At 32.4% G+C, this 114,824-nt stretch overlaps 7 protein-coding genes across 11 annotated transcripts; 5 read left to right on the top strand and 2 right to left on the bottom strand.

Moving 5' to 3' along the window:
• Positions 1–8,869: 8,869 nt before the first annotated feature.
• On the bottom strand, positions 8,870–13,605 carry LOC149904595 (uncharacterized). Of its 3 annotated transcripts, none has more exons than XM_090107214.1 (6): positions 13,453–13,605; positions 13,171–13,391; positions 12,870–13,046; positions 12,341–12,673; positions 11,277–11,418; positions 8,870–10,849 (listed from the first exon to the last, which is right to left on the bottom strand). In XM_090107214.1, exons 2-6 carry the CDS (start codon positions 13,348–13,350, stop codon positions 10,299–10,301), a joined length of 1,383 nt encoding a protein of 460 aa, XP_089963340.1. In that variant the 5' UTR covers positions 13,351–13,391; positions 13,453–13,605; the 3' UTR covers positions 8,870–10,298. The 3 variants fall into 3 exon arrangements, with proteins under 3 accessions (XP_089963340.1, XP_089963339.1, XP_089963341.1); XM_090107213.1 differs by having other exon boundaries at positions 13,171–13,373; XM_090107215.1 differs by having other exon boundaries at positions 12,341–12,625; positions 13,171–13,373.
• Positions 13,606–14,222: 617 nt separating this feature from the next.
• On the top strand, positions 14,223–39,575 carry nudC (nuclear distribution C, dynein complex regulator). Of its 2 annotated transcripts, none has more exons than XM_090107061.1 (9): positions 14,223–14,365; positions 14,535–14,619; positions 14,739–14,816; positions 16,473–16,692; positions 17,824–17,987; positions 36,304–36,492; positions 36,851–36,923; positions 38,209–38,338; positions 39,179–39,575. In XM_090107061.1, the coding sequence occupies exons 2-9, from the start codon at positions 14,545–14,547 to the stop codon at positions 39,228–39,230; spliced, it is 981 nt and encodes a 326-aa protein (XP_089963187.1). In that variant the 5' UTR covers positions 14,223–14,365; positions 14,535–14,544; the 3' UTR covers positions 39,231–39,575. The 2 variants fall into 2 exon arrangements, with proteins under 2 accessions (XP_089963187.1, XP_089963188.1); XM_090107062.1 differs by having other exon boundaries at positions 14,224–14,365; positions 14,527–14,619.
• LOC149904594 (uncharacterized) lies at positions 21,857–32,377 on the bottom strand. Its single transcript, XM_090107256.1, has 4 exons — positions 32,143–32,377; positions 24,039–24,167; positions 22,798–23,203; positions 21,857–21,989 (listed from the first exon to the last, which is right to left on the bottom strand). The coding sequence occupies exons 1-4, from the start codon at positions 32,158–32,160 to the stop codon at positions 21,949–21,951; spliced, it is 594 nt and encodes a 197-aa protein (XP_089963382.1). The 5' UTR covers positions 32,161–32,377; the 3' UTR covers positions 21,857–21,948.
• Positions 39,576–41,277: 1,702 nt separating the features above from the next.
• On the top strand, positions 41,278–44,344 carry LOC149904592 (protein odr-4 homolog). Of its 2 annotated transcripts, none has more exons than XM_090107374.1 (8): positions 41,278–41,436; positions 41,612–41,716; positions 41,792–41,987; positions 42,168–42,517; positions 42,632–42,808; positions 43,122–43,329; positions 43,638–43,814; positions 43,998–44,344. In XM_090107374.1, the coding sequence occupies exons 2-8, from the start codon at positions 41,621–41,623 to the stop codon at positions 44,186–44,188; spliced, it is 1,395 nt and encodes a 464-aa protein (XP_089963500.1). In that variant the 5' UTR covers positions 41,278–41,436; positions 41,612–41,620; the 3' UTR covers positions 44,189–44,344. The 2 variants fall into 2 exon arrangements, with proteins under 2 accessions (XP_089963500.1, XP_089963501.1); XM_090107375.1 differs by having other exon boundaries at positions 41,304–41,440.
• Positions 44,345–45,984: 1,640 nt separating this feature from the next.
• Positions 45,985–56,934, top strand: LOC149904591 (uncharacterized). Its single transcript, XM_090107326.1, has 4 exons — positions 45,985–46,471; positions 51,075–51,578; positions 54,182–54,320; positions 56,072–56,934. The coding sequence occupies exons 1-4, from the start codon at positions 46,268–46,270 to the stop codon at positions 56,377–56,379; spliced, it is 1,155 nt and encodes a 384-aa protein (XP_089963452.1). The 5' UTR covers positions 45,985–46,267; the 3' UTR covers positions 56,380–56,934.
• Positions 56,935–66,556: 9,622 nt separating this feature from the next.
• LOC149904590 (vitamin K-dependent protein C) lies at positions 66,557–91,363 on the top strand. Its single transcript, XM_090107302.1, has 13 exons — positions 66,557–66,685; positions 73,855–73,945; positions 74,653–74,765; positions 75,009–75,069; positions 75,226–75,355; positions 75,833–75,908; positions 77,202–77,311; positions 77,697–77,815; positions 78,674–78,894; positions 79,996–80,198; positions 83,399–83,555; positions 87,733–87,891; positions 90,098–91,363. Exons 3-13 carry the CDS (start codon positions 74,697–74,699, stop codon positions 90,215–90,217), a joined length of 1,425 nt encoding a protein of 474 aa, XP_089963428.1. The 5' UTR covers positions 66,557–66,685; positions 73,855–73,945; positions 74,653–74,696; the 3' UTR covers positions 90,218–91,363.
• A 10,326-nt stretch (positions 91,364–101,689) lies between these two features.
• Positions 101,690–111,104, top strand: LOC149904589 (glutamine synthetase 2, cytoplasmic-like). The gene is made up of 7 exons (XM_090106974.1): positions 101,690–101,942; positions 102,756–102,917; positions 104,674–104,887; positions 105,862–105,934; positions 106,579–106,763; positions 107,270–107,409; positions 110,938–111,104. Exons 1-7 carry the CDS (start codon positions 101,777–101,779, stop codon positions 111,084–111,086), a joined length of 1,089 nt encoding a protein of 362 aa, XP_089963100.1. The 5' UTR covers positions 101,690–101,776; the 3' UTR covers positions 111,087–111,104.
• Positions 111,105–114,824: the final 3,720 nt, after the last annotated feature.

Genomic DNA, 114,824 nt, shown 5'->3' with positions numbered 1-114,824 from the left:
TAAACGAAATTTAAAAAAAAATCGTCAGTTGTTTCTTTCGACCCCGTAAGCAGGTCGAAAGTAACACGTCGTGGGTCGAAAGTAACGAGATAAAGGGGTTGGTAATTAATACAATATTATGATGGTAAATCAACAAATTATTTGTTTAAAGACTTTGTATTAATAACACATATCAACTTCTGTATTTTAAATATAATTCTTACAAATACAATATAAAACAAATCGATAAAAATATTCTTAGTTTAAGTAATGAGATTAATTAAGGGAATCATTCTTTTATAATAAAAAAAAAAGACGTGTGGCACTCGGGGACTGCCGCGGTAAAGCTATTGCATGCTATGCCTTCAAGCCACACCTCCGTGTCTGTCGGAGTGGGGAGCGTGAGGTTTTTTCGTTACGGAATTTCTTGATTCGGTCCCCGCGCTCAAGGCCCGCGATAGAAGCTATGCAATAGCTTAAAAATTCTACATCCTGCATCCATCCACATTCATTCAGCATTCCGAGCTCCAGCACAACCAACAGGACCCTCGGCAATACAAACGAAGCGGGATGTGTTCTCCTAGAGCATTAATGGCAACGGCAACAGCAACAGTTACAAATTTTTCAGGCTCTGCTAAGGTTATGGCACCTACTTACTTGTTTAATCCTTTTTTAATCTACAATTTTGTTAGGTATATGGATAGTGGTCCATATTCCAAATATCTTTTGGCTCAAATTGGTACCTTTCCCAATACCTCAGCAAGGTTATCAAAAAAATTATTCACATTATGCTCGTTGATGGAGATAACCGAAAATAAACTGCAGAGCACTCGATTAAATAGTCGCGTAAATTACTTTACTTGTTATTTGTAAATCTCGATCCACCCAAGGTAGCTGCACTAGTATTACCGGCTTTTATTTTTTTATAAGTCTATATAATTTTACATAGCGAATATTATATTTTTTTGCAAGGCCTATAATTGTTGCAAATTGCAATATCTTTCAAAATGCACTTCAGCCCTGTCGGTAATTCCTCGATCAGTAGTTCTAATGCGTTGTCGTGGCATTCTGTTGAAGTAAAGATGTACATAAAAATATATATAAGGGTGATTATACAAAAATGGGGTAACTCGATGTCATCAGCCAATTTAAACAAAGTCTTATTATATTTTATTCAAATAACAATCTATTTTAAAACAATGAAGCGTCCTTTATTTGGTCACTCAATTTCACTTCTTTATTTAAAATACAAATGAATAAAAAAAATAAATTAATACCTCAAACGTCAGTACTTTGGCATGTCACAACTCCGAAAACCAACAATCAAGTGAATATCGTTTAAACATTATCATCGATTTAAGAAAACTTACTAATTCACTACAATCTTTGATGTACATAGTATTATATACTACAACTTTCATAACGCAATGTTTTCTATTTTATTTAAAAAATAAAATTAAACTTTGTCATCGTTTTCACTAGTCAGTCCGTTGTGTGTTTTTTAAATTCGTAATTCTCGCTAAATATCACCAAGTCGAGGTCAAATCCCTGTCTAAGTATTAATGTTGGTAATGAAGTTACTTGTGCACCGCATATTTTGACGGCCGTCATAACTGTACCAGCGCTAGGGTTGTGTTTGTCCTCTAAAATCTTGCTGCGCCAGTCAACATTTCAGTCCTATGGTGAGTCGTTATTTTATTGTTAATCCGATTTTTATTTTCATTTATAAATGGTTAACTATGATTTGTAAAAATATAGTTTGTTGATATTAGAAATTAGGCAAAAAAACATAATTTGTGATTATAACCTCATATTAAGTCCCTTTTCATCAATCCGCTGGCATCAGTCCTTTGTCAGATATCGTGCCAGAGGACTGACGCGACCCCATAGTACTGATGATTCTGTCGTTTTTGAGAACTTTTATCTTGATTGCTATTGGTATAAGTATTTCTATTTTATATTTCAGTTTAAAACATCCTGCGCCACGCTAAAAGAACCTCAATTTGACTAGGGAAGAAACATTTAAGAAAGAGTAGCAAAGAAAAGAGCTATTGAAACAAACTACTAATAATTTTATTAAAAAAGATCTTATTTTATTTTAATTATTGATTTTGATGCTTTCAGGGCATAGCTTTTTATATTTATCAGATAAATACGTATACGTATATTACTGTGAAGTAAAATTACCTCAAAATAACATAAAAGTTAATTAATATACTTAATAACATTATAAAAATGTCAAGGGGCTCTTATGAAAACTCAGATGAGACTTTCATTCGAGACTTTGGTTTTTAATTTTACTATAATTAGTACTTTTAACATAAATATTGGTAGATTTTTAGGGCTCCGAACCTCAAAAGGAAAAAACAGAACCCTTATAGGATCACTTTGTTGTCCGTTTGTCTGTTAAGACGTTTTTTTTGGAACGCGTGGAGGTATCAATCTGAAATTTATATTGGATACTCAAGAATAAGAACCCTTGGGGCTGTAAAAAAATCAAACTTATAACGCAACGCAATCAAAAGATACCTCAATCCGTTAATACTGCAAATTTCCGCAAAATTCAATATTCGCAAGGGAATAAAAAAACACACAGGATGCTTGCCGTGTATACAGTCTACTATAAACTGCTATAAAGTTTACTTCTACTTGGTAAATAGCAACGTCTTATAACACAGATAAGGAAAAATTACTAAAAGTGTAAATTTTTAGTTACAAACATAATAAAAAATAGGTTTTTTAGGACTCCAACTCGCACTTGGCCGTTTTTTTGTTTCTATTGTTTGTGTATTACTTGAAATATCAAGTAAAACTAAGTCAAAGTAGAAAAAGTTAAGTAAGAGAGTAAGAATATTCACGTAGCGTTAAATGTCAGAAGGCTGTTTTGAAACTTGAAACATTGTTTTTTCCCAGTATCACAATTATCATTTTTAAACGTAAATTATCATTTTTAAACGTAACTAAGTGATTTTAATACTTAAAAGACATGTGCCATTATTAAAACTAAGAGATTTGTAGTAATTTTCATTCAATTTCTTTAAGAATATTACAAAATTGTGTTTTTTATCAGTACCATGTTAGCCTCGTCAGTCCCCTGGAGGCCAATTCCAGAAAATTTAAAATATCTCACAATCTACTTAAAAAACTGGCTGGCCCGATTTGGAACAATATATTCATTAGATTAGCTATCATATACACCCTAATTTGTAACAATCTGATATAAAAAATATAGTAAACAAAATATCCTCAAAAGTTACCCCATTTTTGTATAATCACCCATAATCATAATGGGACAAAAATAACATGTTACTTTTGTACCCATAGGGCTATGTTACTTTTGTACCCGTCTATATTTTTGCCAAGACGTGCAACAAAACTTTAAAACGGAACATGCTACATAAAAATGATTATGAGCAATGTACAATTACTCTAATCAAGAATGGATATGCAAATATTCAGATTTCTATCATCCTTTTTAGACTACGTAAACGTCTAATAAAAAAATTTCGAAAATCTTACTTTTGATTCGTGAAAACAAGTTGCGTCTTGTCACACAGCCTAACAGCGCGTGACGCACGCGGTGAATGAATACAATTAACCCTTATTAAAACGCTGGGAGCTATACTTCCCACGTCTCAGATTGAAGTAAATCGTGTTTTATTTTTATATGCTTCAACCTAATGCAGTGTAATATTTATCTACGCAATCTTAACATTTTAGAGAACTTTTTTCATGGAAACACTTTTCAGAGAATTATTACATGTCATGGTAAACACACTTCAAAGTCAGGTGACGTGATTTTGCAGCCGAAAACGACCGTTATTTTTTAGTTTTTGGTGTAGTGCTCAAAAAAAATTAGCTAAGTAGATTTGAGTTCTAGCTATGTAAACTAGACTATATTACGGTTGCGTGAAACGTAAAAATATGCCCAGAATCTTTCGTTTATACCTTGGTAGAGTCGATTGAAATTAAGTCTTTAAGTGGGAAGATATCATCCCAGTGTTCGTCACTGCACACGACATTCGGAAATTCTATATATAAAATCTGTGTGTCTAAAAAATCTTTTTTAGTTGGTATAAGCAACTTATTTATTGTTATTCGTTATTTCCTGATCAGATAATTAGAAATCTTAACTCAATACATTAGTATTTACCTATTGTTTTTATTTTGTTTTAGAAAAATGCTATTTTTATGTTGAAGTCATTCATTTTTCAATTCCCGAATTCTTCCCTCACTAAAAGAAACTTGCATTGATGAGTACTTTCACCTCCTTTATTAAAAAACTTGATCTTTATAATTTTTTACGATAACATTAAATTCACAAGTGGAGTCAGGGCAACTAACTAGTGTTTTAAAATATTGATGTCTGGAGTGGATACTGGGAGCTATAGTTCCCACCTTTCCAAACTTTTTACAAGAGAGAACAGATGACGGGATATATACTTCCCACCGAAAAAAGGGTACTTCCCCCCCACTAACCCCTTTTTTGTGTGTATTTTTGAAATCTACGACCCAAAATTACCCAGGAACGTATCTTACTCTTTTGTTAGCTCCTCCACAGGCTCGCGTTTGAATAAGGGTTAAGGGGGGCACTCTCGGCTATCGCCTGACAGAGGCTAAGCGGTGTTCGCCCATTGGATAAATCTTGAGAGCATTTGTTACTTTCGACCCACTGTTACTTTTGTACCCGGTCTCCCCTACTTGTTTTGTATAACCACGTTTTTCCTAAAACTGAATATATAATATGATTTACTCAATAATATGCATTACCTATCGAGTACATTAATTAGAATAATTATAGGTACCATGAATAATCAGAGGCAAATTCTATGATCTATAACTAAGTAAGATCTACCGAATTACGTTACCTACTATAGATATTAAAATATTATTTAATTTTTCATATTATAGATATAGGCATGATGCATCTATTCCAGTAAATAATGTAGGAATTTACACAGTTAAGGGTGCACTCACACACATCAGTCACCGTCAAGTCACCGATGACTGATCGGTGACGGTTTGTGTACGTATCCACAAACACCAGTCACCGTCATGTTGTCCGTCAGTCACGTCGCCGGTTTGACTGAATCATTGAACACATACATCAGGTTAGTCAGTGATTAGACGTGTGTCACGCTAGAGAACATGTAGCAATTATTGACGGTAGCACGACGCTGACTGAACTGAGACGTGACGGCACCGGGTGAGTGGGGATAAAAGTATGATACATGTATGGAAAGATTATTTGACGTGCCTGACCGGTGACGTCACTGATAGATTTCGTGCCGGCGACTGTCGTGTGGGAACAGAGTCATACTAGAACTATTGATACATATTTTTTTTTAATCCTGTCCGGTGACGTGCCGTGACGGTGACTGATGTGTGTGAGTGCACCCTAAGTATTATTTGTCAACGCTTATGTAGATGTATACCCAATAGTCCAATACCCACACAATAATGTCTGGTAGAGATTATCTTCAAAGCTGTAAGGGCATCTTTTACAGAAAGCTTTTTTATATCTAAGTACTGACCTCAACTTCAGTGAAATTTGAATACTTACTGAAATTAGATTTTTAAGTATATTCTATAGTCTTTATTACCTACTAGCGGTCCGCCCCGGCTTCGCCCGTGGTACATGTTTACGTTTTCTCTACATAAGAACCATCCTCGTACTTCAAGGAATATAATAAAAAAAGAATTATCGAAATCGGTTCAGCCGTTCTCGAGTTATGCGCTTACCAACACATTTTGCGATTCATTTTTATATTTACCTATATATTATATATCTATATGATATATATTGTAGCTACTCTCCTGTGCATGTGTTTGTCTTCGAACTCCTCCTAAACGATTTTTTGTATCCTCGTATCTTGAGTTGGTAAGATTTACAATTCGAAAAAAATTCACATGCTTATATACATAATATGTATAATAGGTGAATAATGTTTATAGAACAGCAAGAAAAATCAATTTTTATTTTCTACTTCTCTGCAATTAATAATCAATGGACAATGACACTATAAGCTATATCACCTGCATCAATACTGTGGTATATATTTTATAGTAAAGTACATAATATATATACTTAATATGAGAAAAATACCCTGAAATATTTCAGGGTACAAGCCCTCGAAGGAACGTAACCGCTAATTTTTACCTCTGTGGGACATCTCATTCCTATAGAAATATCCATTTTTTCCTTAGTCCAATACCATTTTATAATAATATAATTGGGCATCAAAGATCACTTAAAAAAGTTTCAGCTAAAACCTTGTTTTAGCACTTGCTTTCCAACTGCTTGCTTGCTACAGTAGCGCCACCCTCATTTAATGATTTTCGACGGAATATCGCACGTCGAGGTGGATTCGTAGCGTCCACATAAGCTCGAGATGATTTTTATGAAATAGAAGTAAGTACTATGTAACTATTATGGACTATGTTCAAATTAATATAATTTTTATAGGAAGTGTAATGTGCTCAATCGTCACAATAAGGCATCCAGACAAGTTTTATAGGAACACCAACAGTAGGAACACAATTGGCTGATATTAATGATGAAAAGAACCAATAAAAAATAAATAAATATCTGAATAAATCTGAACAGTTTATTTGTTATTTTGTTTGTACGAACTAATCTCAGGAACTAATGGTGCATATTTAAAAAGTGTAGGTTTCATCTTCTTTTCATAACATCACATTAGTTATGAACAATATGAGCGGACCATCAGTGGAAGAAAATAAATAATAATATAAAAAAAATCCTTACGGGAGCGCAGTTTCTGTGCAATAATTTTATTTTTGAGGTGTAATTGCAATACAATATGACTTTTTTATAGTCCCCAAAATAATGGTCAACAAATACAACACAAATATTTTTTACTGTTTGTCCATAGATGTCGTTCGTGGCCATATCGTATTTTTGTTCATTTCATGAAATGGTTGAATGTCTATGTCACATCATGATGTGGTTTGAGCAGATCAATAATAAAAAATCGTTTCTCGATGTGGTCAACTAAACGCGCGGTTTTTTTATGAAATGATTAAAATCATTTGATCATATCGTAAAATAGTTACATTAATTATTGGTAGAGGCGATGCAAGCGCTGTGTTTATGTGATAAGATGGCGGCCGCTGGTGAAAATTTAACTATTCGCAGTTAAAAACTTCATAATTCGTTTAATTACAATATGAAGAAAGTCATAGCAAAGGATTTACGACGAAGAGGTTCGAGTACCTACTATGGAAAATGCGGATATCTCATATTGAAGAAAAACTGCGTCTAAAATCCTATACATAACTACTTATATTTATATATCCTACTATATTATTATAATTGTTTCTTTTTTAAAAAACGATTCGCTTCTGGCTTCGATGTTTATTAAAGTCTAACCTAACCCAACTGTTTTCTATTGCAAAAACCATTCGCTTCTGGCATTCGCCGGCCGCTGCCGCGGCACTAAATTAAATGACAATAAACAAATTCTTAAATTATTCTGAATTTTTTTAATATTTTATGAACTCTCTATATTTTATACGATCTGGCCAAATGTGGATGGTCAAATCGTGAAACATTGACGATTTAACGAACCGACGAACGAAAAAAAACCTTTGAATACTTACTTGCTAAAGTGAGACATTACTTCACACCGGAACAGCTTCTAAAATATCAGCTTCTATATCAAGCCCAAGTTCGGTCGTATGTGGAGTATTGTAGTCATCTTTGGGCGGGTTCCGCCAAAACTCACCTTGGAGCTTTGGACTCCATCGAGAGGCGAGCTTGCAGAATTATTACCGATCCCTCGTTGATTCGTCGTAACTCGTAACCTCCAGTCTAGATCACCACCGGGCGCCGACAAGTTGCATATCTGTCGGTCTTCTATAGAACATATTTCGGTGAATGTGCGTATGAACTCCACCACCTTATTCCACCTTCTCCATTTCTTTATCGGACATCTAGGCGTGAAATGGAACTCCATCCCTTCACAGTCGATATACCGCACACACGCACTCAGCGTTATGCGAATTCATTTTTCATTCGAACTGCGAAGGTGTGGTTATATTTTTCATTCGAACTTTTACATCGTCGGTATTCCCCGACTATTATAATAAGCTTCTTCTATGCAGACGTCCTCCTTTATAGATCACATCACCGCTTTACATCAGGCGGTATATTGGTCAAACGCCTGCCTATCTATCATGTATAAAAAAAAATCTGATCAAACTATGTTGCCCATTTCATGAAATGCGACCATTTCGTGAAATGATCAATCATTTCATGAAATGAGCAAATCTACGATATGGCCACGACATATGCATGTGCAACAATCACGTAAAAATCACTGCGCTCATTTTCACAAAATGTTGTGTTGGTAAAAGACCGAAGTTAGCCGTACTGGACAACATACCTATTTGAAAAACAAGTTTTTTGGGGCTGACTATACAGTATACATGTAACCGGAAGATAAAAAATAAATTTGCAATTAAGAAATTAAATGAGGTACAATAGATACGTCTCCAAAAATGAAATAACGGATTCCGAATAGGCTTGATACTGAAATTTACAAGGCCGTATCTATTGCAGGTATCAAAAAACTTTAAACTGATATCGAAAGTACTTTACCTTAAATGAGTAAAATGACAATAGTATTTTTTTTAATACAACAAGAATTATCCAAAAATGTTACATTAAACACTCCCATAAATTGTATATCTCCTTATTACACCCCGTATATCTATGACCTGTGTCCGGGATTTATTAATATTTGAAATTTAAATTCCAAAATGCAATCACTATCAATAATATTTGCGTTGCGTTCATTTTTAAAGTATCAATCATTAGTAATATAAATAACCTAAATTAAAGGTTTTATTAAAGAAAACATTCAAATCAGAAGCATAATTAATTTATAACATAATTTAAATATAAATCTTATAAAATTCTACATAACATAGTCAACAATACAGTAAATAATTATTTGATAATATACTATAAATATATCGTATTTTCATATTTTCTCTTATCTCTTAAAAACCTTAATTTAATAATTGTTTATAACTATTTTTCTCTCTATTGGCATTCCACACATTCTAATATATAAACTTTATGGTATAGTGTATGGATAACAAATAACACAATAAGATTTATAACTACAACATATTAATAAGATGGTTGGAAAATAATATAACGAATTGGTAACTTACATAATTAGACTAAAAATAAAATAAAATTGTATCTATTTCACTTATACCTAACTGGGCACACTACCAATATAAATCACACAAAAAGTGACATACTATTTTATACTGCAGCCTACTAGACTGGTCCTTTTGGCACCAACCATTCTAACTTGTGTATTTGACACAAATTTAACCAAAAAAAATCTTCAATAATATACAAAGGACACTCGTAACTACAACACGTAATTTTTCTCGTATCAGACCTGCAGAAAAATTTCTTAAATTATAAAATTAGTATATTTAATTTTTACCGCCTAATATAAATACTGATAAAATTTATAGGTTAGGTGTTTATAAATAGGTATTGTCAACAATATGCAATATCCAAAACAACAATTTCAAATATTATCTAATACTGAAAACTACACGGTAATATTGTACTATATACTTAATCTCTTAACAAATAAATGTATGTAACAAGTAGCGACTTTTAGTCGTAAAATTAAAAATCATACAATAGAGTAACTAGGGCTCATTCACTTTCTAAAATTGTCCACTTTCTGTAATTATAAACCTTTAAAACAACCAACAAGCTAATAACTTATAAGAATTTTGTCTTCAGCTTTCACTCATATAGTAAAACTTATATCCATAATATATAATATTAATGTGTAAATAAATAAGACACCTCACAATTTCCAACCAATCAAATTTGTACAGTTTTGTATAATAATTTGACACAAAATCACTTTAAGGCACTTCGAGATTTATGTTATAAATTTCTATAAAAACCTAAGACATTATTGATTTACTCAATTTTTCTATTTCAAGCCCAATGTAGTAATTTTTATGAAGCACTAGTAGACACCTTATATCCCTTAAATTAATTTTCCTCCATCCAATGTAGAATAAATCAATTATATTAAATTTTACATTAAGAGATCTCACATCTAGCTTAACTTGGAAGCCATTCGAGTTGTATTATAATAATATATAAATAATAACAAATATATTTCATAAATTTTCCTAACAATTTGTATAATAAAAATTTAATTTTAAGGCACATTTATCCAATCTTTTCATAATATTTTCAACTCCATTGGCAAGGAACTTGTGTAAGGCACCATAACACTCGGTAACTAATTTCGTTGTCCGTGGCTCGTCCACATGTGTTCTTTAAAAGTCTCCCGCATAGTGAATGACCTTGGACACAGATAGCAACACAGCCTGTTAGTAAGGTCTGAGTGCATTAATCTCACATGATATTTAAGGGCCGATTGGTTTGAATACTTCATTCCGCAGTGTGGACAATCTCCACATATAGCTGCATGATTGGATTGTTGGTGGGAGTTTTGAGATGTGGAAGCACCAGAGTTCATAATCGGAACAGTGGACATCCCCGCTAGTAGGAGTAACGCTTGCGATTGTTCTGAAGTATAAGTATTCTCTGAATCAGCGCCATCTTGCTGCTCCGATAGTAATACTTCCGGCTCATAATCAACATCTGATTTTGGTGACGGTTTTTCCAATTTCACAATTGACTCTTCAGTGGCAGATTTCGTTGGACTTTTGTTAACATTGTTAGTGTAGGTAACTGATTCGGAATTAGTGTCTTTGTTTCTGTTTGCGTTGTGTACTTCAGGGATTGGGACTTTTTTTTGACATGCATCACTTTTTGACGGATTAATACCTGTAAGAAGAATTAATTTAGTACTTAGTATTTTGTACTTTGCAAGTACATGGTATTTAAGTTTAACTCCAATTTGACTTATTTGTTAAATAAAATATTATGTTTATATTTATCATTATGTTTTTTATATAATATTATACACAAAACGAGAATTGGTCCCTGTGTCACTAACAATGTAAATAAATCATCACACTACACACATGCATAGACATTCTAGGAAATACTACAAGTACTTATATTTAAAAGAGACGTGTGGCACTCGGGGACTGCCGCGGTAAAGCTATTGCATGCTATGCTTTCAAGCCACACCTCCGCGCCCGTCGGAGTGGGGAGCGTGAGGTTTTTCGTTACTAAATTTCTGGATGGTCCCCGAGCTCAAGGCCCGCGATAGAAACTATGCAATAACTTAAAAAAATAGAATATTTACCCGATAGTAATGATCTCGCCAGCATGCTATTCTCATAATCGGGGAGACTATCATCATTGTCTGAACTTGCAGTTGCCGGGTTCGGTGAATTGTTATCTTCATTCCATTCTGTTTTTACAACCACAGGGACTTCTTCATGGGTCTAAAATATAAAATCCTGTTTAATAATGTTAGTAAACTAATAGTTTAACTAAAGACTAATAGTCTAACTGTAGTTTAGGCAACTGTGACTGTGAAATTTTTTTCATAATAACCAGACATTATAATTCTTATTAAATACTAGCGGTCCGCCCCGGCTTCGCACGTGGTACATATTTCGCAATTAAAGGTAGCCTATGTTCTTTCTCAGGGTCTAAAGATTATCTGTGCCAAATTTCATCAAAATCAGTCCAGTAGTTTATGCGTGAAAACGATACATACATACATACATACAAACCTTTCCTCTTTATAATATTCGTATAGAAGTATAGATATATCTTTACAGAGCTAAATTTATAACATGACTAGCTGTTACCTTTTGCCTACATGGTCAAAGGAAATTTTGCATATGCATCATAATCTAATTGAATCTAATCTATCACATGAACAAGATGTTATACAATATTAAAAGTAGTCTATATAAAACAACAACATAGAAACACAATTTCCCATTCATAATATTAGTAAGGATTATACTGGGCACGGCGAACCTTCATTCCTATGGCCGTTCGTCTTAGTGATTGCTATTGCGTATGATGGGTCGTGTTGATACTTTACTATTACCATTATCAACATTAATTGTTTATTGATACTCTTCGCACAAGCTACATAAAAAATAATAAATGCCATTTTTAGGCACCTCCAATAGGTTTCTAATTTGATGGTAACTTGTGTAACGTGTCTTGAGAATAACTGTCAGTGTCATAGGAATCATCTTTCGCCGAGCCGATTATAATAATATTGTTATTCATTTTAGGTTCTTTGAATATGACAGTTTTATATGAATATTGGGTCTCTATTCACTTATTATGATTCAAACAGACCTTTTTAACGAGATAACTTTATAGAAAGAAGTATTAAATTACCTGTGCAGTACTTTTTCCATTACTTATCGTAGAATAATCATTAGCAGTTTCTGTTTTCTTTTCACCAATGTTATTAGTGCCAAATATGGGGTTGTCCAATTTCAATTGATGACCATTATTCCTGTTATATATCTCACACGATTCCAGGATCTTACTTTTCTTGTAATTCTCCACAGTTGCAGTATCATTTGGTTTGTCTGATGTGCTACTCCTTCTCTTTTTTAACGCAGGCATCCTTGTTTCCTTGTGTGTCGCACCTCCATGGGATTTTGAGTAGATTGTCAACTGTGTGTAAAGTTTATTTGTAGCACTTGAACTTGTAAATGTTTCATTCTAAAATATTGATCGTAATTGTTATTTATTTAATAATTTTCTTAATTTAAGTGATTTTTTTGTTATATGTATATATAATAATTCATTTTATTTACTGTTATATTTAGCAATTGTAATCAATTTTTTTTACATAACACATATTTAATAATGTTTTTAATAATTGTTTAATAATGATTTACAACGTTTATAACTTTACCTGTTGAGTAACACCAGTTAAGCCTTTTATTTGTAATAATGCAGCAGTGTGTAAAAATGATGACAATTTGCTCTCCTCAATGAAAACTTCTCCTTGGTACATGTAGGACAACAAGCTAAGAATATCATCAGCTGAGACATCTTTCAAAATTATAACAGGATGCTGGCAAGGGTTCTCCTAAAAATAGCAATATATAAAACAGTTGGTCTCAAAACACATTATGTATTTAGCCTTCCAGGCCAATGCATTAGTAATATTATTACAGATAGACGCGAAGGTTATAGTCTCCCAAGTCATTCACCTTGAACACATTCCTAAAGTACGGGCTGCACGCTGATAGTATTACTTTATGAGCCTTGATATTTCTGCCTTCACATGTAAGTGTTACATCGACGAGATCCTCGGAGCACTTCAGCGAATCTAATGCACTTACAATATTTGTTTGAAAATTGTTCCAACGTAAACAAAATTGATCTGCCATTGCTACGTTTTGTTTTTAAAAACCTGAAATAATATAAGTCACTACTTAGATTAAATTTTGAATGAATCTTCAATTCAAAACATTATTTTATCCTTGACATACCGTTAGAATTGTATAAATCACTACAGGCACAATCATTAAGAAGTTTTAATTTAATATGTTCCTAATCAAACTTCTAACAATAATTAAAGACAACACAGTAAATATCATTAAAATTAAAGTGCATGACCTCCAATGACACAGTCTTCTTTCACTTTTTGCAGTATAGACAATTTTAAACTTTTTTAAAAATTGCAGCCCTATGCAGAATTCGCTTGGATAGTCATACTAACATGGATAACGTAATAAATTATTTTGAAATATATATATAATATCACCAACAATCTATATAAACACAAGAATTTATAATATAATAAATATGAAATAAATGTTTACAACGAAATCTAATAAAGTGTATAGAAAAGGATAAAACATTAAACAATGTTTGTCTATGTTTTTGTAAAACAACATTCATTACGAAATAAATAAAATTTCTTAAGTACTTAATAGTAGAATTATATATCACAAAATAAATAATGTGTTGAATGTTAAATAAGTAAAAATTTTACGTGAATTTTACAAATTTAAAAAAAAATCTAATGTTTTATCTTTCTATGAATGGTCATCCTTATAAAGATATCTATTACATATTCGACTTAATCATGCAAATCGTGTAATCAATTTGAAATGAAAAATAAATACAAACGTTAAATAAGTTTTTGCAAACAATTGCAAAAATATGTATGTCAATAAATTCACTTAATTAAATATCGATCTTTTTTGTCTAGAATCTTCTTAAAATTAATCATGATTCGGGAAACTTCGATTTTTATTTGTCATTGTCAATGCTCTTAACTCAAAACGATAACGAGCACATCACTAGCGAAAAATTGAAAAAGGGAAGTTTAAATTATTTTAAATCACAAATCATTACACTATATTCGATTTTACTGTGAATTGTGTAAATTTTATAGAAGTAAGTATTGAATGTGAAATATTTAATGCTTATAAGTTTTATGCTTAACGAACCGCAATCCGCATGGTTTCTATTTAATCATTATAGTTACCCGGTTCTGATTGATACAAACAAAAGAAACTACAATTTTTAAATTTAAATTTTTATTTTCTTGTTCAAAGCTGTGTAGAAAAATAACAATGGCTAACGATCCTGAAAGATTTGATACAATGTTATTAGCGATGGCACAACAACACGAAGGAGGTGTAAAAGAGGTACATATTTATATAAATTTGCTTACACACATTACACTATTAAATTACAACCTATATGCTACAAATGCATTTATAATATTTGCAGCTTTTCTTTAATTTTATTTTCTTTCAAATTTCAGTTATTGGACACAATTGTAGGATTTTTATCTAGAAAAACTGACTTCTTTGTTGGTGGAAAAGAAGGTGAATGGGAAAAGGTTAGTATTAATAGTGACAAAATAAACAAAAATAAGTTAGTCATCAAAGTATTACTCATTACATAAGTTTAACAAACTTAAATACATTTCCTAAATATCTATTCCATAACCACTCAAGTGCGGGAGCCATTTTGCAAAAATCGGGTCTTGTGCGAAACCGGCTCCCGGTGCCGCCGCAGTTGGGGTTTTTGGCGGTCCAATATTTTTTTAAAGTCGATTATCTCAGATTCCTTTATCAATAGCACATTTGCAAGTATATATGTATATTCATAGATAATAAAATAGTCTATGCCTTGTCAAAACATGGTAACATTTAAATAAATAAAAACAACTTGAGTCAAAGCAAATGTACCCTTGTAATTTTTGTTACATTTTGTCTGCTAATAAAAAATTAAAACAGCTGTTCAGTGAGATTTTAATATTTATTGATCCTTTGTTACACTCTTCTTACGAGAAAATAAAAACATCATACCCTCCCATACATTTTTTTTACACATTCCTTGTTTATTTTTTTGTACAAAAAACTACCTACTCAATGTGTCATGAAAAGTGGGCCACTTAAATCATGTGGTTATGTTGTTATCTTGATTTATAGCTAGCCTGTTCTTTCCTTAACATGTCATATAAGTTAGAAAGAGGAAGGTTATTAGACCGTTTTATAAAGCGAACGCAAAACCCACGACTGTTGATCGACCGGGAGCCGGTCGCAACGCACAAGCCCCTGAATGTGGATCGACCGGCTCCCGGTCGTTCAGCACTTGAGTGGTTATTAGAAAATTATCAGCGAGTGTACAATAAATCAATACATTTTCATAAAATTGGAAAATTACTTTTTATTTCTACATGCAATGTGGAATGAAACGCAGCATTTTTTGCTATGCTTAATAGACAATTTACAGCTCTCTCAAGAGGTATTTAATATATTTCATATGAATACCTGAATATATACAAACTATGCATAGCTATTTCATACACAATTGTGCCTGTGTATGCACTCTGCTATTGATGCTTGTGAAGTCTTATCTGTGGGCATATGATTAATGAAAGCATATAGCGAATGTAATCTATATAATAAAAATGTATTGCTAAATGTTTTGGTAAGTGCAAAACTTGAGAATGGCTGAACCAATTTAGTTACTTAATTCTTTTTTTTATAATATTCCTTGAAGTACGAGGATGGTTCTTATCGAGAGAAAATGTAAACATGTACTACGGGCCAAGCCGGGGCGGACCGCTAGTCATAACATTAAAATGGTTTACAATTAGTTTTACTTGATGGCATTTATATGGGTTTCTTGTATATGTAATATCACTACATAGTGTAAAACAAAGTCAGTTTCTCTGTCCCTATGTCCTTATGTATGTTTAAATCTGTAAAAATACGCAACGGATTTTGATGCGGTTTTTTTTAATAGATAGAGTGATTCAGGAGGAAAGTTTTAGTATATAATTTATTATGTTTTAGACAAAGCGGGCGAAGCCGCGCGCGGAAAGCTAGTATTCTATATATCAAAAGCCTAGATTACCAAATGGACTGTTTTTAAAATAGATTTTCATAACTTGAGAATACTAATTAATTGAGGACTAATTTAAATAACAAGAAATTTTTAGTTGCTGGCTGAATAAATAATATTCAAAACTCTTATTACATTTTAGGTAGTAAAAGATATTTTCTATAAACATTCCGCAAAGGCCAGAGAAGAGGCAGACAAAATTAGGAAAGAAAAAGAGGAAGCGGAGAAGAGATTGAAAGAAATACAACAAAAGAAAGAGCAAGAACGTCTCGCTAAGGACTTTGAGCCGGCTACAGTGACTGAACTTACTGATAAAGAGGCAGAACTGATGCAAGAAGACATTGAGAAGGACAAAAAAACAAGTAAGTTGATAAAAAAAAAGACGGGTTGCTCTCCGGGAGTGCCGGCAGAAGTGAAAAGTTGATTATTTACATTGAGCATGTTTGATATCTATCCGTCTTACGCTTTTTCGATCAGGTCACGTGTCCTGACGCGAGTTTAAGATTTTATACCCAACGCCGCTAAAGAAGTTTTCACCTCAAAAAAAGATGTGTGGCACTCGGGGACTGCCGCGGTAAAGCTATTGCATAGCATGCCTTCAAGCCACACCTCCGTCCGTCGGAGTGGGGAGCGTGAGGTTTTTTCGTTACGAAATTTCTGGATTCGGTCCCCGCGATCAAGGCCCGCGATAGAAGCTATGCAATAGCTTAACAAACATTGTAGCTGCTTCTATTATATCAACAAAAATATATCTACTTTTATGGCAAATGACTTTAAAGATTTGAAATGAAAAAAATAAAACAGGTGAAGAATTTTTTTGTATAAATGAGTCAAATCTAGGTAAAATATAATTTCAAAAATTCTTTCACCGTTGGATATGTAAGTGATTCCTGAGTGCTATAGGTTATATACATACTATGGGCAAAGCCTGGATAAACACAAGTAATGAACACACATTTAATAATGATGTCACTTACTAAATATTGAATAGTAAAAATAAACTAATAATAGATAAGTTGAAATTACACTTACATTGTCACAAGTTTTTTTTTTAAAGTAGTTATAATATGTTTTATTATTTATTGTCAATTTCACACAGCTTGTTTCTTCTAAGAAATGCTATTTTAAAGTGACTGAGAGAGCAAGTATAGAAAATGACCCTTACTTTTGTATGTTACAAGGGTTTCCTTAATAGAAAATTACCAGAAAATAACAGAAAAAAAAGACGGGTTGCACTCCGGGAGTGCCGGCAGAAGTGAAAACTTGATTATTAACGTTCAGCATGTTTGATATTTTGGAATGGTATCCATCTTACGCAAGAAGCTTATATCTATAAGCTTCTTGGTCTTACGCGTGGATGGAGTATAAAGGCTAAAAAAAATCCGTCTTACGCTTTTTCGATCAGGCCACGTGTACTGACGCGAGTTAAAGATTTTATACCCAACGCCGCTAAAGAAGTTTTCACTTCAATAACAGAAATGTTTAATTCACAGAAACAGAAAACGGCAGCGGAGACAGTGCAGTTGCAGCGGAACCATCAACCACAGCAGATGATGAAGACGATGACCCCAAAGAGAAAGGCAAGCTTAAACCCAACGCTGGCAACGGATGTGACTTGGAACACTATAGGTGGACGCAGACACTTGAAGAAGTCGAGGTTCGTTAATTTGTATATTGTAGTTTAAAATTTAATCCTGCGGCGGGTCATTTGTTAATACAAATTATAAAAAAAAATATTTATAACTTTAACTAAGTATGTGCAAAACGAAATCCCGCGATATTAACCGCGCTTGTATATTGTGTAACAACAATAAGGAAATGATTGAGATTCATTCGTTAATAAAAAAAACCTTTATGTCGATTCAAATTCAAATTTAAAATTATAGGTTACATGATGCTGAGGAGATATTATATAACAAATATAGTTTCATCAAATTTGCGTGTCAATATCCTTTAATTTTACTATATGTATGTATTTTGAAAATAACCCAGTGTTAACTTGCTCATGTTATACAGATAGGAGTGCACAAATAATAAAATCTTTTGATTGTGGCGTTATACAAGCTGTTCTAAACTTTTCTATGACTGACCTTGAATTCTTTCAAATATCAACTTTGTAAGTAAATTACTGAGTGATATTGAAATATGCGTTCATTTATCCTCCTAAGGACCAAGCTAAAAAAATCCTATTCTGCATTACCACCCATTGTTCTCACCTGAGTACATAAAAATACAACAGACCTGCCACCCAATGGTATTTTTTTGTTTTTTTTTATTGTTAGAGTTAAAATTTACTTGTGGGATTTTTTATCTGTGTAAAATATAGCTTATAGAATACATTTCTGAAAAAAAAAACTGGATTTATTTTTTTCCCATGTGATCACATCAGACCTAAGTGAATCCAAAAATTTTTTTATTAAAATTAGGTTTTACTTGTAGATTTTTTTATTTACTTATGTTATAACATATGAGATCATACAATAACCTCTAAAAAGTATACAAAAGAATTAAAAACAGTTTTTCTTAAATTCTAAATGTGTAAGTTTACTACATATTAGGTAATAAAATATCTAAACTATCTGAACATATGTTAAAAAAAGAAATAAAAACATTGGAAGTACAATATTAGGAACTTGAAATATCAATGAGCTAACTAAAAATCGATTTGGAAACAAATGGTGGGTCTCCTAAGTCTTCATCACTAGGAATAAAATCTCCGTCAGTCGGCTAGGAAATCGATGATATTATCGTCACGAATAACTGAAAAAATAAGGAAGATAACTGTTTATTTTGATTGCAATAGTAATTCCTGTTGACAGTTTAAATAAATTATAATCATAAAACAGGACAATTATACTCAAAATTACTGTAAAACAACAAAATAAATTATTAACTAATTAAATGTTTTATAGTCATTGACTACCAATGTCTTCAACTGAGTACAAAAAAAATGAAAATAATGTTGTAAGTAACGACCAATGTTCTCACATGATCACATAAAAATTATCCGTGAATTTAAAAAATACAATATGAATTGTTTCGTTAAATTTAATTAAAATACGTTCCTGTACTGTTTTAACTATTTATTTTTCAATACCAAATGAAAATCAAGTGAGAGATTAATATGATAATTAACGATTTAACTTACCTCTGTTACGTTGACCAGCCATTTTAAAAACTTGAACTAAAGTATTTTAAAATTCTGTGATTGGATAACCCATTTACCTACCAAACCTAATAGTTCAATTCAGCCAATCGCGTTACACAGTGATCATAGGCAGAAAAGCGCGGTGTTTTTTAAGATATTTCGAATTTTCGATTTTGTCATCGGATGAGGACGGTGGTTGGTAATTTAGTTAAAACTTTTTGGTGCTTTGGGTTGTAATGGTGATGGTGTTTATGTACTTATATGAGGCCATTGGTCCTTAGGAGGTTAAAGTATGGTTTAAGTTATGGTCACATTTAACCAAGGATGCATGCTGATTACTGTATCCTATACTTAATAGCATAAAACAAAGTCGCTTTCTCTGTCCCTATAGTATATCCCCCACGTGCTTAAATCTTTAAAACTATGTACGCAACGGATTTTGATGCGTTTTTTTTAATACATAAAGGTTCTTGAGCAATTTTTTAGTAAGTATATAATTTGGTAAGTTTTCTACAAAGCGAGCGAAGCCGCGAGGGGAAAGCTAGTATACAATATAGCATGATATAAAATTTGTAACCACAGAAGGCTCAAGAAATCCCAAGTTTCATATGAATATGTTCAGTTGTTTTGACGGTGGACGCTGCTAAGTTTCATATAGACAGAAAATTGTTTCTTATAGATCTCTTCAACATACAGAAATCAACCTGTTTCAATTTATTTATAAATAGGTTATTGTATAAATAGGTGACTTTATTACTACTACATATAGAGGCCAATAACATGACACATTTTACAACTTATACATTTATTTCATTATGGTTTTAACTTGTTGTGTCGCGTGATTTCATCTGTGTGACTAGTAAGTGTGCGTCCACACTGAATGCGCGGTGGCGGCGGCCTAGGCGGGCGCGACGAGCGGGCGCTCGCGGTGGCCACACCGACGCGCGAGCTCAAGTAGCAGTTCGACGTTTTTCGGGTGTTGCAAACTTTGGACGATTTGCTATTTTTACTGGACAGTCCGATTTTGAGATGAGATCATTATAGAAGTTGTACATGAAATAAATAAAACAGAGGAATAACGGGTGAATCTTATATGAAGAATTGAGATTATACCCTACAAAATTACTGTGGTGTATATAAGTGTTTTAGATTGAATCGCACTTATAAATAAAGAAGTTTCACTTCAACAATTAAGTATTTACGCTATTTTACGAAAAACAATAAAGGATATATTTATAAGAAGTCGAGCGACAAGACCGAACTGGTTTGATACCCCCGCCGTCCGCGCATTGGGTCGCTTGCTGACTAGGCCCGTAGTGTGGCCAGAACGCGCGGATAGGAGAGTTTGAAAACTACGCGCGCTGGCTCGCTCATTACCGTCGCACTAGGCTTCCGCCAAAGTCATTTCAATGTGGACACAAAGGCGCGTTTCATACGTTTGATATTTCGCGCCCGCCGTCGCAACCGCGCTAGGCTCGCAGTGTGGACTTGCACTAAGGATATAAAGAGGATTATGGGATTATAAAAAATGAAAAAGACAACGAATTTTGAATGTGTATTTATCACAGTTTATATTATTATGCTATATTAATACAGGATTTAACTGGGTGTGCGATATTTTATATAACATATTTGACTATTATTTACAATTATTTAAACTAAGTAGTTACATTAATATGATAGTATTGATTCATATTTGTCTGGGTAAAATTTGTACGAAATTGGCATGTAAAAATGTTGCCTGAATACAAATAAATATTTAAATAAATAAGAAATGATTATAATGAAAATGTTACAGCAATAAGGAAACGATTGAGATTATTTCGTTAATAAAAAAACCTTTATGTATATGAATAATGTATGAATGAAATCTATTCAGTACAATTCAATATTTACCAAATTACGCCATTTAAGATCAGCATTAAACCTACAGAATGGAAAGTGAAAGTCCACGATCATTACTTCATTACAACTAAGGCTAACAATAAATTTAACATTGTTCTTAATATTTACACATTTAAAATTTTATAGTTTCTGGTATTAAAGTATCCATAAGACTATAAAATCTGCTACAGAAATCACAGCTACCTGCTTTTCAAATAATTTACTTAAATCTAAATAATCCACTACTAATACGAAATAGTTTGAGCACTAAGTCATAAATATTATAATACATGATGATAATTGGCTAGATAATTTCTTCTATTAATTTGTTACAAAAGTTTGTAACGTTATTGCACTAGTAAATTAATCTAAAATGTTTTATTGTTACTTAAATTGTAACTAAACACAGCTTACAGCAGTGTTAATGAATCAATTTATTTATAGCGCTCCAAGGATTTGCTAAAGTTATCCATGACATTCTACACTGTTCTTGTAAAAAAAATCGTATGCTTGATTAGAATCTTCGAAGAGTAAAAGCTCTTGCTGTCACCTTATTTTATAACATTTCGTCGTAATTTTCGTGTTTCTAAGAGTATTTATACATCCCGGTTTCTCTGCGCATCCGCACTGAAAAAAAAGTATCTAATTACTATAATATTATGTTAGACAGATTCCCAAAAACATGTATGTCTTTGATGATGTTATCAGGGTATGACGCGTTCGGCGGTGCTTTGAAATACTTGCTACTTATACTTTTGATATAGGAAATAATTACTTTTCATGTGGTCTCTTAGTCAAGGCCGTCATTGTCTCAGTTACGAAGTATATGACGAGAATGATTTCCTTCACCTTTTCATCTATATATATTGATTAAAATCGGTCAGTAGACAAGCCTATTTGATCAAGACATTTGATATAATGTAATCTCGTCAGTGCATGTATGGTATTGGCATTTATGTTCGGTCTGCTTTTTTTTTTATAATGAATAGGCAGGCGTTTGACCACGATCCCACCTGATGGGAAGCGGCGATGTGGTCTACTTGGATGCACGTCTGCCTAGAAGAAGCTTGTTCACCCTCGATTTGAAAAGGTCCAGATTGTATTGTGCGGGAAATATGGAGGTACGGAGGGAGTTCCATTGCTGCTGATTTAATTGAAAATTAGATCATCTTTACAGGCCACAATTATGGCAACCATTATTAATTAATTATTACGTGAAACTTTGTAGGTGTAAACAAGTTTAATTTAATACCCGTATCTTTATACAAAGGCGATTAATCATAGTTCTAGCCGAACATGCGTTGGCACGAATTAGGTCACGTTCATTATGGGGAAGCAACATACTTTGGAATATTTTTTTTATCATCCTATACTTATCACTTAAAAACGCACTTAATGTACATTCAAAAGTTTAAATTACTCTAAAATTACTTACTTTCCACAAAACATACTGCCGCCAGTATACACACGGAGAGTAGGATCGTCATGAATATGACGAGCACGGTTATCTGATGTGAGTGACTGCAACAGCAAGTCTTGGGCTCCTTCGTTGTTCGCTGTTTTGTAAAGCCATTCACGACGGTGAAGTGGGTGGAGCTCGCTCGGGATGTCGTGTCCTGTTCGGGGATCGAACCTCGCTTCACATCTGACCAATAGGCATCCGACACGTCACGAGTCTCTTCAGGTATGGAGATTACAGCACTTGTCAATGGTGACTTTCGGCATTCAAAAATCAAATTGGCGTCTTTGTTTTGATTTATGTAACCATTATGGGATAAGTCCCTGCCATCCATTCGTGCTAAATGTGCTGCACTCAACAGCAAAGATCCTGAAGACACGCTCTGTAAAATATTGATCAGAGTTAGGTATATCGAAACATGTCGTGATAGCTTAAGCAATATGGGTTTTTAGTTCTATTGCATAATATTGCCATATCCGCGTTCATTTGTTTTATGTCCGGATTGTTTTCAATGTGGAGGTGGAACACATATACCGTGATAGGTGAATATTGCAATAGCATAGAGACGAAGTAGATGATCATAGATTATGATAATACAGTGCAACCTCGATATAACAAATCTGAAGGGAACAAATAAATATTCGTTATATCAAGTAATTCGTTGAACTGAGGTTCGTTATGTTGAGGTTAGGTTGGTCTAAAATTCGTTATAAAGAGGTCTTTTACGTTTCTGATTTCCATTTCAACTTGAATCTTTAACAATAGTGAAGAGCAGCAGTGTTCACATTACTTTCCAATTTAAATTAAACAAAAATGATCGTTTTACGAACAAAAGCATGTCGAAATCTGTCGCGACATGAATCACATACTATGAGATTAAGAATCATTACATTGGTTGGAACTTTATATAAAGGTTTTGGGTTGACGAAATTCGTTAATTAGAGGTATTTATACTTTTCTTGATAGTTAAAAATTCGTTATAAAGAGGTTGTTCGCAAAAAATGTTCGTAATGTAAAGGGATATTTTGTATTGAATCATAGGGACAATTCAAGGGGATTACGAAAAATTTGTTAAATCGAGGAAATCGTTATATTGAGGTACGTTATATTAAGGTTGCACTGTATACCAAATATTGTATAATATGATACATATATGAATCCCAATGCCACTTTTTCAGTCTAGATTATTAATTATTATAGATTTTGTTTCAACTTACATGCGTGCTGTGATTACTAGAGGACCCCTGGCTAGAGGCGGAGCCTCTTTGAGATCGCGGGTCATTGATGCTTCCCGTACTGCTGCTAGATAACGACGGCCTCGGGATGTGCCAGTTGGTCGTGGTTATCTGTAATAAAATATATCAATAAATTAAATTAAGCACTTAAATTACATCACTTCCGGGTTTATCAATTTGAATAATTCAAAGTCTAGGTATTCATCGCTCTACGTAACAATATCTAGCGAAGTTTCATCAATTTCATTTTTAGGTCAAGTTTTATTTAGAGTCCGATTGATTTTGTCAGATACAATTTTCAAGGTTCGCGTTCTCTTTATTTGCCGTCTTGTTTTGTTGGCCTCTGTTGCAATAAATTTAAATTTTATTTCGGTCTCACGGACTCGTCGACATCCCTTTGTTATGCCAACGATAAGATGATGGATAGTCATTTTAGGTAGCGCGTCTACGTTTATGGCTATTACATGGTCATTACAAAAACTACCTAGCTGATTGTCAACGATTGTAGGCTCTGTCAAAAGACAACATTGTGTTTGCTAACTGGAAAACAAAATAGGTATATTATCCATGGGTTTATTCCGCATTTTTTTACAAAAGAAGTAGTGGGCGAGGTTGCAAAATGTTTCGCCATTTGCAAATAACCGGTTCCATTCTGGCTTTGTGGTACTCCGTGGAACTAAACCTTTGCTAATGGTATGGCTGACTATTACTTTCGCTGCTTGGTTACCTATTGACTCAATTCAAATCCTACGTCATGGCTTCCAATGCTCTATGTATTATGGCGAAATAGTACTTGACATATTCACAGAAACTCAAACATTTTTAAAGAACAACTTTTTGATGTAGTAGCATTTTGGACTTTGATTTAATGTAAATGTCCATCTGTCCATGTTAATATTCGAATTCATTACATATGACTGAATTTAGCCATGCTTCGACAAACATTCTCAATTCTTGTCTGCGCAGTTAAAGTTACGCAATCATAGGTGCATAATAAATGTGAACTATTAGGCATCATAATATCTAAGTTGAGATAAATTACGAATTGTAGAATAACATTTAAGTACAGCAACAGGAAAAGAACTCAGCCGCAGTTTTGTCGTCTTTGCTTACAATTATATGGTTTGGAGCAAAATGACAATCTCTAATCTCCTCAGACGCAGAATATAATATGTTACCAACCGACTTTTTTGCCTGGTTAATGTTAAATTGACGTTCGATTAAAAATAAGTGCTTCATTTCGTAACGTATTTTTTTTTTGTAATAACGATCAAATCACATAGGAGTACACGTGATTCATGGCGGATGTGAGTCTATATTATTCTGGATTTAATTGATATTGATTGACACGTGGCTCAGACACGACGAAGATCCCATGTGCTATTAATGCTAATTACTGTGGTAAAACTTCATATTCTCGCGTTTATCTCACACGTGATAATAAATATAAGTATCATCTATTTGCACATACTAATTTATGACCATGAACATAACTGCATTTATAATTGCCGAGGTATTATAATTATTTCAGTATAATGCAGGCAACACGAAATTCTTATGAGCACTTGAGTTCAAGTTTATAGTTTAATGACAGGTGCATGGTTTGGTAACGTATTTAGTTCAACGAGGCACCGGTTATAAATTACACAACAGCGGTAATCTTGACGAATCTAATTGAATGTACCTATCCGTCTACGCCTCGTGTCAATAACGGTAATTGTAATCACGGAACACATTACTCTTACATCTCAACGCAAATCGTAATGACGATTGCTTTCCGTCCCACAAACATTTATGCAATGCGACCGTATACAAAAATTATGTAATTAGTTATGTTGCTTCTCTAACACGTACTCGTAATAACAAGCAAAGTACGGTGCTTAATTAAGCGAAGCGCTTTTGAAATGTTAATAGATAATGTGTAACTATTATATTTTTGTTTGTTTATAAAACTGCATTGCACAAACCCAAAAACTGTGCTGATTTATATCAACGTACAACTACCTCTTACTTCTCAGATTAATTGTTTAATAGGAAAGCCCGTGTATTGAATTTTGGGTATTTATGAGTGGGAAATATTATTTATAAATACGTAAGAAGTGTGTATTTGATTGCAAAATTATCACTCGAAGTATAAAATTAGCTTTAAAATGTTTACTAGAAAAATTCTTAGTGAGACAGCCGTCAAGAATACCTTGTCTTAGGACTCAAAAGCAACGTATGTAGGTATAACTAATACATATTTACCATGATAATAATCAGTTAACAAGCATTTTGACTGTTCTCCTTTAGAGGAGAAAGCGTGCTATTGCATGTTCTTGGAACACTTTCGGTAATGCAAATGTCACAATGGATAACGGGTTCATAATTTTAATACATACTTTTATTTTCATACTTTAATTATTCTTTTATGTAGCGATACATATTATGATTTCATTCTAAGAAAGAAAGTATATACTTTCTATTGTTGTTAAAGATTTCACACGTTAAATAACTAAATGTGCATCTAAACGGGCATTGCTTTGCAATAGTCTCATTAAAATACGGTTCTGAAGAATACGCCCAATGAAAGGAGGTAAAAAGCGTAACTAATTTTGAACGATTAAATATGATATTTTATATGAGGCTGTTGCATGAGGACACAGCGTCATAACACATTGTTCACGCTGGTCACAAACTGTACTATGATGCTTATGGTCGTCCTTGAACTGAATTGATGTATTTATGTACAAACTCACAGGAATCGTGTCAATGCAAATTGCTTTGGAAGCTACTCGACTACCGACTGACAATGAAGAAGATTTAATAAATTCCGCTTTACCATACAGTTTTAATAAATTTTAATAGAGCCATGTTTTCGCCTTCTACTCGAGGTCTGCTTTAGATGATCTTGAACAGAGATATGGAAATGAAACATGTTAACTGCTACAAACAATGAATAAATATTATTTAAACGGATGTTTTCTTACATCATTTTTATGAGGATTAAAATTTGTTTTGTTTTTTGTTTTGATACGTCACAATCAATTAACGCCTAATAACACGTACGTTATTGAGTAGGATGTTCTATTAGAAAAAGTGGCCATGGAATAGGTTACTTATCCGGATTCTTCTATTCATGATTAAATGACATCACTCGTTGACGTCTAGAATCTACTGTTATGTTACGACAAGTACTGCATGCTCTTGTTACGCTAAAAATATTCAAGTACCTAATCATTATGTGAACTTTATCATCATAACTTTTTTGGACATATCAATAATATTCTACTGTTCGTCTACACTTTCTAGAAAAAAAAAGTAAGTAAGTAATACGTTTACGGTTCTTGTCATAAAAATAAATAAAAAAATATTATGTTCAACAAGTACACATTTGAGTCTTTGTGTAATTATTCCATGTCTCTGTCCATGGAATAATTATTTTTATTTAATAATATCTATTACAGCTTGGGAGCTGTGAGTTAAAGTGAGAAACATTTAACTTCATCTTGTTTATACTTAACAGCTGATAAATGTGTGTTGTCTGAAGTCTGTAAAGAATCGAACGCAATACAAAAACAATTTACCTTGAAGGATTGAAATCTTTTTCAAATAGTGTGTCGTTTCCTGGCTATCATGCTAACTGGTATATAAATATCAACTCGTCCAAAGCAACATGTTGTCAATTATGATTAAGGTCACTATCGTTGTGTACAATCCTCCTTATTTCTAGTTTTAACTTATCAATTCGTTTCAAATGTAACATTATTATCTTTGGTATGCTAATCATCAGAATTATTAAAAATTGTTGTACGGTGTATAAGTAGATCAAGTTTTGCACAAATAACATTATGTTGCTTAAGAATCAAGTTACTCAAAAAAGTTTTAAATTTATAGAAAACATAGTATCCATTCAGATTCAGGATAATTTTGGATTGTTTTCCTTTATTATGTCGATTGGAAAAAGAAATGGATTGTTTTGGTTGTTATAAATTTTACAAGGAATGTATCTTTTCGCCATAAAATATTTAACATTACAAAATATGATGCCTTTTTAAAACCCGTTTGCCTTTCGCCATTTTTAACTGACATCAATTTTTGACATCATTTTGAGATTTTGTTCCAAATACCAAAGTAGTAAGTCGTTATCTTTATGTTGTTTGCGGTGAATGACGAATGTAAATGTATATCTGCAAGTAAAATTTACTACTCAGTGACCTTAAACTGTCGTTGCAACGAATGATTCGGACCATTGTTGGATATAATTTTTGGCTTGCTTAATAATAAAGCTGCTAAGTGGTTGTAGTTAGCGTTGATCTGTCATAACAAAATCCTATACAAATTCCATTAAACTCTTTTTTCGCACATCGTGATTGCTTAAGGCATCATTGCTTCATAAACTTTTTGTGATATTGTGACCGGGTTATACCTAATTACATCACAATACAAACGGATATTGCTTTGGGTAAATCCTTTTAGCCGGATAGGTATAGGACAATAATTTTGGGCAGCGTACTCATTAATTATACTATATCCTGAACAATTTCAACAAAACATGTTTGATAAATGTCAACTGTTTTATATTTCAGATAAGGTTTTCTTTTGAGTTTCAACAAAATTAATGCATTAGTATAAGATATATCCGGAAGTATGTATTCATAAAAAGCATTTTATATTAAATCATATCTAATAGCATAGTTAAATTAAAAGAATAAGTTATTTGTATCAGTTGTCAATCTAAGCACCTACCTATATAATTTATGTATTGATAAATTGTAAACAAGTCTAATTTTAATTTGACCGTGAACTAATGCGGTTTTATGTAATTCTATGTCAATGACACTGATTTATAGCGACGATTTTAAACGAACCCTGACGATTTATGTGATCTTAATTGACCTTAGGGATTAAACACAAGATTAAAATGTTTAAATAACAAAGAAATATGTGTCTGTATTTCGTTAATAAGTATCGTTAAATCCTCTGTTTGTTTTCTTTTTTAATTTCATAATCTCTACTATAAATTTAAAATAGTATTTTATATAATTTCATTAATATAGCTTCCTTCATAATAAAGAAAATGTCTGTACTCTGTTTTACGTTATGGTGTCTTAAGAAATTATCGATAGAATGTTACTTATAAGGTTCTAATGTGGTTCTCACATTTCTTACGAATGTTCGCTCCATACGTCCTTGATGATTACACAAAAAGTGATAGATAATATTTCTTTAAAAATTTTCAGAACTAAATTATTGGAATGATAACCAAATTCCCTTGCTCATGTCACACTAACCCTTGAAGCCAACAAAAATCCTACTAGATATGTATAACTATATCATTTTAAATTCTGTTCAACTGTAACGTTTACATCGTTTAAATATAATAGGGCTGACACGAACAACTGTTAAACGTGTTCTAAATAAATTATAATTAACGGAGAAGAAAAGAAACAATATCATAGCGAGGAGTTACAGAGTGCAACGTACTGCCCACCTCTCGTTCTGGCTGGATGTTCGCTAAATCCGGGTATAGCGAAATGTGAAGGCCACTGGTTGTCGGCAATTCGAATCCCTGCACCAATTATTTCGACCCTAATAACTTATAACTGCAGTTTGGTTTACAGCCGTTACTAATATTTTGCAATAGTGTGACTCGAACATGCACAACGCGATTGTGCTGTTTTAGAAATACTATATAAATTAATTTATAATTGATTCGATAATATAATGTTTAATTATTTAAACATCTCATTAGCTGAGTAGGTAAATCGTCAATTGAAGTATTAGCAGCAGACAATTTAACGCTATTCAGTTATTACAAAGTTACCATTTGTTAAGTAATCCTAACTTGTCTAAGGGCCGATTTTTCAATGCTCGGTTTAAACTTATCCGTCCAATAAAGATTACACGATAATATTAAAATGTCACGTAAACTGTCAAATACGGGCAATAAGAATACGTTTTTAAAATGGTAGTTTTATACATTATTCGACGAATATGTTTTATCCAAGGATTGAAAAATCAGCCCTTATAAATTAATTTCTGATGCACATCCGATAAGAAACAGCTGCGATTTATTAAATACGGACTAATGTACACTATTTGGTCAAGGGACCAAGCCATCAAGCATTGATGGAATAATGTATCAGTAAAAAATGCGTGAAATATGAGAGCTTTGAATTAAAGTTCTTAATTTTAACCATATGCTATTGGGACAAATAGCAGGGGATACAAAATGCAAGGATTTGTGTTTAATATTCATTATATTGAATGAGAATGTAGCGCCTTATGTCAGACACTGTTATTGCCATTCCGCATAGCCAAAAAAGGAATTTAAATATAAGTCGTGAACAAACAACAAACGGATCTAATAAACAGCATCGACCGACGCTAAAATTCTTCGCTTGGTCATTCCGGTATTCGTGATAATTTGAATTCTTTATTGGGCGTCTGTTGTTAGGTGCTTCAAAATTTGGAATCACCGTGTATTGTGACTCAACTTTGTTTTTTATGAACTCCCAATTATTGTTTTATAGTGCCGATAAATTCTTTATCGTTGATGTGATAATTACCCCGTATCCGATCATCTTTCTTTGTAAGAATACCATTTCTCATGGCAATTTAAGATGTCAAGCTATAAATACTTCTGATATTTGATTCTGGTGTAATTTATTCTTACATTTTACCGATGCTAATTTATTTATTTTATAATTTTAATTATTATGCAGAGATGCACTTTAAATTTAAAATTTAAATGTAAACTTCTATTACCAAAATGACTTTTGACGCGTTGCAGTGTGCATTCGAAGCAAATAGTTTACAATACTTAACTTTAAACCACTATAGATTGAAAATTCATGAATATATTTTTAAAAAATATTATTTTAAATAATTAACAATAGTCCATTGTTTACGATTCTATATATTCGTGATCTACTCAATAAGCTCTTTCATTTGATACCCCACACGGCATGTTTTGGAAATTTTTATGTTTTTCTTTGTATGCCATATTTAATTACCGGGGTGAGGAGAGGGGGACCACAAAACTGGTTGGCACTATAGGATGTCTGGGATCTATACAATATATGTATATCAGAAGTCAGATTTAGGTCCGCTATTTTTGCAAACGAAACTCCACTGAGAGTCCGGTCTAAAATAACAACTCAAAAGTATCTTCAACATATTACCTATTGGATCATAATTGGACATTTTGCCAGTAATATTTTTTGAGACTAACATAAATACATATATCCCATCTATACGAAGGAATATAATAATTCATCATATGAGCGGAACATCGACATTTATTTCGTGGTAAATTTGGTTTGGGCGTCCTAGCCAGCGTATGCGTCAGATTATTATTTTTTTGGACATTGAGACGCTTGACCTCTGCCTCCATCGTCCCAAATGGAAGTAGTACTAGTCATAAATAATATATTCGTTCATTATTTGTATAGGAATATTTTAATGGTATGTTTATATTTCTACTGTGTTGTTTTGTATATTCGCGAAACGACTGTGTTTTTGTTTAATAATAATTATTGGTAATATATAAAAATGAATCGCAAAATGTGTTGGTAAGCGCATAACTCGAGAACGGGTGGACCGATTTCGATAATTCTTTTTTTATTATATTCCTTGAAGTACCAGGATGGTTTTTATGTAGAGAAAACATAAATATGTACCACGGGCGAAGCCGGGGTGGACCGCTAGTTGGTAATAAAATGTACTCAGCTTCTTTTTATTGTAGTATTTAATGTGAATCAGGATATTTATATAGAAGTAACCAGTCACGAATTATGTAAGTCGCGACATAATATTGTTGTCAAAGTATTTTGTTTATATAGGTATGACCGAGAATTCATTAATTTTTTTTTTATTATTATTTGATTAAAATAATATCATCTAAATAACTTACGTTTAATCTGGGAGGTTAAGGTATGTGGTATATGTTATTAACACAAACACTTTCTTCCGTGTTCTTATTTTCAAACAAAATATGTAAATCTGTTAAATTATTATTTGACACCATTTCTTTCACTTTCATTGACATAATTTGGGCTAGATTGGTGATGGACGATTAGCAATAACAGCCTACGCAACTTACCGCACTTTTCATATCCATTGTTTGTACAGTCACCTCCACGCGGGTCCTGATAAGCTTGTCACACAAATATTACGTCACTGAACACTGCATTCACACGGTCCACATAGCTGTCGGATTCGCATTCGCTTCTTCAGCGAGTTGTAGCCTCTCTCGCCCTCTCCGTGTGGCCGGCGACGTTTGACGCGCCCGTTCCAAGCGGCAAAGCGACTAGAGTCGAACTGAGAGTGTTGCAACGAGACGCAAGGTTTTATATATAAAGTTGCATGTTACCGGTTGTACTCCACTTTTTTAACGTTTCAGCGAGTGTGCATTCAATTTAATAAATAATGCATTTTTTCAGTTTTATATTTTTTATTTTATCATTTTTACACTTAAGATAGGAAAGTTGAAGCCCAACAAAAGTACATTATTGTAATGTTTGAAATAGTTTTAATTGTTAATATCGATTCTATTTTAGAATGTTTATTAACATAACGCATCGAACATTGTATCCAGATTGTCAAATATTACAAACTTTGAATGTCGAAAAATTTGTCTCACTTGATGTAATATTTGCTCAAGTTCTCTCGTAAGAATTGCAACGGTCAAGCGAGTCAAACAACGTTAGTATTCAAAATGAGCTAAAAGGAAATATAAAAGTGATTTGTGAAAAACAGAAGCTCAGTCACGTATACTATACGACGGACCACAATGTCGTACCCTGTGGTACTCCAGTGGTTGTGCAAGACCGAGCGAGGCCATGCCATTCTTACATTGAATCATGCGGGACTCGGAAAGTGATAGAAATTACGATTCACAAGATGTTACATCAATAAAAAGGATGAACGCATACGTGACCCATCCAAGTTCAATGATAATGTATCTAATTAATTTAAACTATCCTTGTATACTTCCAACGATAGTGCAGGATCAAATATTCAGTTATATTGAATGATAGACAATGAAATTCTAAATCTTAAAACTTTAATGCATGAATGCATGTTTTAAGATCACCAAACAAAGGCTTTAATTATTATCATAGTAAAGATATATTCACGTTCAATAATATTCTAATCATGTTGACTACTAACGACATTTTTTTTAATGAAGTTATCAGCACAGTGGTAAAGAAGACTTATTATTGTTTTAGCCATCAGCAGCATATAAGTACTGACGTGTTCTTAGTTATTCTAAATTAGTCACGTTTTCAAAGATATGGTAAATAAAGGTAGATTTGCTAGAACTATTAAAAATTCATTTGGGTTAGCTTAAAAAGCAACCTTGTGTAAATCTTGTGCCTTTGGAATGGAATTAGAATTGCTACAAATTATGTGTATACGATTTGACAATGTAATTGATAGGTAACATGACCGCTAATTTACTTTTCAAAAAAAAAACTGGCCACACGTTTCAAATTAGATATAAGATTTGAAGCGCTATTCTTCGTAGTTTTGAGCGGAATCATTTTTATTGCATAAGGTTTAGGCAGAACTGTGTAATAATCTTCTTCATTTTCATTAATTATTTATTTTGAAAATAAACTGCTTTTATCACAACAAGGACATCCGGAAAACGCACATCACCTCATGGTTACTGAGACAATAATCTATCCAAATAAACTTTATTATACTTAATATAATAATACTTAATATAATAATAATTATTAATTATGGTCTTGTTTGCGTCCTAGATTTAATCTATAAAAAATACATTTTCGAGTTGTTTGATTTGTTTACCGTAAAAATATTTTAAATCAGTATCTGTGTAAAACACGTGAACATTGTACACCATGGTATTGAGCGCGGTAATTGCAAGGTTTCTCAAAAAGTAATTCTTTACGAGACTGCAGTTTGAAGGCTTGGTTAATTTCTCAGTCACACGCTCAAATATAATTGCTTCGTGATTGTTCTTCCTATCGTGTTCAATTCGGACTCTTCAGTCTTTCTAAGTTTCATTAGAATTGGTACGTAATGAACCTCCACCGTTCTAATTGTTTTTTTTTCTTTTGTATAATCATTTTTTTAAATAAACTGCGATGTGATGTCAATATAATTGAACATGTTTTGAATTCGACCAAGTCAGTCTTGTGTTTACAGATCAAACACAAAATATTAATTTCTACCCAATTCATTATATTATTATGCGCACCTGTACAAGAATTCATAACTATTTACATTATTATTCACACATAATGATTAAATTGTTAACCGTTTATAATTTTTTTATAATTTAATGATTCCACTTAAAATAGCGTAGATATAATATAATCACTAACGATTGACTATACAGTTGTGCAGTTTTATCAGACGCAAATGTCGATATGTTCATGTTCATCGTCCTTGTGTGGAATGCGAGGTCACCCCGCCATAGTGGTCGGCTAAGTTCTTTGGTGGCTATCATATTATTATTCCGAAAGATTCCGTATTCTCCGCGTGTCAGTATGACGCTCCTCAATCGAGTGCACCTTGTTCTCGCGGTCAGATAAATAGCGGGTAAATGTAACAACTAATGAGATGATAATAGATATGGCAAACGAGAGTGAAGATCCTTATGTGTACGAACGAAGCAAAAACCTTTGCAAATGGGCGTATTCGTACGAGCTCTTTACTAGTCTTTTTTCTCTCAGTTGACGTACCTACATATATCAAAGTACTTGATCTGATGATGAATTTCTAATTTTTCACGGAAGTGACCTTCAATATAATTATACTTACATCAAGTTGATCGTTAATAGACGTTTTAATGGAATACATTATATCGCCCAGGTTAATTCTTTTAATTAAATAAATGATAAACTAACGTCATGTTCAAGATTTTATGCAGTAAGTAATTAAAGTGCAACAAGTGCACCAGATAAAACTTTAGTTGATGGTATTATTCTGAAATATCTACAATTAGACTCTAAAAACGATATCGATAGCATTAAATTCATAAAAATTCAAATCGAGGGCTGATTTGCGTCATGAAATAAACGAGATCGCCATTTCGATAAGGACTGGTCAACACTTATTATATCACATAATTATTATAGAACCATTTCACTTAAACATTATAAACTTATGACCTTTTAAAATTGTAACTTCGTTAAATTACAATGTTTAATACGTCTTGTTTTTCCAGTATTTAATATTTATATCATGAATGATCATATCCGTCTACGTAAATAAATGCAGATACATTTTAGTTGTATCCTGTTACATAAGCCGTTCTGCCTAATTGGTCAATTGTGTGCAAAATATATGCACTATTTATTTAATTATATATTATTATAATAAAATAATTAATTAAATATGGGGTATCTGCATTAGTTGAAACTTATCTTTGCAAATCTATATAATGACGATACATTTATACTGACTAGTTTTCCTTAGTTCCACATTATTTATTCTGATGTCGTTCACGTTTGCTATATTAACCATTGATTTTCCCTCATCGTAAATTTTATTGTTGCACAATAATCGTATGATCAATCTAACGTAGAGACATCTTCCAAGAACTTCAGCTAAAACTGCAAAAAACTTGTGGATATTGAGCTACTCAAATGACAAGCATATTCTCATTTTATGCATTTTCCTTAACTCCATTAAAGCTTTATGCGGAATGAATAAAATCGATTTCCTTGCCTCTTTTTATAGGCATATAAATTGTGGTTGAAGTTATAAAACGTTACATATTATTATAGCACATTTAAATAATTAATTGAATAACAATAAATAAGCATACCTACCAGCTTAAATATTTTAACGTAATAAATGATGAATCTATAATGTAACTTATATTTCTGGTGCTAAACAACATTCAATAAATAATAAATCGAAACAGTTATCAATAAAGTAATACGCAGTGTAAATTAAAATATTTTTACTTATTGCGTGTGATCTCTACCGGTCGCGCCAGTTGCTCTGCACTATGATTTTATGTATTGCTCGGTGCAACCGGAATAAACGCGTATTTTGAATAGGTACTTACAAAGCTCAATTTTTTTTTGTTTCATCAGAAAATCCTCAGAAACTACTTGATCGGTTTCAAAAATTCTTTCACCGTTGGATATTTACGTGATCCTTGAGTGCTATAGAGGCTATGTATTTACTATTTACATCGGGCTAAGCTGAAGCGGACTAGTCAATCTATAAGTATTTGCCACAATTTGGACACGTTGAACATTGATTAGTTTTGTTGCAGTTGCGGGTACCTCTTCGGCAAGTATTGCGTCCTCGTGATTTGACAGTGGTAATAAGCAAGCGTCATCTGAAGGTCGGCATCAAGGGCCAGCCCCTTATCATTGATGGGGAACTCGACGCGGACGTCAAGATTGAAGAATCGACGTGGGTGCTGCAGGACGGCAGGAATTTACTCGTTAATTTAGAAAAGGTACCTATGACGGGCGTAAATGTTGAATTTGATATTTTAGTTTTATGGCATTAAAATGCTTTTTACATGTATTTTTTTAAAGAATAGAAATAAATCGATCATGAGACGGAATTCTATCCCTCGACTCATATTCGAATTTTTTCTATTCTTACAGAAGACGCGGGTTCAAATCCCGCCTCCCGTGATTGATATTTTCTATTCTTTAAAAATTTATATCGACATAAACGTTTTGAGAAAAGGTGTATGTAAACATGCTTTAAGTAGGCGTATTTATAATAAATTGCAGTCGTTGTATATAAAAGTAATTTGTATGTGTGTGTTAATTTATAAATGTAGTAATGTCAATATTTTTTTGCAGGTTAACAAAATGAATTGGTGGGGCCGTTTAGTGACGACAGATCCAGAAATATCTACTAGGAAAATAAATCCAGGTAGGTTAAAGATTTTTTCGAGTTTGTCGAGTTATTACCACATTATTACAAACTTAAAATATTATTTAACACAAAACTTATTCGTGTTTTTCCACTCACTCATAAATGCCATCTGAAAATTAAGAAATTTTTAAGGCTGTAAAATGTAGTGACGCATCGCGATGATTAAGAAATATTTTAGCCTTCGTGTGTAATTCGAAACCGCAAATATAGGAATTCGATTAAAATAACAAATATAAATCTAAAATTCAGATCAAAAAATGTATCACCGCATTCTGATTCAGAGTAATTTGATACATAAAATATGTTATCCTGCCACGCGCTTTACCATGAAATAAGTAAAAATAAACATGATTTTGTTGATATCTCCTCATGATTGAGTTTTACTAGTGCAAAAAACACACATTTACATAATATCTTCCGGAGAACTATATTCGACAAGCGATACCTGTACAAGTTTTCATTACAATGCTACTTTCACACCTATAGTGTAAAATGATTTTAAAACGATCGGTAGAGGTTGCGAAGTTTGTCAACGCTATGACTTGTTTTAATGTTGATTTACTCGTAGTTAACAAGTTACATTATTAACGATGGTTTTGGGTAATGTTCCACTAGGCTGTATAAAGTGACCTGATGATTTGTTACGTTAATATCGCTGTAACCTTTAAACATCTTCGTAAAGAATAATATGTTCTGCTATAGAAACCACCTCCACAAAAAATAGCCTATGTACTTTGTACTTCTTTGTATGCCTATCCCTTCCTACGTTTTTACTTGATTGGTCAACATTCATCCATCGAAGCTTTTGCATTTAAAATATTAGCAAGATTTTTAGATTATTTAAATTTTGTTGGTAGTATTTTATATTATATAAGCTATATCGACTTGATAAAATTGGGTACCATGAAGAGTTCTTTATAATGGATGTGTTTAAAAAAGAGCAAAACAGTTGCAGCTGGTGCACATTCCGTGTCCTTGAAACCAAAATAATAATAATAGGTGTTCGTCCGCTTCACGATATTGTTCTAACTTTCAGTATTAAACTATGTAGGTATTATGTACCGTACATAACGATAACCAATAAACATATAAAATATTCATCTTCTATCGGAGTGGACTAAAGTTTAGTTTTAACCACATAGATCTATAAGTATAAAGTCCATGTCCTTCTACAAAGTTTCATCTACCTCATAATCCGTACGATTATTCAGATATGACATCTTACAGCTATAATGTTACTTTCGCATTTATTATAACAGCATGGAATATATTTTGCTTATAGAGCCGTCAAAGTTGTCGGATTTGGACGGAGAAACTAGAGGCCTAGTTGAGAAGATGATGTACGACCAGAGGCAAAAGGAGATGGGACTGCCGACCAGTGACGAACAGAAGAAACAAGACGTACTTAAGAAGTGAGTAAATATGATCAGTTACCACCTTCACCAAATAAGCAGAGGCTAAAAAATGGCGTATGTAATAGTCGTTAAAATCGATAATAGCATTATTCTTTAATATATGTAGAATAATTCTTAACTCAGTTCTCTTTTATTTGGTTTAGGGGTGAATAAATTTTGAAAAAAAAAGGCGGGTTGCTCTCCGGGAGTGCCGGCAGAAGTGAAAACTTGATTATTAACGTTGAGCATGTTTGATATTTTGGAATGGTATCCGTCTTACGCTTTTTCGATCAGGTCACGCGTCCTGACGCGAGTTTAAGATTTTATACCCATTACAGAAAAAGTGCTCAACGCCGCTAAAGAAGTTTTCACTTCAAAAACATGTCATACAAATTACATTGAAAGTTGTATTCATTGTTTACAATGAGATTTGTTTTGGATGTAGATTATCAATGTTGATAGATTATGTTCTTAAAAATACACCTCGGAGTCTAGATATTTTTATGAGAGAGAATATGCTTCAAATATAAATTTAAATTATTACTAATGATTCAATTCTGACTCTTATATGAATAAAAAATGGTAATATTACGATTGTAATTCCATTAAATAATATGTAATACGTATAAATATTTGTTATTGATTTGCCTATAACTGTTCTTATTGAGCGCTTGGGAGATCGGAAAGTAAAAGGCTACATCAAGTTCAATGATTACTTATACACGTAAGAATTGTGATTTGAGCGAATTGGCGGATTTAATACTTTCATATTTCAGATAATTAATCTCCTTGATATATTTTCCGCGTACGTTAACGACGAAATAATATCTTCAACTTAAAATCCTTTTTTTGTTTCAGGTTCATGGAGCAACACCCAGAGATGGATTTCTCTAAATGCAAATTTAATTAAATATTCCACTGCGTCTAATAAATTGTCTTGAAGGAACTATTAGAACTTTGTAATTCTAAGAACTCTTGATGTATCGTCATAAACGATTGATGTACTTTACGTTCCAACGTTTTATATGTACCTATCTGTAGTCTGGCAATCATGTTGTCTGAACAATATGTAATTAAATAAGCTTAAAGCAAAAGGCCAGTGGGCAAACCTTCATTTTTAATTTGCCGACCTTATTAATTTTTGTGCTCTCACTAGTCATTATTGATCCGTGTCTAATAAAAAACATTGAAAGCGGTTTTGCCAGATTATAGTAAAATAACTGATAGTATTCAGTAAATATAAATATTAAAATGACTTGTTGTTTTATTATTGTTGGAGATATGACGCTATTGCGACTTCCTGTTTCCTACAAGAGATGTAATTTCAATGAAAGTCTTGAATGAATATGGACTATGGTATTCTAGGAGAATGGGTTCTTGATTGAGATCAATTTATATTTATTCTACAAATAAATATCTCTTTAATATAAATTAACTAATTTGATGCAATATCAAAAATATTTAATAACCAAAGAAGTTAACAACCAAATTTAAAACAAAGTTACAATTTATTAACATTTACCTATGTGTTAATACTTTAAAGTAGTAAAATCACTAACTTATTTTTTATTTCTACCTCACAGCAAACGTTACGTAAACGTTATTCGACGAATAAGTATTAACCAAGGATTGAAAAATCAGCCCTAAATTGAAACATTTATATTTAGATCCTAAAATTTCTATCACAGTTCTATGATAATAATAGAAGTGGGTATAATATTGTGTGTAAAATTATTTTGATGAACATATTATGTATTATGTTTTACCTGAATATAAAATTCAAAAAAAATTGTGTATGAGAACTGTAACTTAGAAACTTGATATACTTAAATTCCTCAATCAAGCTGAACTACATTATATTATTGAAATAAAATCAAAATATTAATTAGGTGCATAATGTCATCAATGCATCGCAGCGTAGTCATGGATATTTTAATTATTGGTCCCATTTTTTAAAATTCATTTCTAAGTCCATGTTACATTATTTAATATCGATAGAAACAAGCAAAGTCGGGGTAAGTAGTAATAAAAACCACACAACGCGTTAAATATACCTATACTCATAGTAACATTTAATAGTGTTAATAATAATTAATTAATTAATGAGCTTTTTATATATCATAGGCTGGCGCGCGCGCCGTTGATATGGCGGAGAGCAGCGCAGCGCATTTTTCGTTGTCAAACTATTATCGACATTGTTGATTGTTCTCATTAAAATAATATTCTAAAGCGCAGCGCGCTACCTTTCGCATGTGATCTCTTCGATGCTTCTCGGAAATAAATTGTTGTTTTTTTATTTTGAATACCTATTATCTTATAGCTTATATTACCTATTATCAATAGCCTATTATTTTAATGAGGACAATGTCGAATTGTCGATAATACTTTTGACCACCAATTAAAAATGCGCTGTGCTTCGCTCTGCGCCGACCCTATCATCACACTAGTTTCTATTACCATTGTTTTGAAAATTTGATGATGTATTTTTAAATACTGAAAATCTAACAAAATAAGCCACGGTGTAAAACAATATTTTTTAAATTTTACGCCGTGTTACGTAGTATTTTAACCAAGTTTTAAAAATAATTATCTATTTCCGATGAAAAGTTATTCCTTTGCATTTTGTCGCATTACTTGAATTATTAGTGCAATATCGTAACACACTCGAGGGCATATTAATTGATAAGTTTAATGTTTTATGCTTTAAAACAAACAAGACATGAACGTAACCATCGCGCTAAAGCGACTGAGTGCAGTGTGGCCGGCCGACCTCAGTTGTCCGGGTCATGTAGGCGGTGGCTTCTCTATACATAGTAATAGTATCTCATCAATGTCCATTGTCCAAACTCCAAAGATTGTCCAGCATCAAGTTTTTCTAGTCACTTAAAAGAATAAGTACTCTGTGGTCGTCGAGGATTAAAAACTGACGTTGCAATATGGACTGCCAGCAGTCAAATGTCAATTTATTAATGTCAAGTGACGTTTGCGGTTTGACAAATAAACCAGACATGCGACAAGTGTTAGAATAAATTTGTAAACTTACTGTAAATTCTACGACCATCGTAACTTATTTTGTGTGTAAAACTGCTTAAAACAAATAAGAAGTATATGCGGTGGTAGGTGCCTATCTAAAATTGGTCTATTATGAGTACTTTTGAGAAAATATTTCCCTGCTATTAACTGGTTGAATTAATTTTCTGTAATTTGTTAACAAAATGTAGCACCAACTCGAAATTGGTTGTGGAGACACTTTGAGGTCGGCTTAAAAATATGTTATTGTTTTGTTTTTAGTTTATCAAGATGGTAAGAACAGTTTATTCACCGGAGCATTGCCTTCAGTATTTGGAACAATATGCCACTCAGGAAGTTTATGTAATTGGTTTAATTTTGGGACAGGTAGGTGACTGACATTTGTTAGAATATATGCGTTAAAGAATTTTAACTTATCTTAGTACAATAAAATGTTTTTAGATAACTGAGGCACGTGAAAATGTCATTCATCTTGCACGGACACCAGAAGAAAAAAGCCCTGATGCATTATCGGAGAATAGTTTTACATCAGAGAAGCCAGAGCCTTTAAGGAACTTGTTAGGAGTGTCTGAAACCTGGGTAGCTGATCATGCCAAACATGTTACAAGAATGTTGCCCGGAGGAATGTTTGTTCAAGGTTCATTAATTTTATTATTTGAAAGTAGTATTGTTGTAATGGTAATATGTTTTTATTTAATACAATAAAAGGCTGAATAATAGGTGAAAGTATTAAATTATCTGTTTGCTATTGCTGTACAATAATCATTGCAAGTTTTCTTTCCTTATCACTAAAATATTATGTATCATGTATTTTCAGGTATATTTGTAACAAGCGATGAAGATATTTTTGAAGATCCCAATTACTTCAGTAAAGTGAAGTCAGTTTTAAATTACACATTTAAAGCACAGAATGCCAATCCATATATGAATGGTAATTATCCTCATTCAAATGAGAGATTGATTCTGCATATGTGTACAAGTACTAAAGTATTGACTTGTAAAAGTGTGGAGGTTGGGACGGGTAACAAGACTTCAATCAAACCTGTAGAGTGGAAATTCTTACCAAAACCACAACAATGGCAAAGGTTGGACTGCTATTATGAATTTGATGAAGTATATCCGGTCATAGTGAAGAAGAGTGGTATATCTGTTAAACATCAATTTCAGGTTGGTTTCATATTTTATTTGCACCCTTAGCTTTGTTACTGTTATGAATAAAAAATTATTTAACTTAGTTTGTGAACTTGAAAAATGTATTTATTATAAACTTTTTGTTCACAGCAAATTCTAGAATCTGCACATAAAACAATTGAAACTAGTGTTATGTTCATTGATGGAGAATTAAAGGAGGGTTCTGAACAACTGGAACAGCTAAATAAGAAGAAAAAAGTAAAAAATAGTACAAAATCTGCTCAAGATGTGTTGAAATCAATGCATGTTTCATTGTTTGTGCCATTTGTAAGTATGCATGTTACTAGTTAGTTTAATTTTTTTTTTGATAGTCAATGATGTTTGAATTTATAATCACATCAACTCAAGATTTTTTGTTCTGAATTAATTTTACTGAATTTTTTTTTATCTATAATAAACTTGTTGTTTGTATGTTAAATATTTCTAATTTCGATGTAACCAATTAAATGTAAAACCACTATCGTATTGGGAATCTAATGTTAGTGTGTGTTTTAAATAAATAAATAAATTAAAAACTTTTAATTTTATACTCAAACATCGATTTTCCCAAAGTCAAACATCGCCCATTAATATTTTGCAGGAAAACTCCCTACCCGAGACTGTTGAATATCTAGAATGTGATGGTAATATACACTTCAGTGGAGTGGTAGCGTCAAGTGTATTCATGTATCCAAAAGCCACTGTTAGTGAAGCGATTGCTGCCGTCAAACAGGACATTATAAGGTCACTTGCATCACGTTTTACAATGCACTGTGATGCGTTAATTGATGACAATTTGTTACCTGAAGGTATGACATCAATTTTTCTTACGATTGTATTTAATTTTTAAGCTATTGCATAGCTTCTATCGCGGGCCTTGAGCGCGGGGACCGAATCGAGAAATTCCGTAACGAAAAATCCTCACGCTCCCCACTCCGACGAACGCGGAGGTGTGGCTTGAAGGCATGCTTTGCAATAGCTTTACCGCGGCAGTCCCTGAGTGCCACACGTCTTTTTTTTTTAATTTTCTTAAGATTTCCTATATACTTTTTTTTTATCATTTCGTGAATTTATATATCTGCTTATTTGTTAAAAGACCTATTTATTATGTTTGCAGAAAAAGTCTGTTTTAATGAACCACCGAGGCGAGTCTTAGTTCCCGTTGGCTCTTTATATCTCTGTGATTATTTATTCCCCGGAGAGGCGCCTGCAGAGGCTCTGGTATCTGTAAAAGAACTTCTTGATCTTCAAATAACCGAAGGGGATGTTATTTGCGATGTTGAGACTCCAGCAGGTAACTTTGAATTGTTGTTCTTAAGCGCGACATTCCATGAATTTACGTCTTCTGTATTATTCATAATACTAGGCTAGGCTTACTGAAATAATAGATAAGTACATAGTATTTGTTCGATATTTACATAGTTTTTTAATAATGTTTTTAGTATCAAAAATCATTTTCAAATGTATTGTGTTTCAGACACATCAGAGTTTGATGCCTTGGATAGAGATACAAGCAGTGAAGAACTCCTAGCAACTCCCCAAGAAGCCAGCCAATTTATGTATATTACAGGGATTTGCTTCGCAATGTTCGTGTTAATTGTATCAATATTCATACATTACTATGATGGGATCATGGCATGTATCAGTCAACTCTTCTCTAGGTCATAAACTTATGAGATTTAAAGTGAATTTGTTTGCAAGCAGATTTTATTTCTCTATGTGTATGGTTATAATATATTCAGATTGTGACTATAATATGCACCTGTTTTGTACAGATTGCTGTGTAATGTTCAATGATATATGAATAAAGTATTTTTTATATAATTTTTGTTTCAATTTTTGGCTAAAATAAATCATAACAATAGTACTTAATTGAAAAATATAATATGATATTAGAATTGCAAACATTTTTAGTGCAATGAAAGCTTAAGCATTTTAAGTTCATAAAAAATTATCGACGACCAATCTCTTGAAATGATGGAAAGATTTTTAAAATAATGTCCACTTGTGCTATGTGCAATAAAAATCATATTCTAAATCATTGAGATATATTACATAGATATAATACATTGTATAATAACATTTTGTTCCTTGCGATACATAATTCCAGTACCTAGGCATTCTAGGTAATTAATTTTATTTTATAGAAAGTGGTTATTTAAATTTAAGACGTTATTAAATGAACTGAACCTAATCATTATTCATTAGTACCACATAACTACCTAAGTACCTAGTGGACACCGCGCCATATTTTGGGTCATTTATGTCACTTTATTGACAGATAAAATAGTTGTTTATAAAATTAACACAAGATGGCGTGCTTAACATAAGTTCGTACATATGAAATACGGCTAAATTATAAATATCCGAACAACGATGTGTTGTATATAGGTGCTATAGTACTTTTTGTATGTTTGTAGTATTGGTGTAAGTCGTAATAGCGGCAGTACACATGGGGCCAAGGCGTTGGGCCAACGTGTTGGGAAAAAATGAAGGATATCAAGATTCCTGTTCACACATTGGCGTACTGATCATTCTGCATTGGCGCTTCAAAGATGGACGTAGTCCGTAGAAGTTTTTGCAGCCGCGGCAATTTATTTATATACAGTGCGTTTAATTATTACGTACATGTGCATCAATAACAATGAGTGTACTCTGCCGTCTGCGATGATACCATTTTCCAATCTCTATTGTCCTTTTTTTATAACTGTATAAATAAAACATTATTATGTTTAGATTTTTTCAAATGTTTAAATTGTGTACATTTTACATTTAATTTAATTTTCTTTAAAGATTAGATTTTAGATATTATTTTATTAAATGATAATATTATTTATGTAATAAAGCACAATTTGATCAAAATCATGCTCATTGTATATTGTTATTTAATTTTTAAGAACAAGTAACTTTTTAATACTATTTTACTCATTTTATAAATATATTCATTTTTTTATCGCATTGTATGAAAGTTAGGTAAGAAAAACATCTAGAATAATATGTATAATAAATAGAAAATAGAACATCTAATTTATTGAGTCATATGGTTTTATTTTTGTGTAGTTCATGCCGTGGATTCCAAATTATTCCTTCATGTCGATACAAATCTACGAATTGTAAAACCTCGGCGCCGCCATCGCTATCGGAACATGGTTAAACGTAAATTTCATTGACGCGCAACGATACTGTCTCCGCTGACGAGTAACAACAAACTGAACAAGACACCAACGTGTGAACGCTGTTTGTGGAGCGCGCCAAGATCCTTTGATGTGTGCACAAAAAACCGACAACATTCGGTTGGCCTGCCAATATTGGCGCCAACTAGGCTAATGAAGCCAACATACCGCCAAGTAGCTCTCTACACGTTGGCCCAACCCGTTGGCCCAACACGTTGGCCCAATGTGTACTGCCACCATGAGATGTCATTCATTATTTTTGACTTGTTTTCGACGTACAAAGTTTGACAGTTCATAACTTCTCAAACTATTCAATTCAGTAACAAATAACAATCGTGGTTTGTCAAACGTTATTGGTGTTTACTAATATTAGGCTTGTTTCATAAACTTTTCAAAGTTTTCATTTGAACTTACTTTAATTTGTATGTGATGTAGGCACTTAATTCAAATGAGTGATCCAACGACAATTAGTGTACATTGTGTTTGAAGTGTTTTGATTAATTTAACTGCTAAACCGGTTTTATGTGCGTTTGATAGTTGACTGCAGATAGAAGTTTTATGTTTTTCAAATACGATGGCGTTTTCTTTTAGTAAATTAAAGAATATTTTAAATAATAATAAGGATAATCAACTGGCCGGTAGTGGTAGCTTGGAACCAGAGATAGGATTTAAGTTATCATTACATCCAATAAGTAAAAATTTGTTTGTCACTGTTATCGGCGCTCGCAATCTCCCGTCTTTGTTTGGTCTCAGTCGCGCCCACGGATACCTTGTTAAGGTAATTAAATACTGTCATTTAAGATACACAGTTTTCAATTTTTTTTATGAAACTAGGTATAATAGCTTGTATTCTGTGCTTGTATTATTCCATTGACATAGGATTTTTTGTGTAACCAGTAAATATTTAAAATGTAATCCTATCCATGATCCTATCTATACGTCTTAGTTACTATATTTTACGCTAAATCGGCATGTTTAATTTAGAAAATACCTACTTATTGATAACTAGCTTTCCGCCTGCGGCTTCGCCCGCGTTTTCAAAGAAAAACCCGTATAATTCCCGTTCCCGTGGGATTTCCGGGATAAAACCTAGCCTATGTTACTCGTGGATAGGTAATGTAGCTTTCGAATGGTGAAAGAATTTTTAAAATCGGTCCAGTAGTTTATGAGCCTATTCATTACAATCAAACAAACAAAGTTTTCCTCTTTATAATATTAGTGTAGAAAAAACGTAGCTCGTAAGTCGTGACACATAAAAATACTTAATAGGACGTTATGCTCCCTATACAAATTACATAATATATACCTATTTAAATGAATACATAATATTTTCTATTACCTAAATAGGTTAGAGCCACAGAGCATACCTAGTGCTCTAAGGCTACATAAGTAGGTATAAGATTTGATCTAAGAGGATATACCTAGGTACCTATACCTAACCTAGTATATGTTTTAATTAGGTACAGAATTAATAGGTATATATATCATCATACCTCCAAGATACATTCTTTATTCGTTTTGAATTGGTCTAGTTTCGTCACAGCACATTTTCGTTGTTAACCAAAGGTCATGGGTTTGTTCTATATCCAGAGTCCAGACCCAAAAAAGAATAAACCACGTACATAATAATATTCTATACGTGAAAAGTACGTAAAACACGTGGAATACCTACATTATCTACCTACTTACCTAGTTATATCTTGAAGCATTTTTATCCGGAACTCAAGGAAGTAGTTAACTGACTATCTGTAGGTATGAGTTTCCATATAACGATAAGGAAACGAATCTGAATTAGTAGTAGGTACTTATAACTAAACATAAAGACCTAGGTCATCATACTACGGCTCTACCGCCGCGATTTTTAGCCGTGAATTCGGTGATATAAGCCAAGGAAACGAATATAAGCGGTCTCGCTTGCAGTAATTATTCCCGCGACTGATTTAAACAGCAATGTTACAAAATGCTTGCGGGTAGAAATCGTCAATGTGCGGCAAAATTAATTTCCATGGCACAGTACATTGATCATCGGCATCGGCATCGGCACATCGTTTTTTAACCGTAGACTAGTTTGTCTATCTCGCGTAGTTTTGCGGTTTACCGCTTGCGAGATAAAGTGATAGCTGAAGATCCCGTATCTTCAGTCTTGTCAAAAATATATGTGGTTACTGAAGTTAAAGTTATTTTTATAAACGTTTTCAATTTTAATTTCTGCCTTGGATTTCATTCTTTATTTATCTACTTACCTGAAAAAGTAGGTATGTCACGTATTTGCTGCCTCAGCTGGCCATGATTTTTCGTGCGTGTCTATAATATTACGAAGTGGGAAATCAATGGGAACAATATACCTACCTAGGCTTCGTGTTTTTATGCCCCTTAGGTAGATTTATAACTTACTAGCTTTCCACCCGCAGCTTCGCCCGCGTTTTCAAAGAAAAACCCGCATAGTTCCCGTTCACGTGGGATTTCCGGGATAAAAACTACCCTATGTGTTAATTCAAGTTACCCTCTATATGCTATATTTCATTGTAATCGGTTCAGTAGTATTTGCGTGAAAGAGTAACAAACATACACACACAGATCCAACTTCACAAACTTTCGCATTTATAATATTACTAGTAGGATTAGAATATTAGGTATGGCTATGTAACTCTAATAAATAATAATATACTCATTAGGGATGTGGTTTTTGTAAACTTATTACAAATTTCTAAAACTAAAAACTGATTACATTAAAGTAGTATGAAGAATGCCATCACTTAATTCTTTTAATCATTTTTAAGCAATTAACTTTAAAAACAGGCATTTTGTAAAGTACATAAACAAGAGTAAGAAAATGGAATACGTGAGATAGCGTCAAATAGACACAATTTGTACAAAATATACTTTGTACAAGTCATGCAATTATCATTGGTAGAGTTAGGGTGTGGTTCGGGCTCTATCAATTCTAGTTGAACTCGGACGCCTTAACCCATTGACCACCGAGCGCCCCGATCGGGGCGCGACACAATAGATTTTCTATTGTGTCTGTGATTCCGGGGACTGATGGATTGTAATGTTGGACATACGATTTTTGGCTAAAAGTGCCGTACAAGTGAATAAAACTAAACGCCGATCATTTAAATAGTTTAATAAAACCAGCATCAACCATCTTCTATGCCTACTATAATATGTTGTATGAGAAATAGATTTGGAAAGAGTGCTGCAAAAGGAGTATTCTATTTGCATGAAGTATTTGTAGATTCGTCACCAAATCGATCTATATAGACGTCAACGGTGATTATCGTTTTTGTTATCATAGGACCCTTTACATTGTGAACGTCGCGTTATCGGTCTCTTATCTCCGGCTATGCATTTTCGGTGTTCCAATAACTTATTTATAACATTGTACCATGAAATTTCTAATAGGTAATAACATAATAAGCTGTTGGCTATAGGTCAGATTAAATTATTATCTATGTTCTATTTTAGGGTTATATCATTGATATTGAAATACTTACTACCTATACATAAAAATTTTGAACACACATAATTTTTGGTCACTTTCAACACGTTTTGAAATTTCAAAACACAATGGATTTTTAGAGGTTCATTTATATAGACAGCATAACTGAATCCTCATTTAAATAAAATTAAAAATCAATTATTTCTTATTCATGGAAATTTTCGCAATCTAACAAATCGAAATGAATTATTAGATTATTTTCGATTCATCATATTGTTACGAAATAAATTGTTGTCGTTATTGTAAATTATTCATCGTTATTGACGAGTATTGTGAAAACATTGGCCTGCGAAAGGTTATGCCTACATGTGATAACTTACTCTAATAGAAACATGAGACAAATTAGCATCAGTTTGTTGTCCCAACGATTGAGTGAATTGACAAAGTCGAAATAAAATGGTGTTAATTGATAAATATTACAAACCATCTATGAACCATTACATTGTGCCCAAATTGTACCCAAATTGTGCCATACCTAGATGCCAAAATTAGAAAAACAAAACAATGTATTCTGAAATATAGAAATGTTTCTGACAGGTTAAATAGAAGAGAGAGCGATTATCGTTATTAATTTAATGTTATGTCACACAACATTTTACGCACCTTAACATTAATAATGTAATCAAATTTTACCCGTATAGGTAATATGAATTATTATCACCATACAAACATCAAGACGACCACCATCCCCGATCCCTCATAAATTGTTAGTAACACATACGAGTAGGTACCTATAACTATAGAAATAATTAAAAATAATTTTTGTCCTCAGTATATCGATGTCATCCTACCAGTATTATTAATTACCGTTCTGGAGCTTGTTTGATCGGAACTCGATACACCGCAGATACCACAGTACAATATAATAATAGTACCATAGTCCACAGCTAATTTTATTGGATAAGTTTGTCTTACTTCTACGTGCGTATCATATTTCTGTTTTGTAAAGAATACTACTGTATAATTAACTCAATCAATCTTGGTTTTTTATAATCCCACAGCAGGATTAGTGACGCACTAATCCTGCAGCCGAATTTTAAACTATAAATTGAACAAAATAATTATAATATTTAATGAGCATGAAGATCAAGAAAACTCATAGTCTGGATTTTATCCTGAATAGCTGAATTGGTAAAGGCCAAATTCAACGGCAAAATAAAATACTTACGCAAGACAACGCGAACGTTGTTTGAAAAATGTTTTGAAAACATAGCATAATTAATGGTTCTCAAGTAAGGATAATAATTATTCATTGAAATACAGTAGCTTATAACGCCGGTAGTAATTCACTATCGGAGGACAATTAAGCTCCAGTTATGTTAATTAAATTAACGCTCAGATAGCGCTGCAACCCTGTAAGATCGTTAATTTATTTCCCTCTAGATAAAAGTAACAATTAATAACGTATTGCCTTTCAAAGAGAAGAAGATAAACATCGTCAAATTTTAGAATTAGAGTCGTTTCGTATGATGTCCCCTCGATAATGGCAATAGGTTTGTTTATCATTTAAATATTAACTTCAAAATTCCAATAAAAGTTTCCATGTACCAAAGGTCGGGTTGGAGGCCAATAATACGCTAATAAAGCATTAATTTTACTTTAACGTATAATTAGGTCAAAATTCGAAGTATGAGTCCCGAATGAATCCCGATAAAAACATGTTATCAAAATGTCAATGCTGTATTTCCTTCTTATATTTAAAGATCATCCTGAGACGACCTGAAGTAAATTATTCTTTATTGCTAATCGTTTCACAAATGAACACACGACAAACTGTCCTTATTAAATTTCCGTTGTTCAGCGCATACGAAGTTATTAAAACAATTCCCATTCCATAATATTACACATATTATTTACGAACAAATTTGATAATTTTCAGGTTAAAGTTTTCCCTGGGGACAGCAAATATGAGACGACTTTACAAGACAGTTCTTGGCCCGTTTGGAACGAAGATTTTAAATTCCAGCTTAAACCAAAGGATACGAAAAAGCCAAATGAGAAAATCGATCTTCAAAGTCAGCTAGCTGGTCACTTTTTGTCATTGACAATTTATGCATTATTGGAGGCGCCAAAGTTAGAAGGAGACAAAAGAAAAAGCGCTAAAACTTTAGATGCAAAGACAACTATGAAATTAATGAACGATGAAGAACCAAAGACAAAATCCGGACTATTGGAAAAAACATTCAGTAGCTTTAAATCCACTAAAGCTGAGAGTATAACACAAAAATCTATTCTAGAAAAACGAAGAACTGTTGGTGCTGCGACGTGGAATTTTGACTCGAAACTATTTCAGAATGATTTAAAAAATGGTTTAATTGGAACACCTGATATTTGGCGACCAATTAATGCGATAACAAGTGGACTTAATACTATTGATACACGAGTAAGTAAATTCTTTTAAATATTGTTTGTAAATGTTGTATTTGACAAGAATTTAATTTCCACATGACTTTAATCTTATTTTAGGTAGGTAGTTGTTTATCAACATGCACCTGTAGTAATTTAGCACAATGCATTAAAAATAATAATATTAGACCGTTTAATAATTTCTATGGATACAAAATATATGAAATGACGAAATACTTTGAGGCATGCAATCATAGAAAGTGTAAAATTTTTTACTAGCTCTACCAAATTTCAGTAAAACGTTCAATCGCTTTAGCGTTAAAACGTAAACGATAAATACTGTAGACCCAATCCGAGATATTATCAGTATGGGGAGAAGAAGATTATTGTTTTATTCAAGACCAATCTTTACATAGTTTGGAAGTAAAGGGCTCTGAAACTATTTATATTAAAATAAACGAGTTTTGTAAATAGCATTATTAAAATTCATTAGGCATTGTTAAAATTATAGTCACTATAAATTGGGAATATTTTGGATTTCATAGCATTCCTTTCACTGACTTTATAAATCCTACAATTCCAAACCACGTTTAGGTACGTAGTCGAAACACAGGATGAAAGAAAAAGCTATTGTGCTCCAAACAATCTGCCGCGTTGAAGGGTTTTTATTTGATTAGGAACTGTCTGAGAAAATTGCCGCTGCTCTGATATCGATACGATCCACTGCTTTTTGTGTGGGGTTCAATCGCTATAGACTTACTGGATACAATAGCGTCTTTATTGGCTCCCAGTTACTTACCCGTAACTGTTAAATGCTATGGTGGTGAACCAATTTTAATAGAACGTGGACTGAATTTCCTCACCGACATAACTCTATTGCTTGTATAAATATTTTCTGTCGACCCATATACGTTACAGATCACAAAAGTTTACCGTACAGGAGTTATAAATAGGTTCGCTTTTATTTGACGGTAAAGCGATTTTACAGCAACGTTCACATTAAATTGGATAAACATTGTCTGTTGTATAAATTGTAGATAATATATTTAGGCCCAAACTGCGCTACCAAGCTTGCTGCTAAATGTGTTTAATTTCTAAATTATGGACAGCTTTTATTCACGGCAATTACACATAAACAGATAGTTAACATCAGTTCAAAGGCTAACTCGCTAATAGTTTTATTAATTGATGTGGTGAGTCATCAGCAGATTGGGAGTGATTGAGAATTTTAAACAGTCTTGGAGCTCGTGTAGGCACAATAGAATAGTTTTGACCTTGACTCAGCCCAGATAGAGTATGTAACGTATATTATACAGCTGACGTAAGATAACAGCCTTGGGAATCTTTATTAAAGATTTAAAACACTTTTATCGCGCGTAATTCTGCAATGATGTTTTTTGCGAGGAGAGTTTATATTTACCTAAATGACACTTTCCTTATCCAAAAGAATATCTGTTGTTACGCCTTATCAGTTACTATCATTAATTGACATCGTTAAGGATGGAGCGTCAGGCGTAGATTTGAGATATTTCATTTTAATTTAAATGAAATTATACCATAGGTACTTTTATGCATACAGTATTTGAAATTTCATTTTGAATAGGTATAATAACAAGACTTTCATAAATTTCTATGATTTTCTTCAGATCCCATTTCAAATTGAAATATAGTTTTATATAGCTAATCACAAAGTGCATGCACGTTTGCTGCGGGTAATTAAAGTAACGTCCTCACTCGCACACATTGAACCTACATTTTTAATAACTGTGTTATACTATATACTAGGTATCTTTATTAATATTTACTCTTGGCATATCTTTAAATACAGATACATACATCTATATAATAGTCCTTGTCATAAATGGAGTAAATAATTAATAGATATTTGTCACCGTTCAACATCGGTTCTCAATTTGTAGGGTATTTTTATTACGTAGTTAACTAGTTACACAGTTTTAGACGAGGATGTCAATAAACGATTTTACTTCCGCTCCCTTTTTGTCAACATCGTAAAATAAAATTTTGCTTGCTTCTGACCAGGTCTTATGTGTATTTATTACGAAGTTTATCTCTAAGGATATGGATTCAAATTTTATAGTCGCCAATTCAAATGTATGCTGAAAATAAACCTTAAAATGCTGAAAATTGCATTGCATTTCATGTTAAATTATTAAAACATAACAATAATTATTATTATAGCGGGGATTAGGGGAACAGCTGTGTCAAATAGAGATCGATTGTTCATACATCGTTGAACTCCCATATAAATCCGTTCTAATTTGTTGTTTGTCACTTACACGTTTGGCTTTCAAATTATCGGAGAATGGTTAGGGTTAACTGCGTCTATTGTTATTCAAATTAAATTGTTTCAAATGGGCCTTTAGAGGTAACAAGCTTTGAAAAATTAAATTGCGTTGTTTACTGGATTTTCTCAGAATTTGTGTCTCCAATAAAATTGAAAATGTCACTCCTTTAAGTCCAAAAACAGTATATTGTCAAAGAGTTATTTAATTACATGGTTGAAATATTTAATAGAAATGTTTGAGTCAATTGAAATAAGACTCGGATCCTTTATTACAATTCAGCTCCTATGTTTTCAATGTTTGTGATTTAATTAATGAAGACATCAATTATTTTCAGCGCGAAAACAAGAAGGGACAGCTAGAAGTGACGTTGTTATACACGGGTAGTGAAGATGGGTTAAATGATACAGTGCAGCTTACAGTGAACAGACTTCGGTGTAGCGTTCAGACAATGCAAGAACAAGAACAATATAAAGGTAATTACTTATGATTGTCCTCGTGTTTTTGCGTGGAATCTTTTTGCGGAGGTTTTGCGTCCGGTGGCATGGATGTTTTTGATTTTATTTTTAGAATCGTGTGTGGAACTTAACAATTTTATGATGAATTTGAAAACTTTGTTATAAAATATTGAACAAATGATTTCACCTGAACTGAACAACTTCAGGGCGTTTGTGCACTACAAGGAATTTTACTGTCCGGCATGGCACGCCATTAATCTAAATACTAGATTGTGCACTATACAGGGTGTCCCACTGTTGGTATACTAAGCTCAAAGGAGGTTATAGTTTTGCATACGCTGAGTACGTAAAAAATAATTAAAAAATTCCAGACGCATTTTTTTTTCAAATAGATGAATTCTTAAAACTCTATGTGTACACCCATAACAAGCGAGCCGCCCAACTTTGCCACCAGCACGTGAGCTATCGTTTAAGATTATGTTTTCATAGATAAAATGCTCATATTAGAGAAGCGGTATATGCCGGCTGCGCGAAGCTAGAGAAGAAAACATGGATTTTCAGGAAAAATTTAGCAAAAAATTTTGGACGTACATAATTTTGTTTTAAAGTATTTTTTACGTGATCAGTGTATGCAAAACTACAAGTTCCTTCGCGCTTAGTATACCAATAGTGGGACACCCTGTATACATGTATGTAATTTTACTGTCCGACATTTCACTTTTCCCTATTTCGGATGGTTTTTTGTGTCTACCACAGAGCAAGTAATATAGTAATGTCTACCTACGAGTCGCTGTATAATTGTTTTCAAATGCCCTATAATTATTATTTAAGTAAGTGTTGGTAAGTTAAAGTTCAAGTGGGAATAGCTCCTCGTCGCCGATTAAAATAAATAAGTGAAACACACATTTTAAATCTCTTACGGAACTTTACTTTTTATTATAACGAAGTAAGTAATATAATATTTCATATTCTATATTTTGTACTCGTTTCTTGTAAAATGTAAAAACAATCATACCAATACCGCCAAACTTCCTTGAACTGTACCACACTGATCCGAGTAAAGACGGACAGGTGCACAAGCCATTTCATCGGTTTTTTCATGCCACACTGGACCGTAAAAAATCGGATTACCCAACAGTAAAATTCCTTGTAGTGCACAAACGCCCTCACAAAGTCAAAAAGAATAATTTTGATTTTTTTATATTTATAATTTGTATGACCTATTTCAAAGTAAAACCATATTCTGGCTGAATATATATCTTTATTTCATGTACTTTGATACATTTGCAGCTTACGTTAATTTATACCTTTTTTATTTATTTATTATAAAATATGCTAACATTCATACTTAACGTCTATTATAAAATTAACAGTTTGCGAAGCGTAACGTGCTTTGTTTATTGATATAGAGAGAGTGGTTTTCCTGGTTTGGACGTGCTTTGAATCAAGGTACATCCGATTGAACTTCAAACTAATACGTACCAACTGTACGTCACATGTTTTATTAAAGGGAAAGTGAGCAATAGTTTTCAGTTCAAACTGCTATTTATCATTTAAGTTGATTCGTCTTTTTCCAAATTTCCGGGCATTATGTTTGACAACCTGAATCTCAAATGATACATCTTTTAAATAGTATATTTGTAGATATTTCCAAATATTCATCTGTTTTATAAGTATGTATTACGATACTAATACCTGGTATCAAATGGGCAATCGTCGTTTATTGAAATTTGTCCAACAGCTTATATTGGCATTGACCTCTGTTTCAGCGCCCCTCTATTTGAAGGCGACAATATTGGAAGCGAATAAAGCGGAGTGCTACTGGAAAAGCGATAGATTCGCTCCAACAATATCGGCCAGATGGGATCCCAAGTCCGCAACCGTGAAGCTATCAGTGTTCAAAGCGAACTTGAACAAAGTTAGCATTTACATTAGTCTCGGTTGTAAAACTAAAATGGCGAAAAAAGAAATTCTAGGGAAGGCACTCATCGATGACAAATCCGCGTATGCAGACAGTTGGAGCGAAATTTTGAGGCAGCCAGGAGTGCCGAAAACTTTTTGGGTTAATTTTGAGTGATAAGTAGATATGGCTTTTTCAACTCGTGACATTTTTCTCATGAACAAGTAAATGTAACCAAATGTATGTTATTTAGTATTTTTTAAGTTTTACTTATTTGTTAATGTGTACTTTGTTTTCTATTGTTGTTGGTAATTCACACTGGGTAATTCCATCCGTAATATTATTTTGCGGATGATAACGGAATCCTTAAAAATATAAACTTTTAATATCGTCGTAAATTTGATGCTTTTAAGTAAATATATATACCCAATAGGTACTTTACATACAAATATTTATACCCTATATGTGATTACCCCAAAACATTTAAAATAACATTTTTGCGTAAGTATAACTACTGAAGTTAAAGTTACAACGTGTATTTCATATCTCAAATTTTGAAGGTGTATTACTAGGACACATATTGATGACACAATTATGAATAAGAAAATCTAACTCGTAAATATAATAAAAGCGCACATAATTAACTTTTCCATTTAGTTTAAATATACATGAAACAATTAAATTAAAATTGACTTTGAATCTTAAACGGTTTGCTCCTTTAAGAATGAACCTTCGAGAACTTACCCGAATTATCAGACAACCCTTGAAAATTTAAAAATTACTAATAAATCTCGTGTTATACAACTAATTTTGACTACAAATGGATATGTTTTGTTTATAATATACGTGTATTATGTAAATTTGTGCAACATAGGTAATAATTAATCAATAGATACTATGTTATATCTTAATATTATTCTCCACTCGACGTTTTTCACAATTTCTTTTAGGTATTATAAGTATCATCTTTTTACTGTCTATACGTAGATAACTTTTTAAATGAAAATATGAAAATTTGCAAAGAATATACACGCATTATTGAACAATGTCCGTCCATATTAAAAGAACTGCTTTTGGTATATTAATTAATTATATAATATATAATGACGTAATATATGAGTGTTAAAAAGCTTTAATGTATCGTGTGCCGTATTGAGATGTAATAATTAATATTTGTAATGAAATTTTCTTTTTTTACAAAAGACCGTAGGTATTTTATTAATGTCAATAAACACTTTAGTAGGTAATCTTTCCGTTGATTGACAAATGCTCGAAATTATATATTTTTTTCTGCACACAAATTTTAAATGCTAAGTATTTGTAAAAATAAAAAAGACGGGTTGCACTCCGGGAGTGCCGGCAGAAGTGAAAACTTGATTATTAACGTTGAGCATGTCTTACGCTTTTTCGATCAGCCCCCCTAGACAAGTGGCTTTCTATTAGCGTAAAGTTCAATAAAATAGATTATGAATGTATGAGATTGACGTTTGATTACGACGACGACGACGTTTGATTACGTCAATCTCATACATTCATAATCTATTCTATTGAACTTTACGCTAATAGAAAGCCACTTGTCTAGGGGGGCTGGTCAGGTGTCCTGACGCGAGTTTAAGATTTTATACCCAACGCCGCTAAAGAAGTTTTCACTTCAATAATTTATTCGTGCTTCAGTTACAGCATATTTATTCAGATTGTCATATTATTATTGATATCTTTAATAAACAATATAAATTTCAAAAGTGTTTTATTTACGCTTCAAAGCGATGTTCAAATGATAATCACAATAAGATGTACCTCAAGCATCAAGGATTTTCCTCGTAAAAAATACAAGGTTGAAGCTTCTAGAGAAAATTAGATCATGTATTTGAAACAATTAGATTATTTATAAAAAACTGCATTCAACGATTTCGAAAAATTCGCATACCACCCCCTGGAATCGAACCACATAAAAGTCTGTTAAACTTAGGTAGGTACACACTAGTTATTTTTTTTCTATTGAGATAATCTTCAAACTTTAATAAATGCCGTAAATTCCGGGCATACCTTCAATCTGCTGCATCCAAATAGTTTCCAAAAAATCCCACCTGTGTAAGTAGGTAAGTAGATATAACCAATTATGTACCAAAGAACTCTTCAAATAACTATAGCTAACTTAGATAAGAAACTAGGTAATTCAAAAGGGAATCTAAATTGAAGGGTCACTCATACATAATCAATTCAGGTGAAACTTGTAAAAATATTTTTTCAAGAAGTCAAGAACCAGATAATTTAATTATTACTTTTTCTTCAAATCACTTAGACATTACGCAGTTTTCTGCGTGGGTGATTAAGATTTAAGAGCTTTATTATTTCCTTTATATCAGAAAAATGCTCGAAAACGGAAATATTTGATAAGTTATAAATAAATACATACAAATCTATGCCAAAATTCCAATATTATTTAAATAAATAATTATAATATTTGTTATTAAATTCTATGTTAAATTCGTTGTAGGTATGCTATGTTAAATATTTCAGTAGTTAAAATTAACATTAATACTTACCGGTCAAATGTGGCTACTTGACCACATTTTTTTACTTTTTCTTAGCTAACTTATTTATGTTAAACTTTTATTAACATTTTATGATTTGTTCATGTCATGAATGATTTCATCATTCACTTTTACTAGGTATTTCCTTAAAATATATTGAATCTGACATTATTTACAAATAAACGTAATACAGGTCAAGTTGACACTGATGTGGTATCTTGACCTTGCACATCAGTTTTCATAGGTAGATGCTTAATATTCTTGTTTTAGGCTAAGTTGCTATTACTTTTTAAGTCTTCGACTTTTTAAATATTGCAGCCCGAAGCTTTACAATAAACTGTTAGGCTCTGGCTACCTGGTCAAGTTGCCACGGGATTTGTAATGATTTCATACAAAGCATTACATGTCGGATAGGGTTGTCACAAATAAGACACAAATTTTAATGAACTATTTATTTATTAAACTAAATTTAATACATATGTATATGTATATTACTTAATACTTATAGGTATTTATTAATAGGTAAGGAAACATTTATTTTTCATTAGAAATATGCTAAATCGTTGTCATCAAAGAGAGTATAAGTATCTGGATTGTCCGAAATTTGCAGCAAATTTATTGATTTTACTATGCAAAACTCGAAACAGATAAAAAAAGGAAAAAATACAGTCACGTTATTTTTTGTGTCAACCCTAGGCGTCGGTCAAGTTGCCACGCAGCGGTCAATGGCAACTTGACCTAACCTGAGGCATCAATGCCCAAGCAAATATTTCGACAGATGAGCCTAAAATTGGATAGTTCCCACTGTAAAATCAATCTCTAGGGTTTATTACACAACATATCAAAACTGTACTCACCTGAGATGTGCAGTTTAAGCTCTACAAACATAATAATACTGACACCGGCAAAAGATCCTTAGTCACAGTCACACTTCGATACGTTATATTGCGAGAACCAACAGCGTTACCGCTTTAAAATTAAAATATGTTGCCAATTAATATTTTAAAAACCTACCAACATCGATACGTTAGGTCAATTTGCTTTCAATTCTACAAAATTTGATATTTTGTTGTTAAACGGAAGGTGTGGTCAAGTTGCCAAGTAAAGGTCAAGTAGCCACATTTGACGGTACTATATTTACTGAAACAATGTTGGAAATAGTGTTCAAATAAATAATTCAACTAAACATGTTCATTCGGTTTGCTTCTGCTGGCATATAACTTCGTTAGCTAAGTTTCAAATAGATTTGAACTTCACCTGAACTTAGAATTCTATTTAGGTATGTACTACACCTACATTGCGTGACTTGATAAGACACCTTTGCTCGCATTATTTTACACGTGTACTTTTTTTAGGAGTACGTATTCCTGAAAATACGTATCTATGAAATTAAAAATATATTAAAATATATGCAGTTATAGGTATCGGTAGGATGTTAATTGTTAAGGTAAGTTTCCCTCACATACAGGCTAAGCAGTAAGCATAGAGATGCTTAATTTACATAGGTTTATATATTTATTCAAAATTACAAATTTTGAATAAATTTGTAATTTTGAATATTATGCGGGTTTTTCTTTGTTTCCGCCTGGGCCGCGGCCGCGCCTACGTTTTCAAAGAAAAACCCGCAAAGTTCCCGTTCCCGTGAGATTTCCGGGATAAAACCTATCCTATGTGTTAATCTCAGTTATATATATTGTGTGCTAAATTTCATTGTAATCGGTTTAGTAGTATTTGCGTGAAAGAGTAACAATAAACAAACACACACATACAAATCCTCACAAACTTTCGCATTTATAATATTAGTAGGATGATACGTATTTAAAAGATACGTATAATGTATATACAAATTTAATTTTATTATACTCCAAAGGTACAAAAATAAACGTATGCTTAATAAAATATACGTAGCGCCTTTGAAAAATTTCTAGCAAAATCATGAAGAAGCGTTTCGTGTAATTTCATCACGGTTTTATTTTGCTTGAATAATAATGCAAAGCCGTAAATGTTTAGAACATTAAAGTATAAATATATCCATACTAATATTATAAATGCGAAAGTAACTCTGTCTGTCTGTCTGTTACTCCATCACGCCTAAACTACTGAACCAATTTTCATGAAATTTGGTATGGAGATATTTTGATACCCGAGAAAGGACATAGGCTAGGTACTTTTTATCCCGGGAAAATGACGCAATCCCGGAAATCCCACGGGAACGGGAACTATGCGGGTTTTTCTTTGACTGCGCGGGCGAAAACCTAGTCTACAATAATTCCGTCTCGTTCAGTTTAATATTAATCGACACGGAAATATTATTTTATGAAAATATGAAAGTTAAGTTAAGCTAGCATGACATATTTGCATGCATTGCATAATTTTTAAGATAGGCTTTAGTTTTGATACCTATTCATTTTATAAAATAAAGGCTCTGTATGCAAATCTATAACAAGCATAAATCTACCTTGTCATGATGAATATTTATACAGTTACATTATAAAATGTATTGTTCACTTTTAGAATTAATTTTTTGTATGAGATTATAAGTCTTATTGAAGTTTGTCCAGAAAAAAATAGTCTTACGAAATTTTCGTCAGATTTTTCAAATTTATAAGCTGGTAATTTACCCGCCGGCGTGTTTGAGTTGAATATTTCTGGTTCATACTGAATAAATTATTATCTTCGACCTTTTCTTTATTCCAACTTTCCTTATTGTAAACTTAAAAATAAACGAAGACAAAAATCAACATCCGTCATAATCTGAGCAGTGAGCATACTTTTATTTCCTTCCCTTTCTTTTTACTTAGGTATAGGTAGGTATCTAATTTCTATTTCTATTACGTAAGCAATAATAAACGTTTATTTATATGTTAATGTACCTACTTTGTATTAGATCAGTGTCACGCCGCACGCGTATTCCCTTCCTACGCCTTCCCTTAATCCTTATTATGAATAATGTAACGTGTTAAGGTATTTAATGGAAACATCATATTCAGATCACATCCCAATACATTAATACGCATCACTTAATTGATATAATATTATTGGCAGATTTCAACTTAGTTTTTAAAGGATAGAAAGGCGTACGAAAGGCCTAAATAGATGGATCACTAGTAGGTACCTAAGCCATATTATCAATATTATGGACACATCACACAGATCACAGAAAATGGTTGTGTGGTTATGGATAATAATAAAATAGTCATTTATTTACAATATTTATTGTAAGGACTGTGGCACAAAAAAATTATTAAATCTGATAAATCTAACGCATAGTAATTAAAAAAAAGTCTGAATGAAAAGAGGTATCACGAGCAAAGCCGTGGAAGTGTGTTCATTAAAATATAAATATTTTCTTAGAACGAAAAATAAACAGCGTGAATATAAATATTTTCACATAACATAAATAATGTATTACACTGCAAAATTCAGATCCAGCTCGTGCAGAGCTGCTAAATGTGTTATAATGTTAATAGCTCAATTTACCAACTGAGAGTGACGCTTTTGAGATTAAATCAGGTTATATCTAAAGTTTAATCCTGTTGTGCTAAAGAGAATGGCTAGAAAAGCACGTAGGTATTTGCGAAAATAATATTTATGACACTTATTATGTACAGATTCAATAATAATTATGTACAGATTAAAATATCGTAGGAATAATGTGGTTCAAGCTTATTTTTTTCCTAATAAGAATCTGGCTATATTTTCTCGTCGTCAGACGTCTCATTTGAATTTCCAATGTCGAAAGTAACTCTGTCTGTCTGTCTGTTACTCAATCACGCCTAAACTACTGAACCAATTTGCATTTAATTTGGTATGGAGATATTTTGATACCCGAGAAAGGACATAGGCTACCTTTTATTGGAAATATGTACCACGGGCGAAGCCGGGGCGGACATCTAGTAACTAATAAGTGGGCATGTGTATTGGTTAAGCTTCATTAATTTAAATTTCATTAGGTTCTATTTTCGGTTAATAAATTAACCAAAATAGAACCTAATGAAATTTCTACGAAGAGGTAAATGATTACTAGAACTACGACTTATGAGTTAAGTAAAACATGCAAATTATAATGAAAATTCCAATGCAATTATAAATAACGATAACGAAAATATTTTAAAGACCTTGACATTAACATTGTATCAGTTTTTAAAGCAGAAATAGAACCCTCACTAGTAGTAAAATAAATAAAGTGACGTGATGAACGTTGCAGGCTGCAGAACTTTCTGATTTGTTGAAGACCTAACACCTACGCGTTTGAGATAAATTTACTGAGTTTCCCATTAACACGTTCAAGACGGGGCCCGATTTTGGCTACTTATCGTTGGGCCGGCATAGGGCTTAGAAGACCTGTTGGTGAACTTCATTTACGGCCGGCATCAGGTGGAAAGGACCTGTTACACCTTTTGACATTAAAATCAAATGTGTCATCCAGTTGAAGACTTTTTTGAAAATTCTTTCTTGAAATGTATTGATAATGAATCACTGCATAACAACATTAGACCCGTTTTTGAAAAAAATATCATTAAAGGAGGTTAAATTAGTAGTAAAATTATAGGATCTTATACACCTGATCCCGGCACTAGTGAATATGATTGCTAGTGATGTCAAATGAATCGACTATATAATTTAAAAAAATCAATTCATTTTTACCTCAAAAACAGTATGCGCTTCATTATAACAGTTATGACAATACGAGGGTGAATCAAAAAGTTCTTGGAATCACTATAAAAATGTAAAATCTATTTTCCAAAATTTGTTTTTCTCTTTGTAAAAAATGTTTTTTCTAACTATCAAAAATCTCAACCACGGCTACCATTGCCGCATCATAATCGTAAAATTTTGTTAGATATATAATAATAGATGTCAATACAATATCGCAACGTCTAATTATTATGCACATCACTAATTAACTGACCTGTCACCAAGGGCCGGCTATCGGGTTATCAGGCATCGGGTCTTTTAGATCCGATATCCGTCCTGCAAGGACAAAATTTCTTTGCAGGCCGTATCAGGTCTTTAAGATCCGATACAATATTTTTCCTTTTATGGGTACTATTTAGTGGCAGAATTCCAGTCAATATATCTGTCACACTCTCACTACAAAAAATCCTAAAGTAAACTACCCCGGCCCATGCGATAGCAATAGAAATCTCTCTCCGGCCCGCGCGAATAGTTCACTTCAGGTGTTTTCGACCCGATGCCGTACTGAACGTGTTAATGAGTTCAGTATTATAGCGGTTAGTTATGAATATTGAATATACAAAATTATTTCCATAGAATTCACACGCGTGCACTCATGTGATGTTTTGATTGTGGTTTATGGTTATCTCTCTTATTTCTATGTGTATATTTGAAATTAATTCAATAATTTTATTGAATACCACAATTTAAATATATTTGAGAATATTGTATCAATCACATTTGAATGTTTATAATCTAGTTATTAGCTGATTAATTATAAAAAAATAGGATTTAGGATAAAATTAGGAATATTGGATACGGATAGATTATAAAAAATCTAGAATAATAAAAAGAAATCTTTCTAAGCTAAAATTTTATACAATTTTCATTTTACAATTTGTTGTATTTTAATAAAAAGATACGAGGAAAAATGAATGTAATCTAATGAGAGCACACAATGTTGCTTAGGTATTGTTTTAACATAAAAGACTAGCATTACATTCATTACATACAAATATGTTTACCTACGCTATATAAAATCGTATTAAAAGCTGCACGTGTTTATAAAACAAGATTAAATAATATAATAGTAATATTAAATCTATTCTATAATATTAAAAAGCTGAAGAGATTGTTTGTTTGTTTGAACGCGCTAATCTCGGGGACTATACTGGTGCGATTAGAAAAATTCTTTCGGTGTTATATAGCCCATTTATTGAGGAAGGCTATAGGAGCATAGGATACTAGATTTCCGCCCGCGGCTTCGCCCGCGTTTTCAAAGGAAAACCCGCATATTTCCCGTTCCCGTGGGATTTCCGGGATAAAACGTATCCTATGTGCTAAATTTCATTGTAATCGGTTCCATAGTTTTTACGTGAAAGAGTAACAAACATCCATACATCCATACTTACAAACTTTCGCCTCTATAATAGTAGTAGGATATAATATATCATCTCGCTAAAGACCAACAGGAGAGGAGCACTACGGGCAAAACAGTGGAGCACAGCTAGTGTAAAATATAATATTATAACATAATTGATGTAGGACTTTAATATTTGAACCCGTGACGAACTATTTAGCGAACGCAACAATTTGCGTGTCAAGTCTTTCTGAGTTTACAAATTGCTCTAATAGACAGATTGATTAAATATTTTGGGCGAAGAGTAATAATACAATCAAAGAAATCTAAATAACAAGGCACTTTAGATTTCTATGAATACAATTGGTGTTGCCGTGGATTTATAAACTTGGTTCGTTCGAGGAAAATGACAGCACATGACAGGTCATTTTCCTCGGCAAAGCCACGTCCACACTGACGTGCCTCGCGAGGCTGCTCGCACTATGGAGACCCGCTTAAAGATATTTCGTTGGAGACAAATGTTTAGTAACAATAGTATAACTTAATTTGTATACGTCCTCCATACTAATATCATTGTTTCAACCTTTCATATTTAACATACGATGTCCTAAGTAAATAAACAATTGGCTTTATCATCGTATAACCTTACAATATGCAAATTAACTCTTTAAAATATGAAATTTCAAATAAACGAGATAAGACGTAAGTATATACTTACCATTGTTATAAAAATGAAATGATATGATAATATGCAAACAATTCGTGTGATGTGACCTTTATGAATAGGAAATAGAAGGAAGTATGAATAAACGAAAAAAATATTGCCAATCTTTTCATGTTTTTATTCTCAAGAGATATTAATTAAATAAACAATATTGGAGGGTTAAGTACTACATTTTTAGGGTTATTTATAAAACTTATCAAATAAAAATAAGTATATTAATGAAAGTATTTTTTTTTCATGATTCTTTTCAGTCCCATATATCTACTATTTTATCTACAATCTGGAATGTTCACAATGAATGTATACAATTGACTACCAAGAAAGTGATAAACATCAAGAAATTCTTGTAAAATAGCCTTTACTGCTTAATAAGAAGCTCGTCAGGAGTAATTTGCATTGATAGCCGCGGGCAGCATCAGAATGGGCTCTGATGATGCGATGAATTCGTAACGGTACTCTCCTGGGCCTTGAACTTACAAGTTTGTTTTAAAAGATAAAATACTATAGTACAGCAGGAAACAGATAAAAAACGCGAGTCGCGAATCGGATGACGTGCCGTATAGAGAGACTTATTGAATTATCGCAGTCATCTCGAAGTACTTGTGTAAATATTGGCTTACACGGTCAATGTACTCCACGTTATCACTTTCTGTATTTAAATAATCGTCCACTGTTAATTAGTACGTCACCCGCTTGCTTTACCGAGAGTCCTATTCATTTATTACTAATTTTGTGAATGAAACAGAATACAGTAAAACTTTATCTATAAGACGTTTACTGGAATATCGTATAAGCAGCCGATCTTGTAAAGAGGTCAATTTTCAATCCGAAGTACGTGTTAGGGCAGAGTTGAAGAGCATTCGCGTTACCGAAATAGATAAAAATATTGACTTGGCCTGATCTCTATTAACCCAAATATGTTGCGGTCTATACTATTAATAAACTTATTATTTTATTATTATAATTGTATTGTAGATGATTTGTATACGGTGCACCAAAAAGTTGCCGAATATATTTAATAGAGAATATGCTAAGATAGATGCCTAGTTGATTCGTATTTGGAAGCGTGCTCACGCGCAGTTTAGTTTGGTTATAGTTACGAGAGAGCTGCGTCTGATGTCACTGATATCCGAAGCCGATTTATTTAAAATTTAGTGTGTTTATAAATTAAACTCGAGATAAATCAAGGTAAGTCTATTTGTAAACAATAAATTATCAACGTAGAACTAGCGAACTGTTTTGATAACGCGGCAATATTGACGCTTTAATTAATTTGGATTTGATACTCTATTTGATAGTTGATTAAGTTCGTGATGTTATTATACAGGTGGTAAAGCTATATTTATTAATGGATTAATTAATCCAACATTATTTAATCGTCAGTTTATATACAGTATATTATTTATGGATTAAATAAATTAACTTGAAAATTAAAATACTTATAAGTATTTTATTCAATTTTATGAACCTAATCATGTAGCTATACAATTTATTAATGTGAAATATGTTTTGGGGACCCAAGTGTAGGATAAGTTAATATTTTCTGTTGTCTGTTTTTTTTGTCAATGAATTTTAAAGCTGCAGCTTATGTGTATAAATAATCATTTATTGGCATCATTTTCGGAAAGAAGTTAACATTAACAAAAATATTAAACCTTATTTTGTGATAGAAAGACGTTTATGTTAATAAAAATTAGAATTATAATATTTAAGCATAGCGTAAAGAACATTTTAAAATAATTGAATCTCATTTTATTTAATAGCGAATTCTTTTAAAATAAATGTATAATGGTATTCCTCTTGTATTCCTTAATAGAGATGATAATGATATTGTATACTTATTTAATAATTAATATAAAATAGACCTCATTCAATCTATTCTCAATAGCATCTAATATAATTACTTAGCGATGATTCTTCCAAAATACTCTATCGTTTTTGTTCATATGTTCCTTTTTAAAATGTATAAACTACAATTTGAATGGTCAAATATTATATAATATTCAATAAGCCACAAAAACTAAGAAAAGTGCTACTTATAATGCTTAATATTTGCAATAGAAATGTGATTAATAATGTTAACCATTTTGGCGAACTCAATTTTCCTTGTTTCTGCATGATCTGGATTATTTCAAATGTACATTTCAAAGCACATTCAGCAGCATTTGGTTAACACACGAGAATGAAATAAGAGTAGTAAAAATGGTTTTATTTAAAGAGTATTTTCAGAATTCACATCTGAATTTGCATTTAGATATGACATTGAAAATGATACCTCTAAATACTTAAAAGGAGAGTTTGAGATTGACAATCACGTTTTTAATTTAAAATACAGGTGCTATGAGCTTAAAAGTTAAAACTGTGTTTTTGCCTTATTTTATTTGAGACAGATACACAAAAATATCCTTCAAGTTATGAACTATCTAGGTTCAAATTCAAATACCTACCCATCAATGTCGGTTAAGTAAAATTTTGAATACATATTATGATAAACAAAAAGTTTTACAGGATTATGAAATGATTTGACTCTTCAATTAGTTAAATACAAATTATAAAAATAAAATGTTACAATAATTTGTCTAGCTTCGCTATGCTTTTAAAATGAGTATGACTAATAACTGCAATGTTTGAAAGAAGTCTGGTGTAAGAAGATGAACATTATTGCCAATAAATAATAACAGTTAAGTCTATATGGTTGTACCTAATTGAACTAGATTAAGTTTCTAATAGTGGCTAACTAATCATAACTAGATGAACGTTCATTCTATTTGCACACTTGTACTAACCACTCGAATTTTATGTTGGTATTCAGGACAACAACCAATCGGAAGAAAGATAAATAATGTCAAGTAACAACTATTATCCCTTCTACCAATGATATAATGCTGGACGGGAATTATAATCAAATAAACAGTTACTGCTGAAATATTTATAGCTAACTCACTGTATTATGATAGATTTAAGATGTTGCGTCATTGCATACTGGATGAGATAGACATTTCAAAGCAAACAATACTCCGATGTATCAATTACCGATGTCACAAATAATTTTCATATAAAATTACGTATCCGAATATTAATTCGCAAACGTGTCGCAAAGCGTTAAATCATCATTATGGTGATAAAGCTTTTGCGTTCAGCGAATTCTTACATTTAACATCAATTAAATTAATGTATGAGTAGGTAATTTATGCACGGATCCACGACAAGTCGTTCGTACAAGGTCTCCCGTTACTGGGTAGGGCGGCGATGGGAAAATTTATGGATGTCTATCGGCCCGAAACGTTGGCTAATATTTTTTAAGGACATTCAATAGCTTCCGTAACGATATATTGAATTAAATTGTATCCCGTATTAAAGAGACATGGGTTATCGTTAAACTTAAAACTTAGAACAATGTCGTCACAAACTAGACGATCACGGATAGATAATAATGCCTTAAAATTGTTGTCTAACGTATCATGTTTAATTATTATTAACATTTTTTAAGTTTCTATCTATAATAATAATTAGCTGTGGGTATATTGTGTAATTCAAATAATTTAAAAAGAATTCATTTTTTTAAATATTGGCCGCCTATTTCATTCTTCTATGTTTAATGAAATTTGCTAGTGATGTAAACTATGTAGTCGGCAACTTCATCCATTTTAATAAGAGAGAATGAATGCCGCTTAAGTACTGCTTGGGTTATTTTATCGGATTTGTTTGAAGTCGGTAGGTACTAACTACGGACTATATTCTGTGAAAAAGCTACAGCGTTCATCTGCACTTTTATATAATACTAGATTTCCGTTCGCGGCTTCGCCCACGTTTTTAAACAAAAACCCGCATAGTTCCCGTTCCCGTGGGATTTCCGGGATAAAACCTATCCTATGTGTTAATCCAAGTTACCCTCTATATGTGTGCGTGTCTAAATTGCATTGTATTCGGTTCAGTAGTATTTGCGTGAAAGAGTAACAAACACACACACATCCTCACAAACTTTCGCATTTATAATATTAGTAGGATAGGATGTGTGTGGAGGTCAATGTTACAATAATCGTTCTATGTTGGTTTTGTATAAAAGTTGCCAAAGGCTTAAAATAATTATTACAGAGCGCAAAGATGAAAGAACTCAACGCTATTCGGTAATCATTACGATGTCTAGGCACATACGAGTTTTGTTTGTGTATTTAACATGGAAATATTTACGTTTTTGAGTAATAATATATCGCTTAAACGTTTTTATCTTATGACTCAGTGATTTGTGAATAAAACAAAATGGAATATACCTAACGTTTGTTTGTTTAAAATAATTGTCTAGTCTCTACTAGTATAACTTGTTCTAGTCAGCGGTATTTCATGCTGATTAATGTTTTAAAATATATGAAATTGGTATCTAAATGAATTAGTGTGTTATGGGTAAGAGATAACACAACGAATAAATTTGTCAAAATAAATCAAATCGCTCGGGGCTTTGAAGAACTAAGGGCGCTTGTGCACTAGAAGGAATTTTACTGTCCGGCATTCCGATTTTTTACGGTCCGGTATGGCACGCCATTAATCTAAATGCTAGCTTGTCCACTATACGTAATTTTACTGTCCGACATTTCACTTTTCCCTATTCCGGATGGTTTTTTGTGTCTATGTGATATGTACATATAATTGTTTTCGAATGCCCACTTGCTTTGATTTTACTCTTTTTACAGCATATGCCAATTGAAAGCAAGCTCTTGTTTTACTTCCTTTTAGCTGGCAATGTGATTTGAAAAGTCGGTATTGTTATTTTTAAAGTGAAACTTTTACATCGTCTCAAACTTTTTGGTCTGTGTACACAAAGCAGTGTTCGGAACCGTTCGAACAGTTTCACTTTTACCGTGGTTTCATAAAACCACACAACATTTTTTTTTTATTATATACATTGACCTATAATTATTATCTAAGTAAGTGTTGGTAAGTTAAAGTTCAAGTGGGAATAGCTTTAGCTCCTCGTCACCGATTAAAATAAATAAGTGAAACACGCATTTTAATTCTCTTACGGAACTTTACTTTTTATAGAATAATATATCTTACGAAGTAATATAATATTTCATCTTCTATATTTTTTACTCGTTTCTTGTAAAATGCAAAAAAAAATATGATAGCATTCTACCGCCAAACTTCCTTGAACTGTACCGCACTGATCCGAGTAAAGACGGACAGGTGCACAAGCCAATTCATCGGATTTTTCATGCCAAACCGGACCGTAAAAAATCGGAATGCCGGACAGTAAAATTCCTTGTAGTGCACAAGCGCCCTAACGGTCATAATTTATTAATTACTAGCTTACCGCCCGCGGCTTCGCCCACTTTGTCTAAAACCTAATAAATTATATACTAAAACCTTCCTCTTGAATTACTCTATCTTTCAAAAAAAACCGCATCAAAATCCGTTGCGTAGTTTTAAAGATTTAAGCGTACAAAGGGACATAGGGAAATAGGGACACAAAGCGACTTTGTTTTATACTATGTAGTGATGATTAACTTTTAATACTGTTTGCATAAAGATATTATTACGTAAAAAATCCCATACACTCATGAACCTTGAAAATATTATATTCGTTTTCATTTGTGTAAAAAGCGTGATCGTTTAGTCATATTAAATAAGTTAAACATACGAACAAATTTTTGAATGGCATGGAGTTAATCACGTTTTCGGTTTAATAGGCAGAATGTGTTGTAGGAGGCTATCGTTTCCTAAACAAAATAACAATAATGATATTGAATGATGAATTCAATTTAATTACTTTGGGAATGATGCAATATCTCAAAATTATTTCTTTTCATCACGTAGAAGCTTTTTGTTACGAAATTTAGATTAAATCTGTGGTGTGCAGCTTTTCCCGATATAACGTTAACCTTTGGTAAAGAGTTCGGCATTTTTTTTCGTTGTTTACTTTTATTTGAAAGAATTCTTTATAAACACTTCAACTAATGTCTTTAACATGTATCTCAAGTCTTATGAGTCATACTCTTTCTAGGAAATAACAAATTCTAGAAACTTGAAATCTAGCACAATCGTAGCTTGCTAAATTTATAGCAAGTTATAGTGCTAATTATATCAACTTTATTGGTAAATAAATATACTATTACTACAATTTGGACTGATTTTGCATTTCAATTATATTTCGAAAAAATTCTCATAAAACTAGATTGGACCTCGACTACTTCAAACTCCAATAAAACGGTAGAAATAAATTTATGACTTATACTTTTATTACAGGTTTCTCAAACACTGAAGTCTTGTTTATACCTTCCCCTTAGTCAACATCTCCCTTTGCTCATCATTCGTACTAAATTAAAGTTATAAAATTATTTAACGCCTTTTCTCCACAAATTTTATTAGAACGCGTTTATACCGTCTCTATTGTATACAAGATGTTCAATGTTCAAAGTGTAGGTATACGTTGGTTATATTTTCTTTCAATTCCTTTCCTTGCATAGAGTAGATACTATTTGCAGAGGATTTAGTCAACAAGTTCAGTAAATAAGTGAAATAGATCCTTTAGAAATTGAAATTCATGTCTGTTTGAATTCAAATTGTTACGCTGCAGTTTTTTAAGTTCTGTCATAATATGTACGAAAAATAAATTGAAATAATTGTCTACAAAAGATCTATGTAGAGTTTTTTTAGATTTTTGAATGGGAAATTATCTTAATGACATTTGCATAGTAAATATGACATTGAGTTTAATATTAGCAATTACCGTGATATTATCAATTAAATATGGATATGTGCGCTCAGAATATACTCTACAATGTAGAGTACTCTACAATGTAGAGTATATTCTGAGCGCTAGCGCTAATTATTGACATGTAGACTCTACATACAAGTATAGTGTCAATAATTATCAAAATAATTTGGACAGCATTTTTTAATGACTGAGCTTCTCTTTACATAGTTTAGGTAGATATAAATAACTGATAAAAATAAAAGAAAAAATTGATTGAATTTACTTTACTTAAATTACAACCCTTTGTAATATTAATATTATATTTACCATCAAAATGACACTTCAATAATCTAATTTTGTTTTTAATATTATAAAAATAACAATAAAAAAACTATAAAAGTATCAAATCGTTTAACCAATTTATATTTTTTAATTATTGAGTATAGAAGTGCGTGGGTATTCTGTCCCAATATAGTTTTAGATATGGCCAGTCACTCGTAAATTTTAATTTTAATAATATATTAGTAGACTTTTCCTGCGATTATGTTTGTTTATTGTTTATTTGGAATTATGTTTTATTTGGAATTCTAACCACCCACATGTATATGTTCTTATGTACTTATGGTAAAAGACAAAGGAGAATGGGCATTTTACTATGGAAGTTGGGCCTGAACCCTTGAGTTGGACCAATACACATAAGATATTGTTTTTATAATAGATCATAACACATACATAACGGGAAAAATATATATAAAAAAATAATCAACCGGGTTTTTGTACAGTCACATCAAGTTTTATTTCTTTGTGTATAATATTTTTTGCAATAAATAACTGTTATAAGACAATGACAATATCTTTATGTTACTCCAATTCACTTTCACTTACAAATACGTACTAATCTTAAGCCTTCTAATAAACGAAATACACTAATATTATGTTTTGTAACAGGTACCTATACCGTGTTTATTATAATTCAACGTAGTTAGACGTTTTTTGTGGTTAAACTCAGTCACTCCAGTGACATTTTGATTTATATTTACTTCACTCGAATTAAAAACACCGTTATTGTGCGCAAAATAATAGCCAAATAAATAAAACTTTTTGCCTTGACTGTACAAGAACCCGGTTGATTTATTTTTTTATTTTATTTTTTTCGTAAGGTATGTGTAATGATATATCACAAAAACAATATTTCGTGTGTATTGGTCCTAGCCCAAGTTTCAGGCCCAATTTGCCCATTCTCCTTTTCTTCCAAAATTTCTATACGAAAAACCTAATATTTAAAAAATGCAGTGATTTATAGTTAGTCGGGTAATGATGCAGATTTGACTAAATGCAGTGTATAACTGTATAGGTATTGTATAGGTCTAATCTATTCTTATATGTATTGAATTTCCTAATTTAGGGGTGCATCGTCTACTACTAAAGTTTGAGATAATTTGACGAAAAGTAAAAATTAAATTTATTTACTTTAAAACCTACTGTACCCAAGTAAGGATCAAACGCATAGTAAGGATCAAATCGAAATCCTAAAGTCGAACCTAAGTAACATTAAAAACTTTTTATATTGTTTTCTTAGGAGTATAGCTATAAAATACGAACAAAAAGTCTTTTTTTTACATCCTTCCTGAAATAAGCAATGAGCTCTACCTTTCAATTGTTTCAGGACTCTCCAAATAAGCTTTTAATGGGAGACGATATTAAAAGACAGAAATTGTTTAAGAAATATTCATGTGGACAATCATAGAACATTTATGGTGAGTATAATTTTAGTCGCTATTATATTCTTGACCTAAATAACCGTATTCGTTGTTGAATTGTCTATGTGTAATGGTTTTCTTAAAACTGAGACTTGGTGTTGCATTCGTCATAAAAGGCGTCGGTGGCTGAGGTGTCAAACAAATGACTAGCGGGTACTAATTGCATTGTTCTTGATCTACTGTCTGTGAATATAACTATTTATCATTTCAATTACAAAATAAGCGTATATTTATTTGACGGTCACTTGTTAAATATTGCTAAACAATTGATGTTAGCTTTAAAGAAAGCGCCGATTTACATAAACGGTACAAAACTATAAGTTAACGGTAAATTTTTTAGTTATATAAATGGTCTAGAACTCAGTCTAGACATTTGATTGCGTAACATTTCCAATTAAGTATTCCCTTGAGTATTCCTAATAATATTTTTGGTTCTGATATTATAATAATGTTCGATTTAGGTTCGATGAAAAATTAAATGCCTTGTTTATTACCTAATACCTAGTTAAGATTCTAAAGGTTTTTAAATGTTGTACATTTAAAAAATGCAAACATACTTGAACAAAGAGCAAGACCCACCCGCATTCGATAGATAACATATGTTAAATTATCTCCTATTTAATACAACATTTGAAAATAATTAAGTGGAACGATGGTGTATTGGCGCTTAGCAACAACTCTATATTACTATATTTTTTCAATAGATGCCAGTTCCTGGGGAATATTTTCGAAACTGGGTCGTGCAAAAATGACGAAGTTTTACCGTTTATCATTAATTTTGTTCATTATAGACCTAGAAATGTTTCAAGGACATACCGTAAGTATGAAAATTAAATGTGTTTAATAACATATTCGATACATTCTAACTGCATCCTCAAATGCAACTTTATTACATTTCAATGATCTATTGAACTGTTTTGTTAAATAAAATTGGGTGCAACTATTTTATGATCACCGGAGTTTTTGAAAAGATTTGACCTAGATATTTCAACAATCAATTTATCAGTGCTATTGTATTTCATTGGTTATTATTTATCTAGGCATATTATTTGGCTTTCAGACTAACCAGTCGGAGTTACGTGGTATAGAAGAATATAAGAATAAGCGAATCAATTTCAATAGTAAGTTGTATTAGCTATTACTCTCACATTATATGGTAATACTCGTACATTATGTACCTATCCCATACGAGTAATCTCCTGATGTCAATTCTAATGATACTTGGAATTCATTGAAACTAAAGTTTTAATTAAAAACATCATGTTAATTTGTTTTAGGTGATAAAAAGACACCCTCATATTCCGAATGGGAAAGGTGGAGTGCATGCCAAGACGGTCGTAAAACTAGGCGGCGACATTGCTTACGTCGGCAAGTGTGCGGGGACTCCTTACGACTTGAAGTGGCTCGGTATGCTCTGCTTATTTTCTTCAAGAAATTTCGACTGGCTTAGTAATTTTCAATTCATGAGTCTAAAGTGCATGAAAATACTATTTCTTTGCTGACGCTGTTATAGTTTATAGTAAGTATATTGTGCGACTCGTACGGAGCAGCGATGTGAAAACTTAAACTACACATTAAAATAGGTCAATGTTTATTGACTTGTGACATGATATTTGCAGAAACCCGTATCCAATACTTGCGCAAAGCCATACAATATTGCTTTTGTTGATATAAGTATTGTGTTAACGTGCAAGTTTTTAGCCGGTTGAAATTCAACATCATATTTTCGAATGGTTTTATTTTACGTTTCACATTTTATATGATAGTTTTTCATAATTAGATAATTATAGGTACTAATAAAATATAGAGACTGCATGAGTTTAGCAGTCAGCGTTTGTTGATAGATTCGCACGCGGAAACAATATTTGCTGAATTTGTTTACAGTTGCAGTACGACTGAATCACGAGAACAGAGTACAGATTCTGAAGGACACCAATATAATTATATGCCGATAAAATTGGTAATTAACTACTGATTTATTTTAAATCTTTGGTAAATGTATAAACACATTTATAGAAAATGTTTAAAGGCGAAGGAATAGGTGAAGGATATAATATTGTATTAAGTGTTTTTAAATAATTATGGAATGGTGAGAAATCTAACTTATTAGACTAGTTTCGTTGTAAGCCCCAAAAAACTTTTGTCCCTCGCAATAATTTAATAATACAATCTGAGAATTTTAACACAATCTGAGAACATTAGAAGAGCAATTTCTTTGAGAAACTTTAATTGAACACTTTGAATTGTTTTGGTATTTCTGAAATGGAATTTTCTCTGTATTTACTACCAAAATTTTTTTATAACATATAATTAACTAACTTTTTTAAATAAATAGGTAATTATATTTAGGGCCGATTTTTCAATGCTTGGATAAAACTTATCCGTCCAATAAAGTTTTACACGATAATATTAAAATGTCACGTAAACTGTCAAATACGGGCAATTAGAATACGTTTTTAAAATGGTAGTTTTATACTGTGTTTATACATTATTCGACGAATAAGTTTATCCAAGCATTGAAAAATCGGCCCTTAATAATCCACATATTAAATATAAGATCAACAAGATACTGGATATTTCATTCAATACCCCTTTTCAGTATACCATTACTCTCTGGGCATGGGCATTCTTTAATTTGAAATCTATATTTCCGAAATAGCATGCTGAAATATAGTAAAGTCATATTGTAATACACTAAATTATTTAGTAATGACGGTATAATAGATTAGTCCATTGAGCCTGTTTTAATATTTTCATTAATTTTAAGCTGTATTGATTTTGGCTCGGCGATGATGAATCACTAAATATTACAGTGACAAGCTCTTTTACATAATAAAGAATAAAGGCACATATAATAATGACGTGGCTAAAAATTCCGGAGGGTTGTGAAATAAAGCAGTAATATGGATATCCGTAGACGTAATTACCTAATTAACAAAACCATCCCGTGAAATGTTATACATATTATACTCATTAGAACCCGTTCAAATGAGATCTTCTATTTAACATATAAATACTATGTTTCATGACTTGTATATTGAGGCAGTAAGCTTTTTAGATTAGGCAAAGAGTAGGCATATATTTTTTTGATATAAGTCGTAGAATTCAGTAGTTCTTTGAATGAGTTATGGATAGTTATAGGTGCGTGAAATGATGGAGTAGTGAAATGTTTGAACTTACAGTGATATAGGTAGTATTAATTCTTTGTGTTCATATTATTATTTATTGATCGATAAAAATAATTCAATTTTAGGTGGGCTTGAAGCAATTAGATGACAGTGATGTACAGAAAAGATTTACAGGGTTTTCACCATGGAGTGGTTGGAGTACATGTTCAAAAAAATGCATGACTGTAAGAAAAAGGTGTGTATATTCATTTACCAAGCTAACAACATTTTTCATGTATTTTATAGCATCTGTTAAAACCGGACGTTTACATCTTTCAGCGCTGTTATAGAGACTGCTTGCTACTAGACTATTTTTCATTGCAGAGCATAACATGTGGCATATAACTGTATGTTGTATAAAACTCTTTATGTTATATTGGGTTTGTTTGTTTGTGATAAGGTGTTTGTTTAAATCGAATAAAAAAAAGGTATTGGAGTAAATCTGAAATAAAATAAAATATATTTAGGATGCTCAATTAAAAGGGAAATTATTAATATTACTCACAAATAAAAAACAGTCAGGATACAGATTCTCTATTTTAACTTCATACAAAATACATTGTATTATTGATCTTTTACAGACACTGCCAAAAATGGACAATATGCGGTCGCAAAGTGATCAAGCAATCTGCTTATTGTTACCTCGAAGGTAGCTACTGCCACCTCTGGATACGAGGGAAGATGCACCGAAAGGACCAAGGTAAATGGCACAGAAATCTATGAAAAAGCGGTAATTATATTCCGCTGAATTCATAGCACTTGACAAATAAAAATACGACCTTGTGAATATTAAAAGGTGTTGAAAAAAGTTTACGACTCACTGTCATCTTCAACTTCAGCCAGCAGTGTAATTGCTAGGGGAATAGCTGATTAGTGACAACATCTCCTACATTTTTTGCGTATACATAATAAATCACATGAATTGTAGCAAGCAGTTGTTTGGAATTAATGAATACCGAGTAGAAATGAATGTTCAAGGTCGTAGACAGGAATTAATTTGGTATGGGCAATGTTTAAATGTACCTAGCTGTTATTGGACTCTAGTACCGGAAATATTAATATGTCTAGGAGATTGTAGACCTTCCTCTAAAATACATCGCATATTAAAATATTGGAAGACTCGCTAAGATAAGAAGAAGATAACACTTCCAACATTGTCACTGTTGTTATAAATGTATTATATCGTTCAACTGTTTCATTCGAATGAATTGAACCGAAAATATAGAAATAAACACAAACATAAGACGTAAGATGTTTAAATTCGTAGGGAAACATAATAATATTCTTGGGATTCTTGAAAACCGTTTACCTTAATTTCTTACCTTAAAATTAAAAACGCTCTACATTAATGACTTGATGACAAGTTGGCTTTTATCGAAAATGATTAGTCAATACCAAATTGAATTAAGAGTTGGCTAAACTTCTTTGATTAAAGCAGTAAAGACCCTGCGAACTCTTTAACTTTAGAATTGAGATTTTACGCAAACAAGTTTTTCAATAAAATTATGGGGATAATTGTTAAAGTTCTGAGTTAGAACTAGTATTATTATTTTGGTAGGTCATACCGAGGTGGAATCTTTGCCGGCTCCAGTCCCGGCTATACATCCAGAAGATTCTAGATCTTCTACAAGTGTGCCGACGTGTGGAAGACTGGGCAGGTATCGTGGGCCCGGGGGAAGACTACGAGCTCGTATGCAAGACATGGTCCGTATCATTGGCGGTAGGCCAGCGCCACCTGGTAAATGGATTTGGCAAGTCGCTGTTCTCAATCGCTATAAGGTAATTTAATTAGAAAATAATAGAGTTAAGATTTCTTAAATAACTTATAGACATCTTAAACTGGAAAAGCTATGAACGAGTAGGTATAACATATTCTGACGTATTCTTAGATATGTATTACTGATAGACCGGGAGATACTGACACAAAATTTCGAGTCATTTGTAACAGGATGGCGGTCCTACAGGGGTCTTAGTACGCAATGACAAAAAGAAAAACGATGGCGTGAACGCTGGTACCGGCGGCTTAGTCGCGTGGGCGTTAGTCGAACTCGTCGGAAAATAGCGAAAGTCAAACGATTTGTAACAGTATGGCACTTATTTTTCCTGTAAGTTTGAGGATCAACAAATATAAATACAAAATTTCAAAGATCTATGTGTTGGAAATCTTCACTTATATAAATTAATAATAAATTAAGTTTTCAAGTATGACAGCACTTTTTCCCCCTACTAGAAGTATGGCAAATATAATAATGGTCACATTTTATCAAATACTCTCCAAAAATCCAAATGCAATACTGGTACAAAAAGTTTGGCGAAATAAAAATTTTTTGCAGATTTTCGGCGGTATGGCGACCATTTGGAATCGTCCGAAAAGTATGGCATGGCGATTTTCGTAAATGGCTGCACGACGATAGTTACCTGTGCAAAAGTTAGCCTGGTACAAATGGTTGAATGATTGTTTTATTTAAATCAACACATTCGCATCGGTATGGCGGGCTGTAAGTCACACCGGAAAAGTATGGCATGACACTACCGCCTACTACTTTTTTATGGGCTATCGGTAAATTCTAAAATTTTTGTGTTACAAATCGTTTGACTTTCGCTATTTTTCCGACGAGTTCGACAAACGCCCACGCGACTAAGCCACCGGTACCAGCGTTCACACCATCATTTTTCTTTTTGTCATTGCGTACTAAGACCCCTGTAGAACCGCCATCCTTGTTACAAATGACTCGAAATTTTGTGTCAGTATCTCCCGGTCTATGAATATGATTCGCTATTTTAAATTCACAGTGTATCACACCTCCAGATGTAACATCTTTTAGATCGCGCTCGTGTATTATAAATTGTTCGCATAATTTAGGCACTGCTCTTTCACAGGAAGCGTTCTGCGGCGGGACATTAATATCGCTTCGATGGGTCGTAACCGCGGCGCACTGTGTCAGGAAACGTCTTTACGTGCGGTTGGGTGAACATGACCTGCTTATCCGGAGCTATGGCGAAGTCGAGATGAGGGTCACGGAGGCTGTCATTCATCCACAGTACGATCCCGACACGGTCGTCAATGACGTTGCCATGTTGCGGTAAGAGTACGTACATGAGTTACTAACATAAACAAGAAAGTAATTAATAATTGTCATAAGTTGTAAGAACCAAAAAGTTAGGAAACAAGAATAATGGTACGCTACTAAAGTTACGCTAGGGAGTTACCATACCCTCGCTGAAAATGGTATACCATCGCGATCGGTGGCACATTTAGGTACAACACACTATCCTTCTTACTATATTCTTTCTCTCTCTATTCTGTTGGTAGCTAGCAACCTGAATAGAATAGAGAGAGAAAGAAATATATTCTAAGTCATTATAAATTAAAAGTCCAGTTTTTCGTTTAAAACAAAATAATTTCTTCATGTTACACCAATAAAATATTGCGTCTAAAAACGGATAGATTGAATACCTACATGATAAGCACACTTGTTAGCTTCGTCAGGGTTGAGATCGGAACGAGGCCCAAGTGCTATCTTCAATAGTTCTTTTAATTATAGCGATAGCAGAATTCAATCAATTTTTAATTGAAAGATTTCGCTACAGGTTTTCTGAAATATCTAGGAGACTCGCCAAATGGTAATAATATTCACGCGTCTATTACTAGCATTTTTTCTATAATCAAAGAGAAAACATGTGGCTGGTACTCTTCTGATGAAGATTACCGTAGCGATAATTTATACGAACATAAATCTCTCTATCCGAATTTTATTTTAAGCGGCTGATATTATTGATTTTTTCCAAGGAGGATGTTTTTTTTTAAATCGAGCACTTAATTCTCAAACCTTTAGGGCCTTTCAGTATATTTTTGTAGTCTAGACTTTTTTATTCAATTAACTACAATCAATTATCTACGTATTTAGGACCTACGTCACAAAGAATGAAATTTTGTTAATTAAACTAAAAGTACAAGTTTTCTATAATATACTCATGATTTATAACATGATTCAGAGCCACTTGACACTGTAAAACTACAGTTTTTGACATATCTCGCAAGGAAGAGGAATATTGCATAATGCAATATAGCGAGATTGAGGGAGGATTGAGTAATCCTGTGTTACCTTGGCCTCTGTTACGTATACCCTATATCTTACAACTATCAGCTCGTTCAACCTTAGTTTACTGAATTAAACGATACCGACGCCCCAGTTATTAAAAATGAACATGAATATTTAAAGGTTCTATTTCACATCCATTAGTGAAAAATGACCGTGATATTTTGGTAACGATCAATCTTTACTAAGTGAAAACAAATATTGCTCCCAACACATTTTGTTTTCAGTGCCCTAATTTGTGCTGTTATAAGTAGGGTTTATTACCACTGGAAACACGTAAAAGTCGTAAAGTTTTATGGTAAGTTTTATTTTTGGGTTCAATTTCTATATCCAAAGGGCAAACCCTACAAATGTCACACCGATGTTGTATTTATAGGTTACTAGCTTTCCGCCCGCGGCTTCGCCTGCGTTTTCAGAGAAAAACCCGTTCCCGTAGGATTTCCGGGATAAAACCTATCCTATGTCCTTTCTCGGGTATCAAAATATATCTATACCAAATTTCATGCAAATTGGTTCAGTAGTTCAGGCGTGATTGAGTAACAGACAGACAGACAGAGTTACTTTCGCATTTATAATATTAGTATTGATCATATATTTTATGCACTAACGACAATATTTGTAACATATATGAATTGGTCATTCTTATTCACATTGGTATTCCGGATTGTAAACACGTACTTGTTGTTTTGCTCATACAACGAAATATACATATTTAATGAAATATGATGAAGCGATGATGTATCGAAAAAAACGTCTATTGCCCTCTTATTGTTTAGCTTAATTGATTTTATCAACGTAAAATTTTAGACCATTCAACAAACAAACGAAGAACTTTTTATTATATTCACACTGACTTTATTAAGGTCCCAGAAAGGAACCACTTAGAGGTAAATACAGCTTGAAAACTGTGCAATATCCAGTAATATATTCTAGTCTTTTTCGGTCCTAAAGCTAGATATAAATTTGGCTAGGTAATCTATTTTCCCCACGATCGCACCCTCTTACACGCTTCATTTGGAAAATTTAGAGAAAATAGTTCAAATGCTATTTTATTTTGTACTCATAAAATCAGATTACTAAGTCATAAGAAGCTACGCTAATTTACTTATATTTATAGAGATTTAGTTGAGAACTAGAATTTTTTTTTTCATAAAAGGTTCATTGGCTTACAAGTGTATTTGTGTCTAATATTCCCAAAATATCCCCTTGTTAGGAACGTCTACTTTTCTACAATACCTTTGTTTTTTTTAGAGGTTCATATGGAATAATAAAAGATAACGATTTACGACGACAATAAATGTAATAACGTTGAATGTGGGTGCGAAAGGCCTCTTAAGTTAAGTAGTTGTTACTTCACTTTTACGAGAAGCTTTGCACTTCGATAACACGCAAAGTAATGGTAATACGCCATCATTAAAATAAACTACCGGATTTGGGAATTATTTTTTATTATAAGGTCACGATTATTTTATGTTAAAAAAATATACGGTTTACACTATTCAATATCTATTGCATCATGGAACATTTTTAATGCCTTCATATTTAAAGAATAATTACTAACATCAGTAATTAGATACGCCAAGTGACAAGTCTGTCTCTGAACACTTGATTCTCAAGACAATAAGAAGTCAGTGGACCGGAGAGTGCAAGTAGGTGTACCTACCTATGACGTCAAGATATTTGATTAGAACGGTATTAAGCACTCACAATAATTAACGATCCGAGAGTTCCATTGATCTTTTACTCTTGAGACAAGTAGGCATTCCAAGTCCTATTAATAATGAACGTTTCTGGTGAAATTCCTTTCTTGTTTAACTAACTATAAGATTTAGCTCGTCGATCCTCAAAGACCAAGTGGTATTGACATGAAAATAGCTGATTGTAGACGTAAATCTAGATACAATTTAATTAAATATCTTATCGTTTTATTCTATCATTCTCGTACAAAGATAAAACTCAATTAATACATGTTTAAATACTTTTTAAGAAAATGTATGAATTGAAAGTACTAACCTATTTTTTTATGCAATTCACCCTTTCAATATACACGGAGTGGTAGATAAGAACAAAGATAGTCAAATATGAACTGTTTAAAAAAATAATTATATTGATGTACAATAATAAATGAACAAGCCTAAAAGGGTAATCGTTTAAGAGTTATTAACTACGTTATTTTATTACAGGCTTCCTGCACCAGCAAGGCCTGATTTAGGTCACGGAATAGCATGTCTACCGAATCCCCACCAAATTCTGGCTCCACACACCTCTTGTGTTATTTTGGGGTGGGGAAAAAGACGACCAACTGATGTCCATGGTACAAGGATCCTTCATGAAGCCCAGGTATAAAGTTACTATAAGTGAAAAATTTGTGCGCTACGTTATGCCGGCTACTCACTTACCTGCAGCAGGGGCAATATTGGAATTTGACGCTAAATTGGCTCCTTAATATTGTGATGTGTGTAATTTAGAGAACAACTGAAATTGCTCCGACTTCCGACCAACCGAGATTGTTCCAATATTGCCCCTGTGGCAGGTACGTGAGTACCCGGCTTTACGATCAAGTTGTTATTTTTAGGAAAAGTTGAAAAGGTTCGATTTGATGGATAAAATGTCCCAAAAATGTCGGTTAGTGATATACATAATAAGATCTCTAGAGTCTAGAGGATCACAAATCTCGGCTTTAACTGTGATTTGAAATACGAGGGATCCCTAAGGTTGAATGGAAAACGGGACGACCTATTTTTGAGTAGTTCTGTACAAACAAAGAATAAATAAAAACAAAAGCCGTTATTGTGCGTGCTGGGCTCGGAATTGAAAATGAAGCCACTACTATGAAGTACTTGCATTTAGATAAGTTCTTCGTTTGTTCACCCAATTTATATTTCAAAGAAAATATTAACTGATATATGTATAACTTGAAATGGAGAATAAGAATATATTAACATAATAAATTTTTTTAAGCTAAGTTTTCAAATTAAACACTTAACCGAAGAATCTTGTGCCACGCTCGCTGTAAAGTGGTTAATTTGAAAAGTTATAATATTAGCTTAAACTAGATATATTCATTATAAACTTTGCTTTATTCATGAAGAATATCATTTTATAATTACTATAGTTGAAATGGAACTCTTTATTTTCTTTTATAATACTCTCCCGATGGCCTAAATCGAGTAAAGTGAACAACATCCATAGATAGGATCTTTATAATGTAATTCCTTAATGTAATTTTCTTGATTGCTTCGGAATTTTCGAAGCGTTTACCAAATTGATTGTCATTGAATTTTTTATTTGAGTATATATTTGAGTATATAAACCTCGATATATAATACGTAGAGAAATGTCCATTTTGATGTATTGATAACGTAAAATAAAAATGGAGCTTATATTTTCAAGAAAATTATAAAACAAATATACGTATAAATATAATAAAAGATATTTGAATCAAGCGAAAAGCTCGTACCTATAATAGAAACTGGGCAATTGATAAAAATATACTTACTTTTTAAGTAAATACTAGTGTATAAAATCTCATTCATACAAAATTAAATGCTCTCATATTATATGCATGTAACATTTATAACTCAAGTAATCATGGCCCAAGTAATATATTTTGTTAATACATATTAATGAGGTGAGACCAACACAATTTTTTTATTAATTTTTAATGGGTATTGTAAATCTATAACAAAAATGCAAAAAGGTCCAAACAAGCATGACAGTGACTCATCAAAAGTGGTTCGATAACGCCACAGATAACGCACTGAAAGGCGCAGCGTTGACAAGTAGTATAACAATACATAGTAGATTATTTATTTTGGTGTTCTCTTTACCCCGTTTGTAAACGAAAAAAAGGAAAAGAAAAAGAAAGGAATTTCTCTAGAATATCTTTACTTTATTGCTGTTAGAATTATATTAACTTCACCTTTTAAAGTCAGTCAGTCATTTTAAACAAAAAAGTATACAAACAATCGAAATCAATACAAACGTAAACTGCAGAGAATTCCCAAAAGTGTAGACTTAAGTTGTCTACGATGTAATACAATTTGGAGACTTAACGGATTTCGACAAATTCGGATAATAAATGAAGCGAGAGCAAAGCGGTAGGCGGTTTCTATAAAACATTTTATATTTACAAGTTACACGAAGGTTCTTCTTTATAATATTTAGCTTATAATGTATCGCAAAACATGTAAACGAGAGGATTAATATATGAATAAAGTAATCCTCTAGCAGAGTGTAGGTACTATGTTGTTGTTTGTGGAATGTGGTGTAGATGGGCTATGCACACGCGAGTACCTAATCTACTTAGGCGCGATTTAGCGTCATTGTTGAAGCTTGGGAAACGAGTGACTGCTACAGATTTATTGATATTGTACACGTAACCGTGCTGTGTTTCGATTTCTTGAGTTTTATGCGAGTATTCCGAATTGATTTTCAGTCAAACTTCAAAAATGTCTAGACGAGTCTTTAAAATAAGTCTTATAGGTACCACTCATAGGGTGCGAACGCCGACTAATGACAATTTGGGTATATTCAACTCATGCTTGATGCTAGTGCTTGGTATCCTAAATTAGGGTAACGTGCCGAGAATGATAAATGCTTTCTGTCCCTCTATGAAAACTAGAAGGGTATACATACTATATCTAATAATGGTGTGGCAATCAATGCTTTTGATTACCTACCTACTTATTTACTTATTGCTGAATTTTATTTGAATTACTTCATGACTATGTTAGAAAATGTTAAAACATTTTTAAATTTAATATTGTTTTATAATAAAATCTAATTCGTTTATATTTTTAGTTAATAAGAAAACATGACTTATCTTACGATCACTTGCTTAAGCGAGAGGTCGTTTGAGAGTGCTTTTATCAGTGTTGTATTATAATAATTTAATAGCATGTGTAAAGCAAATATTATATAGGTTGTTAAGCTTTATATGGAAACATAAAATTCTGTTTCTATGATACACGTCTTATTCCTCGGTCTTATTCTTATACGTCTTTTATTATTTACAACAGGTCCCATATGTCCTTATTGTATAGTTGGGTAAAGTGACGACGCGTAACTATTTTTATTTGTTGTCCTTTCCTTCCTTATGGTTAAATGTAATTGTAGTGATATACATTGAACGTTCTCCGAAGAAAGGAAATGTCACATTACATTCAAATTCAAATTCAAATTATATTTATTTGCAAGAATGTAGTTACAAATTATAGATGTTTTTAATTACAATATTATGTGGCTAATACATTCTACCCATTGATTGGGTGTGCAAATATTGAAAAAGAAAGTTGATTAGTCTAATTATTTAAATGTACACACAATTCAATTTTCACAATTACGCGAACGCACTACGATTAACACGATTATATCACACACTTATCACACACAATTCAGTTTACACTACTTAAATTACACTACTACTACAATTACATTATGATGATTCCTCGTGGTGTTAATCGATCAATATTGCGGGAACCCCAAAAATTAAAGAAATTTTTTCAATATGTACGTAAAATGAATCATAAATTATGTAGTAGTACTCAAAACGAAAGTACGTAATTGCTTCGCTTAGAAATACAAATAGCGCTGGTGAAAATAAAAGTATACCACAAAATAATCTTGAAGAATGTTTGTAATCCTGTAACATATGGTAATGTGCGTCGTTGAAGTAGGACGATTTAAATATCCCAAGTTGTATTTTGCGAGATATTATAAGTTAAAGAATAATAAGAGGATTTCTTTAGTACCCTAGAGAGTCATTATGCTTTGAATTATGATAAAAGTAAGTTCAAAAATCCATTAAAAGTATTACATGAAATTCTTATAAACAGTGACAAAAGAGCTTGAAGTTGTAGAGCTTCTAAATATTTTCCATTATTATTGACTAGCTTCCGCCCGCGACTCCGTCCGCGCGGAAAAATTAAGATTAATTTTTTTTCTACGTATTTTTCCGGGATAAAAAGTATCCTATTTTATGCCCAGGATAATAAGGTATAATTATACCAAGTTTCATCGAAATCGAACCGTTAGTTTTCACGTGATGCCTTCACATACAGACAGACAGACAGACAGACAGACAGACAGACAGACAAAAATTTTTTTTATCACATATTTGGGTTTGGTATCGATCCAGTAACACCCCCTGCTATTTATTTTTTCAATATTTTCAATGTACAGAATTGACCCTTCTACAGATTTATTATATGTATAGATAAGCGCTTAAGTTTCATAGAAGGGCCTAAATTTGATTGAGGTTTATTGATTGGTTTTCATAAGATTTTGTTGGTTTTTTATATTTCTGTATCTGTCTACTTTTATATATTCTTCACCAACGAAAGCCGACATATTATCTAGACAATTTTTTTAACTCAGACCCGGGAAATAGGCATGCGGCTAGTTACAAATATTTCTATTACAATTGCACATTATGTTATATTTTCCTTTTAGTTATTAAATATGTTACAATAGATTTTTTTAAGCCATACTTATTATAATTATTTTTTTATCACAGGTATCTACAATACAGCAAGGCGTGTGTCGTCGTTCATACTGGCAATACGCTATAACAGACAACATGGTGTGCGCGGGGCGCGGTCGACGCGACTCGTGCGCAGGCGACTCAGGAGGCCCTCTACTGTGTAGAGATCGATCCATGCGGTATTATTTACAGGTTGGTGTTTAGTTTAATAAAACGAAATTGTTATTAAATGTAACGTAAGTAAATGTTAATGTTAAATGTAACGTAAATGTAACGTAGCAAATATGATACGACTGTTTTGAAATCAATACAGGGTTGAGTATTGTAAGTATTTTTATGAGTATATTCAGTAATGTACACTTGCCTGAACAGTTCCAGCATATCATCATGAGCTGGTTCAGTGATTGATGCTTTGTTCAATAAAAAAAAAAAAATTCTTTATTGACAATAGAATACAACATTTTTAAATGCTGCAGTCTCTGACTCCCAAACGATTGAACAAACAAATGATGACGATAAAAAAGCTACACAAATAAAAATTCATTACGCTTTTAAAGCCAACAATATCATGAATACATTATAATCTTTTAAAGCTTGGGGTTTTTAACCATACGCCGTTTACATTTGTGGCCTTATACGAGTGTAATAATTTATGTAACAGCTTCTGTGTGGCTTGGTATGCATCGAAATACCTAGTTAAATATAAACGCCTGTCTCACTCGCATTGCTAAGGTCCAAAATTCCAGGCAACTCTAGACGGCAACATACTAAGCTCTCAAATTTATTACTGAGTGCAAAGGCAGGAGTTGTAAGTTTAAGAATCTTATGAGAAGATTATACGATTTATTTTATATGAAAATGGGTAAACCTGAAAAGCGAGCCTAATGCTAAAAAGTACACATTCCAAGTAAACATTTCCCTCTTATCGAACTCAACAGAGCCATAATATTACTGCTTAATGATGGTTGTACTTTCGGGTGACTTTTTGAGGAAATGAAATACTCCGTAGCATTGCTTACCAAATTGGCTGAAAATTTATGCGCGAATTTTACGGATTGTTAATATTAAATTACTCGACCATATATTATATGCCAACATAAAATTATTATCTCTATTTTTGTATTAAATTAATTTTCAAATTCAAATACCAATTAAATAAAAAGCTTTTTATACAAAACACAATTTTCTTTATAAAAACCCTCCTCTAAGCTGTTTTAATCAAATATTTCTTTTAGTCCGTGACCAGCACTTTGACTTCGACTTCAATTTTAATTAAACACGTAATAACCCTTAACTAGAGTCGTGAACAATTGTTACGTGTGTATAGTCGTGGGTCCATTAGACCCATGTATTTTTAAATGGTCATAATTACTTATTTATGCATTTATTTATGTAAATTGAAATAAAATATGATATTTTAGTTTATGAAGAATATATATTATAAAAATCAACAATTAGAACTTTTATTTACTTAACATAATTTCACTTATAAAATCAGTCGTTGTTTTCTTATACAACAAAAAGGCGTCTTACAAAAATTAAAAATCTCAACGAAATTTTTATTTTTTTTAAATCAATTTTTTTTATCTAACTAAAAAAAGTATGTTGCTTCCTAGAAAAAACAAAAACAAACTAAAAACTCTTATATATAAAAAAATAGCAATCCCTAATTACGTGCAAGATTTACAAATTATATTTGCTCAAGTCATGCATATAGGCTCCCTGCATTTAGTGCATAAATGTACAGTTTTTGCTCTTTTGCCAGGCAAACAGAATGAACATAGCTTCCTTTTATTTTTATCTAACAACAAAATCTACATCATCATCGGAAAACTCATTATCTGATTTAGTTTCTGCAATACGGGTAGGTGTTGAGTTTTCATCAGAGTCTTCATCATTTCTTAACAATTCTTCATTTAACCATTGTTCTAACATCTCTTCGTTATCAACACATATACTTCTGGGATTCTACATAGCGATAAACTAAATAAAAATACAATAATAAATTTAATAACGAAAATAAAAAAGATACGTATCTATAGTCGTGGGTCCAGTGGACCCCTGTAAAGGTCAGTACCTACCTAAGGAGTACCGAGCCGAACACGTCTGTCTCACAGGATACGCTCCGGCGTACTATAGGAAGGTACTGAGCAGTGGGAGGTTCTGCGGTAAGTGCCGTGGATTAAACGAGACTTTAAAAGCTCAACCTGGGTCCATTGGACCCACGACTCTAGTTAAGGGATAAGCTGAGATAAAATAACTGTACACGGCTCTCTCTCAATCCTCAATGATTAATTTAATATCGCGAGACGCTTTATCTTTTCTTCTATTATAATTTATTTTATTATAAAATTTATGTTATTCATATTAGCAGTTTCATGTTTATGTTTTCTTCTAGGGAATAACCAGTTTTGGCGATGGGTGTGGCAAGCGTGGCAAATATGGCATCTACACCAGAACAGCAGGCTACGTTCCGTGGATGCGAGCTATTATGAGCAACAAATACTTTGATGATTAACGATAATTTTCAATATTTTTGAGGCAGACTCAGTCTTGCTTTATGAGAAATATTTCAGCATGCATTCACTATTATGTAAAACATAATGGTCCAGTTAAATGCGAACAATTAGATAGTCGATTTACATACAATGTTACTACACTAAATAGATAGATTAAACTTCTATGTAGTTAGAATTCGAGGCTATGATAACAATAATTATCGTATAATTGGTTATTAGGTTATTAAAATTTTACGAAAATCCATCCTAATATCGGCTATTTTTAAATGGGTAGGAGATATCATGGAATTTATGTATTTTATCAAAATACTAGCTTTCCGCCCGCGGCTTCGCCCGCTTTGTCTAAAACATAATCTATAGTCTATACTAATATTATAAAGAAGAAAGGTTTGTATGTATCTATGTATGTATGGTTTTCACGCATAAACTACTGGACCGATTTTGATGAAATTTGGCACAGATAATCTTTAGACCCTGAGAAGGAACATAGGCTACCTTTTATTGCGAGATATGTACCACGGGCGAAGCCGGGGCGGACCGCTAGTAAATTATATAGTAAAACCTTCCTCTTGAATCACTCTTATCTATTAAAAAACTGCATCAAAATCGTTTAAAGATTTAAAGATTTAAGCATACATTAGGGACAGAGAAAGCGACTTTGTTTTATACTATGTAGTGATGATATCGCCTTCTTGGAAATTTAAATTCGTAACTCGAGCTTTTAAGAAGATTTGGACCTCAGTTGGTTTCACACATACTTTAGATGTTTAGAGTATTTTATTAACTTGCTTTGTTTACTACAAGCAGACAATTTATTATTGCTTTTATGTATATAGTCATTTATATTGTGCTATTTAATATATTCTGTATGCTTCTAAGTTTGTAACTAGGAGAGATAGTAAGGATAGACTCTCTAATTATTTTTATTGCATTATAATGTTGTCCACATTCCAAGATTTTATCGTTGGCAGCGAGATATTATTTATTCGGTCGTTCGTTAATTAACCTAATTTATACAAATATCTTTTGCTTTTATACAAATATCTTTGGCTGAAAATTTATTTAATAAAAAAGAAAATTACAAAGTTTGTAAAACTCCGTTCTGATTCCATTTGTTTATTTTGTCAAAACTAAGCCTAATAAAGATAAGGTATAAAATAAAAATGCAGTTTTTTTTCAACTTTTTATTTTAAAATATATTTCATAAATAATTAAAATAGATCACAATAAAATCAAACACTACATAATATAAATGCATCGACTCGCACAACAATTTTATGACGCAATCTATACAATATAACTAACTAAATTTTAAGAAATTTTAAACAACAATTTAAAATGTACATACTACCTATTAAACAATCCTCACAACTCACACTACACAGTGGACTTGAAGTAAATTGCAAAAAGAGCTTCATTGTTTACAATTTTCTATTAGAATTCTAAAGAAAACGTAACAAATTCCTCGGGTTCCCTCGCTGTATCCACTAACCACGGAATGTGACGCCACACTCCAGTGTACAACGCTGATTGCTCTCCCGAGGGACGCCGCTCCTCCTTTACAGAAAAGACGCGAAACAATGCTTTGGATAAATCTCGAGTAAATTAATTATGTAAATAAAATTCATTGCCTTGAAGCATGCACAATGAAAATGCATAGTGTGAAATGCTGAATTATAACAGAATTGTTTGGTGCTGAGTTTATGAAAGTTAATTACCTATTTATTTAAAATGCTTCGCTCGCGTATTTAAACTAAACCGCACCATTCCCGATCCCGTGGAATTTCTGGGATAAAATTTAATTCACTTATTTGACATTCAATGTGTAAATTAATCGGCAGTGTAAATACTGTAATATGTAATGTGAAATAGTTATAGTTTCAACTTAATTTGTACTTTTATTAACTATCTCGTGACATTACCTACGCCTAAAAATGTAAACAATATTTTGTCAGAAGGTATTCAAGGACTATGTAATAATACCTATGTATTCCGTACGCACATAAAGCCTATAAAATAAAGCAGAGCGTGTCGAGAGTATATTACACAGTCCGTTAAATTAGCGGATAACTTCATATTTTCCTTCACTGGGCTGAAGTACTTCAACAAAAGTATAACGAAGTCATTGAAATGAATGCATTTGCTCAGTAATATTTTAATAAGAAAAGTTAGGAAGTTATTAAAGAAATTAAAGACTTTTAACGGATTTTAAACGCGATTTATTCATTCTATTATTTTCCCGACGTTTCGTTATTAAAGAGTGGAAAATTGATACACATTTGTTGTAATGTCTTTTTATGTTTGTAGTTTGGTGTAAGTTTCGAATACAGACCAAAAAACAGATATTAGGAAAATTGTTTTCATTAATATCCAATTGAACATAAATTCCTACTTATATTACTTAAATTCAATCATTATAAATTTCTAGAAAATGAAATATCAAAGGCAAAACGTTTATGTTAGCCAAAAAGTCTATTTTTAAATCTGTTACAACAAACAATCAAAACGATCGCTGCAACGCCAGAGCGGTGAATGTTTATTTTACAACTACAAGTATTTATTAAACATCGGGGTACAATCTCCGGTATTCGAGTATCAAACATTATGGGCTCTCTTTATAATGGGCAGCTTTGGCCTAGCAAATGAACGTCGATGTTGGTCGCCTATACGGCTATTAGGAATAAACATCTAAAATGATCCTACTCTATCGTGATTGCCTCTACTCGCCCAACGTTGCCCATTGTGAAGAGGGCCCATTACATTACCTGCAAATATAGTGCAATTAGTTTCCCCCCAATCAACAGCAATGCGCCGTGAACTTTATCATCATTTTCCCCGGAATAATTGGGTAATGACAGACAATACAGGTCGTTAACTTTATTTTTGGAACTCTTCATTTGACTGAAATAAAATGGATGAAATAATGTTTCTGAATAAGTTGAAAAATCTAATGATTACGAAGGGTTAAATGTTGATAAATTTTATGAGGTGCTTGTTCTATAAAAAGGTTAATACATTTTAAAATAATGGTTTCCACAACGTGTTAAATAGAATCCTATTTAACAGAAATTATTTTGATATGCATGACTAAACTAATGATTAATTTATTTTAATGAATGTAGGAGATGAAAGACACTGGCTTTATATTTCTATTTCACGGGTCAGTTCTCATCTTATGCCTAGATTTAGTATAAGATGTCGTATTTTGATTGCCGTGCTTTTGCGTCCATGTTATTTTCAGACATTTCCTTCTTCTTGTATGTCATAATATTATTGTACAGTGATGCTATTAAAGATCTTATACAACAATATACATTGGGGAAATTAATTGTTTTGCAACAATAGCATTTTAAAAGTTTATCATCAAAATAAAATCATTGTAAAAAAATATAGTAAGAGTAACATATACTTCAATATACCTACACAGAATACAGGATAAAAATTTGGATATGTAATTGTATTTATTTTAAAACCTCAATTGAAATCTGAATATTATAATTACATTATGTAGAATAATACCTGATATCATTATAACCAGGACAGGTTTCCGAATGCACTAAATTTTCGTACATCATTAGGGGATGTTTAACGTTGATAGGCTGGCTGGCATCATATCTGCGATTAGCGATCTTAGTAACATTAAACATGTAGTAACAAGAGTAGTTAGATAAGCTTATATTATAATTACATATACAATGATCCCATGAGCCTAGTATTAGGTACCTAATGCTATTTAGGGTTTCGACACAATGGTTAAATGGTTCACAATGGAATATGAAATAACATATCGAGAACAAGAACGATTTAACGTTAATAAGAGAGGAGCATGTATTCAGGAAATAAACTAGAAATCACTTTGTTAGAAAAAATACCCAATTCGTATAGGAGCTACCAACGTTGACAAGTGAGCATTTTAGTATAGTTGGTTCTTTGATATACTGTTCCTCTTGCTATTTCGGTTAGAGTCCGGGCTGTCTGGCTGGTCGCAGTGGTTGCGTTTTTTAGTGCGCATCTCTTCTGCACAGGATAATTTCCTTAATTTAAAGTCATTTTTTAACGCGTAATTTTTAATATTTTACCTTTAGATAGATCCATTAGACATAATTTTTTTATTGCAAGACGTTTTTTTCGTTGTTAAATAGGTGCCAGACGCAATTTTTTATTTCGTTTTTATAAAAAATTCAAATTATTTTAGAATGTCTGTAAATTTCATATTATGTTCTTCAAACATAATATAATCTAAAATTAATTAGCCAGACGCTAATTCGATTGTTAAGTATTAAATAATGTGTATAAATAAAAAAAGTAATGAAGCATGCAGCTCATCAGCTAGTGTATTTTAACTAAGCGACAGGAAATAATTGCAAGAATACAATATTATTTACACTTGTTCTTATAAATAAAAGCTTAAATGAAAAAAAATAAACATAAAAGTGAAAAATAAATTAAAGTTACCATACATTGAAAATAATGGAATAAAAACTTTATCAATGAAGGTTAAACAATTACATTGTTAAATTTAAAAAGCCATCTTCATAATCATCATCATCATCATCTTTCCTCACACTGTCAGAATTATTTATGTTATCGTCTAAGGAATTGTTATTGTTTTCCAATATTCCATCATCTGTAAACAACTAGAAAGTTTGTTTCAATATTATTGATGTACACACGTACACACACACAACACACACACACCACACCACACACGACACACACACGTGAACACACACACACACGCATGTTTAAGTTTGTATTGAATTTAACTAAAGTAGTTAGCATGAATTTATATAGGTAGGTATACTAGCGGTACGCCCCGGCTTCGCCCGTGGTACCTACATGTATAAACTATCCTATCTCTCAAGTTGAATCGAACTGCACATGGTGTGCGAATTTTATTATAATCGGTTAAGTGGTTTAGGAGTCCATTGAGGACAAACATTATGACACGAGATTTATGTATATATATTAAGAATTAAGATTAATGAATTAATATTGTTATCATCATCACTACATAGTAGGTATAAAAAAAAGTCGCTTTCTCTGTCCCTATGTCTCTTTAAATCTTTGAAACTACGCAACGGATTTTGATGTGGTTTTTTTAAATAGATAGAGTGATTCAATTGGGAGGTTTATATGTATAATAACATCCATTAAATAGTGGAGAAGTACCTACTGTTATTTTTGAGGTTTCTAATGTGATTACGTAAATAATTACAATTTTTCCACTTACAGTGCAAACGGAGGCACCCTACGAGTTTTATCAAAATAATGTACTAACTACATTGAAAAGGTCTACAGAAAAGTCCGTGATGGTATATGTCTATCTCTTATGGATAACCCACAATAACTTTTTTTATCATTTACTTTTTACGACAAATAATGGCTAATTTTCGAAGCGATTTTAACCAATACAGCATTAATCCTTAACCAATTAAAGACCTTGAATACATTGTTCATTTAATATAGATCTATATGGCCTTTTACACATGGATTTCAGTGAATATTTTCGAAGATATTACAGATTTAAAAATTGCGGGACGTAGCGTTTGCGGCGGTACCAGCCGGCCGCCCGGCTATATCTACACTAATATTATAAAGAGGAAAGCTTTGTTTGTTTGTTTGTTTGATTGCAATTAATAGGCTCATAAACTACTGGACCGATTTTAAAAATTATTTCACCATTCGAAAGCTACATTATCCACGAGTAACATAGGCTAGGTTTTATCCCGGAAATCCCACGGGAACGGGAACTATGCGGGTTTTTCTTTGAAAACGCGGGCGAAGCCGCAGGCGGAAAGCTAGTATTTTATACCCGTGCGAAGCCGGAGCGGGCCGCTATGTTTTTATATTCAACGTTCACAGTTTTTCTGTAGTGTATTTAGCGATTATTGCACCCGTGCGAAGCCAGGGCCGGGTCGCTAGTTAATATTAGATATATATTAGAAAATTTAACTTGTATTGGCAACACTGTATTTTGTTTGTGGTTCTTTTTCTTCTTGTACGCGGTGTGTAATGTGTGGTATTAGGCAATGTGCTATTGGAAACAATATACATAAGTTTATGTAATCGCTGTTTTCATTTAAACCCATAACTTAATAGATAAGTAATAAAAAAATTGTTTTGTATAGAAGATTGTTGATGTACCCTAATAGTTTATTTTTTAGCCTAAGGAATAAAATGTACCAATGGAAGGTACTTGTTCCCACAACACAGGGAATCCTAGAGTAGGAACAATTCAATTTCTAAGCATCTTAGGTATATTTTCGAAAAAAAGAAGTTATTTTTTATTGTTATTTAATTTTCGCGGCCGACCCTTTCTATCTCTCTTGCACTTTAAACTATCTCTCCATATACACAATCATCAAATTGTTATACGTATACGTAGTATATTATTATTAGTCTATGGTTATACTTACCTACTTTCACTACGTTTTTATTTGTACATATTTAATACTTAACAATCGAATTAGCGTCTGGCTAATTAATTTTAGATTATATTATGTTTGAAGAACATAATATGAAATTTACAGACATTCTAAAATAATTTGAATTTTTTATAAAAACGAAATTAAAAATTGCGTCTGGCACCTATTTTACAACGAAAAAAACGTCTTGCAATAAAAAAATTATGATTGATGGATCTATCTAAAGGCAAAAGTTTAAAAATTACGCGTTAAAAAATGACTTTAAATTAAGGATAATTTCCTGTGCAGATAAGATGCGCACTACTGAACGCAACCACTCCGGCCAGCCAGACTGCGCGGACTCTAACCGAAATAGCTAGAGGAACAATATATCAAAAAACCAGCTATACTAAAATGACTTCTTTTTCAACGTTAATAGCTCCCGTACCAAATAGGTACATGATATAGGTAGCTGCCATTAATCAATCAATGCATGAAGTAGAAAGTAAATAGAATAAAGGTACGTAAAAAAATACCGTTTAGATTTATTTTTTACCTGTCTAATCCCCAGCCAAGTGCTACACCCACTGAGCCAGCAGGATTTGCATCAAATTGATGGGATATCAGCGATACCGGAGCCCACCCATTGCACGTTTCAGCCATGGAATTGACTATTTGCAAAACACCTGGTGTAACATATAAAAGTTAATTTCATCCATTTGTTTGGCTGTTGCTTTTTATATTTTTAGAGTTGTGTTTGCTGCAAAAGAACAAATAAGCATAATTATTACGATTTATACAAATCAGATAGGATATTATAGGATTTTGAAATAGTTAAAAATATTCATAAAATTGTATGGATTTAGAAAGAAATCCTGACAATCTTTTTTTGTAAACCGTTTCTCGAGTTTTTATAACATTACCTAACAGTTTATTAATATCATCACTACAAAACTACATTTCAATGGAAATTATAATAATATGTAATTAATACTAAAATATATTATATGTAGATCGAAATATTACTACAGTATAGACTTCAACTTCAATCTATACCAAATACCGATATTGTAGAGGTGGCGTCTTGCGAAATCTCTATCATCAAATCTTGGATGAATAAAGCTCCGTTTAACGTAAGATATCCTCTCAGGATTTCTCCAGTTGTCAGTGCAGTAAGCCACATACGCCGACTGGCCATCTACGTAATATGTATCTCTGTTTCGTCGAGACAAACATGAGGCGGCTGCCAACAGCCAATGTGGACTTATTGCTGCCGCATCGCAACGCACCTAAATAGAAGGTTAATTACACAATGGAAACAAAAAGCATTATACAAAGTCAGAAAAATAATTAGTTTTCCTTTACGGTCGCTTTGCATTTGCCCAAGAATACCTGCCCCTAATTTGTACTAAATACCTTTTAATTTCAGAAAATATGGTGCTTTGCATTCATAACATCAGTCGTATTTTAATTTTAAATCTTTTATGAAATGTGTGATTTGAAACGCTTAAACATTTCATAAAAGATTCAAGAGCTTATTACACAGACTAATGTGAAATTGCGCTCTCGTTTTGAATGGACTAAATAAAATGGACTAGTTATGCAACTTACTTCAAAGCCTATAGAAGTTTTATGTACAAACACATTATTTTCAATTAGGTAGTGTAAATGAACTTAAATAATTTTTGTCTTTATTTTAAGACTTTTGAAGTAAACGGACATAAAAGCTAAAAATTTAAATTTTAAACTTATATGTAAAATAGCAGTTTTGCCTTTTATACATAAATTTAATGATGTGAACATAAATTAAACCTCAATTTTTTTGACCTTGAGTAGGTCGAATAAACCATAAGCCTATATTTATATGAAATCTAAAAAATACCTGCAAAGGTTCGTAAACATAGACAGCAACAAAAGGAAAGTCGGACCACGCAGCTTGTCGGCTTATGTAGTACTCGTTATCGACAAGTGATTTTATTGTAGCTTTTGCCGCTTCTGGAAATAACTCTTTAGAGGATTGCTTGTAAAATTCGTTTCTGTATTCAGCTGAAATAACTTTATCGATATGCTTTTTCACAAATCGTGTTTTATTGTAATTTGATTGCATACTCGTCTTAACATCGACGTCTTCGAACAATGCTTTTTGATCATAATCAAGGTTTTGTGCGTGTGATATTTGTGGTGTATCATTGTCATATATTTCAAAGAACTTTATTTTGTCGTATATTGTTGTAGCCTTTGTAACATTTTCATTGTTATTATTATAGCCTTCCACAGAATCGTCTGAAATATTCATAGTATTAGACGGCAAAGATGTTAACGGACAAGTTTCCATGTCATTGTTGTTTGCTGTATTATCTTCTGCATTTTGTATATTCCTTGGAGAAGTTAAATAAGCGAGGAATAAATTTCTAAAAGTATTATTCACTTGTAAAGGTGGAGTTTGTGTAGACTTGCATGTTTCATATTGAAGTTGAAATACAAAAAATGGAGAATTTACTACTACTTGATTTTCATTATACTTAACATTATCGCTTTCGTTTATTGAATTATAATTCTTCTCGTCGTTACTAAGATCTAAATATTGAAATTCTATAAAACTCGGTGTTGAGGATGATCTTCTTAGATAAGGTAACGCATAGTTTAGTTTTTGCGTTTCTTGTGTGGTTGAATAACCGTGGTCTCTCTTCCTTTTAGGAACACTCTTTATATTAGGATTAGGTGTTACACTTTGAACATCACCAAATATCTTTGTTTTTCTCCACAGCAAGTTGACAATTTCGTATCGTTTATGAGTCAATCGGCTTACTTGCCATTTCTTGCCTGGAGTTACTCTTGCAGCGCTTAATGTTTGATCAAAACTCGTGCTATTTCTAACTTTGTTCTCCTTACGTTTTTCAGAAATGCTAGGCATAGAACAGGCTATGTTTAAAATTAGAACAGAAATTATAATAATAAATATAACGTTTCTGTGAGTAATCATTATGAATTTACTTAAAAATCTCAAATGTAAGAAAATATATCAACATATTACTGCAGATTTCACTTTATATGATTGCACACTTGCACATTATTATGCACAAAAATTTGACAGTGTCTTTCATATTTGCATAATCTGTACTTGATCACTCTATATACGCAGCAAATACGCGTAGGATGAATGCACAGATGAATGTAATCAAAGGTAGAGATCTTGTAGAGATTGTTATGTTGAATTAATATTACCTATATACTTTGGATAGGTACCTATATAGTTTAAATAATGCTTAAATTATAACGTAAATTTTATTCATCAATAATTATAATATGAGAACAATTATTTATCTGACATATATGTCGAAAAACTGAATACTAGCACAAAACAAAAAAAGGATATCTGTAAAAAAAGCTAGTCTATGTCTTTGTCAAAATATTGGATTACGTTTTATTTTATGTGAAATATTTGAAAATTCTAAAATATTGAATAAAAATAATCAAATAGTGTTTACAAATTTCTGTAAAGGTGAGAAGATTAATTAATATTAATTATAAAAGTAATTAAAAAAAAAAACAGACATTATATTGGTCTTCGTATATGGTAAACGATATCGTTGGACATAAAGTAGGTAAATATTATATTATAAGGTGTGCCTCAATCACAGAAATGAAATTTCTTACCACGAGCTAATAAATTTTAGTATTTTTCGATATCGTAAAAACCCAAGTCGTTACTATAATGCGTCGTTAATATCCCTTGTGTTGAAAAATTAAGCAGTAAAATTGAGTTGTTTTTTACTTTTTCTGACTTCGTTAAAATATTTATTTTTCTAAATAAGTAAGTACTCAATTAATGGACCAAGTTTTCCATTTCCTGAACCTAATGATGCGTAGAGCATTTGTGCTCTGCCTATTTCTTCTATTGCTGGCTCTTTATTTATGCGCAATTAAAATTTTTTATATTTAATTTATACAGTATCTAAGAAATATCGTACATTTACTTTATTATGAAAAATTTTAATATTAATAATTTTGTCGTAAATAAAAACCAGTACTGATATACACTACATAATATAATTAAGTAGCGATTCATTGGTGTTATTTTCTAAAGCATAATATAATATTTATGTCGCGTTACACAAAAGTGAGAAATAAAGCTTATCCCTTAAATCATAACTTTCCTTTTTGAACGCATAAATATGCGATAATAAAATATCCGTTATTTCGAACTCACTGTATGGAACCTTCACATTTCGATCACCCTAATACATCAAAGCTCGATGTATGTGGTTCTATGTGATATCAACTTTATTACACGGAGATTTCACTTCAATGATGTACAATAGTTATTGGTGTATGTTTCAACTGATGATATTAAAAGCAAAAAGGTGTGTTAATAAGGAAGTAGAGCACAACCTTGTGTAAAAAATGCATACAAAAAGTATAAGAGAGTGGCCGTTAATTAGTCTTAAATTTAAATTAAAATACTAGTAAAATTTATAATTAGTAGTAAATGTGACGACGGGTGATTTTTTTTCTAACAACAGCACTTTTCGTGCTAATAAATTCATTTCATTTTATTTCGTAGATAGGTTATTAGCACTCCACGTCGAATGTGGCTAATTAGCCACATTTTGCATCAGTTTTTTTTTTTATGTATAAGTCGGCAAACGAGCTTGCGCGTCACCGTACAGAAAGCGATGATTGGCGCCGCCCATGAACAACCACAGACTCTGGAGTATTGTGGTTGCGTTGCCGGCCTTTGAGGGAGGAATACGCTCTCTTCTTGAAGTATTCTAAATTATAGTCCTTGGGAAATGCCGAATTTGGAAGGTCATTCCACAGAGGAGTAGTGCGCGGTAGGAAGTTCCTCCTAAAACACACGGTGGAAGAACGCCAAGTATCGAGATGATGTGGGTGAAATTTGAGCTTGTGGCGTGCGCTTCGGTGGTGAAATTCGGCGGCTGGTGAATGGTGCAGTTGATCTTACTTTGACGTCTAATCGTGTGTGCGAGTGTGCCGTTTTTGAAGATCGAATGTTCCATTGGTAACAGCTATCTGCACCTTTTTGCTTATAATATCATTGGTTCCAACAATCCAAATAAAAACTGATACAAGGCAATTGTAACCAACTTATATTTTATAGATATATAAGACAGTAACAAAGGCTCCAAGATGAATTCCGTTCCGATTGCATTGAACAAAGCCGCCATGCGAAAATACGAAGACTTGGAAGTGCCGTGCGAAGACATTCTCGCCGCATATGTGTGGGTCGATGGCACTGGGATAAATTTGCGATCAAAAGACAGAACATTAAATTTCGTCCCCAAGACACATAAAGGTAATAGACCGTTCGGAATGTACAAAAGATAAAATATTAGCGCCGATTGCCAATTTGTTGGCACGAAGCTTTTACAGTTTTGTGGGTAATTTAAAGCAAATTTGTTATCTTCTTTTCGTGGTAATATATTGATAATGTAACTTTATAATTGATAGTTATCAATAAACAATAATATTATATAATATTTCCTGTTGGAATAAGCAGTGAAAATGACTAAACTTAAAGGATAATCTGCTTATAACGTCCACTAAAAAAACACATCTATAAATCAAAAGCGCTACCGTAAAAGTGTCGCTTTAAACTTTAAATCAACCTTACAAATTGATCCTCCGCTTATAATGGTGTAACTAGAGTGCTTTAGAACTAATTGATGCGATGTTGCGACTTTGTAACAACCAATTTAATTGGTAACCAAGTCAGTAGGTGTCACGTCGGGGAATATGAGCGATATGACTTGCGTAATATAAAGGTTTTGTAAGGGTTTTACTAAATAAATGGACGCACTTTCGCACGACCAAGATTAATAAAGTGACTCTTTGTTTGTGCCATTATGATATTAAAATAAATGTAACGTGTTTGAGTACACTGTATTGTGTTGAGTCTAAAGGGATAAGTTGATACATGCATTGTACAATGTATAGCCTATTTTATCTGGGCTGTAATCAACAATACTTTCATGAAAGTAATTACACAATGGACAATAATTAGACAAAAGTAAACATTATATATTAGCTTATTGAACGCAGACTTCCAAAAATTAATCAATGAAACACATTAGCATTAACTACACGATAAAATATCTTTATTCTTCAGACCTACCAATTTGGTACTTCGACGGTAGCAACACGGCACAAGCGAGCACCGATAACTCAGACACGTTTATCTTCCCTGAAGTTATTTACCACGATCCGTTTCGCCGGGGCGGCCATATACTGGTCTTAGCGGATACTTACCAGCATAATTATCAGCCGACTGGTAAGTAAGTCTCGGGTTATTTAACGTTCCATTAAGAGTTAAGAACCTCGTAGGAGGTAATACGTTTCAACAATTTTGTACCGGAATAAGGAAAGTAAGAAACTTAATTATCATTGTGTAAACGAATTATGAACTTTTTTTTGTTAATTCAGGTGTCTATTGTTCTTAATATCCCGACTTGATATGAAAACGAGAGACTAATTTATGTACATCGTATATTCAAGTCATGTCTCATTCAGTTTTGAATATAATATTATAATTTATAAGTATTCACTTCACGCTCTTTTCTCCAAAACTCAGGAATTTTTCTTTTTTTTTTTCTGAATTTTTTTTCAGGCGAGATTTTGGTCAAGCGCTTCCCTATCTATAGTAAAAAAAAAAAAAAAAACTGTAGGTATAAATTCAGTCATACGTTGCGGATTGAAAAATAAGTAATAAGAGTTATTCGAAATAGGCTGCATCGATTTCCCATTAGCGACTGTTCTCGACATTGGCACGTACTTGGTATAGCTTGATAACTCTTACCTCTTGTTATTTCCGAACCGTCGCTCATGGGTGGTGTATGAATAATTAACTTTTATTGTAGTAGGTATACAGGAGACACGAGAACCTTTTACCGCTTCTGCGACATTCTGCAGTATAAAATATAATTCAGTTTTGCACATATTTGTAGCGCAATCGAAGCAGACGATAATATTGCACATGTATTTCAACCACAAATCGTTGAAATTGTTGAAACTTGTAAAACGTACGTGAGATGAACGTATCCTTGTTAAAAACGTGTCTAGAAAAATGAAAGTTATCGTAGATCTAGTACAAGCTGACTGCACATGCAAGATATTATAATATTGTATCTTGACTCAACGGATTGAAAAAGATTTTGGTTTCCAATATTACGGTTACTTAATACACGCTACAGTGATTTCAGGTTCAGGTCATAGGAGTAAATCTTTGAAATTTTACGTTTCGGTTCGTCAGGAATTCTTTATGATGAATGTGTTGTTACGAGCAATGTGTTTGTCGTAGCGTTACTACATTATATTGTGTATTTCATGTTGAGTTTATATTGCGTCAATAATGGTAAATTTGCTAAGTAATAATAAGCTAGGAAATGTTGTTTCCATTAGGTAAGATCGTTAATGCGAGTATAGCACCTAATGCGTAATTTTGGAGTTAATTGAGCGCTATTGATTCAAGACCAGATTAACGGAGAATGTATTGAATTGGCAATGATTTATATTATTATTTTACTATCGTCTTTGAATGCGTAACTGATTTCTGTCGGCCTCCTTATTCAAATATCTATATTAAGATATATTCAATGATTTACAAAGTAATGCCAATACATTTTGAAAATGTATTTAAATAACAACGACAGATGCATTTGTTTTTTCTACTCATCAATGTCCCGTAACTTTTCATATTTTAACATTGTTTTCCGAGAAAGGAAACCTTTTCAATGTTTTGTTTGAGGCGATCATTTAAGGCTGACTCGTAAAACAACTCACAAAGGCGGTGACCGTTCAACATAATATGAACGTCCCTATATTCGGCCAGACCGTATTTATTCATCAAAAGATGTTATTTTCTACTTTCATAAATAACTCATTTATTCCATAAACATTAAACAAGTGTACATAGATTAGTAAGCACTAAATTTTCAGGTCCAATGTAAATAATATAATAATATTTCACAAAACATTCTGATAATGTAGAGTCTACCTAAATTGAATTAAACTACATATTTGTTTTATAGCAACAAACTACCGCAAAGGCTGTGTAATACTAACTGAAAAAGCGGACGTTGAAGAGCCATGGTTTGGTTTCAACCAAGAGTTTTTCCTGACTACTACGGATGGTAGGCCTTTGGGTTGGCCGCCTGGTGGGTTTCCAGCTCCTCCTGGTCCATATTATTGTGCTATTGGAGCTAATAAAATTGTAGCCAGGGATCTTATGGAAGCATTCTATAGGTAATTGCACAAATTAGAATAAATGACTAGTAGCAGGTACCTATAAAGATAAAAATATTTATTCTCAGATTACATTATTCATGGTTGAAACGTATTGATTATAATAATTGTACAATGACAAGACATATCCATATTTCACCTTACAATATCCTTTTCACATGTTTCGGTAGCTTAACGTATGCAAAAGATTTAAACAAGGAAATAAATGTCGGTATTCTACATCAAACCTTCGGTGTCGCATTCCCAGCGGACACCCGAGGCCAAGATAGCACAGTGTGGAGATAATAGCAGCTGTTTTGCTTTTATGGCCTATTTTTCTAACAGAGCATAATCTCGTATAGGTCCATAAATTAAATGGAAATTCGGTGTTTTGTTTCGATTTATACCAAAGGACAGTACAATAAATGGAGCAATATATTGCTTTTGCCTTACAAAGGCTCAATAACAATGTAATATAATAGTTATTTAGACTGTAACGTAAAGTTGTGTAGACCGTAATATAATTATAACCAATGTTGGATAATAAACCTTAGTTACCTAGTTTATAGTTTGATAATTTGTTGATTAATTTGATTAAAATAATTAGAGCTCTGAGATTGAATACAAGAAGGCTTCAAATAATTGAGAATTTAAATTTTTGATCTTTTCGCTGTCCTTGTTTTCATCATTGATGAAAGAGAAAATGATAATAAACTTTAATTTGATTAAAAGCTTTATCAATTTTTTTAACTACATAATAAACCAGTTAAATAATGACATAGGTACCTATCATAAACAATAATAATACCTATGTCTGATACAAATAACGTAAAATTTTACGAAAGGATTTTTACTTCCATTTAAGAGTCTTTAAATGTTATATTTATCGTTTTAATACGGAAAGTATATTTTATAGCCATACTCATATTAGTTTTTTAAGTCTAATTTCGTTGTTTAGTGAAAGAGACGGTCAATAAAATGTTTTATTTCACCAGATGTTGTCTCTACGCCGGAGTGCATATAAACGGCATAAACCCTGGCACCACGCCATCGCAATGGAATTTTCAGGTAATTATTAAAAATTAAATTTACAAATATTTTTCTTGTATCTAATATTGGATATTTGTGAAGATTCTTGCTTCGTAGTTCTCAAATTTTATGAGACAATATCTTTCGTAGTGAATAAGTAACACATCGTCAGCTATATATAATTATATACATATATATATTATATAGTCAGCTGTATAAATGATACCTTTAAGGTGGAAAACGGGGATAGAATAAAAAAAATATAATCGACCTAATGTAATAAATAAAAAGTGTCTAAAGAGTATATTGTACAGTGTTTTTCTAAAAAAGGGTCCTTTTTGTTACGTTTTTGAAATTATTATTGTCTGTCTAGGTACGATAAGACTGATGTGCCCGTTGGGACAAAAGCCTCAACAATAAACGGATTTGAAATTGTGTCAAAAATTTGTCTGAGACGAATTAATAATTTGTATTTTCAATTTGTACAGTGATTTAATAGCTTATAATTCTAAATTATTCATAGTATTTAAACATCGTGAGAACTCGTAAAATGTGTAATTTAGAAGTGCTTTCTGAATACGAAATATCGTCGGAATATTAAGCAATTTCTCTCCCAAAGCTCTGTGTTCTTTAAGATTTTCTCAGCGTATCGCACAATAGACTCCAATGAATGTTATTATTAGGTTGGACCCAGTCCCGGATTAAGAGCTGCGGATGACCTTTGGATGGCTAGATACATTCTCGCTCGGCTTGCTGAGGAATACGGCACCGTCGCAACATTCGAGCCCCAACCTATTCAAGATTGGCCCGGCAATGGCACTTTCGTATATTTCTCATCCAAGGATATGAGAGAAGAGGACGGGATTTTGTAAATAAAGCTCTATGTATTCATATTTAGTAGTGCTGTATGACCTCGTATTTTTCTCTCAATTTACGTATTTAGCTTTTGTGCTCAAGTATGTTAATATTAGATCGTAATTCATATTATTTTACATAGCTTGTAAGCTTTAATAAAGCAAACTTTAATTACTTCGAAATCCAGATTTACATCGGTTATTAGTGTCACGTTCTCAAATAAGAAATGTTCTCATTGAAATAACCCTTGATTAAAAAGCCTCGTTTCCGCGAAGTTAATTTGCTCTTCACCACAGTGAAAGCTTTAAAATATTAATTTTATGTAATATCTCCCTGTGACCGAATCCTTCGTTTAGTAGTTGAAGCGTGAGCATAGAACCGGATTCGATTCCTGGTTGAGACGAGAAAAAAAACCTACTTGTCCCTAAAAGAAAACCGGTCAATCAAATACATAGATGAATTTATAATGCATTTGCTCCTTACCCACTATTACATTGGACTATACTTTTTTCCCTGTAGGGTTATAGAGAGGGCGATTGACAAGCTGGCTCGGCGGCACGGTGCCCACATCAACGAGTATGACGCTAACAACGGAGCGGACAACGCGAGGCGACTCACCGGAAAAAATGGCATGCCGAACATTCGAGACTTTACCGCAGGCTAGTATAATTTTAGGTAATTAGTTGCAAACATTAATGTGAGCATGTTAATTTACATCTATGATTTGCACTAATAAAACACCCTTTCTTTATTGCTATAAAGCAGAAAAAACTAGAAAGTTTATACAATAATGTAGCTCACAAAGCTTTAAATCCTACTTTTTAGGGTGGAAGTTTAAACACAGCTTTTATATTGTTGCTTTGATAAATCACGTTTCCAGTAAGCGATTTCTTTCAGCATTAGGGTAAGTGCAACGAACGGAAACTGCAATTTTGTTTGAGCTACAAATTGAAACTTCTTGTAATGAGTTCTTCTAGAAATTATTTATAAGGAACTTTTGTGATGTTATTTCAATAACGGTCGTTCTTTGTCGTTCAAAATATATTTTCATGACAATATAGAATATCCATAATATTCATTTGCATGTTTTCATATAAATACTGATGTGTTAATTGTCTTGTATATATATATTAACTCTACGTGAAGGGTTGTTATGTCGAATAATTTATACCGGTTCAATAGGTTACACACATGTGGTTTTTATTATCCTTTCACCTCATAACCGTATAAGCAAATGACGCATGTAATGCATTGGTTTTAATTAGACCGGACTCTCAGTGGAGTTTCGTTTGCAAAAATAGCGGACCTAAATCTGACTTCTGATATATATTGTATAGATCCCAGACATCCTATAGACAGATGTTGCCAACCAGTTTTGTGGTCCCCCTCTCCCCACAACGGTAATTAAATATGGCATACAAAGAAAAAAATAAAACTTTCCAAAACATGCCGTGTGGGGTATCAAATGAAAGAACTTATTGAGTAGATCACGAATATATAGCATACTATAACATTTCTTACACTTTCTCTAAGATTTTTTAGAAAATTTACGAAAATGCTCCATTTTTGAGTTAACTTTAAACCACTTTAGATTGAAAACTCATGAATATATTTTTTAAATTATTATTTTAAATAATTAACAATAGTCCATTGTTTACGATTCAATAGTTCGTACAGTGAAATAGTTGCATGGGGGAGTGGGGGGAGCATTCAAAGATGGCGAGTATATTTTCAAGTTTATGCCAGAAATAAAGGCCTAATACAAAAATATTGGTGTCAGGGCTTAGAATAATTATCTCTGCACTGTCGTTGTGTTTGACAGAATGAAAAATATGGCAGAACATTCTTGAATCAGCCTCTGTGTGATTTCAAATCGGTAACTTCAGTGAAAGTTGCGCCTTGCAATTTAAAACATTTTGTGGGGTCATCAAATCCACCACATATATTACGAACTATTGAATCATAAACAATGGACTATTGTTAATTATTTAAAATAATAATTTAAAAAATATATTCATGAGTTTTCAATCTATCCTCCTAAGACCCAGATCGGAACTACCAAAGGTAGTCGTAAAAACCCACTGTACAAAATTATGCACAAATTAATTTATTGCTGTCAGACCCAGAGACGTAAAACGTCGTAATTTTGAAGCTATACCTTTTAGGGTTTCGAAAGTATTTTTACCGTAATACCAGGTGTCTATGGGACATTTTTGGTCACCTTCTGTAATTCTATCTTTTGTACAAAATTTTGTACAGTGGGTCTTAATGTAGCAGAGAAATAATAAATCAAAATTACAAAAAATAAAGTTTATTATAGAAATTAAATAGAAAACAAAATTTTTCCATTTGAGATCTTTAACTTCTATTAAGGCAATATTAAATTACGCGTCCTCGACTTCTACTCCCACGACTTCCTTCTTCCGCGAATGCTTATAATATTTCTTCCACGACTACAACCACGTGTCCAACGTAGACGAATTCGTGTTCTGCTGCGACTTGATCCTCGCAAAAAGGAGAATCATCATTGTCATCTTCAATAAGCGGCTGTTAATCTTCACTAGAAGAACTTGAAGATGAAGATTCCTATCTTCCAACTGGCATGTACTCGTCATCTGTCTCATTATATTCAAAAGGGTCCTCTTCAGCTTCTGACTCATATTCTAATTCATTTAGACACTGAAGAATCTCATTTTCATTAGAATCTAAAATAAAAACAAAAATACTCTCTATGAAAAGCAGATACCTAACGTTTGATACTGAGAACCAATGTACAAAATATTGAACAAAATAATTGATGACTTTGTGAATCACCTTTATTAAATACAGCAACAAAAAATATTAATAGTGTGTAATATTTACACCTTATAGTATAAAATAACATTAACAGTGACGTGGGAAAACTAGTGATTATATAAGTATTTTGAGATTAAACTTACTCTTAGCACGAGGGAGCGGCAGGTTTCGTCGTTCATCACAGCTAGTTTTGAAAATATACTTATTTTTTTGTTGGCAGCATTGATATTATAGACAATACAAACTATTTAAGTAATTTTGACATGTGAAACTATTCGCGGGAAGATTTGAAAAAAACTACAGTTGTTAAAAGAATAAGTACAAAAAATTGTACACTGGGCGGTTACTACTATAAACTATATGACAGAGCTGGGTCAGATAGCACTATTTTATTTTGTACAAAATTTTGTACGCGGGGTCTTAGGAGGCTATAGTGGTTTAAAGTTAACTCAAAAATGGACCATTTTCGTAAATTTTCTAAAAAATCTTAGAGAAAGTATAAGAAATGTTATAGTATGCTATATATTCGTGATCTACTCAATAAGCTCTTTCATTTGATACCCCACACGGCATGTTTTGGAAATTTTTATTCTTTTCTTTGTATGCCATATTTAATTACCGGGGTGGGGGGAGGGGGACCACAAAACTGGTTGGCAACATCTGTCTATAGGGGATGTCTGGGATCTATACAATATATATCAGAAGTCAGATTTAGGTCCGCTATTTTTGCAAACGAACATCTCCTTGGAGCCTGCTCTAAATATATTTCCTTGGTGTTAACAAATTAGATTTTTCTAAAACAATATTGAAATGTGTAACAATTTCTTCTTCATTTAAAATTTATACAGGTTCTATAAATCGTTGTGCCTTCATGTTATATTATTCTTTACTGTTATTTAACAGTTTTATTTATTAGAAAATTATACAAGGCATTTGGCACTAGTGTATTCAAAAAATTAAAGTGCTTAAGCTCATTAAAAAGCTTTATTACCCGAAAGCGAAAACCTAGTAATAAATTAAATTTAATCAACTTACGAATTATTCACGCTCATTCAATCAATTATTCGTCGACAACATTTATTACTTTGTCGTATAATGCCCTGAAAATCAATTTTAATTTTATTTTTTGTTTTCCATAAATGAAAATATGAATGCAATATTATCTCAGTTCATACACTTTCAATATATATATGAGATTTATTGTCTGACTAAGAAAGGTCCTCATAAAGTTACGGGCAGACTGAAAATCAGCACTGTTTAGGTGTTAAAGCCGACAGCATGGCTGAGTCTGACCCGATTGCCATGTAAATTATTCTATTTTTTTATTAAGTAATGTAAGTTGTTGTTAAGTGAACATGTGGCAATAAATATTTTCTTTCATTCTTTTATAGGTGTAGCGAACCGTAGTTGCTGCGTAAGGATACCTCGCCAAGTGTCTGAAGATAAGAGGGGTTATTTGGAGGACCGTCGTCCCGCAGCCAACGCTGACCCCTACCGTATCATCTCTATTATGCTGCGTACTTGCATATTTGATGAATAAATATTGTTTGTTTTTTATGTTCTGTTTTTGATACTTGTCTTTTTGTCTTGTCTTCTGTCATTAAATTCTTATGAAAATCCCAGATGTATTTCTTTCTTCGTACTTCGTAGTAATAATTATTGAGTAATTGATAAGATAAAGCAAGTAATTGAAGACTTAATACTAGATAGATTTTCACCAATTAGAGAGGCTAAGGAATGGATTAAAGATTAGAGTAACAAACAGTTTATAAATCGTAATGGTAATTGGATATCTTTAGTCCCATTTCAATTCTTATTTTATCCGTCCTAAAGAATGGTGTAATTGGTGTAATCTATTGTGTTGACATCGGAAGCAATAAAATGAGGAATTCAAATCGTAATCTTCATCTTATCTAAAAATAAGGTAACATTTTCTCCAATTTATTAAATGGTTATTCAAGAACATATTGTTATCTAAGGGCGGATTTTTCAATGCTTTTACTACTTTATTTTAAGAAGTGATATTACACACTAGTAAGGAGAAATATTATGTTAAAATATTCCCAAAGAGCATGATTATTCATATTGTAAAAAAGTCATAGTATCATGTTAAATATTTTATGATGATACATTAAATATTAAACTCATGTAAAACTAAACGAACCTATTTTCAAAGCAGTTCAGAACTTCGTAGAGTCTTTAACCACACATGTGCTCCAAACGTGAACTTGGACACAAACAACTGCATTAGAGACCCACGTGTGAGCGCCAAGCGACACAATAAAAGGTTGAAACTTTCCTGAAACACATTTGTTTTGGGCATTCTGCAGATTTAGTGAACCCACTTTTCAGCAAAAAAGAAACGAACTTTTCGGACCATTTGATCGTTTGTATGTTTTGGAATTTTTTGGATAGTTGATAATAGAATGAAGTTGGTTATTTTTAGAGGAAATTTGATTCACTTATTTTCCGCTTACGGATTCGCACGCTTGTCAAAGGAAGTCCCGACGGGAATAAGATGTGTCACCACGATAAAAAGTAGCCTATGTCACTCCTATCTCTGGACATAATAATCATATCATATAATATTGGGTTACACAATAATCATAACATAACATAAAATTGGTACATGGTTGGTATTTATGTGATACTAGATTTCCGCCCGCTTTTCAAAGGAAAACCCGCATAGTTCCCGTTCCCGTACGATTTCCGGGATAAAACCTATCCTATATCAAGTTACCCTCTATATGTGTGCTAAATTTCATTGTAATCGGTTCAGTAGTTTTTACGTGAAAGAGTAACAAACATCCATACATCCATACTTACAAACTTTATAATAGTACTAAATTTCGGCCCGCGGCTTCGCCCGCGTTTTCAAAGGAAAACCCGCATAGTTCCCGTTCTCGTGGGATTTCCGGGATAAAACCTATCCTATGTGTTAATCCAAGTTACCAAGTTACAAGTTATCTATATGTGTACTAAATTTCATTGTAATCGGTTCAGTAGTTTTTACGTGAAAGAGTAACAAACATCCATACAAACTTTCGCCTTTATAATAGTAGGTATTGAGATTAAGATTACATTTTACATATCTTTATATTTTTTTTCCACAAAAGTGCCAGAAATTATACATTTAGGGATTATAAAATAGTATAATTAGTAACTATGTCCTTTGTTACTTTATCTCAGAAATAACACGAGCTTCCCACGAGTAAAAATTTATTGCGTCTACTATTATTAATAATTATAATATCAATGTCGACGGAAATTGGGAAGACAATATGACTTACTCTACTAACATCACGATTTATTAGCCTAAATGAAGGCCTGTGCCGAGAATATTTGCATATTTCCTTCATAGACTACAGGCCCGTGATGAAAAAATTATGGGTCATTTGACCCACCAGGTGACCTATCTAGAACGATATAAGAGCATAAAATAATAAGATTCAGCACTATGACGTCACTTGTAAGCTGTCCACCTGAGTGCAGATGAGAATTCGAAGGTTCAGGTAGAGATTTTCTCCCCTTGTCTCCAGGATTTTTGTACGGCGTTGCGGAATAATTGATTAAAAGTAGTATAGAAATAGTATGACACAGATGCCGTACAAAATCAAATGACCAAATTTACCCCGGCAACTGTCGAAAAATAAAAATAAATTCCGACTTTGTGGACCACCATTTTTGTACGGCATCTGTGTCATACTATTTCTATACTGCTTTTAAGCCATTATTCCGCAACGCCGTACAAAAACCATGGAGACAAGGGGAGAAAATCTCTACCTGAACCTTCGAATTCTCATCTGCACTCAGATGGACAGCTTACGAGTGTCGTCATAGTGCTGAATCTTATTATTTTATGCTCTTATATCATTCTAGATAGGTTAGGTGGTGGGTCAAATGACCCATAATTTTTTCAACATGGGCCTGTAGTCTATCAGTAATTTTACCCTTTATCGTCTAGTCAACATAATTACATCGTTTTATATTGTAGTAAAAAAGGAGTAAAAAAAATCATAGAAAATATAAATACCTTTAACTCAGAACACCAGTCAATTAGCATTAGTCTAATTTTCTGTATTTCATTCCGATTATTATGTTACTTGGAGTAGTGGTGGAGTAAATTTTCCAAGTAACTTGAAAATAGTCCTATTGAATACAAACCTGTTTCCAAAAGCATTCTTAATTATTACCCGATGTAATTATTGATATCACATATCTTCTATATATCTTGGGAAATGCCGTGGGAATTTAGAAGTCGCTTAGTTTTGTTCACCTACAAGGAAATGTAAGTTCTTATTGGGCGGATTTTGCGTGTTGAAGTGTAATTATTACCAACTCTCTGTAGGAAAAGAAACGGTTTTCCTTATATCTATTTTTAGAACTTTATTTTTAAACAAGATTATTTTTAAACTAGTAACATGAAACATTGCTTCGCTGTCGATATTGACATTGGTCAATATCGACAGTCGATTTGAACTTGGTGCAAAAACACACGTATCTATACGGTGTGTTTTTATTCGTTTTCGAATAAATAAAGGCTGCATTACCGTTATTAAAGTATAAAATTAATTACCTACTTATTTCATTTTTATTCGTTCGTAGAAGCTTTATAAAACAGTAAAAAAGTTTTAAGCACCCAACTCAAATACTTAATACAAATTAAGGCATGTAGAATTACAATGAAACAATTCAAGATTTGCTAGTAAAATTGAGTTGTTTTTCCGAAATCTTTTAACTTTCTTTAAGATTCTTAAGGCCTAGTTTGTTGATTGTATTTGGATCCCATAATCTTTTGGTTTACGACCAAGAGACCACTCACTCTTTTGATGTCATTATAGATAATTTTTATGGGGCTAAACTTTATAGACTGGAAAAGCGAAATGGTAAATCATAAGTTCCTTTGTTTACTTGTGAAATGTTAATTTCATTTACTTATTTAAGAAAGGCTTGAAAATTACCAATTGAACTTGATTCTTATTACATTTCTTACAAGAAAGTAATTTCATCAAATAATTTTCCTATTTTTAGAAAAGATTGAATAACATGACAATTGCTATTCATTTGTCTCGCTAATTCGGGAATTGCTCAAATTTTGAAATATATTTTTGGGAGTTTTTTAATGGAGAAAAATAAAAAAGTAACGAAAATTATTATTATTCACCGATATATATGTATGTGACACGGAGTCTTTGAAGCCATTAATTAACAATGTTTTGCACAATTCCAAAGCTAAGGTCCTTCACCATCCTTTTATTAGCATATCGAGTAAACTTAT

This window comes from Colias eurytheme, chromosome 11 (assembly GCF_061535395.1).
Source record: "Colias eurytheme isolate Ceu_HAF_F1 chromosome 11, ilColEury1 Martin Lab GWU primary, whole genome shotgun sequence".
Classification (NCBI taxonomy): Eukaryota; Metazoa; Arthropoda; class Insecta; order Lepidoptera; family Pieridae; genus Colias; species Colias eurytheme.
Note: the sequence above shows the minus strand (reverse complement) of the source record. Positions and strands in the feature narration are given on the sequence as shown.

Coding starts and splice junctions, on each gene's coding strand:
- LOC149904595 (XM_090107214.1), bottom strand. CDS start 13,350: ATGGCAGATCAATTTTGTTTACGTTGGAACAATTTTCAAACAAATATT. Junction 12,674..12,869: donor TAACTGGTGTTACTCAACAG/GTAAAGTTATAA, acceptor TCAATATTTTAG/AATGAAACATTTACAAGTTC. Junction 11,419..12,340: donor ATGGAAAAAGTACTGCACAG/GTAATTTAATAC, acceptor TTTATATTTTAG/ACCCATGAAGAAGTCCCTGT.
- nudC (XM_090107061.1), top strand. CDS start 14,545: ATGGCTAACGATCCTGAAAGATTTGATACAATGTTATTAGCGATGGCA. Junction 14,817..16,472: donor AAGAAGGTGAATGGGAAAAG/GTTAGTATTAAT, acceptor ATTACATTTTAG/GTAGTAAAAGATATTTTCTA. Junction 36,924..38,208: donor TACTAGGAAAATAAATCCAG/GTAGGTTAAAGA, acceptor TTTTGCTTATAG/AGCCGTCAAAGTTGTCGGAT.
- LOC149904594 (XM_090107256.1), bottom strand. Junction 23,204..24,038: donor CTAGTAATCACAGCACGCAT/GTAAGTTGAAAC, acceptor AATATTTTACAG/AGCGTGTCTTCAGGATCTTT. Junction 21,990..22,797: donor GGCAGTATGTTTTGTGGAAA/GTAAGTAATTTT, acceptor CTTTTTTTTCAG/TGCGGATGCGCAGAGAAACC.
- LOC149904592 (XM_090107374.1), top strand. CDS start 41,621: ATGGTAAGAACAGTTTATTCACCGGAGCATTGCCTTCAGTATTTGGAA. Junction 41,988..42,167: donor CGGAGGAATGTTTGTTCAAG/GTTCATTAATTT, acceptor ATGTATTTTCAG/GTATATTTGTAACAAGCGAT. Junction 42,518..42,631: donor CTGTTAAACATCAATTTCAG/GTTGGTTTCATA, acceptor TTTTGTTCACAG/CAAATTCTAGAATCTGCACA.
- LOC149904591 (XM_090107326.1), top strand. CDS start 46,268: ATGGCGTTTTCTTTTAGTAAATTAAAGAATATTTTAAATAATAATAAG. Junction 51,579..54,181: donor TTAATACTATTGATACACGA/GTAAGTAAATTC, acceptor AATTATTTTCAG/CGCGAAAACAAGAAGGGACA. Junction 54,321..56,071: donor AGAACAAGAACAATATAAAG/GTAATTACTTAT, acceptor CCTCTGTTTCAG/CGCCCCTCTATTTGAAGGCG.
- LOC149904590 (XM_090107302.1), top strand. CDS start 74,697: ATGACGAAGTTTTACCGTTTATCATTAATTTTGTTCATTATAGACCTA. Junction 75,356..75,832: donor TTACGACTTGAAGTGGCTCG/GTATGCTCTGCT, acceptor ATTTGTTTACAG/TTGCAGTACGACTGAATCAC. Junction 77,312..77,696: donor TGCATGACTGTAAGAAAAAG/GTGTGTATATTC, acceptor GATCTTTTACAG/ACACTGCCAAAAATGGACAA.
- LOC149904589 (XM_090106974.1), top strand. CDS start 101,777: ATGAATTCCGTTCCGATTGCATTGAACAAAGCCGCCATGCGAAAATAC. Junction 101,943..102,755: donor CGTCCCCAAGACACATAAAG/GTAATAGACCGT, acceptor TTTATTCTTCAG/ACCTACCAATTTGGTACTTC. Junction 107,410..110,937: donor CATTCGAGACTTTACCGCAG/GCTAGTATAATT, acceptor ATTCTTTTATAG/GTGTAGCGAACCGTAGTTGC.